The 109,656-nt window shown below is 45.6% G+C and overlaps 1 protein-coding gene across 1 annotated transcript; it reads left to right on the top strand.

The window, feature by feature from the left end:
• The first annotated feature begins 13,068 nt into the window (after positions 1-13,068).
• LOC140398219 (A disintegrin and metalloproteinase with thrombospondin motifs 15-like) lies at positions 13,069-72,963 on the top strand. Its single transcript, XM_072486616.1, has 9 exons — positions 13,069-13,991; positions 20,216-20,604; positions 47,268-47,400; positions 48,320-48,487; positions 56,988-57,271; positions 64,346-64,523; positions 67,013-67,188; positions 69,041-69,216; positions 70,677-72,963. The coding sequence occupies exons 1-9, from the start codon at positions 13,427-13,429 to the stop codon at positions 71,461-71,463; spliced, it is 2,856 nt and encodes a 951-aa protein (XP_072342717.1). The 5' UTR covers positions 13,069-13,426; the 3' UTR covers positions 71,464-72,963.
• The last annotated feature ends 36,693 nt before the right edge of the window (positions 72,964-109,656 follow it).

Raw genomic sequence — 109,656 nt, 5'->3', positions numbered from 1 at the left:
GCTTTCTCTCTCCCTCCCTCCCTCTTTCTCTCTCTCTTTCTTTAACCCTTTCCCGCTCTCGGGGATTTCGGAACAGAAACTGCCCCCGGATGGGAATCGGTGCGGGGTGGGGATGAACGTGTGACCCCAGCTCAGTAAATGCAGCTCCTCAGCGGGGAGACTAAACCTGGCAGCACAGAAACAGCAAAACTCTGACCAGCCTCAGCAGGTCTGACAGTATCTGTGAGGAGAGGAGGGAGCTGACCTTTCCAGACTGGATGGCTCTTTGTCAAAGCGGGCAAACAGGCCATTCGACCCGTTGTGACCTGTACTGGCCCTTTTGGAAGAGCCAAGTCTGCTCTTTCCTTCTGGCCACGTGTGACTGTCGGGGACATGGGCCAAGTGCTGGAAAATAGGATTAGATAGATGCTTGATGACCAGCACAGACCCGGTGGGCCGAAGGGTGTACATTTCTGTGCTGTAGAAAAAACTCTATATGAATCCTCCTTGAGACGAGGAACAGCTTTTTTTTTTGGTGGGGGGGGGGGGGGGGGGAATTGTTTGCACTATAGCCCAATGCTCAATATAGCGAATTATTGAATGAGACAACCTGATAAATCGGAATAATCATGTTGTTAAGTCTCCGAGACATTCCGATTATAAAGCTGCATTCACCTGTCAACTTCAAATCAAGTTTATTTATTCAGATCAGGTGGAGTTAGCAGACCTTCCCCTTTTCTTTGAAGTTTTGCTCTGATACTATTTCCTGAAATCGCCCAGTGAAATAGCCAGGCTCGCAATCGCCCAGTGAAATAGCCAGGCTCGCAATCAGATACACACCCTGCACAATGCTGGAGATTGCCCTTCGCCCGCTTCCCCCTCTCCCGGCCTGATAATATTTCCAATACACTTTGGGAAGCTCACGAACAAAAACAAAAGGCAAACAAACCACAAAAGCAAAAACAAAACATCTCCAGTGGACGTGTGTTGATGCACGTGTCGGTCAGGCTGCTGAATGTGAGAGGCTGCAGGAGTTTCAATGTTGGAGATTCCCCCCCAGCCATCCATCACTCAGTGAGGTTAACTCTACTCACTGCGGTGGCTGGGCATTTAGGGAAAGTCTGGTCTGAAATTTTCACCTGCCATCCAACATTCTTTAAATAAATCGAGTTAATTTATGAACAAAATTATCCCTCGGCATCATGTCCCCGTTTTCTTATACTTCGAGTTTTTTTTACATTGTCTCTCAACTGGGTCACACACCACTGTCCCATACCTGTCCAGAACTCGCCGCCTTCTTCTGACCAATTCCCGCTGGAGCTTGTTCCCTAAGAAAAGTTCTGCGATTTTCCACACGGTGGCACTGCTGTCCAACACTCAGGCAGCATGGTTGTGATTCAATTCTAATATTAATTTCCAACAATTTTCAACACAGAACAAGCTTTCGTTCACATTGTGATGGATCACCAGCTCACGCCGCCAGATGGCAGCGTTGTTCTACTCTTGCAAAAAAGAAAACACAATTCAGGAGCAGGTGAATGCTATTCAACCACATGGTGCTGATCCCACCATCATTTAGATTGTGGCTACTCAGTGCCTTTTCACCCCCGTTTGTCCACCCTGTTTCCCACCCCCTTGATGCCCTCAGCTCGCAAAAATCTGCTCATCTCAGTCTTAAAATTTTCAATCCACTCAATCCCACAGCCTGGGAAGAATTACTTTCCAACTTCCACCTCTCTCACCGTGAGAACATTACAGCGCAGTACAGGCCTTTCGGCCCTCAATGTTGCGCCGACCTGTGAAACCACTCTAAAGCCCATCTACACTATTCCCTTATCGTCCATATGTCTATCCAATGACCATTTGAATGCCCTTAGTGTTGGCGAGTCCACTACTGTTGCAGGCAGGGCATTCCACGCCCTTACTACTAAAGTGCACTCCGAAATGGGCCTGACCCCAAGATTTAAGATCATACCCTCTTGTTTTAAGATGGTCCTGCAGGGGAAACTGTTTATCTGTTTCCCTTCATCTCAATCCCATTGCATTGCCACCTTAATTAAATACCTCAGTTAGATCAACCTTCTAAACTCAAAATCAATCTAAACCAGGTTTGTGTCACCTGGTCTCATAAGTTAACCCTTTCAGCTGCAGTGTTATTTTGAAGAATCTGTGCTGTAACCCTCCCGAAACCAATATACCTTTCGAAAACTAAACACCATGGCCCAGATGTGGGTCTATCCAAGGCTCTGTGTAAACAAAGCATCACTTCCGACCTTCCGAACAAAGCCCCTTATGGTAAGAGGCTTTTTTCATCAGCATTTTTACTTTTGTATATAAAACCTGTGCACGGCAGTTCATCTGTAATTAAAAACTTCAAATGTGCCAGCAATGTATTTGTAATATATTAAATCTATGCACTGACATATCTTTTTTTCAATTTCATTGCAAAGGGGGCTCAAGGGGTGTCCACTTCGGACAGCGTCGAAAGCAGAATATTGCAGATGCTGGGAATCTGGAAAGAAAATGCTGGAAATACTCAGCTGGTCAGGCAGTATTCATGGAGGGAGAAACAAGAGTTAATGTGTCAGCTTGATGGCCTTTCAGAGTTGGCATTTGGCTTCCGCCGGGCAGAGGTCAGGACACCAGGCGACAACCCCAGCTCTTGTCAGCAGCAATGTGTGGGTTGGAGCTGAGGCTGTGGAATGCAGCAGGTTCTCTGAGGGAGACAGGTTAGCGTGAGCGAGAGGAGCAGAGAAATTCAGGTGGCCAATGTCACACTGGCTGTTCTCAGTGAAAAGGTCCAGAGAGGGTAAGAGGCTGGAAGAGGGGTCCTTCTCGACTTCTTGGCTGAGGTCAAGAGTCAGATGAGGCGGAACACCTTTTCTTGTCAGCTTGGATCTTGTATGTGTCTCTTGTGGAGGTGATGAATTGGATTCAATTTGAATTTGAATAGTTTTTTGCAGCAAGCTATGAGATGGATTTAGGGCTTGCCCTGTCCACTCTGTGCATTGGCTTTGTAACTTTAAGAATGCAGTAAAAAAAAAGAGAGGTTCTGGTGGAGGGAGAATTATGGAGAATTATGGCAGGGACCAGGATTCAATTCCGGCCTGGGATGACTGTGGACATTCACCCCCCGAGTCTGCGTGGGTTTCCTCCTAGTGCTCCGGTTTCCTCCCACAGTCCAAAGATGTGCAGGCTGGGTGGATTGGTCATGTTAAATTGCCCCTTATTGTCCAAAATTGTGCAGGTTAGGTGAGGTTATGGGGTTATAGAGATAGGGCAGGCGAGTGGGTCTAGGTAGGGTGCCCTTTCCAAGGGTCAGTGCAGACTCGATGGGCTGAATGGCCTACTTATGCACTGCAGGGATTCCATGGTCTATGATAACAGGTGAGCAGAGGGAAGACTCTCAGTCAAACAACTGGGCATGGTGGGTAGAGGCGACAGAACTCAGCGATATATCCAGCTCAGAATCCATTGAGAAGGGGTTGCAAGGGCATGTTTTTGAGACCCTTGCTGAGGACAGAATATTCAGTCATAAAATCTCTGCTGTGTCGAAGGAGGCTATTTGGCCCATCGAGCCAGCACTGACACCCTCAAAGAGCACTCTACCTTGGCCCACTTCTCCGCCCTATCCCCATAACCACACGCATTGATCATGTCCAATCCAGCTAACCCACACATCTTTGGACTGTGGAAGGAAATCATGAGGGGAAGGTCAGAAGAACAAAAGCTCATTAACCTGAAACTCTGATTCTCTTCACAGATGCTGCCTGATCTTCTGAAATGCTATTTCCAGCACTTATTTCTGTTTCTACTGTTAATATTGATTCAGCGCTTGCTGCTGATGTAGTTACTTAAATTGTCCACCAGGTGGCATCACCTCTGTTTTGTGGGGGCGGGGTTAAAAGGTTAAAAAGCCGATAGGCCAGTTGGCTCAAAGTATAAATACGCAGCCAGAACCCCAAATGTTTAAAAAATAAGGGGTAAGATTCTCCCAGCCCGGGGCCGGAGAATCCCCGCAACCGGGCCAGGCCGCCCCGACGCCGGCCACACCTGGTCGCAGCCGGCGGGAACTCTGCGCGCAGGGTCAGGGTGGTGGGGGAGGGAGGGGGTCTCCGACCCCGAGGGGGGCCTCCGATGGGGCCTGGCCCGCGGTCGGTGGGCCGGCCCCTTGCTCCCCGGGCCGATTTTCTTCCACACCGGCCCATCGTTGTGTCGGGGCCGGCACGTTGAGGGAGGCCACCGCGCATGCGCGGGTTGGCGCCGGCGCCACTGCACATGCGCGGATCCAGCGGCGCACAGTTCACGCCGGGATGTGAGGGTGGCGTGGCGTGAACCGCTCCAGCGTTGTGCTAGCCCCTGTAGGGGCCAGAATCGGTCCCAGCGGCCCGTTCACGCCGTCGTGAAACGCGACTGCGTTTCCGATGGCGTGGACACTCTGCCGACGAATGGGAGAACCCCGCCCCCATTGTATAATTTGAAATAGGCTTCAATAAATTGAGTAAACACCAAGTCCAGGTGGAGGTATAATTGAATCGATTCTGAGGTTGGCTTGTCAGACAAACAACAGTCACACATTTAAGAGGTTTATAAAGGAAAATCCTGTATCTTGCACCATTCTGTTACGATTTTGCAAGATAATTCCATAGATAATTCTAATTGCATTAGAAATCCAGATAAATGAAAAGGTCTCAAAGTTTGCATGGCAACCACACATAGATATCTGTGCTTTGTACATAAGATAATCATTCTCTCTTTTCGAATGTGAATTCCTGGAGGCTGACTATTGCTGATAAGGGGATGTGGTGTTTGGGTGTAGGTAAGCTGATTCATTCTTGAGGAATTTCAATTCATTTAGTTGATACTCATCAGTCGTAAAGATAGTTAATTGTAGTGGTGCATTTTGGCCTCCACACTTACCTTGAAATGGGAACAGAGATTCTGCCAGTAACAAAGAAGGTTGTAAATGTTTGGCACTGACGGATTGTATCTTTTATACTGATTACTCCAACATTTAATCCACGCTGTCAAATGGAGTCCATTTTCAGATACGTTGTTCATATTATTGATTGCAGGTACTGTGAGGTGCGGAGCTGTGGATAACACTCTCACTTCTGCTTTAAGATGGTGTAGGTTCACGTTTCACATCAGAGATGCGAGCTTACGACCCAGGCTCCAAACACTGAGGGAGAGCTACACTATTGCAAGTGCCATCTTTCCCATGAGGCATTAGACCAAAGCCTTGTCTGCTCTCTCAGGTAATATTTGAACAAGAGGAAATTGGTTTCCCTTTTATTTTCTCTGTATCGGAGAGCCAATATTTATCCATTGACTAACAGGACTAAAACGGATTATCTTTTGTCTCATTACTGTTTGCGACAGTTTGTTGACCATGAATGGCTCCTGCGCTTCCTACATTATGACAGTAACTATGCTTCAAAAGTGTTTCATGGGCTGTAAGTGTGTAAGTTCATAAAATGTTTCTAGAGATTCTGAAGTCATAGAATTTACAATGTAGAAGGAGGCCATTTGGTCATTCAAGTCTGTGCCAGCCCTTAGGAAGAGCACCCTACCTAAGCTTAAGCCTATCCCCATAACCCATTAACCCCAACTAACCTTTGGACACTTAGGCCAATTTAGATAGCCAATCCTCCCAACCTGCACTTCTTTGATCTGTGGGAGGAAACCGGAGCACCCGGAGGAAACACCCGCAGACTTGGGGAGAAAGTGCAAACTCCATACAGACAGTCACCCAACACCGGAATTGAACCCGGATCCCTGGTGTGGTGAGGCAACAGTGCAAGCCAGGGTGCTGCCCCATGAAAGATACTGTGTAAATGCAAGCGCTATCTCTTACAGGTCAGTTCCCTCTCCTGGCCATTGGCTGGGGAAGTGAATGTGGGACAATTCTGCTTTTGCTACAGAACCATCTGGAGATAAAATATGTAATGACTGAGAACAGGTCAGCTGTCCATTACTGTGTTGGGCAGCCCTAGTGCTTCTGCTGATAATTGTGGGTAAAAGTTGTGGGTAGAGGAATGCTGCTTGATTTTATTATTGCCGTTATTAACAGGTGACCAACAGCGTACAGCCTGTAGTTCACTGTTATCACCGGTGGTTGTTTCTCTTCCCGCACCTAGTGGGGCACTAGGCAGCCATTTGTCTGTTCCCATAGCAAGGTTTCTCATGAAACAGGTTGTTGACCTGTTGTCAGAGGCTTATAGCTTGAGGGGCGCCACTCCCTATCAAGCATAGCTGATCAGGAGTCCCTCCCACTCCTACCACCTGCCAATGGTGTGCGTTGGAAGGATTTTGCAGATTGACTATCAGCATGTTGGCTGTGTTATGAATGCACCTTCCTTGTCCTCGGGTGGAACTCAAGCCCAGAGCACCTGGCTCAGAGGAAGGGGCGTTACCACTGCGCCACAAGACCTCCCCCTGTTATCACTGGATAGGAAACGTTCTTAACATTTTCACTTTTGAATCAGTGGTTATTATTCCTCTAAACAGAATGGTCCAGAAATAATGTGCGGGTGAAACTACTCGATTAACATCAAGATTCACCTGAGGAAGGAGCTGCACTCTGGAAGCTACTGATTCGAAACAAACCTGTTGGACTTTTAACCTGGTGTTGTAAGACTTCTTACTGTGCCCACCCCAGTCCAACGCCGGCATCTCCACAACATAAAGATGAGAATATCTGTTTCTCTGTAATTAATGGAATCAAATTGCTGAAGTGACATTTAAACGGCGCACATTCCTAGATATTCATCAATTACTGACTTTCTGTTTTATTTATTAAAAGTTTGGGAATATGAATTGATGGGACAATCACACTCATCCCCCTGAGATTTTAGTGCCCTTGTGGGAGCCCCTGGTACAGAAACCAGGCTGGAAAGGCTTAACCGAGAGATGTCTGCAGTGAATGCTTCCTTAAATGAAGTTTCAGCCAACACTGAATATTCAATCGCATTGAAGTACAATGACTTGCTTCAGGGACATTGATCCTGGCTCAGCATCATAAAAGGTAGCTGAAGACAGAGCTGCGATACTGCAGACCTGACCCAACATGGCAAACCCACAGCCAGGTATCTTGCTGCTCTGAAAGGTGAACATTTCTACCCAGTAGAGGCAAACACCTTTTGTTTTTAAACATTGTTCATGGAACTGGTTATTTGAGATTAAACATACTTCCCCCAGAGTATTCTGACATGATGAATGTCATGTGGGGACATTTAATGGGAAAGACAAACATTGCAGTCTGGAGACCCTGACCCTTGACACAGCATCAAATGTAATTATAACACAGACAGCAGAGGGCAGGTTAATCCCACCATGGCTTTATAATAACCAACACTTTGGAATCCTGAACTAACTGCAACACTGTGGTGGGTGTGATCAATTCATCATGATTTTCACTGCAAATAGATGCACTGTTCATATTGAAGTCACCCCTGAGACCACAGTGGTTTATTTTGTCCCAGTCTTGCTACAAGGGTGGGATGTTAGTCTTTACAAAACAGCAAAGAAACTAGAATTTAGCACATGGAAATGCTCACTTTAACCAGAGTTCTCTCCACCATATATTCCTCAAATTTTATTCACATTTATTCATGTTTTATCACAGAGTTCATTTTCAAAATATTGAACGCTCCACACACAGGGCATGACCATCCTTTGTAAATTGTAGCTGTCCTATTTGATTTTTCACAATGGTGGGGCATTCTATCTCAATGAAAGCTAACCCAGTATCACCGATATGATTGTTTTTAACTTGACTTGTTTTCCCTGCTTTATTTGTGTTTCATTGAGGTTTCAGACGTTGGGCCAGTCATTACAGGATATCATACCTCTGTCCTGCTGTTTTAGCCATGATGTTGATATAGCTGATCCAGTTCAGCAATAATCAATGGTGACCCCAGGATGCTGATGATGGGGTGTGGGAGGTGTGTGTGTGTGTGTGGGTGGGTCGTGCCTTGAAAATGGTGGTGCTTTTAAATGTCAAAGGGAAGTGACTAGGATTTTTCTGATTTAAGATGGTCATTGTTGTGCAAATATCTGATTATCGTGTTTGATGGAGAAGTGTTGGCCATTCACTGGGCTAAATCTCTGCCCTGTTCAGAAAGAAATCATGATGTCTTTGACATAAACCTGAACCACCAGATGATAAGGAAGGGGGGATTTGGTTTAATGTTCCATTTGTGAGTGGTACTTCCTGGAGTCTCATTGGTTTTCTATTGGAACATGGTCATCTCACTTAGTGATTTCAGTTGGTTAGATTTAAGAGTGCGGGTTTGATTTGGAATTTTAATCCTGCAGACTAGTTGCAGGTGAGCTGCAGATTATCTCAGTGCAAGTAGCTGGACAGGGCCCTGAAGACCAGGCCGAGCAACCATCCACCAAGGAGGTATGTTGGGGTGGTGGCTTCAATCATGGAGGGTGGAGGCCGAAGGTTGGCAATGGCCTCAATTCTGTTTATCAGCTCTCGAGGAACTCTGCACAAAAATAATTGGCTGCTCACCTGTTTGAGCACTCCCTCAGTCTATTGTCAGTAGAATCGACTGACCAGTTCTGGCCAAAAATAGCATTCATGGTCCCAATAACATTATAGAACCCTGATTCTATATTAAGAAGGGCAAGTCTATGGGGAGAAGGCTGGTGAATAGCACTAGGTGCATTGTTCATTCGAAGGGTTAACATCGACATGTGCCTCCTTCTATCTGTAACAATTCCGTGATTCGGTGATCACTTGAAAGAGGTGAATGCTTTGGACACTCGGATATATTCCTTTTCAAGATGAAACCTGTGTAATCATGGGTTTTAACGAATGGTAAGGGAAGGTTACTAACCTTATTTTGAGGCTGTTATGAAGGTAGGACAAATGAGGTCCCTTTGAGCGCTGCGTTGATAGACTGATAGACTGGAATCCTGAATGATGACCACGATTGCAGATTCTTCACCATGAAGATCACAGGAAGACGTGTCTCTGTGATAGTTGACATGATTCTTTGTGATGAAAAAGCCCAATTTGCAGTTGGGGCACAGGATCTCCTGATCTGGAGGGACTCTGGCATGAGATTTCTTCCATTTCCTGCGCCTTGCTTCTGTTTTCAGGTTGGTAGGTTGTTGTGCACCAGCTGTCTCTGTGAACAGCCTCCTGCTCCCACATCCATTGGTCAATGCCAGCCAGGGAGAGCTACCTTTTCAGCTGGTCTTTGAAGCGTTTGTGAGGTGCACCATAAGCTTCACTGACCATGAAGCACTGCTTTTGGCCATTCTGGAATCCTCCATACATGCTACATGCCCTGTCCAGCGCACTTGGCATTGTGAGAAAATGAACACCAAGTTGCATAGATTGGCTCTGTTGAGGACTTCATTGTTTGTGATGTAGCCCTGCCACCTGATGTTCATAATAGATTGAATATGGGATTGGTGGAAGCACTCCAGCAAACACTGATTAATACTGAAACAAATCCATGATTCTGACCCATAACAAGAGGGTGCTGAGGATAATAGCTCAGTATACTTAATTTTTGGTAGCATTGAATGCTGTATGGTTTTGCCAGACGCATTTCAAGTGGTGCTACTGTCAACTGGGATGTAGACAACACTGTCCACAGCCAATAGCTCTTTGGAATCCTGAATGCTAACAGTTATATTGAGTTATAATTTATACTGTAAGATGGTGAAGTGCAAATCAGGACCTTTGACCCTATTCATTGTAATAATCACGTGTTAATATTAGATCATGTAAATATTTTGTTACCTTACACACGTACTATATTCAGAATATGCTAAGACCATTATCAGAAAGACCAACATTGCTCGAGTTGGCAATGAACAAAGAACAAAGAACAAAGAAATGTACAGCACAGGAACAGGCCCTTCGGCCCTCCAAGCCCGCGCCGACCATACTGCCCGACTAAACTACAATCTTCTACACTTCCTGGGTCCGTATCCTTCTATTCCCATCCTATTCATATATTTGTCAAGATGCCCCTTAAATGTCCCTATCGTCCCTGCTTCCACTACCTCCTCCGGTAGCGAGTTCCAGGCACCCACTACCCTCTGCGTAAAAAAACTTGCCTCGTACATCTACTCTAAACCTTGCCCCTCTCACCTTAAACCTATGCCCCCTAGTAATTGACCCCTCTACCCTGGGGAAAAGCCTCTGACTATCCACTCTGTCTATGCCCCTCATAATTTTGTAGACCTCTATCAGGTCGCCCCTCAACCTCCTTCGTTCCAGAGAGAACAAACCGAGTTTATTCAATCGCTCCTCATAGCTTATGCCCTCCATACCAGGCAACATTCTGGTAAATCTCTTCTGCACCCTCTCTAAAGCCTCCACATCCTTCTGGTAGTGTGGCGACCAGAATTGAACACTATACTCCAAGTGTGGCCTAACTAAGGTCCTATACAGCTGCAACATGACTTGCCAATTCTTATACTCAATGCCCCGTCCAATGAAGGCAAGCATGCCGTATGCCTTCTTGACTACCTTCTCCACCTGTGTTGCCCCTTTCAATGACCTGTGGACCTGTACTCCTAGATCTCTTTGACTTTCAATACTCTTGAGGGTTCTACCATTTACTGTATATTCCCTACCTGCATTAGCCCTTCCAAAATGCATTACCTCACATTTGTCCGGATTAAACTCCATCTGCCATCTCTCCGCCCAAGTCTCCAGACAATCTAAATCCTGCTGTATCCTCAGACAGTCCTCATCGCTATCCGCAATTCCACCAACCTTTGTGTCGTCTGCAAACTTACTAATCAGACCAGTTACATTTTCCTCCAAATCATTTATATATACTACATGCTAAATGTTGCAAAGGTCAAAGGTTACGGGGGGGGGGGGCAACGGGGCAGAAGGAGTGGAGTAACTTTTCCACTTCCCACCACCACCAACTTGTCGCTGGTTGAAGTTAAGGGCAAGACCACTTGTCACCGTTAGGTGGCGGTGCCGGGCCTTGAACAAATCCAGCCCAAAGTGAGAGCCACCTGTTTACTGAGCTGCTCCCCAGAGCAGAACCCAGCTCCAAAACCAACCCCGCGCTGAAACCCAACTCTCTCTGTAGCTAATGAGGAGGCGATAAGGAGCTGAGCGGCATCTCGCAATCGCACAATGCATTTGTGGAGGTCGGAGGTGAGTGAGGATGGGGTCTGGAGAGTGAATGCTGCTGGAGGCTCCTTCACAACACTCAGCAGCTTCATTACCAAATAAATATTTGGAGAGCAGGTCGTCGTAGCCGACACTGCAGACGTATTGCAAGCACCGCTGAATCTTCTTTATTCACGTCTCTATTATGATTAATAAACAGCATCAAATATTCAGACAGGGCACCGTCCTCACTGATAACATCAACACTGACCCCACGCTGTGGGTCAGAGATATTTCAACTCAGTCTCTGGTGCATCTCCCTCTGTCCTCTCAATCATCGTTCTGGGCGTTCTGTAATGCTTGCTGTTATCTTTCGGGTGATGTGGTGGTTATAGAGGGCGAGATGCTCATTAGGAAAAGTGTCTATGTCTCTCTTCAGATCTGACCGATGATATAAAGTGAGTGGAGGCTAGAGGGGAGATGGAGATGCCTGGGGGTGGAGGGGGTGGGGGTGAAGGTGCCGGGAATGGGGGTTGAAGATCTCGCAGGCAAGTGAGTCAGCCTGCAGTACCCGGGTTAAGAGACAGCTCAGAGTTGGCGCTGTTGTCCTGCAAATGACCAAAGCACACCATTGTATATATTTTTAAATAAATACCCCAAAGCAAGAAATAATCATTGCTCCCCCAAATGTAAATAACTCATTGTTTCCACTCATTAAAAAAATAACTTTACTAAAGACATTGTTGCTGCAGCCTTGTTTAATCCCCCCACAATCTAATTGCCCAGTTACAACATCAAATCTTTAGGAATCAGCAGATTGTTGTGTTTTATCAACAGGAGAATGTGTGTGTCAACATCTGTGTTCAGTTAAAGGCACAGGTCTGTCCGACTGGAATTATCTTTGTTTATAATATCCACTGCCCTCACTGGCATGTTTTCACTGCAAGTTACAGAGTCTAGGGAAGTGTAGCAGTAACAAGTGGGGGGTGGGTGGGGGGCGATGTGTACATTCGGGATCAATCCAGGTTCACTGCTGCAGAACAAGAGGGGAACACGGTTCCTTGAAGACAAGCTCTGACATTCTTGCAGCGGCTCCTCCACCCCTGCCTCCTGTGCCTTATCTTGGATGCTACATTGCCGAGCGGTCAAATATCAGCGCGATGCAGAATCGCGGTCCCTCTTCCTCTGCACAGACCGCCGGCCACTGCAATGAGTGAACACACAGGCTTGCTTCATTCTACACCCCTTGTGCTCCGGAGAGTTGGGGGTGACAGGATGGGGCGCTCACAGCTGTCTGCATCCCGGACTTTCCCCACTTCAAACTCCCTCGCAATTGTTATCTTATCCCTTTCTTCAATTTCACCCCCATAAAATAAAAGATACTCAGTGAGGGGAATGTGTGGCAGAATGTAGGGAGCTGAGAATCATCGCTGGAATCCCAGGTTCGACAACAACTGGTTTCAGCTCCTAGTACAAATAATATTTTCAATTCCAGGGGCAACGTGTCTCTGCGCACGGCATCTGTCAGTGTCAGTGGTCTGCCAGATATGTGTGTGTGCGTCTTCACTTTAAGAGTGTTGGTGGGGAAACGACCGAAGCAGCGAAAGCGATTCCTCTCCCTCCCTCTCGAAAGTCGATCTTTATTCGATTCCACACAAGAGGTGGCAAGAGTGATTCTTAACCGTGGCCATTAAATCTTGGCAGTGAAACGAGTTTGAGGAAGCGAGGAGGAGGAGGGGGTGGGGGGGGGGGGAGAGACGGGTCACGGTGCAACATTCAGGTCCTGACCATGCCAGAGATATCCTCAAAGTCAAAATAATAAAACCCTCCATCCCGACAGAGTGGCAAAAGTTCTCCTGGGTGGGATGCGCATTCTCACTGATGGGCTGTGCATGTTAATATTTGGGTGGGAGTGGGGGGGGGGGGGGGGGGGGGGCTGGGCTAACAGCCTCTTAGTGGTGGAGACACATATATATATATATATGTGTGTGTGTGTATTGAGAAAGGCGGCCACATCCAATAAGCATTTTCCAGGAGGTCACAGCCCTGATTTGCACGGCCTTTTCACACATGACAGTATGTATATAAAGCAGAGAGGCTCCCTCCACACTCCAGCACACCGGTACCAGAGGTAATGCAGCAATCGTATCCCTGCGCTGGATTTTGCATCAGAGGTTGCTGAGACAACATTTCTGGATTTAATTTCTAAATGAACAAAACAAGCAGCAACTCATCCGCGCCCCTGTTTCTTTTCCATGAAGGATCCGCGTTGGACCTCAGTGTGTGTGTGTGTGGGTGTGTGTGTGTTGAGGAATTTCACTTTCTAAAGGATCCACAGTAACAATGTCAGCGGGAAGGAGAGCGATGGTGACCTTGGCTTTGATGGTCGCTTTCCCCGGCTGCAGCCAGTCGCTGGACAGTCAGCTTGTCACCCCTGTCCCGCTGGACGGTCAGATGCACTTCCTGAGGAGGGGTCTGCCGGGTGGCGGAGACCAGCAGCCGGTGGCTTTTAAGATCGCAGCCTTCGACCAGGAGTTTTACCTGAGCCTGGCTCCCGACTCCAGCTTCCTGGCGCCGGCTTTCACGGTGCAGACTTTGTCCGCCTCCCCCCGAGCGGCTTGGGGCAGCGCCCTGGGCCACTGCTTCTACTCGGGCAGCGTGAACGCCGAGCCCGCCTCCTTCGCTGCGGTCAGCCTGTGCGGTGGGATGCACGGCGCTTTCGGCTCCAACGGCTCGGAGTATCTGATCCAGCCGGCCGGGGAGGAGAGCGGGGCTCCGGCGGAGCCAGGAGCCCGCACCACTCACCTGATCCACCGCAGGAGCACCTCCAGCCCGCAGCTTAACACCACCTCCAGGTGCGGAGTGAGCGGGACCTCTGCAGATATCCAGGTGCTGGAGAAATTTAAAGGTGATCTGATTTTATTTTCTCTCTCTCTGTGGCAGGATTTGTTTGCAAACGACAGATTGATCTAAAGTTATCAGCACGCAGCAACAAAATATGTCCCTTACAGGCATCCAATTGGTGTCAGAATCCCCTACTGTTGGAAATAGCAACATTCGTGTGACTTGTTTTAATTGCTTTACGTTTGAATTTTGAATTGAAGGTGGGTTCAGTTGGTGTCAAGTCAGGTGCATTGGTGAAGTTCTGTAAATGATGCACATCTGCACATTCAAAGCGTTTTCAACAGGATCTCTCTCGGATTGGCGCCCCACAACCTCTGCCCCATTTTGGTTAAGATCCGGCGTGTGATCGAACCTCCCGAAGGGACAATGCCTGTTCTCAGCTTGGGGGGGGGAATGATTGGGTTCAATTTGAATTTTTTTTTTGAGCAAGCAAAGGATTAAGGGCTTGCCCTGTCCACTCTGCGCATTGGCTTTGTAATCCCGGGAATGGAGCACAATTGAAAAGAAACACTTTCAACTGAATGAGTGAAACATGACTGCACCCCGCCCACCTCCTTGCTCTCCCCGGAGGCAGTCACTGCACTGTGTTTATTGGAATATTTGCACATTGTGACGGCGTCTCTAACGGGGAGGCGAGGTTTCCAGAGCATTTTCTCACCGTATTCATAAATATACAGTGAAATATACGCCTTTCAGCAACCCCCCTCCAATCCTTTTCTGGGCAGCGGTGAGTTAGGACACCGCCCATAGCGGGTTACTGTCAGGATACAGTGAGCACTTGCTGTATGTGGGACTGGAGGAGGTGAGATCTGCGCTTCACGTGATCAAACTTGTCATGTGTGATTCCCCCGCATTGCAGCTGTATATTGTGCCCACATCTGTTGACACTCCCCGGGCAGAGCGGCAGCTTTCTAAAGCTCTGCTGACTCTCACCACCCCCGGCCCGCCTTCACAGCGACGGTGCCCTGAATCTTTTGACGGAGCAACAGTTTCCCCTTGTTTGGCTGTTAACCCTTTGCAGCCTGCAGTGCCAATTCTGTCTAACAACACTCTGCATCCCCCCCCCCCCCCCCATCTCGCTCCAGTTTAACTTCAATGTAAAACATCTAGTTTGCAGTAAGGTGACCTGCCCACCCACACTGTCTCTGCCCTGTCAGGTTGCTTGTCTGTCTGGTACCCAGCCTTGGACGAGCCGCAATTTTCTCCAGTCCAACACGGGGAAGATCGAAATCATTCGGCGCCAATTCCACCCATTTGTTCAAAGCAAATTACTGCGGACGCTGGAATCTGAAACAGGAAAATGCTGGACAATCTCAGCAGGTCTGACAGCCCCTGTGGAAAGATTCCAACTGTGTTCATTTCATGGCTCTCCCAGGTCAGTATCAGGCTGCCTAACATTGTACCCCTCCTCATTCACCGCAGCTTGTTTCCTGTTGAAATCCTCGTCCGCAGTTTTGTTACATTGCTGTCCTATCAAGCCTCCGACCTTCCACTTTCCACACAGTTGCAGCCTGTGTTCCAACCCACACAAAGTCCAAGTCACCCTTCACGCCTGTGCTCACTGAAGTCTATTGGCTCCTGATGAAGTCCATTGGCTCCTGATCCACCAATGGATCTTCTCCCCCACCCCCCAACAACAGCACTAAATGGCTTCTCCAGCCCAACAACCCTCATGGATTCCTGCATACCTCCAACTCTCACCTCTTGTCCATTCCGTCTGCTCCTTTATCTAAGCCACAAGTATAGAGTATTTTCCAGCGTTTGGGATTCCCAGTTCCCTCCGGCAGCACCCCCCCCCCCCCTCCCGCGCGGGTTTCCCAGCAGCATGGGGGTGGCTTCAATGGGAAATCCCATTGACATGTGGCAGGAGTAGAGAATCCCGCCGCCAGCGAATGCCGTGCCTCCAAGAAACACGTGGCGGAGAATCCAGTCGGTACACCCTGAAATTTCCTCACTAAACATATCCGTCTCAGTACTCCTCCTTTGAAACCTATCTCTTTGACTAAATATTTAGTCAGCTGTCCTAGTCATAAATTCCTTGGTTCTGTGCCAATTGCTTGCTGTCTTAGAATATAAGAGCAGGGAGGTTATGATGGCGTTGTATAAAACATTGGTTAGACCACAGCTGAATACTGTGTGCAGTTGTGGTCACCACACTATAGGAAGGAAGGGATTACACTGGAGAAGGTGCAGTGGAGACTCGCCAGGATGTCACCTGGATTAGAGTGATGAGAAACTGGATAGGCTCGGGTTGTTTTCCCTGGAGCAGAGAAAGCCGAGAGGTAACCTGATTGAGGTACATAAAATTATGAGGGGATAGATAGGGTGGAGAGGAAGGAACTTTTCCCTTAGCGGAGGGGTCAATAACCGAGGGGCATAGATTTAATGAAAAAATGAAATGAAAATCGCTTATTGTCACAAGTAGGCTTCAATGAAGTTACTGTGAAAAGCCCATAGTCGCCACATTCCGGCGCCTGTTCAGGGAGGCTGGTACGGGAATCGAACCGTGCTGCTGGCCTGCCTTCTCTGCTTTAAAAGCCAGCAATTTAGCCCAGTGTGCTCAACCAGCCCCTAAGGTAAGGGGCAAGAGGTTTGAGGGGGTATGAGGAAACCCTTTTTCACCCACAGGGTGGTTGTAATCTGGAACTCCCTGTCTGAAAGGATGATAGAGGTGGGGACCCTCACAACATTTAAGAAATATATAGATGAGCACTTGAAATGCCAGAGCATATAAGGCTACGGGCCAAGTGCTGGAAAATGGGATTAGAGTAGATAGGGACTTGATGGCCCACTCAGACACGATGGGCTGAAGGGTCTATTACTGTGTTGTAAAGACGCTATACTATTACACTCCTGTAAAGTGCCTTGATACATTTTCCTATGTTAAAGATGCTATATAAATGCAAGCTGTTGTTGTAAACCAGGTTATAATGGTTGGCTTTATTGTCATTTCACTCCCCGAACAGCCCTGCAAACTCCTTCCAACCCCTTTCATTCTCACATGACGAGAAAGCAATTAAATCTGTCATTATTACAGAAAACTATTGGACTTATCTTCTGGCTGTGTAATGACCATTCTGATGATTTCAGTACATCTTAACAGCACATTGAAGCTCTCCCCCTCTATTCGTGATACTTAGGCTCAATTTGATTATTTTTGTCGCATCTTCTCAGTGACCAAACTCTCAATGCATGGCTTATAGATCACAGGGAATGCAGAACAATCTGAATGAGGCATCTAACTTAATAAAGGTCCTTCTGTAGCTTTGAAAAAATGACTCTTATGTGCCTTTTGACTTTCATTGGTGGATTGAAACAAACTCTTAAATTGTCTATCATTGAGAACATCAATTTTTGATCATCAGTTTAATTCTTCTGAGAACAATACTTTTGTCACCTATCCTTTGGAGAAATTCAAATTAATGACTAAATGACAAATGATTAAATGGTGCAATTCAATCACAGAATTCTACCTGGTTTACGAACCAATTGTGATTTAGGAGTTTATTTGCTTTTCTGCATCACTATATTAGCAGCTTCTTCAATACCTTCATGGGGAAATGCACTGTTTGCTGTTGATATTAATCCATTAGGGTCCCAAGTCCTCATGTTTGATTCCTGAAAAATGTTGAGTGAACTGATCTTGCCTGGAAGAGCAACAATTAGCTTCAGCCTCTGGCAGAGGAAGATATTAAAAATCCGCTGGTATTCCTATCCTGGTTATTGTGTAGTATCCTCAGCAGGACTTGGGTGTAGGGATTGAAATCAGTGTAATGCCTATGGATGCTTGAGTAGTCTGCCAGCAATTATTATCTAACTTCGCCCATTGAGAAAGTTGCTTTGCTAAGATACCACAGGGCTGTCAGACCCAGACAAACTTTATTTCAGTAAGAGTTGGCACCTTTAAGAGAAGAGGAAGGTGAAATAATAATGATCTCCATTCTCTATCCAGAATAAAGAACAATAGAGTAACCATTATAATTCTATTAAGCGGAATTATATAATTAAATTATGATGGATAAATCTTGTCCGTGATGTCAAATGCGTTGTTGCAGTTCCTTATTAAACAAACAAGGTGTTCACATAGCTGAGCATTTTATTCCAATCATCTATTTTACTAATAAAGTGTTCCCATACATTTCTGCTTTTCAATAATTATTTTCTGTAATATTTATTTCTCTTTTTAAGAGGTAGCCCTATCTCATGCACCAATCCTAGCTGACAGCATTGCTCGAATCAATTTATTATAAGCAGTTTGTAAAAGAACAGAGTTATCCATGGTGGGGAGTGGGGGGTGGGAGAGGGGGGATAGTGGCAGCTCTGCTTCCAGCAAGGCTAACCATTCAGATCTCCAGAGACCAAATAGTCATGACACATTCTTTGCATCTACACATGAAACATATAATGTTCCACACACTTATCCAATGTTACTGGACCCACGATCCTAAGAGAAATGGAGCTCAATTTAGCATTTTTAAAGAGGAATAATTTCAGACCTGTGAGATTTACTAACCACACGGAGCTCAAAGAAACTAGAGACACAAGAGCAACATAAGGGGCCATATTGTAGTTCATATTGATTTAATGTTTCAGTGTGCTAAACATGATAATGAAGCACTTATCAACATTTTTCCACATGCTTTGCGATCACCGGAACCAGCGAAGTTAACACACAGTATAGTTATAGTTGTCACTCATCTAATTACTATCCTTGTAGATTCATTGACTGAACATGGGATTTAATTATTTGAAGTGGTTATAAAATTAGAGTGAAAGTCTATTATCATAGAATCATAGAATTTACAGTGCAGAAGGAGGCCGTTCAGCCCATCGAGTCTGCACCAGCGCTTAAAAAGAGCACCCTACTTAAACCCACGACTCAACCCTATCCCCGTAACCCAGTAACCCCACCTAACGTTTTGGACACTAAGGGGCAATTTAGCATGGCCAATCCACCTAACCTGCACATCTTTGGACTGTGGGAGGATTGGAGCACCTAAAGGAAAACCATGCAGACACGGGGAGAAAGTGAAAACTTCACACAGACAGTCACCCGAGGCTGGAATTGAACCCCGGATCCTGGAGCTGTGAGGCAGCAGTGCTAACCACTGTGCCACCGTGCCAATCTATTAATCAATAGATCAGTAACATTATTTTTGTTGTAAGGCAATAATTTTTTATCTTCCACGGATGCAGATGGTACATTGTAAAGATATTAAGGGCCATTAGTCCGAGCAAGTCTGACCCATTTAAGTAGACCATCTCCAATGCACATTCTCAGCATATCCTTCATTCTCTCCTCTGCATTAAGATTGCCTCTTGAACCCAGAACGATAATTCATGCCTACTCATAATTAATGATATTTTTGCTGAATGGGATTTGGCAAGTCTGACTCCAGATAGACAACTAATTGAACCAGCTGCTTTTTGGTATTATGGATAACTGTGTAATTATGCACTTGGATGTTTAAACTCTGTATTTATTTAGTTTAGGGGAATGGCAATGTTGTTGGCTCCTGATACACCTGTCAATAGTTATATGTTTGCCAGATTTATTAATCCTGCCAGTTGGAAAACTAATTTTAACAAATTCACCTGGTTTATTATTAATAATAATAATCTTTATTAGTGTCAGCAGTAGGCTTACATTAACACTGCAATTAAGTTACTGTGAAAATCCCCTAGTCGCCACATTCCGGCACCTGTTTGGGTACACAGAGGGAGAATCCAGAATGTCCCAATTCACCAAACAAGCACGTCTTTCAGGACTTGTGGGAGGAAACAGGAGCACCCAGAGGAAACCCACACAGACGCGGGGAGAACATGCAGACTCAGCACAGCCAGTGATCTAAGCCAGGAATCGAGCCTGGGTGCCTGGCGCTGTGAAGCAACAGTGCTAACCACTGTGCTGCCCATAATCTGGAAGCTTCACCTTGGGCATTGCTACCCACTTAACCAATGGTCATTTTGAATCTGGTGGTACCGGTATGCTAATAAATCCAATCTAAAAAGCCGTTTTGTAATATGATTATGCCCATAGTTGGGTACCCATATCATCAGCTAAGTATTCCATTCACCTGTAAGTTTAATCATCGAAGCTGAAAGATTTTATTTGTGAGATGCACTTTTAAAACAAATGTCTAGTTAATGAAGATAGCAAATTGTCCTTCTGTACTTTACATAACCAGTGTCAGATGCTGGCTAACATTTTAATTTTCTGCTTTTAAGCGTCCCATACCATGGATCCTTCACCGGAAGGGAAACGTGTGAGTAAAAAGACCAGTCGATCCAAGCGTTTTGCATCAATACCCCGTTTTGTGGAAACCTTAGTAGTGGCAGATGAGTCCATGGCCACCTTCCACGGTGATGACCTTAAACACTATGTCCTGATGTTAATGGCGGTGGCAGCCAGGTTATACAAACATCCCAGCATATTGAACCCTGTCAGCATTGTGGTGGTGAAATTTATTGTCATCAATCATGAAGACAAGGGCCCAAAAATCTCCAGCAATGCAGCCCTAACACTGAGAAACTTTTGTGCGTGGCAGAAAAAGTTTAACAAGGCCAACGATAAGAATCCTGAGTACTATGACACAGCAGTCCTTTTCACAAAGCAGGTATGTCCCGTTATCTCTTTTTCTATTGTGATTGATGGCATGTCGGTACTTATTAACAATACTGAGAAGTCAGTCTGTGGTTTTGTGGTGTTGTATCCGCATCGGCTCATTGCCCACACAAACCTTTCCTCACGAGAATATAGAATGATTCCACTGCCTATGACATGGATGTACTGTCAGTTCCATGTTGACAACTCAGATAACACTCTGCTTCTGCTCTATTTCTTACATCTTATTCCATCATGAATTTGACATTTCCTTAAAATGTGACAAGTTTAATCTTTATGCCATGTTACAGGTTGTAATGAACTGCGTAACCAGTTAATGCGGAATATGTCATGCAGCAAGGTTCTTTCTCTAACAGAAGAAAATGTGTAGAGCTCTCACTTTATACAATGTGTTTCCAATGTTTCTGCAGAAAATGTATCCGAGATCCTCGTGCAACTCCTAGCCATATTTTAACCTTGTATTTCTTTAATTGTTATTCAGGATATGTACCACATACAAAGACGTAGCAAACGGCAGGACTAAACTGGCTCTTTAATTGGCATGTTCTATTCATATGCAGACTTAGGGATCTTTGTTTTAACAGGTCAAAATTCAATGTGCCAGAACAGCTCTATTTCTGGACCACTGGATCATTGACCCTGAAACTTGCGTCTGCTCCTCTTCATTTGGACAGCTTGTGTGTTTTATTCTGTCAATCGTTAACGACTAAAGTCTCCTCAGCTTTACAAGATCAGTTTCTTGATGGCTTGGTTATTAATGGGTCACGTTTAGTTTAGATACTTACTCAATTAAATATACACCAGGTCAAACTAAAATTACAATGCTAAATCAGCCTTTCACTTGACCTGATCCAATCAGGTAATGATTAAATACTGCAACAAGGGCTTGTGTGAAATGACCCAGCCAAATTAAGTGGAATAATATTGATCATTCTTTGAGTCAGCAATCAGTCTAAATCAAACAGCTCCTTTTTTGCTTTGTTTTTTTTTTCTCCCCAGCACATCTGACTCTTGTTTGACTCTTGTACAAACATCTCTCTTGTACTTTCCCACTGCAGTCATTCTTAAATGGGCCACAAAATGACTAACCATCTATGGAGTATACAAATTGAGCTCAATTCTGTTCTTCCTCAATACCCATTGATGCATGCAGCCGGATCATTAGACAGAAAGTAAGAGTGGCAGCCTGCCTGAGTTTAGTATTCTAACCCAAGCCCAAGGGCACTGAGGTCAATTGTTGCACCATGACCCTTTTATTGGCTTTTTTGCTGTGCTAAGTGTTGTTTGTTTCACAGAACTGCAGAGCTTTGTTTGTCTGCACTATATGACCAGAGATGTTTGCAGGTGCGTTCCTCATCTTAGTATGGTTTAGAATGATTGATTCACTAATGCATTCCGACCTTATAACCTGCAATAGGGTGGCCCAAGTATTTAATGATTCCAATCACCACAAGACTGCATTTTGCTTTCTGAATGTATCTCAACACATTCAGTTTTGGGTGAGGGGTGCACGAGTTCTGCTTCCCTTCAGCTTCAGATATCCTCCTATCTATGGGAGCGACTCAATGGAAAAAACAAATCTATGATGGTTTTGGGCTCGTTTAACGGGGTGTTTCCCGACGGCTGCTATTCAACAGCACTTTGCCCTTTTTTTTTGCCTGAGGGAATTTCTCTCCACTGAGGCCACACTTGAGTCATTTCCTGCTGGCGATTCCCCCCGTTTCCCCCCTTCCCCATTTTAGAACACTCCTCCCCCAACCTCAGGGCTGCCCCCAGGAAGACAGGAACACCCCCTCATCCTCCCATTCCAACTGGAAAGGACCCCCCCCCCCCACCGTGGCCGATCCCTGGCAGTGCCAACCGGGCACCTGGGCATCCTGGGACTGCCAGCCTGTTACCCAGACAGTTCCCCGCCAGCCTGGCAGTGCCACTGCGACATACTGGCAGTGTCAGTGTGGCAGTGCCAGGGAGCGCGAGTGGCACTGTCAGGATTCAAGCCTGGCAGTGCCAAGGTGACCAGGAGTCATAGGGAGTGCCAGGATTCCACCTTCCTGTCCCGACCACCCGGGGATCTTTGCGGCACAATAGCACAGTGGTTAGCACTGTTACTTCACAGCGCCAGGGACCCGGGTTCAATTCCCGGCTTGGGTCACTGTCTGTATGGAGTCTGCATGTTCTCCCCATGTCTGCGTGGGTTTCCTCCAGGTGCTCGAGTTTCCTCCCGCAAGTCCTGAAAGACGCGCTGTTAGGTGAATCGGACATTCTGAATTCTCCCTCAGTGTATCCGAACAGGCGCCGGAGAGTGGCAACTTGGGGATTTTCACAGTAACATCGTTGCAATGTTAATGTAAGCCTACTTGTGACAATAATAAATATTATTATTATGGCATCACGACTGGCCCACGTTTGTGGAAACCGATACTAAACGGCACCCTGGCAAGGCCTCCCAGATGCGGCCGTTAGGTCCCGGGTGCTGGGAGAATCCCACAAACGCATATTGAAATGAGCCCAGGGACATATTTAAATATGCAGATCTGGATCTTGCCCAGTGAGGGTGAGATCCAGATTGCAAAGTTTCGCGAAATTCAATGGCCTCGCGCGAGTTTTCTTGTCAGATTCAATGACCTCGTCCCGACACCAAGTCAGGTGCGACTAGGCTGCTAAATCGTGTCGTATATTTCTGTACTTCCTATTACTATCAAAAAGCACAATTCGTTAACCTGTTTTTGGCATTTGTGTCTGAGGCCACTCATCAGTTACCCTCTCGTGCTCTGTTTTGTTGGTGTGCACCATGGTCACTTTCTTTTGTGTAATTGTTGTTTCCTTGTCTTACTGGTTATGCTCTCTGGTTTAAAACAGCCCCAATTTGCAATTATAGGGTCCCTTCTTTGATGCATTCAAAATCAACGTTCATTCTCCAAAACCTAAGAGAGAAGATTCTCCAACTATAATCCTTCAAAGAACATGTGAACTAAAACAAATGTTGCCATCTGTTCAGCTGATGTTGAGGCTTATGTCTTGCTTATATTAGAACCAAACCTTGAACTAGCCCATGTGATGCAATTTGAATGTAACATCCAAAAGCAGAAACAATATTTACTAACCTTGTCATTACTACATTGTAGTCGACAAAATCTCCCTAGAAATCTATGGTATTTGCAGATGGGACCATCTATTTCAATCAATTTACTTGATTTCGAACCATGCAGCTTGTTTGGGCAATATGTATGGCCATATGCTAACCTCAGCACAACATAAGCAGTAATATATTGTACTGAAATTATTTAGATGGGTTGGAGATTTATGCGAAACTTGGGATGGAATTTGCAACATCTTCTCAAAACTGTTATATTCTTGTAGTAGAGAATCATAGAGTAGTACAGCACAGAAGGAGGCCATTTGGCCCATCCACACTGTAGGGGATGGTTTAGCACAGGGCTAAATCGCTGGCTTTGAAAGCAGACCAAGGCAGGCGAGCAGCACGGTTCAATTCCCGTACCAGCCTCCCCAAACAGGCGCCGGAATGTGGCAACTAGGGGCTTTCCACAGTAACTTTATTTGAAGCCTACTTGTGACAATAAGCGATTTTCATTTCAATTCATTTCAGTGTATCCAAAAGTGGACTCATTCTTGAGCTGTCCAGTTTCTGCATCACTGGGAGAGTCATGAAATTGCTGATTGCCCATTTCTTACTTGTAAAATGAGCCAGTGGAAGTTGAAAATTAGGTGCGAGGAGCAACTTCAGTCACCTCTTGGTCTCCCAATGCCCAACCAGTGCAATTTTTTGGTGGGCCACTATTTGGGCAAAGAGCATGTCTGCCCATTTCTAGTGGGAGGCTCAAATCAGGGCAGCATGGTAGCACTGTTGCTTCACAGCTCCAGGGTCCCAGGTTCGATTCCTGGCTTGGGTCACTTTCTGCGTGGAGTCTGCACGTTCTCCCTGTGTCTGCATGGGTTTCCTCCGGGTGCTCTGGTTTCCTCCCATAAGTCCCGTGCTGTTAGGTGAATTGGACATTCTGAATTCTCCCTCCATGTACCTGAACAGGTGCCGGAATGTGGCGACTAGAGGCTTTTCACAGTAACTTCATTGATGTGTTAATGTAAGCCGACTTGTGACAATAAAGATTATTATTATCAAGGACCTACACTGTTGTAGGACCCAATTGCAATTTGAAGTAAACATGAGTGGAGTGTGATCCACCCATGCTCTGTTCTTTGGGCGGCACAGTGGCTAGCACTGGTGCCTCACCGCGCCAGGGACCCAGATTCAATACCGGCTTGGGTGATTGTATGTGTGGAGTTTGCGTGCTCTCCTCAAATATGCTTGGGTTCTTCTAGGTGCTCCGGTTTCCTCCCAGTCCAAAGATGTACAGGTTAGGTGGACTGACGGTGCTAAATCAACCCTTAGTGTCCAAAGATGTGCAGATTACATGGGGTTATGGAGATAGGGCTGAGGAGTGGGACAAGGTAGGGTCCCTTTCAGAGGGTTGGTGCAGACTCGATGGGTCAAAAGGTCTCCTTCTGCACTGTAGAGATTCTATGATTGGAATCTGATGGTGAGCAGCAAAATCAGTGTTCCTGGTGACTATTGCACAAAAGGATTCCAAGCACTTTTTTTTTACAACTCCACTCCCTCAGGGATTAATTCCCACAACCAAGGCTTGATCTGCTGATGGGTTTAGCAAAGTAACCTGTCTATTTCCCTGTCTTCACTCAATTGAGTGCCCACCACCTACATTCAAATGAAGGTCAAATCTAAAGATGGGCCATGCCTCCACATTTTGGTTTCAGGCAGGTGGCATGATGCCCTGGCCACTTCTTACCCATTGTGGGCAAAAGGTGGGACTTTTCTACACTCTGTCTGCATTTGTTAACTTTTTCACATTTGTTTATTGCACTTAGCAGATGGGCACAATGAAAAAGATAAAGCATGAGAATATTAACCTAAGGATAACCAGAAACCTCTGCTTTCATTCATAAAAGGTGGAACTTAACTTAGGATGAAAAATGGCAATCCCCCAATTCACTTCATATGTGATCAAACAAAATTGTACAGGTTAGGTGGACTGTTATATTCAAGGAGACCAAATCATAATGGTGAAACTCTGAGCATTAATTTTCCAGTGTAGAATCAGTCAGGTACTGTGGTTTGCATGTTGCAGATCCATTCACAAAGTGTTTAATTTCCATCTGCACACTGACTGGAATCTTGAATTCACCTTGTCTGACAATATCATACAAATGGTTAATACATTAGCATCAAATTCTTCTGTCATTAAATAGATGTGTTCGCTGGTTTATATTATAAAGTTAAAGCTCCTCTTAAAGTACTGGACAAAGGAATGTGTTAAGTGCTTCCATTCAAATGTAGAAACCTGGAAACTATGATATGTGACAACTTTTAAATTTCACTTCCACAGTCGGGGCTCTTTTCATGTTCATTAACAGTCTGATGTCCTGCAGATCAGTTGCTTGCTTTTAAGAAGCTCCCACAAACGTGACTCTACCCTCAACTGTAACTTAACTAGTTGAATTCAATTAAGAAATCTGGAGCTGTAAGCTAGTCTCAGTAATAGTGACCATGAAACTATCATTGATTGTTGTAAAAATCCATTTGGTTCATTAAGGCCTATTAGAAATCTGCTGCCTTTACCTGGTCTGGCCTACGCGTGACTCCAGACCCACAGCAATGCGGCTGACTTGTAACTGCCCTCTGAATTGGGCAAACAAGCCATTCAGTTCAAGGGCAATTAGGGATGGCCGACAAATGCCGGTCTTGCCAGCGACACCTACATCCCATGAAAATAATTTTAAAAGAATTTCCTTGTCAAGTGAAATTGTGTCCTGATAGACAATCACTCCTTTTGAAATTGGTTCTGCTGTCCAATGTACACTTACTGGAAAGCACCCCGAACTTAGCAGCTCTTGCATTAATTACAACTCATTTTTTGTTTCGAGAGGAAGAAAATGCAGAAGAAAACGCAGAAGAATTGTATGTTCCATTTGTCACACTGGTGGAACTGACACAGAGGTGCACTTTGTTCCTATCTCGAAGTGTATTTATCAACTTATACCTTGTATATATATTGCCATCTTGTTTCTAGAGGCAGCTATGTCTTTTTAGAGATTCTGCAGGTGACGCACTAAAGATGGCCAATCTAAATCTGTGCTGTGGCTGAATCCCAGTGCTACCATTTAATTCTGTCTATGAATGGCTGAGCGATCAACCTGCCCGTCAATCCAGCATATTTCACATTGATTATGAAGAAAGATCATGGCCAAAAATCTGGAGGCTCACAGCGCCATGTAATGCATGGAAACATTGCTGCATTTGGATACCAGCACCTCACATAATCGGGCCTGCGGATCTGAGGCCTATTCCATACCTGATGTGATGATTAGTGGAAGTCTGCACTCTGGCTGTGCACAAGGTTAATTTAAGGCCATGTATTTCACTTGAGGTAATGGATATCACTCCACAATGTTGTTGGAGCATCTGAGCTGTCCTCTGGGTGCTTGGCATTGCCACTCCTGAGCACGTCAGATGAGGGCAGAAATTTTAAAAAAGCCAAATGTGCCAACTGACTATGTGGCCTGCTCTTAGGCTCAAATGGTATAGAAGCTCTCTCCCTTTGTGGTTGGGACCAAACAGGTAGTGAATCAGGGGCAGTTTTCAGTCCTTTAATTTCTGCTGGCATCTAGCATTCCGGCTGTTGATCTTCCAACGCCCCTTGGATATTCTTTAGGTAAATGTCTCATGTTTTATGAGCTTTACAGCAGAATGCACAGGGCCTGAGGAACTGTTGTTCCTGTGGAACAGTGTCAGAACCACATTATCTACACCATAAAGTGGCAAACTGTGACTTGTGCACAGTAGCACGTGCCAACTTGCACGTGCACAATTTGTGTATGTTGCATTTCGGACTCATGAACATTTTTGCCATATAATATGTTTCATTTGTCAGTTTGTGACACTTTAAAAGTGCATCATTTCTTAAAAAAATGAAAAGAGGCAATTGACCCGAGCAGCTAAATTAAATCAGCCGTCTGTCTTATTCATGGGAAGATATTCAGACACACTGGGAGTGTTTGAGTGATCATTGGGACGTTTACACACTTTCTGACCTCCAGAAGCCATAAGGGGGACGGCATGTCTGCTATTCTGACTCTGCTAATGTGCACACATCAAAGTGAATTTGGATATCCTTGATCTGAATTTATTGCACAGGTCTCAGAGTTCTCCACCCCACTAAGGAGATGCTGTGCAGAGGAAGCTTTAATCTGGGGTGCGGAGCAAAAAGGGCAGCGATGGAAAGTTATTAAAGGAGCAAAGGTTTTAGGAATCGTGGGCACATAGTCAATTTAGAGAGTCAGAAAGATAACATTAGTTCCTATGCAGGAATATCCTGTTTTAAATAGTTGATACTTTGCCGGACACCACTACTTAAATCAAAACCACTTATATCGAAGCAACTGTTCTCATGTGTAGAAATTATCAGATGTATTGCCACCTAAGATTTTTAACCTCAATATGTAAGATGAACTTGAAATAAACAAAACACAATGTTTCTGTGCATTCTCAATGACGTGGCAAAGCACCAAAGAGAACAGTTTCCCCCCCCCTCCTAAAAGCTCTAAAATAAAGCTACAAAGTACAACCCCAAGATATAGTTGTCATATTTTTGTGAGGTTGTTTTCCCCCTACCTTTATTTCATCCCTTAAAATGACCTGGCTGCCTGAGCTAATGTTTCCCCTGCTTGCGGATGTTTGTCCCTTGTCTGGAGGACTTCTCGGCCTTTGCTCCCTTCTTTATGCCGAACCAGTGACCACACTCTTGGTGGTAGGTGTGGCGAATGTATTATGCCAATAATCCACCATTGTATTTGTATCTGTGCTGTTGCCCTTGTATTTGTATCAGTGCTATGCTGTTGCCCTTGTGGGCTCCTCCTATGGGCCATTGTATGGCATTGTCCGTAGAGGAACATGTTGGGGTCTGTATGGGCTCCTCCCCTTGAAGGGAGGTATAAAGAGCAGTCGACCTGTAGGCAGTTCTCAGTATTAGATCAGTCGCAGGCAGGCACTATTCTAAGTTGATTAAAGCCACGGTTTACTTCTACTCATGTCTCGAGTGAATTGATGGTCGCATCAATTTAATCAACTTAAACGCAACTATGAAATCGGCCCTCAAACCTGACCGACTGGAACTCGATCCGCAGGCCGCGGATCGCACTGGCTCCGCTGCTTCAAGGCCTATCTCACAGCCTCCTCCATGCCTTCCGTCACCGACGAACAGAAAATGAGCCCCCTCCACACATGGGTGAGCCATCGAATCTCTGTTCAACTCGACGAGGCCTCCTCCTACGCAGACGCCCTCACGATGCTCGAACGCCTCTATGTACGGCCTGTGAACGAGGTCTACGGGCGACACATCCTCACCACGTCCCGGGGAATCGCTAGATGACTACCTACGCGACCTCAAAGTCCTCGCACGCAGCTGCAACTACCAGGCCGTTATGGCCACTCAACATATGGAACTCGCCGTCCGAGACGTCTACGTGGCGGGAGTCCAGTCCAACTACGTGAGACAGCTCCTACTCGAAAAGGGGGCCCTGGACCTGGATCAGACGGTAAAGTTAGCCTCCTCTCTGGAAGTAGCGTTCCAGAGCCTTAACGCATTCCTGGCTGACCACGCGACCCCCTCGGGGATCCCCGACTAAAGACTGCCCAGGCCTGTGCCGCGCGGCCGCCCGCCCATTATGGGGGGGGGGGCTACCCTGCTATTTCTGCGGCCAGTCCCAACACCTCCGGCAGCACTGCCCACCCGCAACACTAACTGCAGTAGCTGCAGAAGAAAAGGACATTTCGCCAAAGTTTGCCTGGCCAGGTCCAAGAACTCTAACTCACAGGCCCGACCCTCAGACTCACAGGCCCGCAGTGCAGCAGCGTGTCTGCCGACTCCACCCCCTGTAGACGCGTCATCAGCCTCGTGCTATCCGTGGGGGCAGCCATCTTCCAGCCCGCACAGCACGTGCGACTCACGGGGGCCGCCCTCTTGGCCATCCTCCCCCCGCGGCCGGCCACATGCGATCCATGGGGGCCGCCATCTTCCTCACCGCCGGCCACATGCGACCAACATGCCGACATCTTGGCTGCCATCTGCCACGCCGCTCGACGCGTACGATCAACGAGGGCAGCCATCGCGGAGCCACATCAGCACCTCCGACCATGCCGGCTACCCGCAACTCAGCGCGGTCACCCTGGACCAGTCACGACCCAAGCACCTCCGGAGATCCATGATGACCGTCCGGGTAAACGGGCACGATGCGCCTTGCCTTTTCGACTCAGGGAGCACAGAGAGCTTCATTCACCCGGACATGGTAAGACGCTGCTCGCTCCCAATTTTCCCGGCGCACCAAACCATCTCCCTCGCCTCTGGGATGCACTCGGTGCAAATCCGAGGGTGCACTACTGCAACCTTAGCAATACAGGGCGCCGAGTACACCAATTTTAAATTATATGTGCTCCCAGACCTCTGCGCTCCCCTCCTATTGGGACTAGATGTCCAATGCAACCTCAGGAGCCTAACCCTGAAGTTCAGGTGGCCCCTAACCCCACTCACCATATGCAGCCTCGTGACTCTAAAAGTCGACCCTCCCCCACTCTTCGCAAACCTCACCGCCGACTGCAAACCAGTCGCCACCAGAAGCAGGCGGTATAGCATGCAGGACAGGACTTTTATCAGGTCCGAGGTCCAGCGACTCTTGCGGGAGGGAGTCATCGAGGCCAGCAGTAGCCCCTGGAGAGCTCAGGTGGTGGTCGTCAAGACCGGGGAAGATGGTTGTAGATTACAGCCAAACCATAAACCGGTACACGCAACTCGATGCGTACCCCCTTCCCCGGATTGCAGACATGGTAAACGTGATCGCACACTATCGGGTGTTCTCCATGGTGGATCTGAAGTCTGCATACCACCAGCTCTCAATCTGCCCGGAGGACCACCACTATACGGCTTTTGAGACAGACGGCCGCCTCTTCCACTTCCTCTGGGTCCCCTTTGGCTTCACGAACGGGGTTTCAGTGTTCCAAAGAACAATAGACCGAATGGTGGACCAGTACGGGCTGTGGGCCACATTTCCGTACTTGGACAATGTCACCATCTGCAGCCATGATCAGCAGGACCACGACGCCAACCTCCACAGATTTCTCCAAACCTCCCAAACCCTAAACCTTACCTACAACAAGGAGAAATGCGTTTTCCGCACAACCAGACTAGCCATCCTCGGCTACGTCGTGGAAAACGGGGTCCTAGGACCCGACCCTGAACGTATGCGCACCCTCCTGCAATGCCCCCTCCCCCACTGCCCCAAGGTGCCTCAGATTCTTTTCATATTATGCCCAGTGGGTCCCTTACTATGCGGCCAAAGCCCGCCCACTAATCAAGGCCACCATCTTCCCCCTGGCAACTGAGGCCCGCCAGGCCTTCAGCTGCATCAAGGCGGACATCGCCAAAGCTGCGATGCGCCTGGTGGACGAGTCCGTCCCCTTCCAGGTGGAGAGCGACGCAACAGATGTCACTCTCGCCGCTACCCTCAATCAAGCAGGCAGACCGGTAGCGTTTTTTTCGCGCACCCTCACCACCTCTGAAATTCGGCACTCCTCAGTCGAAAAGGAGGCCCAAGCCATTGTGGAAGCCGTACGGCACTGGAGGCACTACCTCGCTGGTAGGAGGTTTACCCTCGTCACTGACCAACGATTGGTAGCCTTCATGTTCGATAATACGCAGCGGGGCAAAATCAAGAACGATAAGATCTTGAGGTGGAGGATCGAACTCTCCACCTATAATTACGAGATAGTATATCGTCCTGGGAAGCTCAACGAGCCCCGAGATGCCCTGTCCCGAGGCACATGCGCCAGCGCGCAAGATGACGGACTACAGGCTATCCACGATGACCTCTTCCAACCGGGGTCACCCGGCTTACCACTATATCAATGCCCGCAACCTGCCGTACTCCACCGAGGAGGTCCGGGCCATGACCAGGAACTGCCAGATCTGTGCGGAGTGTAAACCACACTTCTATCGTCCAGATAAGGCCCACCTGGTAAAGGCATCCTGGCCCTTTAAACGCCTCAGTATCGATTTCAAAGGGCCCCTCCCCTCCAATAACCGCAATACATATTTCCTCAATATTATTAATGAGTTCTCCCGCTTCCCCTTTGCAATCCTTTGCCCCGACATGACCATGGCCACCGTCATTAAAGTCCTACATAGTGTCTTCACCCTGTTTGGTTCCCCCAATTATGTCTACAGTGACCGGGGGGATCATCGTTCATGAGCGACGAACTGCATCAGTACCTACTCAGTAAGGGCATCGCCTCGAGCAGGACTACCAGTTATAACCCCAGGGGAAACGGGCAGGTGGAGAGGGAGAATGCGACAGTCTGGAAGAGGTCCTCCCTGATGCACTCCACTCTATTTGGTCCCTACTTTGCATGGCCACAAACGAGACCCCTCATGACCGCCTATTTGTTTTCCCAAGGAGATCCACCTCAGGGGCCTCGCTTCCGTCCTGGCTGAAGACACCAGGGCCAGTCCTACTCAGAAAACACGTCAGGAGCCATAAGTCCGATCCTCTGGTAGAGAGGGTCCAGCTCCTACACTCCAACCCCCAGTACACTTACATCGAACACCCCAATGGCCGACAGGATACGGTCTCCCTCCGGGACTTGGTGCCCGCCTGTTCCACCACCACCACCACCGCTCCTCCACCACATCCCGCCCAACCTACCATGACCACCGCTCCCGCGCTCCCTCCCGCCCACTATCCCTCCTTCACCGATCCACAGGAATGAAGCTCCAGAAGAGATGCTCCCGGAGTCCACGTCTGTACCCGCACCGGCTCCCCCACTACTGATGCCAGCACGGACAAGTTCGACACCCGGGCCAGCAACAACGCCAGAGCTTCGGCAATCACAGCGCACAATCCGTGTGCCGGACTTCATTTTTTAACAGGGGGTGAATGTGGTGAATGTATTATGCCAATAATCCACCATTGTATTTGTATCTGTGCTGTTGCCCTTGTATTTGCACCTGTGCTATGCTGTTGCCCTTGTGGGCTCCTCCTATGGGCCATTGTATGGCATTATCCATTGGGGAACATGTTGGGGCCTGTATGGGCTCCGCCCATGGCTCCTCCTCTTGAAGGGAGGTATAAAGAGCAGGCGTCCTGTAGGCGGTTCTCAGTATTGGATCAGTCGCAGGCAGGCACAGTTCTAAGTTGATTAAAGCCACGGTTTACTTCTACTCATGTCTCGAGTGAATTGATGGTCGCATCAGTAGGGTTGCTGGTTGGTGCCATATTCTTCATGGTGCTCTGCCTAACCGTCATGCTTGTGGTCATTGGGCGCTTCGGTGGGCCCTGGGGAACTCAGGGAGAGGTGGTGGTGACCAGACTCCTGGTCAACCTCTTGAGTCGAGTGTGTGCAAATGGCCACGGGTAACTAAAACAAAAGACCGCAAAAATACGCCACTGCTCCTTTCATAGATTCACCCCACTACTAACTATGCAGATGGTTACAAAATAAAGTTCCCAACTGCTGTGTAACTGGGTAAGTAAAAATGAATAACTTTTTTTTAACTACTTATTAACAAATCGACTCTATTTGTGACTACTTCAAAAGGGATATTGTCATTGTTTCTCTTCCCATACCTAGTGTTGCTTAAGGCAGATTTTCATCTTATTTCCACAGTAAGTTTTACCTTGAACAAGTTGCTAACCTGTCACCAGAGGCTTATAGCTTGAGGGGCTCCACTCCACACCAAGTGTGACTGACCAGGAATCTGTGCCGCTCTTACTGCCTGTCATTGGTGTGTTGGAAAGATTTTGCAGGTTGATACTCAACCTGTTGGCCACATTATGAACACACCTTCCTTGGCTAACAAGTCCTGGGTTGGAATTTGATTGTGGAGCTTCTAGCTCAGAGGCAGAGCCATTGCGCCATAAGACCTCCTCAAAATGGGATATAGCTGTATTTAATTTGGAATGATTGTACATCGAAGAAAACATAGACTTGAAACTGACACATTATTCATTCAATCATGTATCAAACTTAGTCCAAATGCGGTGATGGTCACTTTCCAAATCATTAAGCTAGTTGTATATTTGGCTATATTTAAGTACCACAAAATATTAGCTTGATAATCCTTTTTAAGTGTTTTCTGTCATTTGTGGGAATTGCAAACGTGGTTTTGCCACCTCAAAAGAATACAAGAACTTTTCACTGTACCTCGGTACACGTGACAATAAACAAATCCAATCCAATCCAATCCAAAAACTTCAATAAAGCGACTGAACCATTTTAACCTTGTTGAAGATTAGAAAAATTGTCTTTATCAAAATTCCACTACATCATGGTAATAGATGAAGAAAAAAAATTATTGTATCAGCTCAAGATGCAAATTTCACATATACTTATCTCCAAACTATCCTGATTCTAGCTTTGATGTGAGTGAATTTCTTCATTATTTTAACATGTAACAGCATTGCAAGACCCCAAAGCATTTCATATAAATAGTCATTTTTGAAGTAAAGTGATCATTTTGCAAGCAAGTGCAGCAACCATTCTGCATTAGAATCTCTACAGCCCAGAGGGAGGCCATTTGACCCATCAAGTCTACACCGACCATTTGAAAGACACCTTACCTAGGTTCACTCCCCACTCCTAGGTTCTGTGAGCCCCATAACCACACCTAACCTTTGGACACCAAGGGTCAATTTAGAATGTCCAATCTACCTAATCGGAACTCCTTTGGACTGTGGGAGGAAAGCGGAGCACTTGGAGGAAACTTATTCAGACACAGGCAGAATGTGCAAAATCCACAGTCACCAAGGCCAGAATTGAACCTGGGTCCCTGATGATGTGAGGTAACAGTGCTAACCACTGTGCCACTGTACTGCCCCAGGTAGGATTCTCCCACAGTCAGCATTGAGAAGAAAAATCAACCCTTTATTTTGATGGCGTTGAGTTGCTGAGGAATACTGCCATACCTCAGTAGAATTCAGTCCCTTTAAAGTTTATGATTCTTCAAAAATTAAATCCACTTTCTAGACACATAATACGTCTAATTTGAATCCACTTTACTTTTAGTCCAATGTTAATAAGCTGGCAAATGGATCAAAGTTTATGACTTTATTTCAGAATTAAGTTCTTGAAAAAATTCTCTAATACATTCATAAAACTCTGTTGCACATGTCCTAACTCACACCAAGTCCTGGTTACCCATCACCATTGTGATCATTGACCTACATTGGCTCCCAGTTAAGTATCACCTCAATTTTAAGATTCCCCTCTTTGTTTTCCAATCCATTTGTGATCTTTCCCCTTCCTAGCTCTCTAACTTCCTCCAGCCTCACAACCCCACTGAGATCTCTGCACTTCTCCAATTCTGGCTTCTTCAGCATCCCCAAGTTAGTCACTGTGCCATTGGTGGCCATGCCCATTTAGCTGCCAGGCCCTTAAGCTCTGGAATTTAAGCCTCTCCACTTCTCATGCCTTTTTTAAGATGTTCTTCAGCCTATTTATTTAACCAGGTTTTGGTCCTCTGCCAACATCTCCTTCTGCAGCTTGATGTCAAAAGTTTTGTGTGATAGTTGCTCCTATTAAGTGCCTTGGGATGCTTTCTGCATTATCGGTGCTATGTAAATACAAGTTGTTGTTGCAGTATTAGACCCATTCGTTTATGTTTTTAAGATCAATTCCTTGATTATATTAGAATTTATCAGCTACATTAATTGATGTTTGGTTCGTTGATTGCTGTATCCTTTCTTTATACAAATTATTTAAAAGATGAAGATGCTCTTCTGTAATTTGCACAACTGCTATACATTTCTCTTTTCTTATTCATACAATATTATGAATCATCTGACTTTAGCATAGAATAATAGAAGCATAGCATTCTCCCATTCTAAAGTCAGATAATTCATAATATTGTATAAATAGGTAAGAAGAAATGTACAGTAGCTCTATGGATCTGACTTCCTTTCACATTCTGATGTGGAAAAGAACAGGAGGCAGGTTTGTGGATTCCTTTGTATACATTTGATATCCAGTATATTCCAAAATCACTTCACCAGTTCAGCTCAGTTCCACTAAGTGCTGACTTTTGGTGCTGTTATACAGCACCTACTGCCTTAATACTTGCATAATGTTGGAGGTAGTGAAAACAAACAGCATTGACCTTGACTTTTTGTGTTGTGCCCTCCTCCCCTCACTGGACCCTGAGAACCAATTGCATTTTTAACGTTGGGGGAAGAAAAACAATTGTTTGGTCCAGTTTAACTTCATAACGTTAAAGCAGATTGCCTAGATTCCTCTTAAATGTTCATTTTTAAGTCAAGCATTCCTTCTACTTTGCCAGACCATGTACCGTTCTTTAACATTCTGAGCCTCAATTGCATTTTAACATATTGGGGAACAATTCTCTGGACCAATTAGAGTTTTTGTGTTATTTGCACAGTTTAGTCATTCTGTGGGGGAATTTTGGCTAAACGTGTGGTTCAAACTGCAAGTGGCCCTCATTACATGGATACATTGAGATCACCGTGCTTAGCGCAAGAACATATGAAATAGAAGCAGGAGAGGACACTTTGGGCCTGCTTGACAATTCAATAAGATAATGGCGAAACATTAACATCAGTTGCCCTACTCCTGAGCCTTTGATCCCCTGTTCTAGACTTTCCAGCCAGGCAAAAAAAATTCCCAGCATAGACCCTGTTAAACCTTCAAAGAATTTTGTACATTTCAAGTTTTACTTAATCACGTTTTTTTAATCATAACAAATTCTACATTTTCATAGGTTTCTGTGTATCGTTTTGTTTGTCAGAAAGAACTTTGACATTCAAACATAATGAAAGATTTTATTAAAAAGATCAGATCAGGGTGGCACGCTGGTGCAGTGTTTAGCACTGCTGCCCCGGGTTCGATCCGGCCCTGGGTTACTGTCCGTGTGGAGTTTGCACATTCTCCCTGTGTCTGCGTGGGTCTCACCCCCACAACCCAAAGATGTGCAAGGTAGGTGGATTGGCCATGCTAAATTGCCCCTTAAAAAAAAAGAAAAAAGAAGATAGATCGGATCAAAATACTTGACACGGGGTATCATGAGTTGAATGGATGTAATGGATGTAGGGCAGCATGGTAGCACAGTGGTTAGCATGGTTTAACCAATTTAGTTTTAACTGGTTTTATGGTTTTAACAATTTAGCATGGTTGCTTCACAGCGCCAAGGTCCCAGATTCGATTCCCGGCTTGGGTCACTGTGAGGAGTCTGCACGTTCTCCCTGTGTCTGTGTGGATTTCCTCCGGTTTCCTCCCACAGTCCAAAGATCTGCAGGTTACGTAGATTGGCCATGCTAAATTGCCCTTAGTGTCCAAAAAGATTCGGTGGGGTTACTGGATTACGGGGATAGGGTGGAGGTGTGGGGCTTAAGTGGGGTGCCCTTTCCAAGAGCCGGTGCAGACTCGATAGGCCGATTGGCCTCCTTCTGCACTGTAAATTCTACGTTCGAAACGCTGTAATGAACTGTAACCTTTCATCTAAGTTTCACCAGGAGGTATGTTTCTTCCTGTCTAAAATTAATTCAATTTTGCTAAATTGTCACAATTGTTCAATCGTTCTTGTATCTGGATTTTGAAATGTTAACAATCGGAAAGAAAAGTAACTGACCACTATAGCCACGGTTTCTAAAATGTTTTTTTGTAGTCTTGTCACGCAAAGAAGAGATGAAAGCAGAACACAATTTTCTGAAAAAATGGCTTGAACTCAACTAATCATGGTCAGTGATTGGAATGAGAAGGCGATAGCAGATGCGTTTTAGGTTGCAGCCCTCCTGGTTCAAACACCAGCCTTCACAAGAAACAAGAACATTGTACAGTGCCTCACTGCACAATTGCAATTCATCCCTTGGATACTCTGTGTCTCCTTTGTATAGACAGCAGCTACAGATAAGATTCTACCACCATATATGGGAATAAAATTGTGATAGTACGGCATTCAGCATAGCTTTGCCAATAAGAAAGAGATGCCTTTGTGCCTGTGTTTATTTCTGTCTCTCCCTCTGTCTCTCGCTGTCCTTCTCTCTCATTTGCCTCTATTCCTCACAAATGCTAGCATGATCAAGAAATAAATAATTATATTTACAGAGCACAACTTCAGGTCAAAATGTCCGCGTCTTTCCAAATGCTTTGGACAATTAATTACTTTTGGATTTTGGAGACTGTTATTTGAACAAACACCTACATGAGCTGTGGAATAAATGTCTAATAGCCAGCAATGATTCACAAAACCGACAAAAGATTAACAAAGTGAGGAACTTCCTGAGATCCCCAGCACCACAGGTGTCAGTCTTCAGCTAATCCGATTCACTCCATATGATATCAAGAAATAACTAAACACTGGATACAGCAAATATTTCAGCCTCAACAACATCCTGAATGAACTGCTGAAGACCTCTGTCTCAGAGCTAGTCGTGCCCCTAGCTATAAGTTGATCCATGATGCCCATCTGAAGCTCATCTATTACTATGATGGGGGGGGGACATCACTAGTGTGGTACAGATCCATACATATCAAGGCAAACTCAGGTTATTTCTGGGTCTGTGCTGAGTTTGCTGGAGTGGTTCAGCACTCTCTGAGGAGAAGGAAGATCAGCTCCCACTGTTATTTCCTAATTAGTTGGCTATAATGAGAAGCATATGTAAGTGGACATCAGATAGGGGCAGGGCTCTGTAATCTGCAGATACTCATCTTCTGAATTGAGTGGTCAAGAATCACCACTTACATCTGCTGCGAGAGGGTTGTCATTGCCCGCTGAATAATATCCAGAATTAGTCAACGCCTTCAAAAAGGTTTGGGATAAACACCTGAAGAAAAGAAAAAAATGTGAACACCCGTCTAATATTTGCGTATCGATGACTATTGATATTCAAATGTGAAAGTTAATTTTGTTTGAGAGTTTATAAATGGATTTTTTGTTTCACAGTAACCGGCATGAAGATCGGAAAGATTGTCACAATCAAAATCACATTGCACCATAGTAATAGATTTGGTTTGACAATTTTGATTTGCCGGTTTAAATTTCAGTCACCTTGGTGAAAATTCGCTACAGCTAATGTTAGCAGTATAAGTTACTGATGACAGGCAACAAGATCTGAATCTGGGATGAGATCCAAAGGAAGCATCAAATTTCCGAGCAGGTTAATATCTTATAGGTCATAGTGATGGGCACTTATCTGAGGTGGAAATCTGAGCTGGTCTGAATTTAACTGGCTTGATCAGTTCAGGGTTCAGTTTCTCGTACAATCGCAAAATTCTCCATTATAAGGAATTTGAACCCACACTACTTAAGAAAAAACTTGAACTGGAACCAAATTCTCCTTGGAAGTGTGCCATTGATTTAAAGGTGCTTATATTTTTAACAGTTCCTTTCTGGCTGAGCTTAATGGATTTGAATTAAAGGAGATTGAACAGAATTCTTAAGCTAAAGGCAATTTTTTTGAATTATAAATTTAGAGTACCCAATTCATTTTTCCAATTGAGGGGTAATTTAGCGTGGCCAATCCACCTACCCTGCACATCTTTGGGTTGTGGGGGCGAAACCCATGCAAACTCGGGGAGAATGTGCAAACTCCACACGGACAGTGAACCAGAGCTGGGATCGAACCTGGGACCTCGGTGCCGTGAGGCTGCCAGTGCTACCCACTGCGCCACCGTGCTGCCCTAAGCTAAAGGCAATTTGATCATTTCTCCTCGAGTCTGATTTTTGTAGCAGTTAAAAATTGTGGAAACTGAAAAAGTGTTTAAGAATTCACACATTTAGATTTAAACACTTATTCTGATCTTGGGAGAAGACCTCTTCCGTTAGTTAGTTAGTTAGTTAATTGAAATTGTGTCTATAACAGGTGGATCTATAAGTTCACTACAAATAGTAAATCCACCAGCGCCCACCCATATCCTTTCTTTGGATAGTACACAGCAGCACCGGCACGAGCCTTGTTGAACTTTGTTTTATAGTTGTATTAGGAATAGAGCAGGGTAGATTTGGAGCAGACAAGAACAAGAACAAAGAACAAGGACAAGTACAGCACAGGAACAGGCCCTTCGGCCCTCCAAGCCCGTGCCGACCATGTTGCCCGACTAAACTACAATCTTCTACACTTCCTGGGTCCGTATCCCTCTATTCCCATCCTATTCATGTATTTGTCAAGGTGCCCCTTAAATGTCACTATCGTCCCTGCTTCCACCACCTCCTCCGGTAGCGAGTTCCAGGCACCCACTACCCTCTGTGTAAAAAACTTGCCTCGTACATCTACTCTAAACATTGCCGCTCGCACCTTAAACCTATGCCCCCTAGTAATTGACCCCTCTACCCTGGGGAAAAGCCACTGAATATCCACTCTGTCTATGCCCCTCATAATTTTGTAGACCTCTATCAGGTCGCCCCTCAACCTCCGTCGTTCCAGTGAGAACAAACCGAGTTTATTCAACCGTTCCTCATAGCTAATGCCGTCCATACCAGGCAACATTCTGGTAAATCTCTTCTGCACCCTCTCTAAAGCCTCCACATCCTTCTGGTAGTGTGGCGACCAGAATTGAACACTATACTACAAGTGGCCTAACTAAGTTTCTATACAGCTGCAACATGACTTGCCAATTCTTGTACTCAATGCCCCGGCCAATGAAGGCAAGCATGCCGTATGCCTTCTTGACTACCTTCTCCACCTATGTTGCCCCTTTCAGTGACCTGTGGACCTGTACACCTAGATCTCTCTGACTTTCAATACTCTTGAGGGTTCTACCATTCACTGTATATTCCCTACCTTCCAAAATGCATTACCTCACATTTGTCCGGATTAAACTCCATCGCCATCTCTCCGCCCAAGTCTCCAAACAATCTAAATCCTGCTGTATCCTCTGACAGTCCTCATCGCTATCCGCAATCCCACCAACCTTTGTGTCGTCTGCAAACTTACTAATCAGACCAGTTACATTTTCCTCCAAATCATTTATATATACTACAAACAGCAAAGGTCCCAGCACTGATCCCTGCGGAACACCACCTGTCACAGCCCTCCAATTAGAAAAACATCCTTCCATTGCTACTCTCTGCCTTCTATGACCTCGCCAGTTCTGTATCCACCTTGCCAGCTCACCCCTGATCCCGCGTGACTTCACCTTTTGTACTAGTCTACCATGAGGGATCTTGTCAAAGGCCTTACTGAAGACCATATAGACATCATCCACTGCCCTACTTGCATCAATCATCTTTGTGACCTCCTCGAAAAACTCTATCAAGTTAGTGAGACACGACCTCCCCTTCACAAAACCATGCTGCCTCTCACTAATACGTTCATTTGCTTCCAAATGGGAGTAGATCCTGTCTCGAAGAATTCTCTCCAGTAATTTCCCTACCACTGACGTAAGGCTCAATGGCCTGTAGTTCCCTGGATTATCCTTGCTACCCTTCTTAAACAGAGTAACGACATTGGCAATTCTCCAGTCCTCCGGGACATCACCTGAAGACAGTGAGGATCCAAAGATTTCTGTCAAGGCCTCAGCAATTTCCTCTCTAGCCTCCTTCAGCATTCTGGGGTAGATCCCATCAGGTCCTGGAGACTTATCTACCTTAATATTTTTCAAGACGCCCAACACCTCGTCTTTTTGGATCTCAATGTGACCCAGGCTGTCTACACACCCTTCTCCAGACTCAACATCTACCAATTCCTTCTCTTTGGTGAATACTGATGCAAATTATTCATTTAATACCTCGCCCATTTCCTCTGGCTTCACACATAGATTCCCTTGCCTATCCTTCAGTGGGCCAACCCTTTCCCTGGCTACCCTCTTGCTTTTTATGTACGTGTAAAAAGCCTTGGGATTTTCTTTAACCCTATTTGCCAATGCCTTTTCGTGACCCCTTCTAGTCCTCCTGACTCCTTAAGTTCCTTTCTACTTTCCTTGTATTCCACACAGGCTTTGTCTGTTCCCAGCCTTTTAGCCCTGACAAATGCCTCCTTTTTCTTTTTGACGAGGCCTACAATATCTCTCGTTATCCAAGGTTCCTGAAAATTGCCGTATTTATCCTTCTTCCTCCCAGGAACATGCCGGTCCTGAATTCCTTTCAACTGACACTTGAAAGCCTCCCGCATGTCAGATGTTGATTTACCCTCAAACATCCGCCCCCAATCTAGGTTCTTTAGTTCCCGCCTAATATTGTTATAATTAGCCTTCCCCCAATTTAGCACATTCATCCTAGGACCACTCTTATCCTTGTCCACCAGCACTTTAAAACTTACTGAATTGTGGTCACTGTTCCCGAAATGCTCCCCTAATGAAACTTCTACCACCTGGCCGGGCTCATTCCCCAATACCAGGTCCAGTACCGCCGCTTCCCTAGTTGGACTGTCTACATATTGTTTTAAGAAGCCCTCCTGGATGCTCCTTACAAACTCTGCCCCGTCTAAGCCCCTGGCCCTAAGTGAGTCCCAGTCAATATTGGGGAAGTTGAAGTCTCCCATCACCACAACCCTGTTGTTTTTACTCTTTTCCAAAATCTGTCTACCTATCTGCTCCTCTATCTCCCGCTGGCTGTTGGGAGGCCTGTAGTAAACCCCCAACATTGTGACTGCACCCTTCTTATTCCTGATCTCTACCCATATATTCTCACTGCCCTCTGAGGTGTCCTCCCGTAGTACAGCTGTTATATTCTCCCTAACCAGTAGCGCAACTCCTCCACCCCTTTTGCATCCCCCTCTATCCCGCCTGAAACATCTAAATCCTGAAACGTTTAGCTGCCAATCCTGCCCTTCCCTCAACCAGGTCTCTGTAATGGCAACAACATCATAGTTCCAAGTACTAATCCAATCTGCCTTACCCGTAATACTTCTTGCATTAAAACATATGCACTTCAGGCCACCAGACCCGCTGTGTTCAGCAACTTCTCCCTGTCTGCTCTGCCTCAGAGCCATACTGTCCCTATTCCCTAGTTCTCCCTCAATGCTCTCACCTTCTGACCTATTGCTTCCGTGCCCACCCCCCTGCCATATTAGTTTAAACCCTCCCGTGATGCTAGATGCTAGAAATTGGTTTGAATTCTCTCCTTTTGTAGGTCATGGTCCCTTTGTGTCCCAGAGAGTTTCAAATCTCCAGAAAATTATTTAAAATGTTTATCAATTTGATCCTCCTACACACCCCATCAGTTGTTCTGATATCCCCATTGCCCTTTGCTTTTCATGTATTTTCCTCCCGCAATATTGCTGTGCATTTTTATCAGGGTGATAATATAATATGCAGAACGTGGTATAATTGTAGCCAGATGTGTTTTTTGTAATATTGTGGGATCAGTTTGTATCTCAGGCCTTTGATATCTTGACCTTCTGTTCACAAATAATGTTTTTGATGGGTCGTAAAAATAATAACAAAAAAGTCAAAAACATCCATGCGCCATTGACCCCACCACTGTTACTGGTAAAGGCCACAGTTTCTGGACATGGGTTGGGTTCCACTGCTTACGAGTTACATTTCTGTTGGACATTCTTTGTGAACATATATACAATGGGATCATAAAACCGGTCAGACTCAATCAACAGAGCATTTGAATTTGGTTTATGGGGGCAGAACAACATTATCTTAAATACATTGGGCGGGATTCTCCACTCCCACGCCGAAGTGCCAACGCCATCGTGAACGGCGTCGAGGTTCACGACGGCGCAAAACGGCCCCGATCCCGACCGATTCAGGCCCCGACAATGGGCTAAGATCGGGGCCGCGTCATCTACACGCGCCAGGCCTTGTCGCCGCGTAAAGGCGGCGCCGCATAGATGACGCGGCCGGTGCCGCATAACTGGAGTCACCCGCGCATGCGTGGTTGCCGTCCTCTCCGAGTCTGCCCCGCAAGAAGATGGCGGACGGATCTTGCGGGGCCGCGGAAGGAAGGAGGTCCTCCTTCAGAGTGGATGGCCCGAAGATCGGTGGGCACCGATCGCGGGCCATCCCACATTTGAGGTACCCCCAGGTGCAGGATCCCCCCTCCCCCCCCCCCAGCGTTCCCGTGTTGTTCCCGATGGCAGCGACCAGGTGTGGACGGCGCCGGGGGGAACCCACTGTTTTGGCCTGGCCGCTCGGCCCATCCAGGCCTGAGAATAGCGGGGGTGCCGGAGAATCGCCATTTTGGGTGTCTCCGGCGATTCTCCGGCCTGCGGCCCGCGGAACTCGACGGGGCCGTTCCCGCCGCTTGGGAGAATCGTGGGAGGGCGTCGGACCGGCGTCCCGGGAAATTTTGGCGGCCCAGGCGATTCTCCCAACCGGCGCGGGAGTGGAGAATCTCGCCCATTATCTTAAATACTAGCAAAGTTACAATACAGGGAGAACCATGCCACCACCTTCTAGTCTTATCTTTCAGCTCATTCCCTTTTAACTTTCACTGGTCTCTGTGGGCACATTATATGCTCTGTGACAAATGGTTTCAGTATTGGATATGTCTAATTAATCACCTGCAGAGCTCCCTGATGTCAAAGGTCATTTTCAGGTCTGTTTCCCAGCTTGAGTATTGGTACACTAGGATCTGCTTTTTCCACATCTGCTTTTCAGGCACATCATCAGCTTTCAACGAATCAATTATATCCTGTCACACTGAAATCAAAACACTGTGCTTTTCTCTGGCTCTGTTGCATGATACATTCCTGTTATCCAATTGCAGCAGTATCTTTTTTGTTTTATTTTAAGTTGTTCCATACTTATTTCTGCTATCCCTGATAGAGAAAACCATTTGTATTTTTAATGCCACTTTACACAAATTCTTCAACGGTATAAAGGATTTTCTGGTCCTGCCCGTGGCTAGACCGCTCGTGGACGGGAACTGAAAATTTGGAGAGCCAGCCAAAAGTCCATTGATTTTTCAATGGGACCGAAAAATCTTGGTCCTTGTCACCAGGGTTTTCACATAAAATTCTCAGAGGGCTCAGGCAGTGCCACTTCTGATGTTACAAGGAAAGAAACTCAGCACCTTCCAAACCAGAGACCACTATCACCTTGAAGGACAAGGGCAGCAGATGCACATGAACACCATCACCTGCAAATTCACCTCCAAGTCAAACACCATCCTGATTCGGAACTATATCGCTATTCCTTCACTGTCAATGGGTCAGAATCCTGGAACTCCCTCCCTGACGGCATTGTACCTACACCTCATGGACTGCAGCGGTTAGGGATGGGCAATAAATTCTGGCCTAGCCAATGACACCCACAACCCATTAATGAATAAAAAGAACTGAGGGCACCAGGAGATAAATCAGATCTGTGATAAATGACGTGAAAGTTCATCTTTAATTTTGCTACACAGATTTAATGAAAAAAACACCTTTGCAGGAAATCTGAAATAAAAATGGAAAAATCCTGGAAACCTGCAACAGGTTAGTCAGCACCTGAAAAGCAACAAGATAGTGCGACTCTTCATCAGCCTAGGTTTTATTTTTCCCATGAGCACCTAAAGGGGCAATGTAGCCTCAGTATTAACACAACCTGCAAAACAGGTTTGCCATTTTATTTACAAACTAACTACTATTTACAAAACTAGGAAGTATTAGTTTTGTGGAAGTGACATACAACAATAGCAAAACCTGCGCTTGCGTGGAGAAAAAAGGAACTGGAACCAAAATTGGGTGTGGCCTAATATTGCTCACTGATTTACTCACCAGCCTTGATCTCCCTCTGCACAGCACTAGGATGAGTGGATAATGCTATATAGTTAATGCTTTAAAACAGACATAAGCAATCAGCAATGTACAAGCTATCAGATCCTTGTGTCAGTAATCCATCTTCTGTATTACCTTAATCCCAGTTGATGATTCAGCTGTGAATGTGAATTTTTACCCCCCTAATTTACAGCTGTTTTAAATCAAAACATTGAAAAAAATCACTTACCGTACTGTAGTGGTTTAAAAAAGATCACCAGGGATGGAAACTGTTTAGCTGGTAAATCTTGCTGCATTTTTGGCCTCTTCTAGTATTACCATTGTCTGTGTGATGGGACCATGATTCTAAGCCATTTGTCAGAACTGTTTGCAGGGGTATATAAGCTTATGGTATCTAGGTTACAGGGACTGGGTCCACAAAACATACTTTTCAAGATACACTAATAGCAAGACATAATCATTATGAGTATCACACGGTATCAATCTGAAAAGTTTTGAATAATTGCTGGTGTTGATCTGGAGAAAATGTTGTGTGGTCTAATTTTTGACGCATTTTATTAGATGTAATCTTCTTAGAAATGTTGGCCTTCCTGAGTAATGTACCTGGTACAGGAGTGGTGTTGGGGGCAGGATGTGTGTGTGTGTATGTGTGTGTGCTGGCTACCACAGTACAACAAAATACAGTTTTAATGCGACCAGACAGAATAAGAGATAATGTAATGGGAAACATTTCTCCCACTGTCTAAAGTTGGAGAAAAGGCTGAGTAAGATTTACCGAGGATGAAATTTATTCTGCATTCTTCCAGAAATTGACAGGGGAGCAGACAAGCGGTCCAAGCTTTCTGCATGCCTTAAAGCTGAGATCCCTTGTCATTTACTCTGGAATGTGGGAAGATTATAAATTTCTTCCAGTACGGAACCAGATAGGGAAAACATAACTACTTTGTTTTCACATCTTAAGAGGAAAAGTAACACAAATGTAACTTTCACTTTAGTGTGGTCAAGTAAGAGGGGCCTATTTCACTGCTAAAAATGAAAACAAACACTTTCAATTCTTCAGTGTGCACTCAATCTTATTTATTCACACATTGCATGCAAGTGCTATAAATCTGTACAGTTACACGTAGACTACTGCTCCAAGATTGTTTCTAACCAGAGTCCCATTTTTCATATTTAGCTGGTAAATTTTTTAAACAAAACTATTTAGAAATAAAAGTCTGAAAAAAATATACAAGATGCTGACTGGTCTCCCGATTGTGACATTTACAATAAAGTGCAGGCAGATGCAATCTACTGCTGATGATAAACACAGCGCTGAATGATTTAACCAGCTCTGCAGATGTGAGTTTAAAATCTGGGTGGACTGTACACCGAATTTAAAATGGTTTGTGATTTCACAACTACAATAAATGCTCACCTTTGCTTGTTCATAGAAATCCAGAGAATCCTTCCCGTGCAGAGGAGGATATTCGGCACATCGAGTCTGAAAGGGCAACCCACCTAGGCCCACTGCCTCACCCTATCCCAGTAACTCCACCTAACCTAACCTGCACGTCTTTGGACAGTGTGAGGAAACCGGAACACCCGGAGGAAACCCACGCAGACACGGGGAGAATGTGCAGACTCCACACAGACAGTCACCCAAGGTCGGGATTGAACCTGGATCCCGGGTGCTGTGAGGCAGCAGTGCCACCCTAATAAAGAAAAAGCTGCAGAAAAACCCTGTGAGCCTGATGTGGTCAGACCATTGTTAGATGTCATTATCATCTGCCTTACAGACATGCAGTTCTGTGGAGCGTTAAACATTTGATGGCATGACAGTTAATTTTTAATACTGACACTTTCCATTTCCAGTTAACACTAATGCTACCAGCATGCTTTATGATGAGTGTACATTTAATTTATTTCTAGGACTTATGTGGTGCGCAGACTTGTGACACACTGGGGATGGCAGATGTGGGGACGATGTGCGACCCAAAGCGAAGCTGCTCTGTCATTGAAGATGATGGACTCCCATCAGCCTTTACCACTGCTCACGAACTAGGTATACATTACATTGCACGCCATTAGATTTGGCAACATACAATCGTTCCTGCATTTGTCACCCTACTTTTTAAATCTTAGCATACTGTACAATGTAGAACAATATTTGAAATTGGACTGATATTCCATCCTGATAAAATATTACTATAGTATATTTTGTAAATTTAGTGAAATCCATTTTTTGGAATGCAAACAAAATATCGTCTCCATGCAATTATCTTTGTCAATAAATCTAGGGAGGAAAATGGGTCCAAGTTTAAGAAACTTTGTCCAGTAACTGGTGTGCACCGATATTCCGACCAGCGAACTGAACAAAGGAGAATTGATAATTCAGCGACAGTTCTGCTTGCTAGCTATTTGCCCTTGGATATGACAATAAATTGTCATTGAGATTTTGCTGATTAGTCACTGAAGTATCTAGGTCTGGCGAATACACTCAGTCACTGTTAGACTGCAGTTGGCACAACTCCCTCAAGTTCCTGGATAAGTGCCAGATGACATCTTTATTGCAGCTGGAATAAGTGGAGGCTGTTACAAGTGATATCGCAATGACCATGTGAACTGACCACACTGAATGGCCTTCCTTCAGGAAAAATTGGATTCTGTACAAACCTTTCAGACAGATATCTTGGTGACTTTGGTTGGGAGGGTTGCGCAAGCTGATTATTTGCTTTTCTGCTATTAAAAGTTTATCATTGAATATTATTGGTAACACAGTTGACAATCTAGTGATGGTGAGTCTGACGTTGAGTTAGTTCCATTTAAGTGGTGTACTTTTTGAAGGACACTACCTCAGAAACATTTGCTGGGTCTCTTCATTGAAAACTAATTATTTGCTTTGGTTTTAAGGTTTTTGAATAACTAACGGCATCCATATTGAATGTATCTTTATTTGAAATGTTTTTATCATTGGGTTTTAGGCCATGTGTTTAATATGCCACATGATAACGTCAAGGCATGTGAAAATGTGTTCGGGAAGCTGAAGGACAATCACATGATGTCTCCAACCCTCATACACATTGACCGTTCTAAACCTTGGTCAGTGTGCAGTGCAGCAATCATCACCGACTTTTTGGATAGTGGACATGGTAAGTGGGAACTAATTGCTGCAAGGAAAAGCCCATATGAATTATAAATGTGTTTGCTTATGTGAATAACCCACGTTTATTCTCAACAGGACTTCATGGGAGAATAATCTAGTTAATTTGCTATGTTGTCCCTTGTGGCATGAGCTGTTACCCCTGCCACCCTGCCACTCACAACTGAAACAATAGATCCATTGGACAGGGGCAAAACAAAAAAACAGAAAACACTGCATTCTAATCATACCACATGCCATTCATTCCCATTGAGTGGAGATTCGGTGTATAAAATAGGCTGTTGAACTTGTAATGGGCTAACAGCTGTGTTTCTTTTATTAAAACAAGGTCAGCGAAGAATATAATGTAAAATATTAATGGTTCATAGTTGAGTATTGCTAAGCAGAAAATATGTGCTCTAGAATTTGTTCAATCACAAAACTCTTTCAAACTCACTCGCTTGATAGTAGGCCAATTCAGCTTAACTGTAAAAATACAAATATTGTTTTTCTTAATGGGGTTCAATTCACTATCTGGGTAGCACTGTGAACCTTATTTTAAATGGATTACTACCTCAGAGATTAGCTCTTTTCAAGAAAATGTTAATAAAGAAATTTTTCATAATTATTAGAATAACACAAAACAATCAAACAGAAAAATACAACAGAAGGGAAATTTTTAAAAGGGCAAAAAACACATACAACACCGAATTAACTTAAAATACAATAAACAATCTAAACCCCCTAACAGATGATGGTGACTAACACCTTAAAAAAAAAAATGGTTTCCATCTTAGGTAGAACCTCTCCACTGACCTCCGATGGTGAACTTGACCTTCTTCAAATGACATTAGGCCACCCAGTCAAACAAAAGGACTTGTTAGAGTGGGAAACCTCCAACTAAGTAGTATTTGCCTCCAGATTATTAACGAGGCAAAGGCGAGGACAAAAGCAAATTACTGCGGATGCTGGAATCTGAAACGAAAGAGAAAATGCTGGAAAATCTCAGCAGGTCTGGCAGCATCTGTAGGGAGAGAAAAGAGCTAATGTTTCGAGTCCGATGACTCTTTGTCAAAGCTAACAGACAGAGAAAGTGGGAAATATTTATACTGTGGAGTGAGAATGAAAGATGAGAGATGAGGACATCTAAAAGGCGAGGACATCTGCTTTTACCGCAGGCTGAATCACTGGCGAATCTGATGCCCCAAATATCACCACCAGCGTACATGGATCCAAATCTACATGGAGTATCTCCGACATGAAAAAAAAATGAAAATCGCTTATTGTCACAAGTAGGCTTCATATGAAGTTACTGTGAAAAGCTGTTAGTCACCACATTCCGGCGCCTGTTCGGGGAGGCCGGTACATGATGTTAAAGAAAGAAGCCCAGAAGCATATCAACTTGAGACAGGACCAGAACATATGTGTCTGGTTAGCTGGCCCATGAGAACAGCACTCACAGTTATCCTCAACCCCAGAGAAGAACTCTGCTCATCCTAGTCCTGGTTGTGTGTCCACTGCAAAACCTTAAACTGAATCAGATTCAGTTGACAACATGAAGACGTGGAGTTGACCCTGTGAAGGGCGTCACTCCACACCTTACCATTAAGAATGAGGCCCAATGCATCCTCATATTTTGCCCTAACACCCCTCAACAGAGCAGAAAGGATGTGACCATGTATGTCCAAGATAGACCCCCTGTCTGGCCTAGCCAGAGACAGAATCTACTTCATCAGGGAAGAGGCTGGCGCCAACGGAAAGGAGGAAAAAGCTTTATGCTAAAAATCACGAACTTGGAACTGGGCAGCTGGAATTTCTGAACTAACTCCTTAAAACTAGCAAATCTCCCCTCAACAAACAGATCTCCTAACCGTTCCAGACCCTCCCTTCCCTTCCCAAAATTTGAACGTTGAGTCTAAACCAGCTGGTAGGAAAAGGTGATTATTACATGTGGGGGCTAGCGAAGACGGAGAAAGGAGCATGAAATGCTACCTAAACTGCTTCCAAATTCTCAGGGAGGAGACCACAATTGGATTCAAGGAAAATCTTATGGAGAAAACTGTAATGGTGCAGTAACAATTGCACAAAGACGAGAGGTAGTGCAGGAACGCGCTTCCATTGGTCCCATTTGGACCGGGGATTGCTAAATCACAACAATATTTTCTGAATATTGCTGCCCAATAATAAAACAAAAAATTGGGAAGGACCAGGACCCCCCAATTGTCTGTCCCTTTGGAGCAGAATCCACGGATTCTGGGAGCCCTCCCCACCCAAATGAAGATATCAATCTGTTAAACTTAATAAGATACGATTTGGGGAGAAAAATGAGGAGACATTGAAAGAAAAAGAAAAATCTCAGGAGCATGTTAATTTTAATAGTCTGAACCACAGGTGGAGGTTGTTCCACATTGCAAGTCTACCTTAATACCACTAACCAGACTGGAGTAATTTAAGTTATGAAGTGAGGTCCAGCTGTGGGCCGCCTGGACCCCCCGATAACAAAAGCTCACCTTGGCAAGGCAAAAAGGTAACCCCCCAGTTGGGCTCTCCTCTCATGGGGGTGAACCGGAAAGCATTCACCCTTGCCTAAGTTCAACTTGTGCCTCGAGAAGGAGCCAAACGTGTAAGAAACGTCATTATGTCGTCCACAGAGAATACTGGGTCTGTAATACAAAGAAGTAGGTCATCTGTGTAAGGGGACACCAGGTGCTCCAGCCCTCTTCGATTCAACCCCTGCACTTAACAGAGGACCTCAGCGCTATAGCGCGTGGCTCTATTGCCACAACACACAGGAGTGGGCACAGTGGACAGCCCTGCCTCGGGCCCCTATTCCTAAGGGAAATAATCAAAGTACAGGGCATTCATACCAACACTGGTAGTGGGGGCCCTGATACAATTAGACTAATTTTCTGTTCCTGTCGCTGTCACCCCATTGGAGCCACCCAATGCCACCAGGAAACCCAGAGAATCCCGCCACCCGCAAACGGCCAGAGAATTCTGCACCCTCTATGAAACTAATTTGGGCGGTCTTCGCTCAAGTTGTTCGCTCAAGCAGCACAAAACTGGGGGAGGCATGGTAGCACAGTGGTTAGCACAGTTGCTTCACAGCGCCAGTTATCTGGGTTCGATTCCCGTCTTGGGTCACTGGCTGTGCGGAGTCTGGACATTCTCCTCGTGTCTGTGTGGGTTTCCTCCGGGTGCTCCGGTTTCCTCCCACAGTCCAAAGATATGCAGGTTAGGTGGACTGGCCATGTTAAATTGCCCTTAGTGTCCAAAAATGTTAGATGGGGTTGCTGGGATAGCGTGGAGGTGTGGGCTTGAATGGGGTGCTCTTTCCAAAGACCGGTACAGAATCGATGGGCCAAATGGCCTCCTTCTCCACTGTAAATTCGATGAAAATTGTACACAATTTGACACTACTTTGGCATCTTCATATACAATATTCAGTACAATAATTTACAGAGATATAAAGTTGTTTGGCAATAGAGATCTTGAGTATTGCTGAAAAAAAGAGACATGCTATCAAAGCTTCTCATCTTGCACTCATCAGAACAGATACACAAGAATACCAATAGTGAAGGGAACAACAATTTATGCTGCATGAGAAGAGAGTGAGGATTTTGTGGCAAATGGACTCTGATTGGCAGATGGCGGATCCAGGATTTTGACCCAGTGACAATGAAGGAACGGTGATATAGTTCCAAGTCAGGATGTCAGGACATTACCCATGCAATTAGTAATTCAATTACATCACCTTAATCTTGGTGCATGTGCAAATTTTTGCCTAAAATGCATGACGTAGTAATTATATTATCCAAGTTTCTAAGGAGGCACTCAGACCCACTTAAAATTTCATTGGATTGAATAATAAGATGTTGAATGATGAGGGTGGCGGCATAGTGATTAGCACTGCTGCCTTACAGCACCAGGACCCAGGTTCAATTCCAGCCGTAAGGTTGACTGTGTGGAGTTTGCATGTTCTCCCCGTGTCTGCGTGGGTTTCCTCCGGGTGCTTCGGTTTTCTCCCACAGACCAAAGATGTGTAGGTTAGGTGGATTGGCCATGCTAAAGTGCCCCTTAGTGTCCAAAGGGGTGCAGGTTAGGTGGGCATGATCAATGCACGGGGTTACGGGGATAGGGCGAGCGAGTCGGAAGAGGTGGAGTGCTCTTTCAGAGGTTGGTGCAGACTCAATGGGCCGAATGGCCTCCTTCTGCACTGTGATTCTATGACTCTATGATCCCAATGAACATTATGATACAATGGAGGTTCTATTTTAGGGGAAGCTTATTTATCTGAATTCCATCTTTCAGGGGAGGAGGTGGAGTAGTGGTATTGTCACTGGACAAGTAATTCAGAGACCCAGAGTACCGCTCTGGGGTCCCAGGTTCAAATATCGGCACTGCAGATGGTGAAATTTGAATTCAATAAAAAATCTGGAATTAAAAAGTCTAGCGATGACCATGAAAGACCATTGTCGATTATCGTAAAACCCAGTTGGTTCACTAATGTTCTTTAAGGAAGGAAATCTGCCATCCTTAACTGGCCTGGCCCATATGTGACTCCAGATCCACAACAATGTGGTTGATTCTTAACTGCCCCTCACGGGCAATTAAGGATGGACAATAAATGCTGGCACAACCTGCGACCCCCAGTTCCCATGAATTAATAATAAAAACAATAGCACTGTACATACAAAATACATTAGGTACTCAGGCAATTGTATTTATTTACTTTTTAGTCATAGTTATTTGAAGCAGGAATCAGCCATATTTAAAGGGAAGCACTGGAAGACATTTAGAATGACCAGTATGTTAAGCATCCAGTGAGCATTGGATGATTCTGAATTTACCCCACGATTTTGGACATACAATGAATTAAACTGGTTAGATTGGAATGCATGTATTGATATGGAAACTAAAAAGTATGATCATCCATCGAAATAATTTTGCAACACCTTGGAACCTGAGTGAAGAGTCAAAGTGGAAGTGTAATATTGGGCAGAATTTCATGGCCCCATTGTGGTGGTGGTGGTGGGGCCGAAAAATGCAGCGAGCCATTCAAAACAACATTGACATTGGCAGGACTGGAAAATGCCACAAGAGGGAGGAGCCATAAAATTCCACCCATTGGGCGGAACGCCTGGCCCTTCCTGCTGGTGGGACCTTCCAACCCTGCCGAAGGTGAACCCGTTCTGAGTGATGAATGGGAATTTTCACCACCACATGCGCATCAGGACACAGGTGGCTGTGTCACAAACGAATGGAATGATTGGTAACAAACACTAGCTGGTCAAACACCAGTGCGGTAAGAACTGAAAATACACTGATGTTTGACAGCAACTGATGGCCTCCAGTATGGGGTAGCAGCAGTTACTCATGTGTGCCTGATAATAATCACATGGCATAATATTGTTAATCCTGTTACTGCTCATGGAATTTTTGCTGAGCAAGTAGTTTTAGGGCTGAATGAAGCAGGCAGAGTTCAGGGGCTCTGTTCAGATGACTTGACATGGGCAGTTGTCTAAATTCAAAAGCCTAAATGGGCCAGATAGTTTAAAAGTTTAATTGATTTGAGATCCCATACGGAGCAATTGCGCATTTGTGAGGATTAGTGCAGCTGAGCTCTTTGGATTAGAAAACAGGATTTTTAATAAAATAGTAAATAGTGCAAGAAAGCAAAGCTTTTACTGAAGTCAAGCATTGATGCAATTTACTTTTAATTAAAAATAAGGGGTAAATTATACTGAATGCAACAGGGGCCATTTTGAAGAAGGTTTCCCATTCTTAAGAAGGGAAATCACGGAACACAATTTCACTAAGTGCTCTTGTGTGGGATCAATGAATTTTGCACATTTTCCCCACGTTGACTCAACAAAGAATTTCATGGTCTGAGACTGGTCAGTTATAATGGCATGTTTCCATTTGTATGATAATTACTTTATTGAGGCCTCCGCTGAAGTATTATGCACACTTCTAGGCACAACATTTTACATAGATTACATAGAACATACAGTGCAGAAGGAGGCCATTCGGCCCATCGAGTCTGCACCGACCCACATTAATCCCTCACTTCCACCTTATCCCCGCAACCCAATAACCCCTCCCAACCCTTATGGACACTACGGGTAATTTAGCATGGCCAATCCACCTAACCTGCACGTCTTTGGACTGTGGGAGGAAACCGGAGCACCCGGAGGAAACCCACGCACACACGGGGAGAACGTGCAAACTCCGCACAGACAGTGACCCAGCGGGGAATCGAACCTGGGACCCTGGCGCTGTGAAGCCACAGTGCTAATCACTTGTGCTACCGTGCTGCCCTAGGAAAGGTGTCAAGGCTATGGTGAGAGAGCAGAGGAGTTTTACCAGAATCATATCAGGGATGAGGAAATTCAGTGATGTGGAAAGACTATAAAACACAAGAGGTAGAAGCAGGAGTAGATAGAAGCCCATGAGCCTACTCCAACATTCAAAATGGTCCTTTGTACTTCACAAAGGAATTCACCAAACACTTTGACTTGCCAAACCAGAATATTTTATTGAGTCTTGTGTGGTAAGATAGCGATCTGATACACAGCACGTTATCGTGGAGTCTAACTACTCTTCTGGAACTTGCACCGAGCACTGACCATTCACATGTACGTCTTATTACCCTCTGAATCTTCTTCTGAAGGTTGCCGGATGTGTCTCCCCTTATAGCGGAGTCACAGGTCACATGACCTTGGTCTAGAGCCACGTGGGGTGTCTGTATCGCCACCTACTAGTTGGAGGTCACACACCTTCCAACTATAATATAGCCCATAGGCATATCACCACACTGGCTGATCTTTAGCTTCAACTGAAATTGCTTTCTTTAGAGCAGAGAAGGTTCAGGAAATATTTAATCGAGGTGTTCAAAATTATCAGAAGCATTGGTAGAGTAAATAAGGAGAAGCTGTTTCCATCGGCAGATGGGTTGGTAACAAGAGAACACAGATTTAAGATCATTGAAAAGAGGACCAGAGGGAAGATGAGGTGGTTTTGTTTTAATGTAACGAGTTACAGTGCTTTGGGATGCACTGCCTAAAAAATACTTGAAAGGGCAAACATTGCAGGGCTGTGGGAAAGAGCAGGGAAGTGGAACTAATAGCACAGTTCGTTCAAAACCTTGGCACAGGCACTATGCGCTCAGGGGCTGCTTGCTGTGCTGTGATTCTACATGCCTTATGTGTATGAATTATTCAGATCATTGATTTGGACTTAAATTTGAATGTTATTTAAACTTGAGCAGTAACACTGAGAGTTTCAAAGACATTGGACAATTATTGTTCAAGTTATAGACTTGAGACTGATGCAAGTCACCACGAGGATTAATGAATGTTAGTAATTCCTGTTCACAAATAATTATATGATTTGGACAAAACTCAAGAGAATGGGAAAATTATGAGAATAATTTGAATCTGGAAACTCTTATGGATATGAGGGCGAAGGTCATAAAGATTGTCAGATTCTTACGGATTCGCTGCTTTAATGGCAGCTAGTACTTAGAGAACCATTCAATATTTGCAATTGATTACATTTTTGTTACATCTTTAAAATTAACTAGAAGATAATTTTACCTTACATCTGATACAATGTATACCATGAAAACCATGCAACTGGTGCTGGATTAGTACTGTATGTTACTTACTATTTCACTGATTAGATTGATGTAGCAGATCCAGATATTTATTAAATGAATACTCTTTCCCCAACCATCAGCAGAATGAGTTAAAAAGTAGTTTTGGTTATCTGTTACGAAAGGTACGCCACACAATGTCTGGAACATACAGAGATTGTGCCAGTCCTGTGGAGATGAGGCTGGATATGGAGAGGACCAGGAAAGTGGGAGGAGCTGTATCAGGATGGTTCCTCCTGCATTCCCCCCTCTCAAAGAATTTCCTGGAATAGGCTGGGAACAGCGTTGGCTACCACAGAGGCAGACAGCCAAATAGTCAAATTAAGGTCCCACTTAGGAGCCAATTTGCGATGGCATCAGCGTTTTGACAGCAGTTTCATGCCTCAATGCCAGGGCCATGGGCAGAAAAGGCCACAGCCATCTTCGTTAATAGTCTAGCAGAGGAGCTTCCCCTCCACCCTGATATCCAAACTAGCTTGGCCCTTTATTTTAGAAACTCTATGCAGGAAACTGAGGGCGTTACCATAATGAAGTGTGCTCATGCTCATTTGACTTCCTTGGCTGTGCCAACCTCTCGCTTTGGGAGTTCTGATTGGGCCTGCAGCCTCGAAGGCCTGGCTACCCTTAATTGGATGATATGCGTCAAGTTTGCCAAATAGGAAGCTGTGTCCAGGACGTTTGCGCTGACAGGGTGTGCTGCCAATATGGACAGCTTGCGACCCACCAGAAAATTGGTAATAAATGAATTGTTTCTGTGTGGTATTACATTTCCTGTGGAGAAATCCAAGTTTTGTATTCCCTTGCAACAATGCGTGGCTATGGAATGTCAGCGGCTAATGTCTTTCACCCACAGGTGACTGCCTCCTGGATGAGCCAATGAAGCCGATTACATTACCAGATAGCTTACCGGGAGAAAGCTACAACTTGAACAGACAGTGTGAACTGGCTTTTGGGGTTAACTCCAAGCCGTGTCCTTACATGCAGCCTTGCCTGAAACTCTGGTGCACTGGGAAAGCCCGTGGGCAACTGGTGTGCCAGACAAGGCACTTCCCATGGGCGGATGGAACGGACTGCGGCGACGGCAAATTCTGTCTGAAAGGTGTCTGTGTGACGACCCATGATGTGACAAAATACAAGGTAAGATCTCAGAATAATTTGTGTTATGAAAGTTCTTTATGTCTGTGTGACACTCGATCTCTTTTTTTCAGTTCACACTAGACATTTGTATTCTGACATTTCAGTGAGATATGTGTGGTAAACCACTGTATTGTATTGTACTGTTGTATTGTTACATGCCTGGGCTTGTCCCTGCTGGCTCCGAACCACTGTCGTACATAATATGTGTATTGTGGTAAACTGCCACTGTATTATATGTAATGTGGTAAACCACTGTCTGCTGGCTCCGCCTCCCCTCGGGCTTGGTATAAAGGTGGCTAGTCTCCGCCGCTGCCTCAGTTCGGGATCCGAGGCCAGGAGGCTTTCTGTTTAGTTTATTAAAGCGTCAGTTACGTTCACCACTCGTCGTGTGTTTATTGATGGCATATCAATTTAATAAACTAAACTTCTAAGATGAATTCATCGCTCAAGCCGGATCGCCTGGAGCTGGACCCACAGGCAGCTGACGCCACTTCAATATTCGAGCACTGGCTAAGCTGCTTCGAAGCGTACATCGGAACTTTCACCGAAGACTTCACCGACCTCCAAAAGAAGCAGATCCTCAACGCATGGTGAGCCCGCAAGTTTTCCTTCTCATCAGGGACGCTCCCTCGTATACGGAGGCGATAATGCTGCTGAAGGGACAATATGTGAAGTCTGTAAACGAGATGTATGCTAGGCACCTTCTTGCCACGAGACGACGATGCCCTGGGGAATCACTAGCAGAATTCCTGCGTGCCTTGAGGGTACTCAGCCGGAACTGTGATTGCCAGGTGGTATCGGCTACCCAACATGCGGAGCTGTTGATCAGGGACGTCTATGTCGCGGGCATGAAATCGAGCTACATCCGCCAGCGATTGCAAGAAGGGGGTACACTCAGCCTCCCAGAGACAGTGCAGCTCTCAAACTTGCTGGAGGTGGCCTTCCAGAACATGGAGGCCTACACCTCCGACCGCACGGCACCTACGTGTACCTCGTGGGTGCCGCCGTCATCCGACCCGAGTGCGCCGCAAGCCTGTGCCGCGCAGCAGCCCGCCAACGCCGGAAGCCCAAAGTGCTACTTTTGCGGCCAGGGGAATCATCCCAGACAACGCTGCCCTGCACGGAACGCGACTTGCAACGGGTGTGGGAGGAAGGGCCACTTTGCGAAAGCCTGCCAGGCCCGATCTCTCCCAAAAACATCTAGGCCCAGCAGCGTTGCCTGCTGCCTGTGGGGCCGCCCCCAGCTGCCGCGCCACCTGCCATGTGCGCGCAACCATTTTCGCCGCCATCCTCGATTTCGCCCGCCACATGCAACCCATGGGGGCCGCCATCTTTGACGCCACCTTGCACTCCACCCACTACACGCGACCTGTGGGGGCTGCCATCTTTGACGCCATCTACGACGCCACCCGCCACGAGCGACCCATGGGGGCTGCCATCTTGGGACCGCTCTGCAGCCTCCCGGGAGCCCTGCTCACCCGGTCGTACGCTGGCCGCCGCTACCTCCGACCGGCCTACCCATCACCTTCCGAAGCTCTCCTCCATCACGCTCGACCTCATCACCTCCCAAAATCTACGATGACCGTCCCGATCAACGGGCATGAGACGGCCTGCCTTTTCGACTCCAGGAGCACAGACAGCTTCATTCACCCAGATACGGTAAGGGGCAGCTCCCTCCCAATGTTACCCGCGATCCAGAAAATCTCCCTGGCTTCCGGATCACATTCAGTAGAAATCCGGGAGTTCTGTGTCACGACCCTTACTGTACAAGGCGTAGAGTACACTAACTTTAAACTCTACGTCCTTCCCCATCTCTGCGCTTCCCATTACTGGGGCTCGACTTCCAGTGCCACCTCCAAAGCCTTACTTTAAAGTTCGGTAGACCCCTGCGCCCCCTCACCGTCTGTAGCCTCGCGACCCTTAAGGTCGCCCCACCCTCGCTCTTCGCTAACCTCACCCTGGACTGTAAGCCCATCGCTACTAGGAGCTGACGATACAGTGCCCGGGACAGGACCTTTATCAGGTCGGAGGTCCAGTGACTCCTACGAGAGGGGATCATTGAGACTAGTACCAGCCCCTGGAGAGCCCAAGTGGTGGTCGCCAAGACTGGGGAGAAGCACCGGATGGTCATTGACTACAGTCAGACCATCAACCGGTACACGCAGCTCGATGAGTACCCCCTCCCCCACATATCTGACATGGTCAACCAGATGGCGCAGTATCGAGTCTTCTCCACAGTTGACTTGAAGTCCGCATACCACCAGCTCCCTATCCGTCCGGAGGACCGCCAATACACTGCATTCGAGGCAGATGGCTGCCTCTACCACTTCCTCAGGGTTCCCTTTGGCGTCACCAATGGGGCCTCAGTCTTCCAATGAGAAATGGACCGAATGGTTGACCAGTACGGGCTGCGGGCCACGTTCCCGTACTTAGATAATATCACCATCTGCGGCCATGACCAGCAGGACCATGACGAAAACTTCCGGCACTTCCTCCACACCGCTAAACTCCTGAACCTCACCTATAATTTGGAAAAATGCGTTTTCCGCACAACCCGCCTAGCCATCCTTGGCTACGTTGTGGAAAACGGAGTCCTAGGGCCCGACCCCGACCGCATGCGCCCCCTCCTGGAACTCCCCCTCCCCCACTGAAGAGATGCCTGGGGTTCCTCTCTTACTATGCCCAGTGGGTCCCCAATTATGCGGATAAGGCACGTCTACTTATTAAATCCACCATTTTTCCCCTGACAGCTGAGGCCCGCCTGGCCTTCAACTGCATCAAGGCAGATATTGCCAAAGCCGCGATGCATGCTGTGGACGAGTCCATCCCGTTCCAGGTGGAGAGTGATGCATCGGACTTTGCTCTGGCCGCTACCCTCAACCAGGCGGGCAGGCCCGTGGCTTTCTTCTCCCGTACCCTCCATGCCTCCGAAATTCGACACTCCTCTGTCGAAAAGGAAGCCCAAGCCATTATAGAAGCTGTGCGACATTGGAGGCATTACCTGGCCGACAGGTGATTCACTCTCCTCACTGACCAACTGTCAGTTGCCTTCATGTGCAACAATACACAGCGGGGCAAAATCAAGAACGACAAGATTCTGAGGTGGAGGATCGAGCTCTCCACCGACAACTACAAAGCTCAATGAGCCCCTAGATGCCCTATCCCACGGTACATGTGCCAGCGCACAAGTAGACCGATTCCGGCGCACAAGTAGTGTGTCACACGTCTTTTTCACTTTATCAAGGCTCGCAACCTGCCTTACTCCATCGAGGAGGTCAGGACCGTGACCAGGGACTGCCAGGTCTGCACGGAGTGCAAACCGCACTTCTATCGGCCAGACAGAGCGCACCTCTCGCCCCTTTGAGCGCCTCAGCATCGATTTCAAAGGGCCCCTCCCCTCCACTGACCGTAACGTGTACTTCCTCAACATTGTTGACAAATACTCAAGATTCCCCTTTGCCATCCCATGCCCTGACATGTCTTCTGCCACCATCATCAAGGCCCTGCACAATCTTGCTCGGGTTCCCCACCTACATCCATAGCGATCGAGGTTCCTCCTTCATGAGCGACAAGTTGCGTCAGTTCCTCCTCAGCAAGGACATAGCCTCCAGCAGGACGACCAGCTACAACCCCCGGGGCTTCGGACAGGTGGAGAGGGAGAAAGCTACGGTCTGGAAGGCCGTCCTCTTGGCCCTACGGTCTAGAGGTCTCCCTGTCTCCCGCTGGCAGGTAGTCCTGTCCGATGGGCTCCACTCCATCCGGTCGCTGCTGTGCGCTGCCACCAATGAGACCCCGCACAAACGTATGTTTGCCTTCCCCAGGAAGTCCACCTCCGGGGTCTCTCTCCCGTCCTGGCTGACAGTCCCAGGGCCTGTCCTCCTCCGGAAGCCAGCGAGGAGCCATAAATCAGATCATCACAGAATTTACAGTGCAGAAGGAGGCCACTCGGCCCATCGAGTCTGCACCAGCTCCCGGAAAGAGCACCCCACCCAAGGTCAACACCTCCACCCCATCCCCACAACCCAGCAACCCCACCCAACACTAAGGGCAATTTTGGACACTAAGGGCAATTTATCATGGCCAATCCACCTAACCTGCACATCTTTGGACTGTGGGAGGAAACCAGAGCACCCGGAGGAAACCCACGCACACACGGGGAGGACGTGCAGACTCCGCACAGACAGTGACCCAAGCCGGAATCGAACCTGGGACCCTGGAGCTGTGAAGCAATTGTGCTATCCACAATACTACCGTGCTGCCCCTCGTCGAGAAGGTCATGCTCCTCCATGCCAATCCACAATATGCCTATGTGGCACATCATGACGGGCGACAGGACACAGTCTCCCTCCGGGATTTGGCACCTACAGATTCCCCAGCGACCATCACCACCACCACCCCCGATCCTACACCGTCTCCCTCCGCCACTACCCAGTTACTTCATGGTCTGGCACTCGCAGGCCCATCAGCGGCCATCAATACCACCACCACCCACACACCGCCCTCCCCCCCCCTTCAACGACCCAACTACTGGTTGAAGAAGAGGACAACACGCTCCCGGACGCGCAGGTCTTGACACCGGTGCCCATACCACAGCCAGGACTGAGGTGATCACGGCGGAAGGTCAAGGCCCCCCGACAGACTTGATCTTTAAGTCCACTTCACTCCCGCTGGACTCTTTTTTAACTGGTGGTGAATGTGGTAAACCACTGTATTGTATTGTACCGTTGTATTGTTACATGCCTGGGCTTGTCCCCGCTGGGTCCGAACCACTGTAGTATATAATATGTGTATTGTGGTAAACTGCCACTGTATTATATGTAATGTGGTAAACCACTGCCTGCTGGTTCCACCTCCCCACGTGCTCGGTATAAAGGTGGCTGGTCTCCGCCGCTGCCTCAGTTCGGGATCCAAGGCCAGGAGGCTTTCTGTTTAGTTTATTAAAGCCTCAGTTACGTTCACCACTTGTCGTGTGTTCATTGATTTGCTATCAATATGCTCATTTTATACTTCATGGGGTCATTACCTCATAATTGCTGCTGTGGTTAGATTAGATATACAACACCTCTCCAGGGCATGTTTTAAGAGTGGCTGATATAAGGGCAATAAAATTATGTTAAATCACACATAACTTGGTCATTTTATAATTTTCCCATAACCTTGGTGTTAGGCCTAAGCTGATTTTATTCAATTACAATGTTTCACTCCACTGACCAAGAACATAGTGAGTAACATGTATGCAAAATTCAAGATTGAGCTCCTTAATGATCTACTGGGAAACATAATCAATAACCTTGCATCACTGAGCTCAGATTATGTTTGTTTCAATTTCAGTTTCAGCAGATATCTATTCTTGTTGCAGTTGCCCCTGGGTGCAACTTGTTATATAATTAAATATGCCTTGATTAAAATTACAATTTAATTTAGTTAGTTTCTATTTGTGTCCAATTACACTTGAAAATCAGGGACATGGAACATTTGGATTTCATAGTTAAAAATAATAAAAGAAAGACTTGTATTTATATAGAGACTTGCACAACAGCAGGAAGTGCAGTCACCTTAATGGAGAAAACACAGCAGTTACCCACGGCAAACTCCAACAACAGTAATGTGATTTTGACCAGATTATCTGTGTTTTGTGATGCGATTGAGGGGAACCTGCCCTGCTTTAAATGGTTCTGTGGGCTCTTTTACATCCAGCTGAGAGCACAGACTGAGCCTTGGTTTAATGCCCCATTCAAAAGACTGCGGGTTGGACTCGCTGCCGGCGGGATGCTCCATTTTGCCGGCAGCCCGGGGGTTTCCCGACGGTGTGGGGCTGCCCCACAATGGGAAACCATTTCCAGCTGGCATAAAGGAGCATCCGGCCGGTGGGGTGAAACAGAAATGTGGCGCGACGGGCAGAGAATCCAGTCCAGCGTCCCTAACAGTGCAGTACAGCGGTACTGTTAAACTGGAGTGCCATCCTTGATTTTTGTCCTCAAATCCTGGAGTGGGCCTTGAATCCACAACCTTCTGACTGGCAGGCATACTACCAGCTGGAGCAGAGCTGACTCATTTTCAGGAAGCTTTAATGTGCAGTCCCAATGCACATCTTTAATCTCATGAAACAGCTAACCTGCTAAAAGTTCACAAACAATAAAATAGGCACCAATGAAATGTAATAAATTGGAAATCTTGCATAGCACCTGATAGTTTAAGCAACTATCAGTCCTCCAGTCACACCACAGAGTAATTTCCCATTGAAGCCACCCCACGCCGCTGGGAAACCCGTGGACAGGAGTGCACTGCCAGTGGGAACAGAGAATCCCAAAGGTCGGATTGTGAGATTGTGCCAACACTGCTTCTTAAATGCAGAATGGACATGAAGCCCGCTAAATGACATACACAAAAAAGACTTCCAGCAAATAATAAGGAAATTATTATTTAATTGAGCTATTTATTTGGTTAGACAAGATAAGTCTATTTTTTTTTAAAGTTTGGTCAATGTTTAGTTGACAACACTTGGAAGAGAAGAATGAGAATTTTAAGACAGTGCCTACTGCTGGTAAACTTGAAAGTGTACACTACAGAACTGTTCTTGCTGGTGTGATTCTGAGACACTGGGGTTAATGTTCCCAATGAATTGATATTAAACAATAATTTGTCATGGAAGACATGCTTCCAAATTGCTCGTCAACGTGGAAGTATTGACTGTGACATGCTGCAGTTGGCTGAATGTAATGATCATTATTCCTCAGAATTGGTTCCCTATCAAAGTAAATCAGAATGGTCAGCCCTGAGAATCTCATTTCAGTAATATTAGATGTCTATTAATCTAGGGCGTAAATGTATGAAAGTAATCAGTAATTGACCACAGCATCACACGATTTTTGGCATTCGTGTTTGGCAATAGCAAGCCCAATCAACTCCAATTTAAAATGGATTAAAAAAAAACCCCTTCACTTACATCTGGGTTTCATTTAAAATTAATAGTTGTGTCAGTCTGTATTATTTTACAGTATTGGCGTCAGTTATAAGATTTGTGGGACTAGGATGAAGGTTGAGATGAATACTGTTGACTACTTTTTATTGCAGGTCGATGGGAGGTGGGGAAAGTGGGGTCCTTATGGATCATGTTCACGTACATGTGGAGGTGGTGCGCAGCTTGCCAAGAGAGAATGTAACAAACCAACTCCTGCCAATGGTGGAAGATATTGTGAGGGAATCCGTGTCAAGTACCGATCCTGCAATTTGGATCCATGCCCTGATAATGGTAAGACATTTATTGAAGACATATTGCGCTGTTATTTAATCAAACTTTTAATATCTTTTACATTTTTCATATAATGTGAGCAGACGAGGGCTATTCTGTTCTATACATTCTGTCGTACTAAGTTTATGGGAGTGTGGGCAGAAACATTTTGTTCACTGTGTTCTGCAGTTTAATTCTTCCCTTGGATCAAGGTCAATGTCCCTCTCTTTTCTGAATTGACAGTGGGCATTTTTCAGGTGATAGGATGATTTAATAGATTAGAAAAATACACTATTCTTTCTCTATTGTGGCTTGAGCCCATATATCGATATGGGTTATCATAGAATCCTAGAATTTACTGTGCAGAAGGAGGCTATTTGGCCCATCGAGTCTGCACCGGCCCTTACAAAGAGCACCCTATTCAAGCCCATGTATCTACCCTATCCCCATAACCCCCACTTAACCTTTTTGGACACTAAGGGCAATTTAGAATGGCCAATCCGGTTAAAACATACTCTTTGTTAGCTGCAAAGTCTAAAGTTAAATCAGTTTAGATAGTTTCAACGCCTAATTTTCAGTTGATATGAACTTGTATTGTTTTCCATCATTCAACATCACATGGGAATTTCACACAGAGAAGCCCTAAGGATATCCAGGTTCAGATAAAGTTATATCAATTAAATATATGGCACTCTTCTGAAGTTTAAGTTAAGATGCATTGCTGGCGCCAAGTGGAGAGCCTCCATGCGTAACTGATGAAGGAGATGTGCTTGATGCTGATGCAGGTTTTAATGAGAAGTAGTTAATATTTCAGTTGTGAAAAAATATGGAAAGGATAATCTTTTGGAATGTCGAAGAAGCCTGGCAGCATAGCCCCAATATCCCAATTAATATTAAGCAGTGAATAATGGTTGGGAATCTGATTGAAGACTGTAGCTTATTAAAGAGATTACAGTGATGCAATGAACTCCAAAAGTTTTTCCATTGCTGTCTGTAACTTCTTTTAGTTGCACCAACCTTTACTTTATCACGGTTAATAGATGTCTTTAAAGCTGATGGGTTTGTACAAGTTCTTGTGGCGTCACTAGAGAAGCTTATTGTTGGAAAGATTTTGATAAGCCAAGGCCAAGCCATTTGACGACAAAAGAAAAATATTACCTTTTAAAAAAGATTTAGAGTATTCAATTCATTTTTTCCATTTAAGGGGCAATTTAGCGTGGCCAATACACCTGGCCTGCACATCTTTGGATTGTGGGGGCGAAACCCACGCATACACGGGGAGAATGTACAAACTCCACACAACCCCAGAGCCGGGATCGAACCTGGGACATTGGCGCCGTGAAGCAGCAGTGCTAACCCACTGCGCCACCGTGCTGCCCTGAAAAATATTACCTTTGCACATAATAGCCATATGCCTGGAACGCCCTCTGGATAGAAACGCAAAATAATATTGAGTCATTGAAGTGTAGTTAGATTCTGTGACTGTAAAATGGAAAGACAATGAAATTAGAAGATAAATCTTTTTACTGTTAAGGGGAAATACTGTTGTTGGACTACATAATTCTCAAAAGTTTTGCGATAACCTCATTCATTATTATATTCAATACCAATAATAATCACAACAGTGTCTTGTATGTTTACATGTCTTCATAATGTCAAATTGTACAATTAATTGAAATAAATGCTCTTAGTGTGGAAGTAAAGCATATTAATAACACAAATAATCTCAGTTATAAATCTGAATATAGTTTGAATGGAAGGGTCCATGCGCAATAAGTTTCTCAGACCCAGCTTTCGGTCATACAATGATAGATCTGTGCTGTTAACAAAAATAGCAATAATGCATTTGTTAATATATTTCCCACCAAAGCTGCACCATCCCTATTTTATTTTTACCTTGATTGTTCATTTTTCTTTTAAAAAAACTTTAGAGTACCCAATTAATTTTTTCTAATTAAGGGGCAATTTAGCATGGCTAATCCACCTACCCTGCGCATCTTTTGGGTTGTGGGGGGCAAAACCCACGCAAACACGGTGAGAAGGTGCAAACTCCACACGGACAGTGACCCAGAATCGAACCTGGGACCTCGGTGCCGTGAGGCAGCAATGCTACCCACTGCGCCACCGTGCTGCCCTCTGATTGTTCATTTTTAATGGTTTTGTTTAAATGACATTAACATTCGCTTGGAGTAGGTACCTATTCTTATAGGGTAATGGGGTTGAATTCACATGCAGAAAATAATGCCCCTGGTATGGTACAGGCATTGGCATCATCCATGTATCATTTTGACAAAGGTCTGGTGGACACAACAGTTTTGATTATTGATCACATTAGATTATGGGTGTTGGTGTTTATGTGAGAGCACTTTAAACACAATACTAGTGTGGGCAGGTGGACCAATGGCAACATGGGAAGGCAGAATATTATGACTCGACAATTGTGTTCACCTCTATTTAACCCTTTCTGACTGTTTATTTATGGTTGTGTTTGGTCTGTATTTGAATCACAGGCAAAAGTTTCAGAGAGGAGCAATGTGAATCCTTCAATGGTTACAATGTCAATACAAACAGACTTGCACCATCTGTTGTGTGGGTCCCCAAATATTCAGGGGTATCACCCAAAGACAAATGCAAACTTGTCTGCAGAGCGAATGGTACTGGATACTTCTATGTTCTTGCACCCAAGGTAAGCATGTGAAATACTTCAATGCTACATATTCAAAGTGTCAACTCTCCGACTTTTGACCCTCTGTGTGCCATAGCATTTCTGCAACTACTGGTTTGCAAAACCCTCCCTTCCACCTTCGATGCCCAGGCCCCAACAATACCATCACACTCTCTCACCTTCACCATTCCCACTGGCACCACTCTCGCCTCAACTTCCTTACACAAAGGACGTGCAGGTTTGAAAAATATGGAGCTGGATTCTCCACTGGCGGGATTCTTCATTCCGCCGGCAGCACACCCATGCCCGGGTGAAGAACATTAGGGAAACAGATGAATCTGATAGTTTCATGGTCACTGGTCACTATTACTGATATTAACATTCTACCCCCAACAGTAGAATTACTGGGCTAGTAATCCAGAGGCCCAGCATTAGGCTCCTGAGCCAAGGCAGCTGGGGCAGATAGTCTTAATCATGAAAATACTGTATTGTCATAGAAACCCACCTAATTCACCAATGACCTGCAGTGGAGGAAATCTGTTGTTTTTACCAGATCTGGGGCAGGATTCTCCCCTAGCCAGCGGGGCGGCGGTTTCCGGCGTAATGGAGTGGCGGGAACCACTCCGGCGTCGGGCCGCCCCAAGGAGGCGGACGTCTCCGCACGTTTAGGGGCCAAGCCCTCACCTAGAGGGGCTAGGCCCGCACCGGAGTGGTTTCTGCCCCACCGGCTGGCGGGAAAGGCCTTTGGCGTCATGCCAGCTGGGGCCAAAAGGTCTTCGCCGGGCGCCGCATGCGTGGGAGCGTCAGCGGCTGCTGACATCATCCCCGCGCATGCGCAGGGGAGGGGGTCTCTTCCTCCTCTGCCATAGTGAAGACCATGGCGAAGGCGAAAGAAAAAGAGTGCCCCCACGGCACAGGCCCGCCCGCGGATCGGTGGGCCCTGATCGTGGGCCAGGCCACCACCAGATCACCCCGCGACCCCCCCAGGACCCCGGAGCCTGCCCGCGCCGCCTTGTCTCGCCATTCAAAAGGTGGTTTAATCCACGCTGGCGGGACAGGCATTCCAGCAGCGGGATTTCGGCCCATCGCGGGCCGGAGAATCGGAGGGGGTGGGCCCGCTGACCGGCGCAGCACGATTCCCGCCCCCGCCGACCAGCGCGGCGCGATTCCCGCCCCCGCTGAATCTCTGGTGGCGGAGACTTCGGGACACGGCGGGGGCGGGATTCACGCCAGCCCCCGGCGATTCTCCGACCCGGCGTGGGCTCGGAAAATCCCACCCAATATCTATGGAAATGCAGACACAATAATATGGTTCACTCTTATTTACTCTGTGAAATAGCGAGCAAGTCAATCAGTTCATGGGCAATTAGCGATGGGCAATAAATGCTGGCTGTGCCAGTTCTGCCCAGATCCAATGGAAGAATAAAAACAAAGTTCAAGGGCAATAAAGCAAATATTCCAAGAACAAATATAAAGAAAATTATTTTACTTAATTCAATTTCAATTCCCCAGTTGCGTGGTGGGATTTGTACTCATCTCTCCAGATCATTAGTCCAGGCCTCTGAAGTACTAGTCCAGTAAGATACAAACTCTGCTTCCATTGTGCCGATGTATTGGCACCAACGGCGATAGAAAAATCCCTGTATAAGTGTCTCTTTAACATAGATTTCATGTCACTCATCCATCATCAAGCCCACCTGGACAATCATAGGCAATTGCTAAAGGGGAAATTATTTCAAACACAGATCAAAAGAAGAAGCAGTGCATGACTATATGGCAACACCAAACTTAGAAAAACTGAAGCCAAATCTGAGATACAAAGGGACTAGTCACTGACTGTTCATAATTCAGCATGTTTTTCCTCAACACCCAGGTGGTAGATGGAACTCCATGCATGCCAGACACTTCAGCAGTTTGTGTGCAAGGAAAGTGTATAAAAGCCGGGTGCGATGGAAGGCTTGGTTCCAACAAGAAGTTTGACAAATGCGGAGTATGTGGTGGTGATCACAAAAGCTGCAAGAAGGTTTCTGGCCTATTCACCAAACCCATGTATGTTTTTCTTTTTTCTCTGCATTTCAATTTAACTATCTTATTTTTCCACAAAAATGCCATTAACTTATATTAGAGTTTCACATTTTCATAGGATATCAGATTTCAAAATATCAATAGTAATTTCCATCATTAGGTACAGAATCCCAATACAGGAAGAATAATGTAGTCTTTGCAAATTGATTTTCATAGTGACAGGATGTCTATTGACCCTTTGGCAAATCCCCAGAAAGTTGTGTGTTTGGAGATAAAGTAGAACAATGCGAAGTATGTTCCTGCTGTGATTTTAGTTCTACTCTCTGCAATTGTGTGCAGAGATTCAAACACTTCCTCAAAATACATGTTGCCATGATATAAAATGTTACAGCCCCAATGTGTAGCTACATTATTCTCGGGGAAGCACAGAGTGGAACCAAGTGCCCAACATGAGAAGAGGGGGGAAATTATTCCTGAGTTGCTTTTGCACATTTTACCTGTCTTGTCAAAGTAAGATGTATGAGACCTGTGCCCAGCTATCTATTTGTTCTGGCCACAAGTGGTAAGTGTCCCATGAGTTAAGGTAATTGGAAAGGAAATGAAGTTGCAGAATTTAGCATTTTCAAAAAACATGACATAATTTCTGAAAAGCTCCATTTATTGTGGTGTGGGAAGGAGTAACCTTTTTAAGGGTATTTGCCGAGAGACAACGAATGAAAATTCTTGTTGGTTCAATGATTTCCAATTGATTGTAGCCTGCCGGGGGATGGAGCTGGGAACCTCAAGGTCATACACTCGGGAGGGGGTAGGATCACCAACAGAAACTCCTGCATTTCCACATTTAACTGCAAATGGGTGACTCTAAAAGTTGACAGTTTCAGAGGAGTGATGGAAGTGAACTCTAACATTTTGCCATCATTGCTATCACAAAATTAGGTCAATAAATGCAGCAAACTTTGAATGAAATGAGGCCTGCACTTATTTTATTTCCATCACCAGATAAAAATTTCCTTTACCTGTAGTTGAGAGTTTGTAACGTTTTTAATGTTGAACAGGATGGGCAAAGCAGTCTGTTGGTGATGGCTCGACTGAGTCACCCTTGCAGAAATGATACAGCTTCTTGGACCTCTCGCTACTTTCCACCAACTGAATGTTTCCCACTCGCCGCAATATGGTTAACAAATTCAATTGTCACGTTCTTTGAAAATGTCAATGCGAATTCAGTAATTTATATTTGTATAAGAACTTCGCAGTAAAATGTCCAGAGGTCCTTCACACAGATGGAAATGGACACCTTTTTAGGAGTGGAGAAGAGCTCAGCAGGCATCTGTAAGAGGGAAGGGAGGTAGCAATGCAAGATATTTAGAGAATGCGCATGTGTAGGTCACCAAAGTTAGAAGGGAGAGTAGGTGAATTAGGGGAAAGATGATCATTAAACATTTTAACATTCTTAATATAGAATAAATGTTATTTTCTTTTTACAGACATGGGTATAATTACATTGTGACAATACCAGTCGGAGCCTCCAGCATTGACGTCAAGCAAAGAGGATACAGAGGCATGACCAATGATGACAACTATTTGGCAGTTAAAAATGAGCACGGCAAATATATACTGAACGGCCACTACATTGTTTCTGCAGTGGAGCGGGACATTATCATAAAGGGAAGTTTGTTGAGGTATAGTGGAACAGCAACATCTGTTGAAAGCCTTCAAGCGTTTCGACCTATCCAAGAACCACTGGTCATTGAAGTTCTATCAGTTGGAAAAATGACCCCTCCTCGTGTTCGCTATTCCTTTTATCTACCGAAGGACAACAAAGAAGACAAATCTTCACATAACCCCAATAAAAAAGACACAAAAGGAACCTTGCTGAACAATGACAGTTTGAGCAAATTAAATAAAATTGATACAAGGCAACCAGATTATAAAAGAACAAGTTATAAGTGGGTGGTGAGAACATGGTCTCAGTGTTCTGTTTCTTGTGGAAATGGATTGCAACATAGATCTGTTGAGTGTGAAGACAATCACGGTAAAATAGCATTTGATTGTGATACCACCCAGAAACCAGAAGTCATACGGCAGTGTGGAGATCCTTGCCCAGTGTGGGAGATTGGCGGATGGTCACCATGCTCAAAGAGTTGTGGCAAAGGCTTCAAGAGACGCATCATCAAATGTAAAGCTGATACTGGGCATGCTTTGCCCAGAGAACACTGTAGTATAAGGAAGAAGCCACAAGAACTAGATTTTTGTACAATGAGACCCTGCTGAGAGTCATCAGTAGGCATTATTTCAGATAGAGTAGCCTTTAGAAATGGCTGTTGATCATTGGTTTCCAGCAACCTTTAGTGACAGTTATACCTGTTACACCTGAAACCAAATGGAATATTGAGAAAAAGAACGACTCCACATTGGGAATAAAATGGAGACCTGTGACACATAATTGTGAGTGAAATTAACTGAAATTTACATGTTGAAGTCTACCTCTGAAATTTGTAAGTTGGTATTAAACTGTTCTGGTGACTTCATTGACCATGTACTAATGTTAGAAGTGATGACTGCCTATTGAGCACTTACACAATGCAGATTGTCACCGAGTTGGAAGCAGTCAAATATTTTAATGGCTTGATGGTGTTTTATTTGCCATTGACCACAAAATAATACAGGGACCAGTGTAGGTACAGCTGCAATATTATGCAGGGATATATGGCCTAATATGATATATTGATGGTTCAATGAAAAACAGGTATGACCATCCTTAACTTCAGAGATGTGGAAGTTAGTTTATTTGTAAACGGGCAATCTTATGTGCTACTTTATGAAATATATTAGATAGATAACCTGTTCTTTGTGAAATGTATTAGAATATTTTACCCAGTAATACTATAGTAAGACATGTGGAGTGACGTTTCGTCAAGTTTAACTGGTGTCACCAGTTCCAAAGTGTTATGTTCCAACAAAACTGTATTTATGAAAGAAAATGTAGAACATTAGGTTTGTGGTACAGTTCTGTATAAATATAAACACATTTGGATGTTATCCGAAACTCATGCGTTACAGTGTTGGTAGCTGAGCCTGTTTGTAAAATGATCTTTTCCAAGTATCTCTTAGTAAACTACCATTTTTTAATATGTAATAATTTATTCTGAGAGGGACAATATTCCATGGTGCATAAGTCATATTTTCTGTATGCTGGTAACATTATTTATTGCGTATACTGGGTTCCAAGAGCATCAATGCAAAATCAAACTGACAACTTAATTATTCTTTTATTTTTGTGGTAAGATTGTAACTATGGTGCTATTTGTTTGTCCACATTTGCACATTTTATAACCTTGCCTGTAAACATTTGTGATAATTTTGGAAAATTTTCAATTTCTTTCTACAAAAAAAGTGTGGAACTGTTCCATCCTTCCTGTTACTATCGGAAGAAAACCTGAATCCTTAACTATCCTGAACGATACGCTAAAATGCAAGGCCACCTCATAAAAATGGTTTGTTCCATTTCCCCCTTCATATTGTGGGAGTGCTTCTTTTTAAAACAAAACATCATATATGCCAAACTCTGTAACCCTTTCACTTGTGTTCTGGTTGGGAGGGACTTCAGTTACTGTTCTTCCATCTAAAAGATGGTTCATATGTTAGTGGGATTTATTTTACTCTTTTGCATTTTTAAATTGCAGAAGGCATAAATACCGTTTATTGGCTGTTATGTATACTATGTATACATTTGTTTAATTGTGCACAAATAAAATTGTAAATATCTATGAATTAGTAGTCTTATTGTTTATTGAGGGGAAGTACATACCTATGGTAGCAGTTCAGTTGATATTGCACAGGAGTAATTATCGCTTGCGATATTCACTAGTAGCTATAAATATTTGACTGGCGCGATGGATTGTGGATATCTTCACATACCAATGGCAAATGCAGTGGTTGGAAATGTCTCTTATGAAAATGAATATCAGAAGAAAAAAGCGCCTTTAAAATAAATAAAAACTGTTGAAAATCACACTATTTATTGGAAAGACTAATTGGTGATTCCACAAGCTGACTGAGGAATCATATGACAGTTATAAACAAGTTAACATCACTTTCACCCCGAGATTGCTGTCATGAAATCGCTCCTGCATGTTGATGACTTCCAAACTTTTGGTAACATTTTCTATATGTTTCTTACGAAGTCTGGAAATTTGGATCTCTCTTCTATAAACAGCAAATAATGTGAGCTCAATTTTTAACTTTAGATCTGAAGCTGACAGATGCTTATTAACTAAAGATGTTAAGGGATATATGCAGAGGTGGGTTTATGGAGTAATGATCGCAAATCAGCCGTGACCTCTTTGAATGGCAGAATGGGGACGAGAGGTCGAATTGCCTCCGCCTGTTCCTATGTACCTAAAAGTTAGAATTGGTTATGGAGCACATTACAAAATGAAAGATTATGAAAAAAGAAATACTTACATTTATACAGCAGTTCCCACAATCACCAGATGTCTCAAGGTGCTTTACAGCCAATGAAGTACTTTTGTAGTCACTGTTGTGATATAGAACACGTGGCAGCCAATTTGCGCACAGCAAACTCTCACTAGCAATGTGATAAATGACCTGATAATCAGGATTTACTGAATTGATAGAGGGATGAATATTGGTCAGGATACTGGGGCTGCAAGGTGGCACAGTGGTTAGCACTACTGCCTCACAGCTCCAGAGTCCTAGGTTCAATTCCAGCCTCGGGTGACTGTGTGGAGTTTGAACGTTCTCCCTGTGTCTGCGTGGGTTTCCTTCGGGTGCTCCTGTTTCCTCCCACAGTCCATAGATGTGCAAGTTAGGTAGATTGGCCATGCTAAATTGCCCCTTAGTGTCCAAAAGGTTAGATGGGGTTACTGGCTTATGGGGATAGGGTGGAGGTGTGGGTTTAAGTAGGGTGCCCTTTCCAAGGGCCAGTGCAGACTCGATGGGCTAAATGGCCTCCTTCTGCACTGCAAATTTTATGATTCTATGAATTCTCTGCTCCTCTTCAAAATAGTGCCATGGGATATTTTACATCTCCACATGTTGGCAGCTGAGACCCTGGTTTAACATCTTATCAGAAAAAGAGCAACTCTGTCAGTGCAGCACTCCCTCGGTCTTGCACTGGAGTGTTAGCCTGGACTTTCATGCTCAGACTCTGGAGTGGAGCTTGAACCCAGAACCCAGAACCTTGTGATTCAGAAGCAAGAGTACCACCTGAAAAATAAGAATTCTGTGATCTATGATATCTCCAAAAGGTTTAAACATGGAAAGATATGATGCAGGGGTAGTATTAGAAATTATGAAAACCCATGTAAAAAAAGACTTCATGTCCACATTGCTGATCATTACCAATGTTCTCTTACAACATCTTATGATAATTTTGTGTTATCATTTCCAAAGGAAATATGCAGCAAGCCAAAGATACAACTAACTATAAAGTGCTGTAGCTCTGGGCTTGAGAGTGAGGCAGTGAAGAGGGGTACAAATCAAACAGAAGCTATTTTGAGGAGACATGTCTCCCCCATCAATCTCTTGCCTTGCCCAATGGATGACCTTGTGTCACAAGTCAGGCAAACTTTAAAAAGGAATACAAGGCAGGACTGAAGTTTATTTTAGTAAAAGAACAAACTTTCTTGAAGTAGGACCCAAACACAATGGCTTGACCTTTGACATGGTAGCTCCTGCTATCCCAGATAAAATGGTAGAGTAAGTTCTTCCCTTGTTGACAAGTTTGTGGTTGAGAAGGTCGTAGGAACATAGGAAATAGCAGCAGGAGTTGGCCTTTGACTCCTTGGGCCTACTCACCCATTCAATAAGATTATGGATGATATTCTACCTCAATGACATTTTCCCGCATTATCCCATATTTCTTGATGTCATTACTATCCAGAAACCTATCCACCTCGGTCTTAAATATAACCACTGACTGAGCTTCCACAGCCCTCTGGTGTAGAGAATTGCAAAGATTTACCAACTGAGTAAAGCCTCCTCATCTCAGTCCTGAATGACCTGCCTCTGATTCTAAGTCTGATTCTAGATGCCCCAGCTAGGGGGAAACATCCTCCTGCATCTACCTTGTTGAGCACTGCAAGAAATTCATATGCTTCTATTCTTTTCTTTCTCTTAAGCACTAGAGAATTACAGGCCCAGTCCCCTCAATCTCTCCTCACAAGACAATCCCACCATCCCAGGTATGGGTCTTAACACCCACTAACAAGAGACTATCACAGTTTGTAGCCAGAATGTTGATTAGCTATGCAGGGCAGTTTTAAATCCAGATGACTGGATTGGCTGGAAGGGGACAGAACACTGATCTGGTGAGGCCTTGAAAAGACTGTAACCATTTAAAGGGCAACATTACTTCTCAGTAGGATAGCAGAAGCAGCAACAGCCTCATGAAAGGGATCCCAGATTTCTTGATGAGTCAATGGAGATGTTATTGGCAGAAGTGACGGCGAGTAGGGTCCATCTGATGGGCACCGAGGGCAGGAGGCCCCTTGGAAGATTAGTAAAAGATGCGTGGAGGGAAGTGGCAGAGGCAGACAATGCACTTGCGGCACCCCAAAAGCTGGGTAGAATGTTGAAAGATGTTCACTGACCTCTATGGATGGTCAAAGCTCTGCTGCTGATAGGTATTGTCTACGACTCAATGCCACCAGGATGCTCAGGTGGCACTTCCAGCCTGGCAGGGGCATGGCCAGGGTGCCAGTCTGGCAGCATTAAGGTGCCCGGGTGGCATTTTTCCCATTCTGGGGACCGGGCCCAGGGGTTCATAGTCCATATGAGGTGGGGTGCAGGGGGCTGGAGGATCCTCCAGCAGGTGGGTTGATGGAGTCTGGGGTTGCATCGAGTGGCCTAGAGATTGGGGCGCCATTTTTAAATGGTGAGTGGAGCTCCTCAGTGCAGGAAATGAAACTCAGTGCAGCCTTGGCGAGGCCAGAAAAAATAGCGGGGCAGTTCCCGGAGCTAAAAGCGCCCAAATGATCCTGTTAAACCTACCCAAAATGGGACTTTTTTTTTGTTAAATTGCGCCCACGATGTCATGTCAAGAGATTTACAACAATATTTTAAAATGTGAACCAGTCAAGGAGAGATTGCCCCCTAGACTACGGTGCTGGGGGGGGGGGGGGGCTGATAGCATGGGGGTTACCCTGATATTGGCATTGGGGAGAGTGCCCAATGTTGGCATTGGGGGGGTGCCCTGATGTTGGTCTTGTGGGGGTGCCCTGATGTTGGCATTGGGGTTGCCCTGATGTTGGCATTGGGGGGGTGCCCCAACATTGATGTTGTTGGGGGGGGGGGGTTCCCCATTGCTTGTGCTGTGGTGGTGGGTGGGGTGAGCCCCCGATGCTGTGAAGGGGTTCCGCTGTGTCTGTGTGGTGAGAATTCTGGGCGACCATTTACTTTTTCTGCTGATCAGGGCGCCCTTTACAGATGATGCCCGGATCTGTGTTGAGCCAGCCTTGCCGGCTCTATCAGCCCCCACCCCGTCAGACTGATGCCGCACCCCCCCACAAGACAAACATTGGGGCATCGCCCAATGCCAACATCGGGCACTTGCCCCCATGCCAACATCGGGGCACCCCTGCCCACTCAATTGTTTTCTCTGAGTTCCTGCTAATCTGGATTAAAATCTCAGCTGTGCAGTTGGCGAACTGGACGCCCGTTTTCAGTCAGAGCTCAATACTCTGAAAAAATGTAGGAGAATGTTGCTCATTATGTCTAACACAAGGTACTTCTGTTAGTTTTCAAACACAGTTCCTTTGAAGAGAGAAGGCACTTTTGCCTCCCATTTCATAGTATATATCCTCTTAGAGGGAAGGTCTCCATACAATTACATATCGATAACATTACCTACTATCCCTTCAAAGGAACAAACAAGGGCAACAGACGGAAGACCACCATCTTACTGAGTATACAGGAAGAGATGTTAAATAGACTAAGCTGTATAAACTGGAGATAAGCTGGCAAGAGACAGAAAGGGCTAGGCAAGCTCATTTTAAGTAATTTCAGGTATGCTGCTATTTATTCACTGAGAAAGTGTCACTGTGTGTAAACTAAAGAAGCACTCTGTCTTTCATGTCATGGGAAGGGTCTTGGAGGACAAGGCCAGCAGGTGTTATCCACTCTATCCTAGCCTCTTACTTGCCCTAGCACCTGCACAGGAGGGACTCAAAAGTTCTGAATTAGTTAAAGGTATTTGGAAGGTTATAACTGGTTGAGTCACTGAACTCTAGTCAGAATTAAGACTCCAAGTGCAATTAGAGAGGTTGTGCCATTTTCATAGGGATGGGATGAAACAAATGAAACATCAGCTGAAGAGCCTAGAGGCCCATGTTTCTGGAAGCTGAGCTTCAGTAGAGAAACTGTTCCCATGTGATGGCAGTGATGACAGTTTTCATGCATATGGTTGAGATGGTGGCTAAGTGAAAGGGCTCCACCATCAATATCTGCAACACATTGCAGGAAGTTTCCCATGATCTGCAGAATATTGTGGAGACCAAAGCAGGGGGAGGAGGAGGGGTGAGGGAAGGAACCCCTCGTCAAGGTAGCCTGCAACTGCTGCTGCACCCAGTCGGGCAAGGAGGACTGCTAAGCATCCCTGAAATTCTACCTACCTTCATGCAGCTAAACCGGCCTCTGCTACCGCTTGGGGGCCTGGAACTGACTGGAAAATCCCAGGCAGCCTCCTTTAACAGGCTTCAGGGGCTGTTTGGCACAGGGCTAAATCGCTGGCTTTGGAAGCAGACCAAGGCAGGCCAGCAGCATGGTTCGATTCCCGTAACAGCCTCCCCGAACAGGCTGTGGCGACGAGGCGCTTTTCAGAGTAACTTCATTTGAAGCCTACTTGTGACAATAAGCAATTTTCATTTCATTTCATTTCAATAGGCCTTGGATTTGTTTAAGCAGCTACGTGCCAATTGTCAGCGGGTATCGCTGCTACCCACATCCTACCTCCAGGAAATGGTCTTGAGCTGGGACTGAGCCAGCAAAACTGGCAAGCGGGCTGAGGGTGCTATTTTTAGCTGTGGTAGCTGAAAATTCAGCCCATGCTGTCAGGTTCCACATGTACATTGATAATACCCAGCTCTGCCTCTCCATAGCTAGCAACAATTTGAATTCATAAAGCAGCTTTAACATAGGAAAATCGACCAGGACCCTTCACAGGAGCATTTAGTCTTGGAGGAACCATAACTTTCTTCAGCTATACAAGACAGAAGCCATTACCATTAGTCCCTGCCAGAACCACCATACACTTGTCACCAATTCCATCCCCCTCTCCAGCCAATGTTTCAGGCTGAACCAGAATATTTGATACCAAACTTTGAACCTAGCACGCACTTTTTCTATTTCCACTTCATTAACATCATCCACCTTAGACTCTCGCACAGCCCGTCTGCAACTGAAACCCATTTTCATATTGAGTCAAGTTTAACTATCGCAATGCTCCCCTGGCCAGACTTCTATCCTGCATCCTGTAAACATCAACTCATCTAAAATGCTGCTGTCCATATGTTGGTCACCTTTCACTCCAGTCCTTACTGATCAACATTGGCTACTAGTCTATAGAATCCTTGGAATCGCTATAGTGCAGAAGCAGGCCATTCTGCCCATCGGGTCTGCACCAACCCTCTGAAAGAGCACCCTACTTAGGTCCAATCCCCTTCTTTATCCCAGCAACTCCGCCTAACCTGCACACCTTTGGACACTGAGGGGCAATTTAGCATGGCCAATCCAACTAACATGCACATCTTTGGACTGTGGGAGGAACCTGGAGCACACAGAGGAAACCCACGCAGACACGAGGAGAATATGCAAACTCTGCACAGACAATCACCTGTCGTGTTGGGTGTCCTGATACACAAATGAGCCAACACGGCTGTAGATGGTACAACTTGATTTTATTGTGTTAACTAACAGATGCAACTAACTATAGACTAGGGTACGTTCGCTACCAGCTAACCTATGGACCTAGCCCTATCACTAATGTTGGTGAGGCACTCAGCACATGGTCTATGTCTGAGTGTCACGCTGCAAGCTCTGTGTCCCGAGCTGTCTCCTACCAGAATGAGCGGGAACTCTCGTGTTCCCCCTTTTATAGTGCGTGTGCTCTCACTAGTGATTGGCTGCGATGTTGTGTGTGTGCTGGTTGGTCCAAATGCCTGTCTATCAGTGTGTGTGTGATTGCACCATGATATGCCGATCTGGATATCATGACATCCCCCCTTTTTACAAGAAATATGTGCCTGCATGATAATAAATAAGATTGTGTACTGGGTGCAACTAAATATGTGTGTGTGAGATTAACTACAAAATGTACAGGAGGCTAACTATATACATAGGAAGATGTCAGGTGCAACACAAGAACAAAAGTGTACGAAGAACGGAACAAATGCAAACTCTCAAACACAGAACGATAATAGAAACATGTCAACAGTACTGTAAACCAGTTCAGTAAGTCCAATGGAACAAAAGAAACCGAAACAGGCTCATAAGTTCAGTCTCTCAGGTGGGCGATGAATTCGGGTTGACCGCCTCAAGGGTGGGTCAGGAGCCACCGGCTGAGGAATGGGCCTATCGACGGGCGAGAGAGGAAAATGCATCGTGGCAAGAAGCTCAACAAAGTCGACATCAGGGGCAACAGGAGGGCATGGCACCGGTGCAGAGTGTCGTAGCGAGCACGGAGTCAAACTAAGGGCCCGCCGATTGCGGCGGCGAACAGAGCCATCAGGCATGCGAACAACGAATGATCGGGGAGCCACCTGGCGGAGAACCTCAGCAGTTTCTGACCAGCCACCGTCCGGAAGGTATATGCGGACATTGTCGCCAGGCTCCAGGGCAGGAAGATCAGTCGCCCGAGCATCATGTGCCACCTTCTGCTGATCGCGCTTTTGTTGCATCTTCCGCAAGACCGGGGCATGATCGAGGTCAGGAACGTGAATGGACGGAACAGTTGTCCTGATGGTGCAACCCATCAACAGCTGAGCCGGCGACAGGCCCGTGGACAGTGGAGCCGAGCGATAAGCCAGCAAGGCTAGACAGAAGTCAGACCCGGCATCAGCAGCCTTGCAGTGAAGCCTCTTAACAATATGGACGCCCTTCTCCGCCTTGCCATTCGATTGAGGATACAACGGACTGGACGTCACATGCGTGAAGTTGTAGGCAGTGGCAAAGGAAGACCATTCCTGACTCGCAAAGCAAGGTCCGTTGTCAGACATGACGGTGAGCGGAATGCCATGGCGAGCGAAGGTCTCCTTGCATGCCCGGATGACAGCAGATGATGAAGTGTCGTGCAGGCGTATGATCTCCGGGTAACTCGAGAAATAGTCAATGAGAATAACGTAGTCCCTGCCGAGCTCGTGAAAGAGGTCGACACCGACCTTCAACCAGGGGGAAGTGACCAACTCATGGGGCTGAAGGGTCTCACGGGGTTGCGCCGGCTGAAACCTCTGGCAGGTGGGGCAGTTGATCACCATGTTGGTGATGTCGTCGCTGATGCCCGGTCAGTACACAGCCTCTCGGGCCCTCCGTCTGCACGTCCCGACTCCGAGATGGCCTTCGTGCAGTTGCTCGAGGACAAGCCGGTGCATACTGTGTGGGATCACAATCCGATCCAATTTTAAGAGGACACCATCAATGACGGCCAGGTCGTCCCGGACATTGTAAAATTGTGGGCACTGCCCCTTTAGCCACCCTTCTGTCATGTGGCGCATCACACGTTGCAGCAGAGGGTCAGCCGCAGTCTCACGTCGAATGTGGGCCAGACGTGCATCAGTGGCCGGCAGATTGGCCGATGTGAAGGCTACCTGTGCCTCGACCTGGCACACGAACCCCAGGGGGGTCGGACGGTGTGTTGACTGCCCTAGACAGAGCATCTGCGATGATAAGCTCCTTCCCCGGGGTGTAGGCAAGCTGAAAGTCGTACCTCCAGAGCTTGAGCAGAATGCGCTGGAGGCGAGGGGTCATGTCGTTTAGATCCTTCTGAATAATGCCGACCAGGGGGCGATGGTCGGTCTCTACAGTGAACTGCGGAAGACCATAGACATAATCGTGAAACTTGTCAATGCCCGTCAACAATCCTAGACACTCCTTCTCGATCTGCGCATAGCGCTGTTCTGTGGGTGTCATGGCCCGCGAGGCATAGGCGACCGGAGCCCATGATGAGGTGTCGTCCCGTTGCAGGAGGACCGCATCAATACCAGATTGGCTGGCATCCGTGGAGATCTTTGTCTCCCGTGTGGTGTCGAAAAACGCCAATGGGCGGTGGTGAGCTTGACCTTGAGCTCCTCCCATTCACTCTGGTGTGCAGGCAGATACTGGAATTCCGTGGTCTTCTTGACCAGGTGGCGAAGAGCAGTTGTGTGTGAAGCAAGGTTAGGAATGAACTTCCCCAGGAAGTTGACCATCCCAAGAAAGCGTAGTACTGTCTTCTTGTCTGATGGCCGCTGCATGGCCGTGATGGCTGCCACCTTGTCGGCATCCGGCCGCACACCCGACCGGGAGATGTGGTCCCCCCAAAACTTCAGTTCAGGTTGGCCAAAAGAGCACTTGGCTCGGTTAAGGCGCAGGCCCTGATCTCGAATTCGTGCAAAGACACGCTGGAGACGACTGATGTGCTCCTGTGGTGTTGTTGACCAGATGATAATATCGTCTACGTAGACGCGTACCCCTTCGATGCCCTCCATCATCTGTTCCATGATGCGATGGAACACTTCAGAAGCAGAAATAATGCCGAATGGCATTCTGTTATAGCAGAACCTGCCAAATGGAGTGTTGAAAGTGCAGAGCTTCCGGCTGGACGGATCCAGTTGAATCTGCCAAAAGCCCTTTGAGACATCAAGCTTGGTAAATATTTTTGCCCGAGCCATTTCGCTCGTCATCTCTTCCCGCTTAGGTATAGGGTAATGCTCCCTCATGATGTTGGAATTCAAGTCTTTCGGGTCAATGCAGATCCGGAGCTCGCCAGATGGCTTCTTCACACACACCATGGAGCTGACCCATGGCGTTGGTTCCGTGACCCGGGAAAGCACTCCTTGGTCCTGCAAGTCCTGCAGCTGTTTCTTGAGGCGGTCCTTGAGGGGTGCTGGGACCCTACGAGGGGCGTGAATGACTGGGGTGGCATCCTGTTTGAGCCATATTTTGTACGTGTGGGGCAGTGTGCCCATGCCCTCGAAAACCTCCTGGTTGTGCGTGAGGAGTGAGTGGAGCTGCGCCCTAAAGTCTACATCTGGAAAGTCAGATGTGCCTCCAAGAGACAAAGTGTGGACTCACCGAACGAGGTGGAGAATCTTGCATGCCTGTGCGCCTAACAGAGAGTCCTTCGAGGATCCTACGATCTCAAATGACAGCTCGGCCGTGCGCGAGTTGTGGGTGACATCCAGCTGGCAGGACCCCGTGACCGGGATGACGTTCCCATTGTAATCCACTAATTGACAGTGGGAAGGTAAAATGGGTGGTTTGACCTTTAATGTCTGGAAAGCTGACCATGCGAGCAGATTGGCGGAGGCACCAGTGTCCAGGCAAAATGTGACTTGGGATCGGTTGACCGTCAGGGTGGCACACCACTCATCGTCCGGATCAATGGTGTGGACTGGCAGCTGCTGGTGAGGCCTACTTGGGGACAGCCTGTTCTTATGGATGACCGCAACGTTCAAAGGATCGCTGTCTTCGATGTTGCAGGTCTGCATGGTATCTGGAGGTGAGCCAGTGAATGTAGTCTGAATGGCCCGCACGGTCCTATGAGACTGGCGGAATTGTTGCGAGTTGGCAGGTTGAGGTGCTCGACAACAGGCAGCATAGTGACCCAACCTGCCACAGCGTAGGCACTGTCGGGTTCTAGCAGGACATTGCCGCTTTAAGTGTGCAGATCCACAGTTGCTGCACGTCATTACGTTCGTAACGTTCGTTGCGCCACCGCGCATGTGCAGTGCGGTCCTGCATAGTGCGCGCCTGCGCATCACGTTCCTCTGCCTCAGCGTCCCCTCTTTTGGCGTGTACAAGTGCGGGAGGCCTTGGAAAGCACGCAAAATGGCCGCCCTCCTCCGGGCCGCGGGCCGGGTGGTACTCGATCCCCCCGCTCTGCCTCGAGGGCCCTGTGCCGCGCCGTTTCGGCCGCCTGGATATGGGAGTACCGGCTGGTCGTGTTTTCATGGAGGACACAGGTCTAGATTGCAGTCGCCAGGGCGAGTTGTTTCACTTTAAGGAGCTGCTGGCGTAGGGTGTCTGACACAACACCAAAAACTATCTGATCCTTTATCATGGAGTCGGAGGTGGCCCTGTAGCCGCGGGACTGCGCAAGGATGCGGAAGTGTGTTAGGTATGATTGAAAAGGTTTGTCCTTACCCTGCAGGCGCTGCTGAAATAGGTACCGTTCAAAGCTCTCATTGACTTCCACACTGAAGTGATCATCGAACTTGAGCAGCACAGTTTTGTATTTTGTTCTGCCCTCGCCTTCCGCGAATGCCAGGGAGTTAAAGATGTGGATGGCGTGTTGCCCTGCTGAGGAGAGGGGAAGGGCTATCTTCCTGGTGTCAGATGCATTCTCCCTGTCTGTGGCCTCGAGGAATAGCTGGAAGCGCTGTTTGAACAACTTCCCGTTTACACCTAGATTGCCAGCAATTCGGAGCGGCTGCGGCGGGCTGATGCTTTCCATGGATCAGGATGGCGGATTGCTGAAATGGTGCAGGTAGGTCTCACAGTTGCTGGTTTGCGTCCACACGTGGTATCTTGTCGTGTTGGGTGTCCTGATACACAAATGAGCCAACACGGCTGTAGATGGTACAACTTGATTTTATCGTGTTAACTAACAGATGCAACTAACTATAGACTAGGGTACGTTCGCTACCAGCTAACCTATGGACCTAGCCCTATCACTAATGTTGGTGAGGCACTCAGCACATGGTCTATGTCTGAGTGTCACACTGCAGGCTCTGTGTCCTGAGCTGTCTCCTACCAGAATGAGCGGGAACTCTCGTGTTCCCCCTTTTCCAGTGCGTGTGCTCTCACTAGTGATTGGCTGCGATGTTGTGTATTTGCTGGTTGGTCCAAATGCCTGTCCATCAGTGTGTGTGTGATTGCACCATGATATGCTGATCTGGATATCATGACATCACCCAAGGTCGGAATTGAACCTGGTGCTGCTGCAGTGCTCACAATGGTGCCACCGTGCCTCGAATGTAAACGTCTGGATCCCCACGTTTAAGTCAGTTCTTATCTCTGTAACTTCCTCCAGCCTTACAGCCTACCTCCAGCTTACCCCTCCTCTAACTCTGGATTTTTATGCATCCCACTCCCTCAACCGGACCCCCCCCCCCCCACTCCAACCCCCCCCCCCCCACCCCCCCCCCCCCCCAACACGCCCACCCACTCCAACACCCCACCCCCTAATCCTTCCCTCAACATTGGCAACTCTGCCATTTGCTGCCACTGTCATAATGTGAAATTTGCTGCCTGAGGCTCTCGAATTCTAGTTGGGGCAATTCTACAACACCCTGTTCTCCTATAAGGCCCTAAAACCTAATTCGACAGAGAAACATGTTATTTATCTACTTCTATCTCCACAAGTTAAAAATATATAATTCCAAAGAAAATAAAGGTACTGTTGCAATTGCCCTGGTCAAAAATCTTACTTTAAAAACCGATTTGCGTTGTTCTCAGTGCTTGAATCACTTTTCAAGCTGAAGAATTATCTGTACCACATTTCTGAGTTGGTTTATTCTTGTTTTTTGTATTATTTAAAAACAATATTGCAATATATTTTTCGAACCCTTTATTTTTTCTGTTGGAGCCTGGTGTTATTTAACATAGATAACTGGCTTACTGCAGAATATGCCATATTCTAATGGCACAGAGCATTATATTCCAGACCAACCATACTGTTCAAAATCACAGTCAGATGTCTGACAACAGGTTAAAGTCCAACAGGTTTGTTTCAAACACTAGCTTTCGGAGCGCTGCTCCTTCCTCAGGTGAATGCAGTCAGGTCTGCATCTCACCCACAGAATCAAGGAAATAACCCAGTCACTGAAAATTTTCCTTTATTGCTGGTTGGAGCTGTTGCCAGGTGAAACAATTACTCACTGGCATCACTGTTAGCAGTTTGACATTGAAAAGGTGGAATAAGTTGGCTGAGTGTAGATTAGCAAAACCCTTGCCCCAGCTAACTGTTGTTCCTATGTGCTTCAATGCAAGATATGAAGGTAAACGTTGGGAGATCATGTCCCCAGTCACAGCATAGAACAGGGCAGAATTTTCCATCCATTTATAACAATATTGTAACTTGAACCAAGAAAAAGTTCCAAGGTACTTCACCAGAATGCAAGGAAAAGCAGGTGATAAATATTTAGGATGAAAATGAAATGAAATGAAAATCACTTATTGTCACAAGTAGGCTTCAAATGAAGTTACTGTGAAAAGCCCCTAGTCGCCACATTCCAGCGCCTGTTCGGGGAGGCTGGTATGGGAATTGAACCGTGCTGCTGGCCTGCCTTGGTCTGCTTTCAAAGCCTGCAATTTAGCCGTGTGCTAAACCAGCCCCTGTAATGGGTAACTAATGCGGCATTTGACATGAAAAAATGCAAAGTGGGAAGGCTTCAGAAGTTTTATGATGTCACGGAGTCCACATCGAGTTGTATCAAAGAAACTTAGGTTTATTTATAAGGCTATCATACACAGCTTGCGGTAAATCCCAACCAGGTCTTAACAGTTCGGTGCCGATCTGGTCAACCTTAGATACAACATAGATTGAGTGACTTTCCCCTGCCTCCTTAACGTGTTCCGAAACGGCGAATACAATCATTCCCACCCTGTAAGTCCCGCACGGATTATGACAAGAAGGTAATTCCAGAGAATGGATTTAGGCAGATAAAGATGGCTACCATTGGTCAAGTGAAGGGAGATACTATCATAGAAAATTCCTCTCGACAGTTACATGGCAAAGAACCAAGGGACTGCATCCTCCTCTGAAAGCAGGCGGATATAAAACAACTGCCACATGGAAACACATAGCCAATCTCCGCCATAGGTAGTCAAAGCCACCTTTTCTGCCTTCTCTGCTTTTCAATCTCATCTGAAAGTGATCTGCAGAATTAGCCAATGTGCTGCCCTCAAACAAACAATCGGTTCATTGTTGAGCACTTTTATCTCCTTTTGCAACAGCACCATGACACAGTTTCCCGATTTCACAGTACTACTGGATTATTGGAAACTGCAGAAGGTTACTGTTGTCAGTCATCTTTCCCCTTTGGGACCAAAGAACAAAGAACAAAGAAAAGTACAGCACAGGAACAGGCCCTTCGGCCCTCCAAGCCTGTGCCGACCATGCTGTCCATCTAAACTAAAATCTTCTACACTTCCTGGGTCCATACCCCTCTATTCCCATCCTATTCATGTATTTGTCAAGATGCCCCTTAAACGTCACTATCGTCCCTGCTTCCACCACCTCCTCCGGCAGCGAGTTCCAGGCACCCACTACCCTCTGTGTAAAGAACTTGCCTCGTACATCTCCTCTAAACCTTGCCCCTCGCACCTTAAACCTATGCCCCCTAGTAATTGACCCCTCTACCCTGGGAAAAAGTCTCGGACTATCCATCCTGCCTATGCCCCTCATAATTTTGTAGACCTCTATCAGTTCGCCCCTCAACCTCCATTATTCCAGTGAGAACAAACCAAGTTTATTCAACCTCTCCTCATAGCTAATGTCTTCCATACCAGGCAACATCCTGGTAAATCTCTTCTGCACTCTCTCTAAAGCCTCCATATTCTTCTGGTAGTGTGGCAACCAGAATTGAACACTATACTCATAGTGTGGCCGAACTAAGGTTCTATACAGCTGCAACATGACTTGCCAATTCTTATACTCAATGCCCCGGACAATAGGCAAGCATGCCGTATGCCTTCTTCTTAATGCTCACTCTACTTGATCTCTGTGAGCCTGTATTGTGTCTCTCTTAGTGCTACATCTTCAGGCTTGCTTTCTGCATCCCCCAAGGTATGTGTGACTGTGCTGGTGCTTGGAAATATTGGTGAGATTGCTACAGGGTAATATGAGGGACTATCCGTGGTCCTCGGACAGTTTTGACAAGTTGCTCTTCGACACCGATTCGAGTAACAGAAGACGATAATATGTTAGAATGCTGTATCCAAAAGGAACCTTCCAACAGCTGCATCGCAATGTCCCAATTGTGATCACTGCTATGGTTATTTGTCTGGTTATATGTCACTGAGCGAAAATCACAGCAAAACAAAATCACATAGCACGAGCAATCATCTCAGGAAAAATGTTTTGTCTTTTGCTCAGTGCTCTTAAAGATGCCTAGAGTGAGGTGCTGAAAGGACACTCACCACCTTGTAATTTGTCAGTCCTCCGACAATTTGTGTTATCTATCATCTGACCTTGCAAAGAAGTGATACATTTACAGGACCTCATACATATGCCTAACCTGTAACCTTTCCTATGTGTCCACAGATCAACATGTATCATGTTGCTCGTGTGTGTCAGAAGTATTTTTTGGGTGGAGTTGCATTACGATTTTAATGTGACAATACTTTTAATATAAGCTGCAGTCTTTATTCCACAGTTGTGATGCGGGCGGCACAATGGCACAGTGGTTAGCACTGCTGCCTCTCAGCACCAGGGACCCAGTTTGAATTCTGGCCTTGGATGACTGTGTGCAGTTTGCACATTTTCCCCTTGTCTGCGTGGGTTTCCTCCTGGTGCTCTGGTTTCCTCCCACTGTCCAAAGATGTGCAGATTAGGTATATTAGCCAAGGTTAAATTGTCCCTTAGTGTCCAGGGATGGTCAGGTTAGGTTATGGGAATAGGGTGGGTGAATGGGGGGGAGCAGACATAGGTAGAGATCTCATTCGAAGGGTCAGTGCAGACTCAATGGGCGGAATGTCCTCCTTCTGCACTGTAGGGATTCTGTGATTCACCTGAGTAACATGTGTAACTCTATGTAAGAGATAAATTGTGAATATCTGGAAGTCCAGGCAGGGATGAGCATACATTGTCGAGATGCCCCACAGTTTGCCCTCCTCAGCAAAACCGAGGTATTTAGTTTGATGTTTGAATTTTAAATCAGCCTTTTTTTCTGATGTGCCCGGCAGAGAGAACAAACTTCCTGTATGCAAAGATCTGTGTACACAGAAAATATACAGGGGAAAACATTCTGAAAATACAGGAAACATACATCAGGAATAGTTTGATTGAGATTTGAAGGCCCAACAGGACGCTTTATTGAATTTAGCTGGAACAACTTCAACCACTTAATGCTGCAGTTACAGGGAAATCTACCCATTTAAAGTTACTTTTCCTGCCAATAAACTGGTTTTAGGTTAAAAGAAATTAACTTTTCAGTGTACAGCCTGCCTTTGTTTACTGCTGCTTCAATTTGTAAATCATATTCTCAAGGACGGTCCACACTGCATTTTCATGTTGCTTCTTTATATGTCATGGCTGATGATCAAAGAAGGAACCTAATCCATCAGTGCCTGATTTCAGCAGCATTCAAGTGTTTTAACATTATCACATACTGTTAAAAGATAGCTTATGGATGTTTTAAGGACATCTATTATTAAAGAAAATATATCAATCACTTATTTTATATAAAAGAACACTCCAGATAATAAAGAGCCTTTGTTCTCCGAAACATCTCAAATAAGCCACTCAGACTGGTAAAGGAAGTATTTAAAAAGCTGATGTGAGAGATTTGGGATGGACGAAAGCCAGTCCCAAAAGTAGACTTGAGTAAGCAAACAGACATATAACCACCAACCATAAGACAAACATCACCACATGCTATCAAGGATCACCAACTATTAGTTTTCTTCTTGGAAATCCAATATCCAAGGGCATCGGCAGAATTTATTCCCGAGTCTGGAATCTGCCATAACGCTTCATGTTCCACGTTTACAGTGGGTCTCATTTGAACTCAATGGCCAGACATTGCATAGGGTTGCCTTTGACATAGAGGACTGCCTTTGCAACTCATATCAACTTATTTATTATTCTACTTTTATGTTTGATTTGACCCAGCCCTAAAAAGGGGTATAAAGAAAAACAAATGACAGAAATCAAAAATTGGAGCCGAAAGAAAAGGGGAAAAAAAGGCATGGTGCACACAGAAGGTCAGTTGCAGCAAAAATATGTTATGGGCCAGGGTTTAGAGAACCCCAAAGTGTATCATATAAGAACATAAGAACTAGGAGGAGGAGTAGGCCATCTGGCCCCTCGAGCTTCTCCGCCATTCAATGAGATCATGGCTGATCTTTTGTGGACTCAGCTCCACTTTCCGGCCCAAACACCATAACCATTAATCCCTTTGTTCTTCAAAAAACTATCTAACTTTATCTTAAAAACATTTAATGAAGGAGCCTCAAATGCTTCACTGGGCAAGTAATTCCATAGATTCACAACCCTTTGGGTGAAGACGTTCCTCCTAAACTCAGTCCTAAATCTACTTCCCCGTATTTTGAGGCTATTCCCCAAAATATGAGTTCTGCTTTCACCCCCCAGTGGAAACAACCTGTCCGCATCTATCCTTTCTATTTCCTTCATAGTTTTCATATGCTTCTATAAGATCCCCCCGCATCCTTCTAAATTGCAACAAGTGCCCCTTACTAGGGGGCATAGGTTTAAGGTGAGAGGGGCAAGGTTTAGAGTAGATGTACGAGGCAAGTTTTTTACGCAGAGGGTAGTGGGTACCTGGAACTCTCTACCGGAGGAGGTAGTGGAAGCAGGGACGATAGGGACATTTAAGGGGCATCTTGACACATATATGAATAGGATGGGAATAGAAGGATACGGACCCAGGAAGTGTAGAAGATTGTAGTTTAGTCGGGCAGTATGGTCGGCACGGGCTTGGAGGGCCGAAGGGCCTGTTCCTTTGCTGTACATTTCTTTGTTCTTTGTTGTTTGTAAGTACAGTCCAGTCTACGCAACCTCTCCTCGTAATCCAACCCCTTCAGCTCTGGGATTAACCTAGAGAATCTCCTCTGCACACTCCCCAGTGCCACTACGTCCTTTCTCAGGTAAGGAGACCAAAACTGAACACAATACTCCAGGTGTGGTGGCTTCACTAACACCTTATACAATTGCAGCATAACCTCCTTAGTCTTAAACTCCATCCCTCTAGCAATGAAGGACAAAACTCCATTTGCCTGTTGCACCTGTAAACCAACGTTTTGCGACTCATGCACTAGCACACCCAGGTCTCTCTGCACAGATGCAGGTTTTAATATTTTATCATTTAAATAATAATCCCTTTTGCTGTTATTCCTACCAAAATGGATAACCTCACATATGTCAACATTGTATTCCATCTGCCAGAGCCTAGCCCATTCACATAACCCATCCAAATCCCTCTGAAGACATCCGGTATCCTCTGCACTTTTTGCTTTACCACTCATCTTAGAGTAGTCTGCAAACTTGGACACATTGCACTTGGTCCCCAACTCCAAATCACCTATGTAAATTGGAGTTCACCTGACCAACAACTTTTCATAGATTGTGGTATGGTGAGCACATGGCCCACTCTACAGGTGTGGTACAGCAGAAATGCAAAAGTATTTTTTAAAGCAAAACAATGTTTTTTCTATGAACTCAAGTTAACCTTTTCAAAACATACACTGAACATCTTAGCAACCATTAATTCAAATACAACCCCCAAAGAGTACAACACTAGGTAATCCTTAAACTGTCCTTTTGACATCCATAAGACTTTAAAAAAAAACTTAAACAGAAGCACATCAGGTTAAAGTCACTACTGAGAGCAGTTATTAGTTTTAAATCACCAAAGGATACAGACTTTAGATTACAGAGAGAGAGAATCATACACCTTTTGGCTGTGACTGCAGCTATCCAGCTCTGAGAACGAAACTAAAACTCACCCTGCAGCAAACAACCTAAAACAAAAGTAAAAAGCTGACAGACAGCCGAGCTCCACCCACACTCTGACATCACTGATAAACACCCATTTCTTAAAGGTACATTTCTTAAACACTCATTTCTTAAAGGTACTCTCATATGACACCTCCCCCAAGAAAAATAAATAAACCATCATCTTCAAGATGGTTTCATTTTTCACTTTTTCACCATCCATTAAAAAATGCACACAGTAAATATACTATTTTGTTTCAAAAAACAACACACGCAAACAGGTATAATAATATAGTCCATTTCTTTTTGTTCTTCTTCCTCCAACTGGAATCCCTCTTGATTGACAGTCTCTTTGAAGAAGAAGTTCTCTGCACGATCCATCCATTTCTCTACACCTCGGCATTTCTCTTTAAAGTCAGATACTTTAGTTCAACCTGATCACAGAGTCCCTTGTAATTCTCCAACACAGGAGCATTGGTTATCACAGCTTTCAGACAGTCAAATGCTTGTTGAAACTCCGCTGTTCACTGAAAACTTTTATGCTTCTTCAGCAAGTCCATCAGTGGAGCAACCACGCAACAAAACTTTTTCACAAATGTTCGATCAAATCCACTCATGCCAAGAAATTGCATTTTATTTCTCTTTGTGTCGAGGGTATTGAAAACTCCTCAATAACTATTGGTTTCACATCCCGTGTGACCATTCGACCCTGTCCGATTGTATGGCCAAGGAAAGTGACTTGGGCTTTTCCAAATCACTTTTGGGTAGGTTTATCACCAAACCCGCCTCCTGTAGTCGATCGAATAACTCCATCAGATGCTTTAAATGTTCTTTCCATGGCTGGCTGAAAATTACCAGATCGTCGATGTATACCGCACAATTGGGTAATCCTGAAACAACTTCGTTTGTTCACTGTTGAAATGTGGCTGGGGCGTTTTTCATGCCAAATGGCATAACTTTGAATTGGTATGTACCATCTGGAGTCACAAAAGCTGAAATCTCCTTTGCCCTTTCGGATAAAGGTACCTGCCAGTAACCTTTAAGTAAATCCAGTTTGGAAATAAAATCTGACTGGCCCACCTTCTCAATGCAATCCTTCAAACGTGGGATAGGATAAGAGTCCGTTCTTGTAACTGCATTAACCTTTCCATAGTCGGATGGATTGGGCTTAATGCACTAAATGCCCTCTTTGCATTTCATGCTAAATCTCACACTCTTGTTAATTACCATGTGGCTGGATTTACTAGCTAATTATAAATCAGGAAGGTCATACTTTCAAATTAAACACTTCAACATCATTTTCTTAAATTGCACTTGATTTAATTACATTTTTATATTAGGTTCCCTGACGCCAAAGCTTCATCCATGCCTTGCACAAACCTTTGCAACCTTGTCAAGGTTGGGTTAATGTTTTCTTCTCTCCACTCTTCCACTGTATCTGGATAATAGATTTTTTCCAGTGCTGTACTCAGCTCATATATGGCGGTGTCCCAATTTGCATGGATGCATCTGATCTCTCCTTCAAAATGCCGGATCATAATTGGGTGAACAAACTTCCTTTTCCTGTGGTAGTTACTGAACCATCCCTTTATGTACATGTTTTCTTCGAGGAGTTTATCAACAGACTCCTGTAAGGCGACTATCTGAGTTACACGGTTGAATATATCACTGCCTGGAAAATTGCCAGTATCTTCACTGCGTAGAAAGTTCATCATCAATCCTTTGAATCCAAGACAGCTCGTTCACGGCTAGGATTTTAGACTGGAATGCAAAATTTTCCTTTCTCGTTCACAGTGGGTCCTGCCACAGAGGAGACCAGAGACACCCGCCCACTGTGTTCAGTCTCCTGGGTGGGATGTGGGGCTTCAGATGACCACTTCCACTCCACAATTCAATTCTGATGCAGCCGCATCTGGTCCCAGCAGCACAGATTATTGTGAGCAATGAGCAGCTTGGTTCTCTTGAAGAACAGGAAGAACAGGTGCAGGAGACCACCACTTAGCCCTCTCAGCATGCTCCACTATTCCTTTACAATATAATTGGTCCCAGTCCGTACCTATCCCTATAACTTCCAAAGCCAAGCCACTTTATAAAACATTGCAAATCAGTGGATAAAGTTGCTCCCTTTGGCTTATTTAGAAATTTATTATTTTATTTCAAGCGTAATTAACATGAAAGTCAGCAACAGGGAGTAGCTTGCATTCTAATATGGACCATTCTGCTCAATACTGTTCAACTGAAATGTTGATGCAAATGCTGTGCTGACTTATGCTAAACTGACTTAATTATTAAAAGTATTGTTATGGTTTTTTTTCTTTCCATTATCCTACATATTGTTTTATTAAACATTCAGTTTAGATTTGACCTTAATAGTCAAAACAAGTGTTAAGATTTCAGGTTGAAAAGAAAATGCGAGCAAACAAATTGGTTGAATACAAAAAAACAAAACATTTCCATAGTCCACACACAACAGTTGGGTACCGTCCGGTTTTGGTACCATCACTATGGGTGAGCTCCATTGGCTGCAACCCACTTCAATTATGCCATTTTTAAGCATACTCTCAATCTCTTTGTTAACCTGTGCCAATTTTAAAGGGTTAAGTCTATATGGATGTTGTTTGATTGGAACAACATTTCCCACATTTACATCATGTCTAGCCATTTTAGTATTTCCCAATTTATCTCCACAAACTTGCCCACGCGATATCAATAACTTTTTCAGGTCAGTTCGTTTTTCCTCTGGAAGGTAACTCAACAATTTATCCCAATTTTTAAGAACAACCTCGTTTTCCAATTTAATTTGAGGTATGTCAAATTCACAGTCATCTGGATTTTGTTTGTCACTTTGAGTTAGAATCATTAAAACCTCCTCCTTTTCCTCTCCTTCCCTTTCAAAGTACCTTTTAAGCATATTCACATGACACACTTGGTAAGTCTTCCTTCGATCTGGTGTTTTTACCACATAATTCACCTCACTTAATTTCCTTTCAATCTGATAAGGTCCACAAAACCTAGCTTTTAAAGGCTCACCTACCACTGGTAACAACACTAAAACTTTATCTCCACTGGCAAAGCTATGAACTTTGGGTTTCTTGTCCGCGACCCGTTTCATCACATTTTGTGCAACTTTCAAATGTTGTCTAGCCAATTCACCTGCTCTATTTAATCATTCCCTAAAATTGGACATGAAATCCAATAATGTAAGTTCTGAATTCTCACTCACCAATTTTTCCTTAATCAATTTAAGTGGTCCTTATACCTCATGACCAAAAATTAGTTCAAAAGGACTGAATTTGGTTGACTCATTAGGTGCATCCCTAATTGCAAACAGTACGAATGGAATTCCTTTATCCCAATCCTCTGGATAATCTTGACAATAAGCCCTCAACATTTTCTTTAATGTCTGATGCCACCTTTCTGGTGCTCCCTGCAATTCTGGATGGTACGCAGTTGATTTAAATTGTTTTATTCCTAAGCTATCCATAACTTCTTTGAATAACCTTGAGGCGAAATTCAATCCTTGATCCAATTGTATTTCTGTGGGTAGTCCATATCTAGTAAAGAATTTAAGTAATTCCTCCACAATCTTTTTAGCTGTAATATTACGTACTGGAATGGTCTCTGGAAACCTAGTAGACACATCCATTATAGTCAAAAGATACTGATTCCCACTTTTCGTTTTAGAAAGCGGTCCTACACAATCAATTAGGACGCTTGTAAAAGGCTCCTTAAATGCTGGAATGGGTATTAACGACGCTGGTTTTATCACTGCTTGAGGTTTCCCTATCACTTGACATGTGTGACAAAATTTAACTACATCTTTATGTAGTCCAGGCCAATAAAAATGTTTCTGGATTTTAGCCTGAGTTTTCCTTATTCCCAAATGACCTCCCACTGGTACCTCATGTGCAACTCGCAACACCTCCTTGCTATACCCTCCTGGCAATATTACTTGATGAACTTCTGCCCACTTTTTATCCGCCTGCGTATGTAAAGGTCTCCATTTTCTCATCAAGACATTACTTTTACAGTAATAACACTCTGGTATACACTCAGATTTCTCTTCCATGTATGCTTTCTGATACATCCGTTTTATTTCTACATCTTTCTGTTGTAACTCTGCCAATTTTCCTGAACTAAAAATATCCGCCTCATCCTCCACCTGTTCTTGTTCTTTTTCAACCATCTGATCAAAAATCGTTTCTGATAATTGCACTTCAACTTCATCTTCACTCTTTGATTTCTCCTCTAGTCTTAACCTGTGATTTTGCGACCTTGTTACTACACAATCCGGAAAAATCCCAGGATATTCGTCCTTCAACACTTCAGTTGTCTGATTTTCCACTGGCTTGTCAATCACATTCGGCATCACTCCCACCTGCGATCCAGCTGTATCATTACCCAAGATAAACTGTATTCCTGGACAAGATAGTTTCTCTATTACTCCTACTACCACTTCACCACTCTTCACTGGACTTTCCAACCTTACCTTATAATGGAACACTGCTCCTCTCACCCTGAGTTCCACATATTACCACCTTTTCTGGCAACATTCTTCCCAAACTACATAACAACTCATCTCTTACCATTACAGATTGACTTGCTCCCGTATCTCTTAAAACTATGACCTCTTTACTTGCTCGTCCTGATACACATGAGTAAACTTTACCCACACAACTAAATTCTTTAAAGAGATCTGGCACCTTCTTATCAATCACCTCTTGATCAGGCTGTACAATCTTTTGCACCTACTTCGCTTCACTTGGGCTTTCCTTTACCACTTTAACAAACCCCCTGTCTTATCCTGTTTTACCACATCAGCCTTCCCAGTGCTTTTCTTCAACCACCAACACTGTGACTTTACATGGCCTAGTTTATTACAGTGAAAACATTTGAAACTTTTCATGTCTCCTCCACTCTCCTGGATTTCTTTTTTAGTCGGAGGTACACTCTCCTTATTATCTCCCATCAGGTCACCTTTGCCTTTACCACTTGAGTATTTCTCATGTCCCCAGTTTCTATCCCTCACAGGCTGAAACTGATGTCGGAAACAAGCTTTGATTTATGAACTAATTCATAATCATCTGCCATTTCTGCTGCTAACCTCACAGTTTTAACCCTCTACTCTTCCACATGAGTTCTTGCTACATCAGGAATTGAATTTTTAAACTCCTCCAAAAGTATAATTTCTCTGAGAGCTTCATACGTTTGGTCTATTTTCAAAGCCCTTATCCACCGATCAAAATTACTTTGTTTGAGCCATTCAAACTCCATGTATGTTTGACCAAATTATTTCCTTAAATTTCTAAACCTTTGTCTGTATGCTTCAGGCACTAGTTCATATGCACCTAAGATAGATTTTTTTCATCTCCTCATATGTTCCAGATACCTCTTCCAGTAGTGATGCAAACACTTCACTAGCCCTACCTATCAGCTTTGGTTGAATCAGTAATACCCACATGTCCTGTGGCCATTTCATTTGTTCAGCTGCCTTCTCAAATGAAATGAAAAAGGCTTCTACCTACTTTTCATCAAACCTTGGCAAATGCTTGGACATATTTAAATAGATTCTCGCCAAGCCTTTGACTTTGATTCTCTTTCTCACTATCCTCATCATTATCATCCAACTGTACATTTCCCTTTACGTCTGCCAATTATAACTGACTGTCATGTTTCATGACCATTGTCTGAAGTTCAAACTCACTCTCTTTATCTTTTTCCCTTATCTGTATCTCCCTTTCTCTTTCTTTTTGTTCTGCTAGGGCTATTCCTTCTTTTCGCCTTTTCTTTTTCCTCTCTTTCTTTTTCCTCTCTATCTCTTTCTCTTTCTTTTTCCGCTCTCTCTCTTTCTTTTTCCTCTCTTTCGTATTCAAGCTGCTTGAATTCTTTCTCATGTTCCATTTGTTTAATTTGTAACTGTATTTTTGCCATTTCCAATGAGTTAAACTTTAAATGTTTAGCCACCGCCATAATTACCTCACCTTTTCGCATTTTGTCAGGTAATGTTAACTGCAATGTTTTTGCCAAACCTAACAGTCTGCTTTTAGTCTCTATCCGTAAGGTACTGCATATGACCGTCTCCACTCCCAAACATTTCAGAGCCTCTGAAAGAGCCATTTTCCACAACACACTGCCCACTTAAACTAGAATACCACACCTGAAAATCACTACTTCCACCTGCCTGCATTACACTGATTCTGGCAGTTTCAAGCCATGAGCAAATAAGCTTGAACTCTATTCAAGCGCAGGTCATGCGAACCTATAAATGTTGCATTGCTGTTGGTTGATAAAATAAAGAGCATGATTTAAAATGTACTGAAAAGTATAAGAGTGTAGGGAATTGGAGAAAAAGAAGGCCGAACGAGACTGCTCTATTTTCCATTTGTTCTTTCATGTGACCCTCATTTGCTGCCCATCCATAATTTCCCTTGACCTTAATGGCTTGCAGAGTCGGGATCAAACCCAGGTCCTCGGTGCTGTGAGGCAGCAGTTTTAACCACTGCCTCAGACTTCCGTACGATATTGACCAAGAAATGCAACATCAAACATAGACATAAGCACAACTGTGGTAAACCACTGTTGCACCTCTATTAGGTGATGTATGGTAGGACCTGTACTACAGGTACATTGGTAGTCCCTGCCTGCTGCCTGCGCCCAGTAGGCGGAGTATAAATATGTGTGCCCATCAGGCTGCAGCCATTTTGCCAGCTGCTGTGGGAGGCCACACATCTTAGAGCAATAAAGCCTCAGTTGTACCCAACTCAAGTCTTCGTGCAATTGATCGTGCATCAACAACAAAGCTAGTGGGGGGGGGGGGGGAGCATGGTGGATGCAGGGTCCAATGGGGACCAGGCAGCAGGTTTAAAGGTGACTGTCTCAGACCACAGAAGACATTTGAGCAGACAGAATGTGCTCTCCAGTTGGCAGCAGCATCCGGAGGACATACCAAGTGGGAAGGCAATGAAGGTAAGCAGTCAGGCCTAACCCAAGTTTTCTGTTGACTGCCTTCACGCTCTCACAGAGGCAGTGGATACCAGGTGGGATGTGCTTGTGGCAGGGGACGGCAAGAGAAGACCACCTAACCAAACTTAGAAGGCCTCGGTGTTGGTTACCGCCAAGGTCAGCAGGCATGATATAGTTCCAGAAAAGGTTCAGTGCTCTTCTGCGCTCGGTAAAGATGAATACTGAGTTGGCATAGTCCAGTGTGGAGAAGTCTGGAAGAGCAGCCATCCTTCATGGTGTTCAGTAGTGGAGGAATCAGAGTTTCAAAGCACACATTGGCCTGTGTGCGTTAAGACTGGATGATCCGATTGGAAGCCCTGGGTCCATATAAGGGTCAGATGTGTAAAGATGTTGGGAACGTCAACACGGTTCACAGGGGTGAAGGTGGGGTGGGGAGGAGGGGGGGGGGGCAGGCAATGGTGAGAGCAAGGTGTGGTGTTACAGGTGGAGCGTTGTGTAATGAATGGATCTTTGCACTTATAGGAGAAGAAAAGCCACAATAATGCTGAGCAATCAGTGACTGGTTATTGGGGCAGGGGGGGGGGGGGGCGGGCGGTGGCCAAGCATGTAATCCTCACCAGGTATGAGATGGACACTCCGGAGCCTGAGTGTGAACATGGAGGAAGGTAAGAGTCCAGTGGACATATGTGAGACAGGCAGAGATTGAGAAGAATCTAGGGTCGTCACAGCCATCATAAGGACTCTGAAAAAGCAACCCCAGTGATTCAGCAATCACAAAGCCACTATGATGCCACTGATATCAGTTGAACCCGGATTCCGAGAATAGACATTGACTATGTGATGAGTGATAATACTGACTGATTGCTTTCCTCTCTCAGATGAGCGATAACGCCAGGAATCATGCCCCACACCTTCTTGCGTGATTTTGCAAGCTTTCAGGTCATCCGAACATCCATCTGTGAGGTGTAAAATTTAGGCCCTGGAGAGGAAGAAGGCAGACACAATTAATAAATTCAAAACTCACAGTTAATTTATTACATTAATGAAGAAATGGTATCAGTCAAGCTGGTTTCTTTCACAGTATTCTGTCAGTCTATGCTGGCACAGTAACTGATCTGGTGGAATGTGTAGAGATTGCAAACATAGACAGATAGTAACATGAATATTCGTAAAGCAGTTGGAAACTGGCAGTTCTCATGGAGGCTAATCAGTTTGCTTCGCATCAGTCGCTATTCTCCTAAACATTAATGTCAACTTCAGATCTTGATTTTACCAATCCTTACACCCCATTGATAGGCATGAAAGGGTGGGCAAGTGATTTTGACCTGGATGAGACTCCCACTTGAATGTTAAGAAGCAAAAGTATCAGCTCGAGGATAAGATCAAGATGGGGACGTCCCTCAAAGTCTGCTGGTGGCAGAAACTTGGCAGGGACATTGACAGGCCAGAAGAGGCTAAAGTACTTTTGAATTCCCCACGAGTTAGGAGATACAGAAATGTACCCACCAGGCCTTGCAAGGACTTCTTGAGCTTCCTCTGCCCCAATGCCAACCTGATTGAGTAATATGAAGCAATCTTCAATCATTTATAATCTGACCATAAGGAAATCCGCGCAGCCATCCCTAATTTGACTACAAGGGAATCCCTAATTTTCCACAATCGGACTGTGAGGGCATCCTAGCTCTGCACAACTCGACCATGAGGGAATCCCCACTTTTCCACAATATGACCATGAGGGAATCCCCAAATCTCCATAATCTGACCATGAGGGAATCCATGTGGACACTGCTCCGGTAGATCCCCAGCTTTGATCGCCTGCAGCAAAATTTCCACTCCTACCTCCTGGCAGGTAATGAATCTGGTCAGATGTCAGGTGAGACTTGAGAATTAGTGATTAGGGCTTCCAAGTTCCCAGTCTGTGATGCACGCTACCAGCCTCCTTTGAGTCTTGCACAGCCTGCACCCCCTCCCCAACAGCCATAAAAATCAAGACTAAATATCAAAAATCAAAATCAAGCAGCAGCTAAGTATTAAAAAAATATATTTTTCTCTTCAACAGCAAAAAAGCTATTAAATTTTATACCACATACAGGGTATTGAAGCTTTGAGAAAACAATTGTAATAGTGATTTTGCACTTTTCTGCAACAGTTTTCTGCCAATACATTTGGCAAGAAAATAGATCCAATGAATACTTTAATTGAAACAGTAGAGGATGGATCATCTTACTTTATCTGGCCAGTCTGCCTGCGTCATTCAAGTAAACAAATAATAAGCATTTCATCCCACAGACTCGAGACAAAACCAAAGAGCTAGTATGAGGCTGCTCGGATGCCAGAGTTCACATCATTAGGTTGTTATGGCCACATAGGGGATTTACAATTAAGACCATTCATTAATCAATTCACATAAAAATAATCCAATTCCCTCAGTCACAGCGGTAATAACTGAAGAGCTGGTTAGGCGACGGAGTTATCCAACAATGTACTTTGTTTTAAATTAATCATATTTATTCTGGGGATTAACTTCAACCCCTTTGGCCCCAAATGCAACCAAATTGAATTTCCAACATGCGTGATCTGAGACATCTCCCGTTTAAGTCACGGAAAATCTGGTTGGCAGAGGGAAACAGAAACAGGAAGCAGCCATTTATCACTCAAGTCTGCTCTTCCCGTCAATGAGATCATGATATTCAATGACCTGACTCCAAAAACCCACTATTTCCCCATATCCTTGAATACATTTGGTTAACAAAGGTCCATCCAATTAGAATTACTAAATGATCCAGCATCAACTACTGCTTGCAAAGGTGGTTTCCTAACTTCTCCCACGCTTTGTGTGCAGCATCATTTCCGACCTTCACTAGTTAAAGCCCTAGCCCTAATTTCTTGTCCCGAAACAGCAGAAATAGATCCTTCCCCGCTGGTTCCCTTTAAATATTGAAAACATTTATTGAATCAGCTTTTGACTTAGTTTGTGTAATCTCTCATCTTAACTTAACCCTTGGACTCCAGGTAGCATTTTAGTCAAACTGTGCTGCATCCCATCCAAGATCAATAAGGCCTTCTTAAGATGCATCCATCCAACACTTAATGGAGAAGAAATTGGTATTTTTAGTTTGGAAAATACCTGAACAGGAACCTTTGAAAAAGTAACACATGGCAAAACAACAGGAGGCAAAAATGAAATTACTACAACAAAATGTCAATCACATTACCTGAAGTACTGAGGAAGCTGATGTAGAACAGGTAGATTAAAAGAGGTAGCTGATAGAATGTTCAGAATATTTCAGTGAGACACCACCATGTTCCCTTATGCATTTTGTTACGACCACCTGGGCTAATTCCAGCACTACTTGACCTGAAGTTGCAAAATAATTGAAATTAATAAATATTTATTAGAAAAACGCCCAAAGTCTTTAGCCCTTAGCTGCCCAATAACTACAGTCACCAAGTTTGTAAATTTAGAAACAGTTATGTTTATCATTAACAGTATCTGTAATTAAATATGCAGCATATACAACAGGTTAACTATGACCTAATTCCTAATCCCCAATTTAAACTTGCCCCACCCTCTACACACACAAGACAGATAAACACAGAGGGGCGTAAAATAATAAGCAAAGTATAAAGATAAGAGTCGTTGTTTCAGATAGTTGTTTCTAGCACACCTTCCTTCAAGACTTTCTGTTGAGACTTCTGTTTCCAGTCTGTAATGGCATTCACTGCAGATTCATTCAGGCCTCCGCAGTTTTAAAAATACAGCAGCTTTTCTGGAGAAAACACGAGGGAGAGGGAGGGAAGTTCCTTTTACAGATGGTAACCCGAGGTCGGAATCGAACCCGGGTCCCTGGCGCTGTGAGGCAGCAGTGCTAACCACTGTGCCACCGGACTCATTACGCAATGATTAATTTTGTGTGCCCTCGGTTTGTTTTTGATTTGCTGCTTTATTTTCTCAGGTGGATGATGTGGATATGAAACATCACTTTTTTTCATTGCTGACCATTCATTAAAAAAAGAATTCCTGGCCATTTAATGTTGTCCAACTGATTTCCTGCTTTAATGCTCCTTATCATCTGTCTCCTATGTCGTGTTGGGTGTTCCGTTATACAAACAAACCAACACGGTTGTAGATGGTACAACTCTGTTTTATTATTCTGGATAACAACAACTGTTAACTTCTGGCTGTGATTCGTACTTTACCAGTTAACCTGTGGACCCAGCCCTAGCACTATCTTAGAGATGCACTCAGCACATGGAGTGTGTCTGAGTGGCACGCTGTGAGCTCTGTGCTCTGAGCTATCTCCTGGTGGAATGAGTGGGAACTGTTGTGTTCCCTGTTTTATAGTGCGTGAGCTCTCACTGGTGATTGGCTGTGATGTTGCGTGTGTGTTGATTGGTCCGTCGATCTGTCCATCAGTGTGTGCGTGTGATTGCACCATGATATGTTAATATGGATATCATGACATCCCCCCTTTTCACAAGAATATGTGCCTATATGGTAATAAATATTGGTGTGTACTGAGTGCAGCTGAATATGTGTGTGCAATATTTACAACATGTACATGAGGCTAAACTATATACATAGGAAGGTGGCAGGTGCAACATAGCACCGAGGTTGTACCACAAACAAAACAAATGCAATCATCAAATATCGAAAGAGAACTCCTGGAACGACAAAAAAAGAGAAACACATTAACATTGTTGCATAACAATTCAATGAGTCCAATGTGCAAACAGGCTCATAAGTCTAGTCGAGTAGGTGGTCGACGAATTCGGGTTGACCGCCTCAAGGGTGGCTCAGGATCCACCGGCTGAGGAATGGGCCTGGCCACGGGCGATGGAGGAATAGGCAGAGTAGCAGGAAGCTCCATGAAGCCGACATCAGGGACAACAGGAGGGTGTGGCACCGGTGCATGATCACGTAGCGAGCGCAGAAGCAGCCGAAGGGCCCGCTGATTACGCCGGCGAATGGAGCCATCAGGCATGCGAACCAGGAACAAGCGGGGAGCCACGCGGCGGAGAACTTCGGCAGTTGCTGACCAGCCACCCTCTGGTAGGTGTATGCGGACGTTGTCTCCAGGCGCCAGGGCAGGAAGATCAGTTGCCCTAGTGTCATGTGCTACCTTCTGCTGAGCACGCTGCTGTCGCATCCTTTGCAGTACTGGAGCATGGTCGGGTTTAGGAACATGAATGGACGGTACAGTGGTCCTGAGGGCGCGACCCATCAACAACTGGGCTGGTGAGAGGCCTGTGGACAGTGGAGCTGAGCGATAGGCCAGCAGGGCTAAACTGAAGTCAGATCCGGCATCAACAGCCTTGCAGAGGAGCCGCTTCACACTATGGACGCCCTTTTCTGCCTTGCCATTTGACTGGGGATGCAGACGGCTGGACGTCACGTGTGTGAATCCATATGAAGCGGCAAAAGAATACTATTCTTGGCTCACAAAACAGGGCCCATTGTCCGACATGACGGAGAGTGGAATGCCATGGCGAGCGAAGGTTTCTTTACAGGCTCTGATTACAGCTGATGATGTCACGTCGTGCAGGCGTATGACCTCCGGATAATTGGAAAAATAGTCAATTATGATGCCGAGTGCATGAAAAAGGTCCACACCCACCTTTGCCCAGGGGGACGTTACCAACTCATGGGGCAGAAGCGTCTCAGGGGGCTGCGCCGGCTGAAATTTTTGGCAGGTAGGGCAGTTGAGCACCACGTTGGCGATGTCGTCGCTGATGCCCGGCCAGTACACAGCTTCTCGGGCCCTCCACCTGCACTTTTTAACCCCGAGATGGCCTTCGTGCAATTGTTCGAGGACCAGCCTGTGCATGCTATGTGGGATCACAATCCGGTCCAACTTCAGAGGACACCGTCAATGATGGTCAAGTAGTCCCAGACATTGTAGAATTGTGGGCACTGCCCCTTGAGCCACCCTTCCGTCATGTGTCGCATCACACGTTGTAGAAGGGGGTCAGCCGCAGTCTCACGGCGAATATGGGCCAGACTTGCATCAGTAGCTGGCAGATTGGCCGATGTGAAGGCTACATGTGCGTTGACCTGACAGACGAACCCCCCCAATTCGAGCGGTGTGCTCACTGCTCTGGACAGGGCATCCGCGATGATGAGGTCCTTTCCCGGGGTGTAGACCAGTTGGAAGTCGTACCTCCGGAGCTTGAGCAGAATGCGCTGGAGGCGAGGGGTCATCTCACTGAGGTTCTTTTGTATGATGCCGACCAGGGGGCGATGGTCCATTTCCACGGTAAACTGAGGGAGACCATACACATAGTCGTGGAATTTATCTATGCTGGTTAACAAACCCAGGCACTTCTTCTCAATCTGCGCATAGCGCTGTTCTGTGGGGTCATGACCCGCGAGGCATAGGCCCATGATGCAGTGTTGTCCCATTGCAGGAGTACCGCCCCAATGCCGGACTGGCTGGCATCAGTCGAGATCTTTGTATCTTGAGTAGTGTCGAAGAACGCCAGTACCGGGGCGGTGGTGAGTTTGATCTTGAGCTCCTCCCATTCCTTCTGGTGTGCGGGCAGCCACTGGAACTCCGTGGTCTTCTTCACCAGGTGGCGAAGAGCCGTTGTGTGGGAGGCAAGGTTGGGAATAAACTTCCCCAGGAAGTTGACCATTCCGAGAAAGCGTAGCACTGCCTTCTTGTCTGCCGGCTGCGGCATGGCTGCAATAGCTGTCACTTTGTCTGCATCCGGACGCACCCATGACCGGGATATGTGGTCCCCCAGAAACTTTAGCTCAGTTTGGCCAAAAGAACACTTGGCTCGGTTGAGGCGCAGGCCGTGTTCTCGTATCCGAGCAAAGACGCGCTGGAGACGACTGATGTGCTCCCGTGGTGTGGTGGACCAGATGATGACGTCGTCAACATAGACGCGCACCCCTTCGATGCCCTCCATCATCTGTTCCATGATTCGATGAAACACCTCGGATGCCGAGATGATGCCAAACGGCATCCTATTGTAGCAGTATCTGCCAAAGGGAGTGTTGAAAGTGCACAGCTTCCTGCTGGACTGATCCAGCTGAATCTGCCAAAAACCCTTTGAGGCATCAAACTTGGTAAAAATTTTAGCCCGAGCCATTTCGCTCGTGATCTCTTCCCATTTGGGTATGGGGTAGTGTTCCCTCATGATGTTATTGTTCAGGTCTTTCGGGTCGATGCAGATCCGGAGTTCGCCAGAGGGCTTTTTTACGCACACCATGGAGCTGACCCATGGCGTAGGCTCCATGACCCGGGAAAGCACTCCTTGGTCCTGGAGATCCTGCAGCTGCTGCTTAAGGTGGTCCTTGAGTGGTGCTGGGACTCTACGAGGTGCGTGAATGACCGGGATGGCGTCCGTTTTGAGCCGTATTCTGTAAGTGTAGGGCAGTGTGCCCATGCCCTCGAACGTCTCCTGGTTCTGGGCGAGGAGCGAGTGGAGCTGTGCCCTAAAGTCTGCATCCGGGAAATCGGACGCGCCTTCTGGAGACAGAGTGTGTACCCGCTGAACGAGGTGGAGAATCTTGCACGCCTGTGCGCCTAGCAGGGAGTCCTTCGAGGATCCAACTATCTCAAAAGACAGTGTGGCCATCTATGAATTGTGTGTGACCTCGAGCTGGCAGGATTCCATGGCCGGGATAACATTACTGTTGTAATCGACCAACTGACAGCGGGATGGCCAAATCTGTGGTTTGACCTTCAAGGTGTGGAAGGCTGACCATGCAATGAGATTGGCGGAGGCACCAGTGTCTAAACGGAATGTAATTGGTGATCGGTTGACCGTTAGGGTGGCACACCATTCATCCCCCGGATTAATGCTGTGCACTGGCATCGGCTGGTGGGTCCTACTTGAGGACATCCGATTTTGGCCTATTACCACAACGCGGAAGGCTTCCCGGTTGTCGGTATCACCTGTACGTCGTCAGGGTATGACTCGGTGTATGGAGGCTGAATGGCCCGCACGTCCCTGCGAGGCTGGCGGAATTGGGGAGCGTTGGCAGGTTGAGCTGCTCGACAGCAGGCAGCGTAGTGGCCCATCTTGCCACAGTGGAGGCATTGTCGAGTTTTGGCTGGACATTGCCGCTTTAAGTGTGCGGATCCACAGTTGCCGCACGTCGTGACGTCATGGCATTCGTTGTGCCACCGTGCATGCGCAGTTCGGTCCTGCGTAGAGCGCGCCTGCGCATCACGTCCCTCTGCGTCAACGTCTCTTTTGGCGCGTACAAGTGTGGGAGGCCTCGGAAAGCACGCAAAATGGCTGCCCTCGTCCGGTCTGCGGGCCGGGAGGAACTCGATCGACTGGACCCGCTCGGCCTCGTAGGACCCCTGCCGTGCCGATTCGGCCGCCTGGAATTGGGAGTACCGGCTGGTCGCATTTCCGTGGAGGACGCAGGTTTCGATGGCGGTGGCTAGGATGAGGCTCTTTATTTTGTGGAGCTGCTGGTTTAGGGTGCCCGAGGTGACCCCAAAAACTATCTGGTCCTGAATTATGGAATCGGAGGTGGCCTCATAGCCGCAGGTCTGCGCGAGGATACGGAGGTGTGTCAAAAAAGATTGAAAAGGCTCATCCTTACTCTGCAGGCGCTGCTGGAAGAGGTACCTCTCGAAGCTCTCATTCACTTCGACGCTGAAGTGTTGCTCCAGTTTTAGAAGGACCGTCTTGTACTTCGTCTTGTCCTCGCCTTCCGCGAATGTCAGGGAGTTGTAGATGTGGATGGCGTGTTGCCCCGCCGTGGAGAGGAGGAGGGCAATCTTCCTGGTGTCCGATGTATTCTCCCTGTCTGTGGCTTCTAGGAAGAGCTGGAAGCGCTGTTTAAACAGCTTCCAGTTGACGCCGAGGTTTCCAGTGATTTGGAGCGGCTGCGGCGGGCTGATGGTGTCCATGGTGCAGGATGGCGGATCTCTGAAGATGTGCAGGTAGGTCTCACAGTTGCTGGGTTTCATACCTGGTACTATGTCGTGTTGGGTGTTCCACTATACAAACGAACCAACACGGTTGTAGATGGTACAACTCTGTTTTATTATTCTGGATAACAACAACTGTTAACTTCTGGTTGAGGTTCATACTTCACCAGCTAACCTGTGGACACAGCCCTAGCACTATCTTAGAGAGGCACTCAGCACATGGTGTATGTCTGAGTGGCACGCTGTGAGCTCTGTGCTCTGAGCTATCTCCTGGTGGAATGAGCGGGAACTGTGGTGTTCCCTGTTTTATAGTGCGTGTGCTCTCACTGGTGATTGGCTGTGATGTTGCGTGTGTGTTGATTGGTCCATCGATCTGTCCATCAGTGTGTGTGTGTGTGATTGCACCATGATATGTTAATATGGATATCATGACATCCTATAGTTCAGCTATCTGTGTGGTCCCTCTGCTTGATTCTTCTTCAATGCTGCTTTCCATTTTGTGGCAGCCACCGATCTGTATTTCTTGGCTGCTGGTTATTTGCCTGTCTGCTGCAAAAGGTACAGCTCTCCTACTGTTAGCAGTTTGTTTTTCTTGCTGCTGCTCCAGTTGTTTAGCAACCTGAAGAGGGGATGCCTTCGGAGGCAGAGCGACCTCAGTGCGGTCTGTATCCTGCTCAAGATCACTCCAACCACTCCAGGATGTTTTCATTGAGACCTCATATTTTCCATGGCTTCTGAAAACGTGTCCTTTCTGTGTTGACATACATATCCCGTCTCTTCCCACCGTCCGCCCACCCAATAATTCCTTATCCAAACTCCTAAATAAGGGAGCAATGCTACAGGGAGAGGAACCCCTCCCCAGCACCACCACCACCACTCCCACCCCCTATTGATTTTCTCACAGATTCTGTGGTGACTATAACAATACAAACCACCAGGAAGGATTGTCAATCTGACTTCTAAGCTATCTGCTGATTGATAGGGATCCAAGATAAATTCATCTGATACATTATTCTGAGTACCTCCTATAGAGTCAGTGACCCTGGAACTGGAGTCAATGTGTGATCTCAAGTTACGAACAATCTTAAACCACGTTGATCAGTGGTGCCCTTGAAAGGTAATGGAGGCCAACGTTTTCAAATTAGTTATTTGGAGACATAATTTAAAATGAAAGGAAGAAATTGCAGAGGGCATGAAATTTTAAACAGCCCACTATCTCAAAAGTGGGAAATGTGTATTTTGGAAAATGGCCTGCGATGTTAAAGGAAATAAAACTGCACTTTTTCCATTTCAAATATTAGTTTTCTGAGAAGAATTCTGATTCCCTAAGAATGTTAATGATTTCAGTCAGCATTACAATCTTACACTTTATGGTGGAAAGACACCAGGAATTGTGAAGTCAGGAAGATCCTTGAAAGAATACTGAACAGATACATTTTTAAAATAATTATGCTAAAAATACACAAAAAGAAATGTTAATAATGAATCCAAATGGGTGGCATGGTGGCACAGTGGTTAGCACTGCTGCCTCATGGCACCGAGGACCCGAGTCACTGTCTGTGTGGTGTTTGCACATTCTCCCCGTGTCTGCTTGGGCCTCACCCCACAACCCAAAGATGTGCAGGGTATATAGATTGGCCATGCTAAGTTGCCCCTTAATTGGAAAAATCCAAAAGAAAATGAATCGAAAGAAGTGGATTGGATTGACTTCAGACATATACAGTGATTGTTTAGTAACCTGGTATTCTTATTATTTGAAACCTGCAATGAAATTCTAAACTTAATAAACTTTGCAATCTAAATCCGAATCAATCAGGACAACAGTACGATCTGAGCTTTGCCTTAATCACGTTATGAAGAGGCTGCTTTGATTTTGCAGTTTTTCCAGTCAGTATCTGAGCATTCCAGGTCAAATGTTCCGAAGCTTTTTATCAAGAAAAAACATTTGAAACAGAGTTGGTTGATCTTAGCCAGGGAAGCAATTTACATTTATCTCGGCTCGCGTGTGGAAAGAGGTTAGAAGTGATTTCTTTACATAGAGAATTGTTACGACATGGGATGTTTTGAGGCAGGGACCATTACATCTGTAAAATTTAGCGCAGAGGGAAATATAGAGCTGTTGGAAGAGAGTAGAGTAATGAGGTTCATTGCGGACAGCCCTAGCAAAGAGTAAGGACAGGTACAAAGGTATTTTTCTACTTAAGAACATAGCAAATAGAAGCAGGAGCTGATCATATAGCCCCTGAAGACTGTCCTGCTGACCTTCTACATCAATTCCATTTGTCCAAATGATTCCCTTAACTCGTGTTTCCCTTAGTGCCCACAATTCTGTGGATCCCATTCTGGAATACACTTACATGCCGTACATTTCTCTAAATCTTTGGGGGCTTGAGATTTCAGCTCAGGTTTTTCCCAGTTAGTGAAAGAGAAAATCAGTCAGGCTTCTTGCTCCTTGTTGCATGTCTGGACTGGGATGTAGAAGGCCAGTGAGGCCTGGTTTATTGCTACCACAGTATGTCTTTAACCCGTACACGGTGGACAAATCACTGCGAGCTGGATTTGTTGAATCAAATCATATTTATTCACACTCACACAATGTCACAATTAATCAATCACATCATCCAAGTTATTTCATAGAATATTAAAGTTCACACCAGACCTTAGCTTAACTTTAGAATGACTAGAAAATATCCAGACAGAAAAGGCCTT

This window comes from Scyliorhinus torazame, chromosome 21, assembly GCF_047496885.1.
Source record: "Scyliorhinus torazame isolate Kashiwa2021f chromosome 21, sScyTor2.1, whole genome shotgun sequence".
NCBI lineage: Eukaryota > Metazoa > Chordata > Chondrichthyes > Carcharhiniformes > Scyliorhinidae > Scyliorhinus > Scyliorhinus torazame.
This window is presented reverse-complemented; position numbering and strand designations above follow the sequence as displayed.

What these genes read in the sequence shown, in the direction of transcription:
- LOC140398219 (XM_072486616.1), top strand. Translation starts at nt 13,427, where the DNA reads ATGTCAGCGGGAAGGAGAGCGATGGTGACCTTGGCTTTGATGGTCGCT. An exon ending in GGATCCATGCCCTGATAATG is followed by an intron (nt 64,524 to 67,012) that starts GTAAGACATTTA and finishes TTTGAATCACAG; the next exon opens with GCAAAAGTTTCAGAGAGGAG. An exon ending in GGCCTATTCACCAAACCCAT is followed by an intron (nt 69,217 to 70,676) that starts GTATGTTTTTCT and finishes TTCTTTTTACAG; the next exon opens with ACATGGGTATAATTACATTG.